The sequence below is a fragment of the Physella acuta genome, unplaced genomic scaffold, assembly GCF_028476545.2.
Source record: "Physella acuta isolate Inbredline_101_S28 unplaced genomic scaffold, ASM2847654v3 ptg000751l, whole genome shotgun sequence".
NCBI lineage: Eukaryota > Metazoa > Mollusca > Gastropoda > Physidae > Physella > Physella acuta.
In genome coordinates, this window is record NW_026732269.1 from 1 (window position 1) to 144,179 (window position 144,179).

The 144,179-nt window shown below is 38.5% G+C and overlaps 4 protein-coding genes across 4 annotated transcripts; 2 read left to right on the forward strand and 2 right to left on the reverse strand.

Annotated features, from left to right (window-relative positions):
* The first annotated feature begins 4,148 nt into the window (after positions 1–4,148).
* LOC131950310 (sodium- and chloride-dependent neutral and basic amino acid transporter B(0+)-like) lies at positions 4,149–21,401 on the forward strand. Its single transcript, XM_059312415.1, has 15 exons — positions 4,149–4,316; positions 6,507–6,768; positions 10,084–10,215; positions 10,470–10,597; positions 11,657–11,853; positions 12,410–12,548; positions 16,158–16,292; positions 16,415–16,518; positions 16,899–17,023; positions 17,162–17,274; positions 17,811–17,939; positions 18,333–18,432; positions 18,953–19,059; positions 19,977–20,162; positions 20,820–21,401. The coding sequence occupies exons 1-15, from the start codon at positions 4,278–4,280 to the stop codon at positions 20,991–20,993; spliced, it is 2,070 nt and encodes a 689-aa protein (XP_059168398.1). The 5' UTR covers positions 4,149–4,277; the 3' UTR covers positions 20,994–21,401.
* An 8,737-nt stretch (positions 21,402–30,138) lies between these two features.
* On the reverse strand, positions 30,139–70,962 carry LOC131950302 (uncharacterized). The gene is made up of 9 exons (XM_059312406.1): positions 70,886–70,962; positions 53,972–54,032; positions 40,156–40,223; positions 38,006–38,350; positions 36,487–36,673; positions 35,751–35,916; positions 35,148–35,285; positions 34,013–34,136; positions 30,139–33,516 (listed from the first exon to the last, which is right to left on the reverse strand). The coding sequence occupies exons 4-9, from the start codon at positions 38,255–38,257 to the stop codon at positions 30,880–30,882; spliced, it is 3,504 nt and encodes a 1,167-aa protein (XP_059168389.1). The 5' UTR covers positions 38,258–38,350; positions 40,156–40,223; positions 53,972–54,032; positions 70,886–70,962; the 3' UTR covers positions 30,139–30,879.
* An 8,262-nt stretch (positions 70,963–79,224) lies between these two features.
* On the forward strand, positions 79,225–85,741 carry LOC131950299 (uncharacterized). The gene is made up of 6 exons (XM_059312404.1): positions 79,225–79,430; positions 82,189–82,254; positions 82,404–82,489; positions 83,016–83,133; positions 83,622–83,680; positions 83,994–85,741. The coding sequence occupies exons 1-6, from the start codon at positions 79,239–79,241 to the stop codon at positions 84,097–84,099; spliced, it is 627 nt and encodes a 208-aa protein (XP_059168387.1). The 5' UTR covers positions 79,225–79,238; the 3' UTR covers positions 84,100–85,741.
* A 55,524-nt stretch (positions 85,742–141,265) lies between these two features.
* Positions 141,266–142,666, reverse strand: LOC131950303 (growth hormone secretagogue receptor type 1-like). Its single transcript, XM_059312407.1, has one exon. It carries the CDS (start codon positions 142,664–142,666, stop codon positions 141,266–141,268), a length of 1,401 nt encoding a protein of 466 aa, XP_059168390.1.
* Positions 142,667–144,179: the final 1,513 nt, after the last annotated feature.

Below are 144,179 nucleotides of genomic sequence, written 5' to 3' on the forward strand. Positions count from 1 at the left end.
AAGTTTATTTGTCGTGAGTACTTCTACGTCGGTTGATTAAGGCAAGATTTCGACACCAGGAGCTGACGTCATCAGGGCTATCCCTCAGGTGTGACGTGTGACAAGTGACACCAGCCTGACCTTGTTGTGACAACAACACCGATGACTCACCCGGATTCTATTTGGCCCCGTCCGACCCGTCTCCATCCCACTGACCTACTTTAAAAACGGAAGTTGACGGTTTAGTGGGCTATTTTTAAAATTTGAAATCACCGCTCTTGTTATCGTGTTAAAGATTATATTTTCATCCTGTATTTTAACCGTTACTCATTTACCGGCATCGACGGATTTAATTAAACTAAGTAGGTTATTCTTTGATTAAAACTATTTTAGATGGCCCCATCCCTCGTCTAAAAAAAGTCACGGTCATCCCACTGGTGAAATCTAGAGCTCATGTGTCCGATTTCTGAATACATTTGGTTAATGACGTACTTAACTGCGTGTTCTTCTAATTGTAATTAGCAGCGCTCTTTCATTAAAGCGCCGGTGTTAAAATTAATTGTATTGGTCACATGGATTACTTGTCCGTGCATAATTAATTTGACATGATTTAAATAACAGAGGGCCAGTATAGCATGAATATATTACAGTTGTCACGTATCTTTTCAATTACATTTGGTATAATTTTTGTATACATTTGATGTACTTTTAGTATACATTTGGTATACTTTTAGTAAACATTTGGTACACATTTGGTATGCATTTGGTATGCATTTGGTACACATGTGGTATGCATTTGATATGCATTTGGTACACCATTCCAATGATCACTTTATCAAAAGATTACATAATTCCAAAGATTATATCATCCCAATAATTACACCTCAATTATTATACCACTCAAATGATAACATCATCGTAATGATTACACAATCCCCCAAGATGTCAACATCCTAATGATTGCAACATCACTATTATTTCATCATCCCAATTATTAAACTATTGAAATGATTACACTATTGCAATGATTACACTATTGCAATGATTATACCATTGCAATGATTATACTTATCAAATACTAAATGTATACCGACATCTCAAGTCTTGTATGAAGCATGAATCCCATCATAGGCCATTATTTTAATAATCTTCAGAGCTGACTCAGCTCCACTGGGTACCTGTCTCATGTTGAATCTCAATTTGCACATAAACTCTACTCCCTCTGTTATTCAGTCAAACGGGTCCCGACCATGTAGCCTACTTACAAACTATTGTTTAGTAATAAATACGTCAGTTATGTGGGGCAAAATATTACTTCCTGAAACCAAGGCTACTAAAAAAAAACATTTTATTTACATGCTAATTCACAATGTGAACCAAGGACTAAATACTTTAAGACCTTCAAGGTAATTACTTTTTATAGGAGTTTTCTTGGGGAAATTTGGGAAATACCCGGGAAATTAAAGCTGCATGAACAAATTACCTGTCAGAGGTTACCCACATCAGTATTTGACTAGTTCTCATTTTTCTTGTTAGGCAAACATCGATGTTCAAAGTTTTATGTGCTTTTCTGTATGGATTCAGGTGTGTGTGTGTGTTGGTTTTTGAGAAACCATTCTGTGTGTGTTTAATAAGAGTGGGTATATATATATTAAAACTAGTAAGCAATAGTACGACATATATATATATATATATATATATATATATATATATATATATATATATATATATATATATATATATATATATATATATATATATAATGTCAAGATTTGTATCTTTATACCTAGCAATCTATTGTGTAGATGAAGTAGAGTTGTCGAACTCAGTGTGGGAAGGTGTGGTCAGCACTTTACTTAGCCGCCTTTACTTTCCCCAACGTGAGATAGGTACCTATCAGAGCTGGGATGACTCAGTAACGGTTCTACTGACTTGAACCCGGATTCAAGCTCGAGACGTTCGGGTTAACAGTCTAGTGCTCTACCGCTAGGCCACGCCGTCCCTTTCTTATAAAATAACGTAGTTAAAATACCTTGGTCATTGATTACCAAAAATAAATAAACATTCACTGGCCGAGATTTGAGTAAATACTGTTTTGTGATCATTGTATTGTTGTTGTTGTATAAATAATGGCGAGACTTGGGTTCTTGAGACCACGGCCTTCTGGCCAGTGTCCATGTAAAGGCTGGTACATCGATATGATTGGCTAGTATCTTTCCTTATATATATATATATATATATATATATATATATATATATATATATATATATATATATATATATATATATATATATACATATATATATATATATATATATATATATATATATATATATTAATATATATATATATATATATATATATATATATATATATATATATATATATATATATATATATATATATATATATATATATATATATGATTGTTGCCTTATATGTACATATTAAATCGGCTCATGGTCGATAGGCTCCTGGTTGTAAAACATGTACTACGCGAACTACTCTTACAGAATAAATCCAGAAATGCTCAAATTTTACGATCACCAAAAATACTGATCCTCATTGGTAATAAAATACTTAAAAAAAAACTTTTTAAAAAACCACGTTTTTCTTGTGGACTAAAAAGTAGAAAATAACTATTTACATACATTTGATGACAAAAAACGTGGGTACGTTCACCATCAAATTTCCCGACCCATCTGCCCGACCCACGTTTTTTGTCATCAAATGTATGTAAATAGTTATTTTCTACTTTTTAGTCCACAAGAAAAACGTGATTTTTTATAAAGTTTTTTTTAAGTATTTTATTTTCTCCTTTTTAGTCCGTTGCTACACATGAAAAACGTGGTTTTTAAAAAAGTTTATTTTCTACTTTATCTAATGACTTGATTAAGTATGACTTGACTAAGTGTTTATAAATACACGGACTAAAAATCTTGAGCGACCAGTATTCGAACCTGGGTTGTCGCGGCCACAACGCGAAGTACTAACCACTATACGATCACGGCCAGCGCGCTCACATCGATTGGGGCCGAAGTAACTGTGTCAATAGGCCTCCAGTCTTGTCGTTATCTTTAGAAATCACGTCCTCAATTTTATGGTCCTTAGGGCGTAATTAAATTAAGCTAATTACGGTCTCTAATTGCTAGTTTTTATGATTGCATCTGAAATTGTTAGGCGAAAATAGCCTGCATGCCGAATTTCAGATCTCTAGAGCAATCAGAAGTGGGCTAATTTTCGATGTCAATTTTAACAACAAACAAACAAACAAACGCGAAGCTGAGTTAAGAAAAACGTGTTAAAAATGTCAAGTCTCGGCTAAAACCTGGCATGCTGATTCACGTGAAATACCGTACCAACCCCAGCGGTAACTTGACAGCCTATTTTATTAATCTCAAGATTAAAAAAGGACTTTAAGCAATAAACAACAACAGCAACGAGTTTATTATCGAGTGAGATCGCAACATAACAAGTTTGAGATTGATTGCTTGAGGTGTAACGACTTTTGTGATTGACGTTAATTTGGATAAGGTGCAGGGGGGGTTGTGAGGGAGGGTATAGATTGGGGGAGGGGTGAGTATATCAAAGTCATAAGATTGAACTTGTAAAATGAAGTTAAGTGCATATGTTTTCGTCAGTCCTCTCTGTTTCACAGCTATTTCTCATCAGAGCTGTGTTTGGTGTTTGGTGCTCGGCCCTTCATATTCCATCGTAATTACACCTTTAATTAAATTACATACCCCCTCCCAACTCAACGTTCCCAATCTTTGAATATACTAAAATTTGCAAACAATCTGGTTCGAATCACACCCAGTTTTTTAAAAAAAAGGGGGCAATGCATTTTTATTATTAAACGTTGGCCATATATCTGCGCAGGTAATACAATACTATTTTGTAGCATGGCCGAAAAAACAATCCAGGATTTTCAAAGGGGGTAAACTCTATTACGAATTCTTATGACGTCACCTCATGGGCATTTTCTCTGCATTTGTTTTCTCAAGTACAGTCCCTTTTATTTAAAGAAAAAAAAATAGGCAGACCTATTATTTTCCAGGTGAGGTCGCCCCTGTTATTTTCTTCTGGTTTTCTTAAATTCAAGACAGGAAACGGCCGTCCCGCCCCCGGATTCCCTGTCTATCCTGTTCGCTATTTACGAGTTTATAAAACGAGAGTCTCCTCGTATAGAGCAACTAGTTGACGTGAGGGTTGCCTCGCTAAAACCTAACAAAAAAATTGTGCGATCAAGTCTTATTTTCACAACTATTGTCGGGCCTGGAGGTTCTGTTAGCAGACGATGTCTGTGGTTCTGAAGAAAGTTCAACCGCTGGATCGGGTGATTAAATTTTTAAATTTCTAATTAATGAGGATTATGTAATTAATTTACAGTGTGGTAGATTTATTTTTTTTTGTTGAGTTTTGCACAGAGAGAGATTGAAAAATCTTGATTCGACTTGGATTGTTTTTCTACCTGGAAATTTTTAGTGTCTAAAATTTCAAACGTGTAGTGGAGGAAAACTTGATGCCTTTGTATCAGATTTCCTAGTGTGTTTGTTTTGCTGTGTATTGCGAAATTTATTTTTACAATTCATGTTTTTTTTTTCCAAATAAGGATTGAATATTATGTGGATAATAGTGTGTGTCTAGAGACAGAGTTTCTTTCCGATTAAAAATTGTCCTTTTGAGTTGGTCATCTAATTATCAACCTTTGAAGCAAGATCATTTCGTATTGTTTGCGTGAAGGTTTTGGTGTATCCTTCACTTTGAATATCCGTGTTAAATTATTGGGATCTGTGTTTGCTTTTGCTGTTTGTACTTGCGAATCCATGTTTTCAATATTGATCCTTGTTTGAATATTAAGATCTCAGTTGATTTTTTGGAATAAATGCTCTAAAATGAGGATCATTGTTTATATTTTTGGATCCCTGTTTCAATCTAAGGATTGATGTTTAAATTGTATGATCTAAGTTTGGGAATGAAGATCTTAGTTCAATATCAATCGGTGTTTGTTAATTAGAATACATGTTTACATTTTAGGATGTTTGCTCAAAAACTGGAATCTGTTTAAATGTGTTGACCATCTTTACATTTTAGAATATGTGTTAAAAATTTGAATCTTCACATAATATGGCTAATCAAAGTTGATTTTATTTGGTTGGGGTATCTCTGTAGATGTTAGGAAAATATTTGTTAAGGTTTAAAGAAAGCTGGTCGATTAAACGACAGTTTAAAGGGCGTTTGTTTTCTTCTAAAAACAAATATTTCACAATGCAATCTAGAATGCAATACCAGACTAGGAGTACAATCTAGAGTAGGAAGATATTTAATACTGCATAACGAATATAGGCATAAACATTTACAAAAAGCCAACCCTCCCCTCTACACACACACAAACCTTGTCTATAGAGCAGTGACAAACACACACACACACAACGTAAAATCTAAAGCTTAAGAACACAACACATGCATACACACATACCCGCACACACTACACACCCCTAGTCTATAGAGAAATCACACACGCACACACACACACACTCAACTCCTTAACGTAATTTATATACAACCTCAATCTGGGGATCTCTCCCCACACACACACTCCAACCCCCTCTCACACACTAGACTCCCCTTAACGTAACTTCTGTATTACCTCAATCTGAGGATCTCACACCCAAACACACCCCAACCCCCCTCACAAACAACCCCCCAACCCCCTCACACACCCCCAACCCCCTCACACACACCAAAACCCCGCACACACACACACACCAACCCCCCCCCCCCCACCACACACACACTAGAGCCCCTAACGTAATTTCTATACAACCTCAAGCTGGGGATCTCTCCCCCACTCTCCACACACACACACACACACACACACACACACACACACACACACACACACACACACTTGACTCCCCCTAACGTAACGTCTGACGTTCGCATTCCCCGTCCGTCATGCTGTCAGTGCGGCTAGGAAGTTTTAGCTAGTGGTGATGAATGGACACACCATGTGTCATTAAGGGGGTCTGACGTACGTATTCGTACATTGTCTACATTTGATGTGACATAACTCAGGTGCAATCGAAAACACAAATATTCGAGGTATCTGAACACCTTTGGTTGTTTTCTTTAACGCTAATTTTGTAGTTGTCGGAATACCTCTCTACCCTCTACCCACTCTCACATCCTACCCCCCCCCCCAGTAACGATAATTACATTCTAAATGCCAACAATTATGAATCATTTATAAAATTTCTTTGCGGCTTTTAACAAAAATTGCTAAATTTTAAAAACTTGGCAATATCTTAAGTAAAATGAGAAAAAGATAATGTTTACTAAAAAAGTGCTTTATATTTATATAATGATATATATGTATACGCACATATGTATACACACAAGTATATATATATATATATATATATATATATATATATATATATATATATATATATATATATATATATATATATATATAAACTGTACAAGTATATTTATCTAACCAACTATTCATACAACTATTCAGGATTCACCACCCGAGTACTTTGAGAACGGATACCACCCCAATGGCGGCCATGTAACAGAAACTAGTGCAGGATATAAAGGCAACGGCTACACACCCAGCGATGGGGCGGACTCGGAGGTACAGTCCTCCCAGGGGACAGAGGCCGAGGATGAGAGGGGTCAGTGGGGGAACAAGGCCGAGTTTGTCCTGTCCTGCATCGGGCTGTCTGTTGGTCTGGGCAACGTGTGGAGGTTCCCGTACCTGGCATATCAGAATGGGGGAGGTGAGGCTATTGAAGATGATTAAAATTAATATGCATCTTATGTGCATTACATGTGTCGTATAGTATAAACGTACGAGTCATTGTATGTGTCATCGTATGTGTCGTTTTATGTGTCACCTTAAATTATCGTATGTGTCATTATAAGTTATCGTGTCTTCTTTTGTGTCATCTTGTGTATTTTGTGTCCTCTTATATGACAACTTATGTGTCATCTTTTGTGTCATCTTTTGTGTAATCTTATGTGTCATCTTTTGTGTCCTCTTTTGTGTCCTCTTATGTTTCATCTTTTGTGTCATCTTATGTGTCATCTTATGTGTAATCTTATGTGTAATCTTATGTGTCATCTTATGTGTCATCTTATGTGTTATCTTATGTGTCATCTTTTGTGTCATCTTTTGTGTCATCTTTTGTGTCATCTTTTGTGTCCTCTTTTGTGTCCTCTTATGTTTCATCTTTTGTGTCATCTTATGTGTCATCTTATGTGTAATCTTATGTGTCATCTTGTATCGTATGTGTCATCTATAGTGTCCTTAAAATGAAAAGTTTATAAATTTTAATCTTTGCTTGATTCTGACTTTACTCCCCACCCTCCCCATTCAATCCCCTATATCATGTATTTTAATATCATTACACCGGGCATATTCAATACCTTACCTATATTCCTTAGTGTTAATTTTAAAGAAAAAACTGCTTGTAATCAACATTTCTTAAGGGGGAGTAATTCCAGCCGTAAATGGCTAGAATTGCATAGGCCTTGATCGCAGATAGGCGCCTGAATATTACTGTAAACATGGACCAAAATCGTGATTTAATAAATTTCGTCAACTTAGTAGTCTTAGGTAATACAAAATCAGAAGAAAACAATAAATTTAATCTAATATTATCATCGGTTAGGTTCGTCTGTCTGTAACCCTTAAAGGGGAACAACCACAAAAATACCGAACGAAGAACAATACATCTTTTCACTGATTTCATTGTGTTCTTTGTTATTTTAATTAGGCAATTTAATCCCTACTTTGTATGGTTTTCAAATGACCAAAAGAAATACCCATGACATATTTTAATATTATATGTTGCTCTAGTTTTGTTTGTTTGTGTGTGTGGGGGGGGGGGGGGGGGGGGGGTTATTTTGCAAGAAAAGTAGTTTCAAAGAAAGTATTATCCGTACATGCCTCCAATGGCCCCTATAGTGAAGCCGTCTCAGTGGATATTCGTATAATCCCATATCAAATGTCCATCTATACCAAAACAAAGACAAACACTATCCTTTATATTTACCCATGCATAAACCCCACAGCTAAAACCAAGCCTTAACCCTAATTTTATCACTAGCCTTTGTGTTAATGATTCACTTTCGGCTGCACCAGATCAAAATCAAGAACCGACATACTTTTACATTATCCTAGGCATACATTTCATTACAATTGTAATTAAACTTTACCAGCAAGCCATAAATCTATCTCCACAATTTTATTCTCTATTGACACACTATGTTTCTTAAGGCACGGCATGTGGGTACAGCAAGTCGGGGTGAACGATGTTTTCTCTAGCTAAAAATACATCTTGTTTTTCCCAAAGCTAGGCTTTATTTAACCCAATGTTTGCCTGCACTATAGACTAAGTTTACTGTCCTAGTTTCAGTTTGCCTGTTTAGACTAAGCTCCCCTGTATTTTAAAGCTTAAAGTTATTCAACAAAATGCTAAGCAGCATTATGTTGACATTGTAAGTAATTAAAAAACCTCGACCCCCCACCACCCCTTACCCCAGCCGTCCATGTCTCTACACAAAGCAGATATAAGAGCTTGTGGGGATTACCTCTTTGTCCCTTTTAATCATAATGATATATATATATATATATATATATATATATATATAATGTGTGTGCGTGTGTGTGTGTGTGTGTACATCTTGAGGTGTAGCACACCTCCCATAGATCACTAAAAATTATGAAAAACTGCTTCCTTAAGGTCAGTACAGTTGTAATGACAATTATTACCTCGTGAAATTTCTTTTTGAGTTTGATCATGAGCAGAGGCGTAGCGACCCCTCCCGGCGCCCGGGGCGAACATTCAGTGTATATATATATATATATATATATATATATATATATATATATATATATATATATATATATATATATATATATATATATATATATATATATATATATATATATATATATATATATATATATATATATATATATATATATATATATATATATATATATGCGTGTGCGACAGTCTTGAAAAAATTAACAGTTACGCTGATTTTCGTTCCCTAAAACTTTACTCGACACCAATTAAATTCCCCCTGAGATGCATTATCCTTTAAAGATGATGATTAGAAATGTCAGAAAAAAAATTGTAGCGGTGCTAAATCGTTTAGGACAGACTTTTTACGTTTTATCTTTGAAACAGTCTCTGTTATGATATAGTACATATTTTGATTATAAGTTTGTTAGATTAAGGTCATACAATTGACATACAATAGCAAATTATTGTTCACATTGGAATACGATATGTGTATTTCGTTGACTGGTTGATTGTATAATGAAACAAGCTAGAGGAAACACATTTATTTTCTAAGTGTTAAAAGAGTTATCTAGTAACCGATCCAATACAAATCCTGCGATTTTTGTTGGTGAAAAAGCGCCCCCCCCCCCCTCTCCCCACCATCTTGGACAAAAACGGTACAGTGGATGTTAAACGTCAATAATTTGTGTTTTTATGTTACACAATCGTAAAATACGTTTTAGTTCCATGGGTTCTTTTCTGAGTGATATGGGTTATTTATTCCTTAATTTTTCCGATTTTAGTCTTCAAAAAAGCGCCCCCCCCCCCATCTAGGAAAGCTGGAAAGCAGTTTTTCCGGTCACTGTTTCTTAAGGATATACCTTTTACAGTTACACAATCAAGGTAGAAAACAGTTAAATTAGTATGCAAACGCTCTCAGCGGTTAAATTTCTTTACTTTGACTGTTTATATTTCTAAACTACAGCTTAAAATGAGCTTGTAAAAAAAATGTTCTACCCCTTTTGGCGCCCCCCTGAGGTCGGCGCCCGGGGCGGCCGCCCTCCCCGCTCTCCCCTAGCTACGCCTCTGATCATGAGATCCTTGATTCAATGAAAACACGCACGTATTGTAAGTTGACCTTTGTCTTCTGTCTGGAATAGTGCCATCTTCTGTCTACAATTCCCATTTTTCCACAGCCATTTTCCACTTTTCATACCAAATACCTGTGTACAGGTTAAGGATTTAAGCATAATATGCATGTAACTTTAACATACAAACCTTTCGTTCTGTCCTCGCCAGCCGCCTTCCTGATCGCCTACATCATCCTACAACTTCTGATCGGCAAACCCATGTACTTCATGGAGCTGGTGATGGGACAGTACTCGGGCAGGGGGCCCACCAAAGTCTGGGAGATGAACCCTTGTGCTAAAGGTCAGGGCACTCATGTCGATGGTTCTCAAACTAAACAAATAAACGCACAGTTTAAACATTTTAATTCGGATTAACTTTGTATGATATGTCTGACACTGAGATTTTCATTTAAAATACAAACATCATCATTACACTTTTAAGAAAAAAAAAAGCAATAGCTTTCTTTTAATTACAGCGCAATAAATTCGAGTATGTGTTGTTGGGTTTTGTGTGTGAGTGCAAAATGTCTAATTTTCCCTCTAATTTCCCATTAGGTGTCGGTATATCCATGTGTCTGATTTCGCTTGTCGTCGCCATCTACTACAACATCATCATGGCCTACACGTTGTATTTTTTCTTCGCATCAATGCAGGAGACGCTGCCCTGGTCAGTCTGTACTGAGGTGGGTCCCTGACAACTGTAACTAGATGGCACTAGAGGTGTTTTAGTTTTCAGAGTCAGGGTTATAGGTCAGGTTCAAGGCTTAGAATAGGTGCAAGATATACGTTTTGGTTATTTGGTTTAAGCAAGGGTTAAACATATTGCTATGGTTACTTTTGTCAAAAGCTTCGTTTAAGCTCAGAATTAGGTTTAGAGCCAGGATTACAATACTGTGATTAGCCGCTGAAAAATATAGTAGAAGTACCAAATCATGTTTAATTAACATCTTAAAACTTCATCTCTAATTATGTATAATTAACTACAAACTGTCACACAAAGATCTAACTTTGTTTGTCAACTGATCTAGCCATAATTCTCACTTTAGCAACCCTTATTTCCATCACGAGTAACCGAAATTCGCTCCTGCTTTTTAAGATTCTCCTCGTGTAATGCTAATTACAATCTGATCTAACCCTAACCCCTCACCTGATCATATCCACCCCATGTACCCCTAATCCCCACTTTATCTAACCCTAACCCCCCCCCCCCCCACCTGATTTAATCCTAAAATCCACCTCATGTAACCCTAACCCCTCACCTGATCATATCCACCCCATGTACCCCTAATCCCCACTTTATCTAACCCTACCCCCCCCCACCTGATTTAATCCTAAAATCCACCTCATGTAACCCTAACCCCCACCTGATCATATCCACCCCATGTACCCCTAATCCCCACCTTTTCTAACCCTAACCCCCACCTGATTTAATTCTAAAATCCACCTAATGTAACCCTAACCCCCACCTGCTGATCTAACCCTAACCCCCACCTGGTCTAACCCTAACCCCCCACCCCCCTGATCAAAGCCTAACCCCTCCCCCTCACCTGATCTAACCCTAACCCCCACCTGATCTAACCCTAACCCCCCCCCACCTGATCTAACCCTAACCCCCACCTGATCATATCCACCCCATGGACTCCTAATCCCCACCTAATCTAACCCTAATCCTCAGATGATTTAATCTTAACACCCACCTCATATAACACTAATCCCAACCCGATGTAATCCCCCTCTTCCAGCAATGGATCCAGGACTACAACTGTGTATCAAAGCTTGGCCCGCCCCTACAAAACTGTACAATGAACGCTACACTGAACGGACTACTTGGCAACTGCCTGTGTACCGGTACTACAGACCAGAGCGTGTTGCCTGGCAACATGACGTGTACCACGCCCACTTCCGGTCCCTCCAAGTCTCCGGCGCAACTTTATTTTTAGTAAGTTTTAAATCTAAGCAGAGAGCTAATCCTATAAACCTCAGCTCAAAAACCTAGTTGTTAGTTTTTAAATTGGCGTTACCCTTGACGATGAGTTTAAGACAGGGAACTAATGACAATAAGCTAATGACAATAAGTTAATGAAAATTGCATTATGTTCATGCAATGATTGCATGTAAGTCAAACACGGCTTAACAACGGATTTTCTATTGGAATCACAGTTAGATTAAGTGTTTAGGTAAGTTAGGCCAGTTGCATCCACTGGCACATGGACCGACAAGAGCTTTCCTGGCATCTCTATTCTAGGCTAGTCTCTCCAAATGTCCCCAGAGTGTATACAATCTTCTTTGTTAAAATTAAGAATCGTCTTTATGGAAATGTAAAAGTCACAGCTATTGGCTAGTCTAATCAGATCCATTAATCCACGGATCCACTTATACACTGATCCACTTATACACTGATCCACTTATACACTGATCCACTTATACACTGATCCACTTATACACTGACCCACTGATTCCTTGATCCACTAATCCACTGATCCACTAATCCACAGTAAAGAAGTTATCCAGAAATCCGCGGGCGTGGAGCCAGAGAACATGGGAGCGCCGCTCTGGAAACTGACCCTGTGTCTCATCCTGTCGTGGGTCGTGGTCGTCTTCTGTTTGATCAAAGGCATCAAAAGTTCTGGAAAGGTAAGCTGGTGAGGTCGTCTTCTGTTTGATCAAAGGCATCAAAAGTTCTGGAAAGGTAAGCCGGTGGGGTGTGGTCGTCTTCTGTTTGATCAAAGGCATCAAAAGTTCTGGAAAGGTAAGCTGGTGAGGTCGTCTTCTGTTTGATCAAAGGCATCAAAAGTTCTGGAAAGGTAAGCCGGTGGGGTGTGGTCGTCTTCTGTTTGATCAAAGGCATCAAGAGTTCTGGAAAGGTAAGCTGGTGAGGTCGTCTTCTGTTTGATTAAGGGCATCAAAAGTTCTGGAAAGGTAAGCCGGTGGGGTGTGGTCGTCTTCTGTTTGATCAAAGGCATCAAGAGTTCTGGAAAGGTAAGCTGGTGAGGTCGTCTTCTGTTTGATTAAGGGCATCAAAAGTTCTGGAAAGGTAAGCCGGTGGGGTGGGGTCGTCTTCTGTTTGATCAAAGGCATCAAAAGTTCTGGAAAGGTAAGCTGGTGGGATGGGGTCGTCTTCTGTTTGATCAAGGGCATCAAAAGTTCTGGAAAGGTAAGCTGGTGGGGTGGGGTCGTCTTCTGTTTGATCAAAGGCATCAAAAGTTCTGGAAAGGTAAGCTGGTGGGTCGTGGTCGTCTTCTGTTTGATCAAGGGCATCAAAAGTTCTGGAAAGGTAAGCTGGTGGGATGGGGTCGTCTTCTGTTTGATCAAGGGAATCAAAAGTTCTGGAAAGGTAAGCTGGTGGGGTGGGGTCGTCTTCTGTTTGATCAAGGGCATCAAAAGTTCTGGAAAGGTAAGCTGGTGAGGTCGTCTTCTGTTTGATCAAAGGCATCAAAAGTTCTGGAAAGGTAAGCCGGTGGGGTGTGGTCGTCTTCTGTTTGATCAAAGGCATCAAAAGTTCTGGAAAGGTAAGCTGGTGGGGTGTGGTCGTCTTCTGTTTGATCAAAGGCATCAAGAGTTCTGGAAAGGTAAGCTGGTGAGGTCGTCTTCTGTTTGATTAAGGGCATCAAAAGTTCTGGAAAGGTAAGCTGGTGGGGTGGGGTCGTCTTCTGTTTGATTAAGGGCATCAAAAGTTCTGGAAAGGTAAGCTGGTGGGGTGGGGTCGTCTTCTGTTTGATCAAAGGCATCAAAAGTTCTGGAAAGGTAAGCTGGTGGGATGGGGTCGTTTTCTGTTTGATCAAGGGCATCAAAAGTTCTGGAAAGGTAAGCTGGTGGGGTGGGGTCGTCTTCTGTTTGATCAAAGGCATCAAAAGTTCTGGAAAGGTAAGCTGGTGGGTCGTGGTCGTCTTCTGTTTGATCAAGGGCATCAAAAGTTCTGGAAAGGTAAGCTGGTGGGATGGGGTCGTCTTCTGTTTGATCAAGGGCATCAAAAGTTCTGGAAAGGTAAGCTGGTGGGGTGGGGTCGTCTTCTGTTTGATCAAAGGCATCAAAAGTTCTGGAAAGGTAAGCTGGTGGGTCGTGGTCGTCTTCTGTTTGATCAAGGGCATCAAAAGTTCTGGAAAGGTAAGCTGGTGGGATGGGGTCGTCTTCTGTTTGATCAAGGGCATCAAAAGTTCTGGAAAGGTAAGCTGGTGGGATGGGGTCGTCTTCTGTTTGATCAAGGGCATCAAAAGTTCTGGAAAGGTAAGCTGGTGGGGTGGTGTCGTCTTCTGTTTGATCAAAGGCATCAAAAGTTCTGGAAAGGTAAGCTGGTGGGTCGTGGTCGTCTTCTGTTTGATCAAGGGCATCAAAAGTTCTGGAAAGGTAAGCTGGTGGGATGGGGTCGTCTTCTGTTTGATCAAGGGCATCAAAAGTTCTGGAAAGGTAGGCTGGTGGGGTGGGGTCGTCTTCTGTTTGATCAAGGGCATCAAAAGTTCTGGAAAGGTAAGCTGGTGAGGTCGTCTTCTGTTTGATCAAAGGCATCAAAAGTTCTGGAAAGGTAAGCTGGTGAGGTCGTCTTCTGTTTGATCAAGGGCATCAAAAGTTCTGGAAAGGTAAGCTGGTGGGGTGGGGTCGTCTTCTGTTTGATCAAAGGCATCAAAAGTTCTGGAAAGGTAAGCTGGTGGGGTGGGGTCGTCTTCTGTTTGATCAAAGGCATCAAAAGTTCTGGAAAGGTAAGCTGGTGGGTCGTGGTCGTCTTCTGTTTGATCAAGGGCATTAAAAGTTCTGGAAAGGTAAGCTGGTGAGGTGTGGTCGTCTTCTGTTTGATCAAAGGCATCAAAAGTTCTGGAAAGGTAAGCTGGTGGGGTGGGGTCGTCTTCTGTTTGATCAAAGGCATCAAAAGTTCTGGAAAGGTAAGCTGGTGGGTCGTGGTCGTCTTCTGTTTGATCAAGGGCATTAAAAGTTCTGGAAAGGTAAGCTGGTGGGGTGGGGTCGTCTTCTGTTTGATCAAAGGCATCAAAAGTTCTGGAAAGGTAAGCTGGTGGGATATGGTAGTTGCTGTTGAAATGTAACTAATTTCTATTATGGCAAACCTGAATCTCTCTGGCATTTAATGTTGATATAGAATTGGTAAAAACAACAACGGTCTAGTTAATACTGGCAGTGATTGTGGATATCAATATGTATAAGTAATCAGGTGGCATCGTACTTGTTTGTAAGTAGCCATCTTATTAAGCTGCAAATAGATATCCTACCATGTTGTTATTTGCAACCCTACAAAATTGTACATTGGGATCCAACTATATTGTAAGTTGCTATCCAACAAAGCTATACACTGTTCGTGGTATTGTTTTGATAAAATAGGATTGCTGAGTGCGTTTAACAACAGCGGTCGAATTTCATTTGATCCACTCTAGTTCGTGTCCAGACGGTGACTTCTCATTCAAAACTCATAAAAGCACATTCACACGGTTCACAAATAAAAAGCAGAATTACAGAAGGGGCGCTACTCTAACAATGTTATAGTTCGTGGCTGTCCTGGTTGTCTACCCTGTACATTTTTTTAAAATGCTACATACATCACAGTGTACGTGGTTATATTATTAAAATTCAGGATTGTATCCTATACTATTTCAACTAATGACTCTAACATTTCGCAACTGGTTTTACAAGCAGATGGGTATCTTTAAGGCATTTAATGCAACACAGTATTAAGGTACCCCACTATTTATCCCATCAGGTGGTCTACTCCACCAACACATTCGCCTAAAAGTCTCCTAACAACCTAGCGTAAAGCCCCAATATTCCCCAAAAGTACCACAACCACCCAGTATGACGCCATAAACCTGTCTCTACCACCAGGTGGTCTACTTCACCGCCACCTTCCCCTAACCAAAAACTCCCCCAACCACCCATCATGACGCCATACACCTGTCTCTACCACCAGGTGGTCTACTTCACCGCCACCTTCCCCTAACCAAAAACTCCCCCAACCACCCATCATGACGCCATAAACCTGTCTCTACCACCAGGTGGTCTACTTCACCGCCACCTTCCCCTAACCAAAAACTCCCCCAACCACCCATCATGACGCCATACACCTGTCTCTACCACCAGGTGGTCTACTTCACCGCCACCTTCCCCTAACCAAAAACTCCCCCAACCACCCATCATGACGCCATACACCTGTCTCTACCACCAGGTGGTCTACTTCACCGCCACCTTCCCCCAACATTTCCCCAACCACCCATCATGACGCCATAAACCTGTCTCTACCACCAGGTGGTCTACTTCACCGCCACCTTCCCCTACGTCATCCTCCTCATCCTCCTGGTCCGTGGTGCTCTGCTGGATGGTGCTAAAGATGGTGTGGATTTTTTCATCATCCCAGACTGGGAGAAGCTCAAGGACATTCAGGTGAGAACAAAAGGTGTTCTAATCCATACAGGAATGTAAACTACAAGAACGAATTTTTTTTTTCAAATACAAGTCACTTTTGTATTGTGTTGACATTTAAATTTTTTGGTCACGTGATACAGGTATGGGTGGCCGCTGCTGGTCAGATGTTCTTCTCCCTGAGTGTATCGTTTGGTGGTATTATCATGTTTGGTAGCTACAACAAGTTCAACAACATGGTCTACTAGTGAGTGATTCACTCGTTTTTTTTTCGGTCTTTTAGTAGGTGACTTTTTTTTGGTCTTTTATTAAGCTACTTGTTTTTGGTCTGTTTGTGAGTTTTGTTTTATGATCTACTAAGGTGCGATGTAATTCTTAGCGAAAATGGCAGAGTAACTGTTACTAGCCCAAGGATATACTTATACTAGTGGTAGAGGTTTAAATTCTGTTATTCCAATTTTGCCAGCTTTTGTTTATATAATCCTTTATGCAAAGACCAGTCTCTAATGCATTGACTAACTCTGTAAAATTTTCTAAAATATACTTCGTTACTTTAATTTATTAAAAAACTTAATTCAGTTACTTAATTATGTTGTTGAACTATCGCCCCTTCATCCTTCCCTACAGTGACTCTCTGTTGATAAGTTTCATGGATCTCATCACCAGTGTCATAGCCGGCTTTGTCGTCTTCACGACATTTGGCGGCATGGCAAAAATTGTCGGCAAAAAGGTTTCAGAAGTCGCCGATGGAGGTAAGAAATTCAACATTTTTTTAAACAGTCTATTTGAAAGCATGTACCTCTGCTTTTTGGACGTTATAAACAAATTATTTATACCGTGTCTTAGTCTTTCTCCCAAGTTTAAATGCATCAATTGTTTTGTATTCCCAGGCTACGGGATGGCGTTTGTTGTCTACCCTGAAGCCTTGTCCAACCTACCCCCCTCACAGCTGTGGTCCATTCTGTTCTTCTTCATGCTCTTTACTCTGGGGCTTGACTCAGAGGTAGGTCAAGGTTGATTTCAGATGTAGGTCAAGGTTAATCTAGCTAGGTCAAGGTTTAAATGTTCCGAAAGATTTTATCCAATAGAGACTGCAACATGTATTTTAAAAGTCCTAAAGTTTTAGCCTAACGTGTAGCCTATGTTAGATGTCTTATAGATTGTCCCTAACATGTATTTTGAATGTCCTAAATTTATAACATAACATTTATTTTGAATGTCCTAAAGCTATATCCTTACGTTTATTTTGAATGTCCTAAACTTTTAGCCTAACATATAGTCTATGTTGAATGTCCTATTGATTGTCCCTAACATGTATTATGAATGTCTTTTAGATTTATTTTAACATGTTTTTTTTTTTTTAATGTCCTAAAGTTGTAACCTAACATGTAGCTTATACTGAAAGTCCTAACATGTATTTTGAATATCCTAAAGTTGTAGCCTAACATGTAGTCTATAGATGTCCTATAGATTTTCCCTAACATGTATTATGAATGTCCTGAAGTTGTAGCCTAACGTGCATTTTGAATGACCCAACAGTTCGGTCTGATGGAGACTGTGCTGACGTGCATCCAAGACGAGTTCCCTAAGACCAGACGATACAAAAGTGCCATCTGTGTTGGACTGGCCATCGCCTGCTTCTTCCTGGCTCTACCCTGCACTTGTCCGGTAAGATCAGTGACGTCATTGGCTTCAGTTCTAGCAACAAGTCCGAGCTATAGACGAATAATTGTTTGCTAAATGATGTAGACTCGTATGTCTAGTGATCCAAAGCAAATCAACCATTAACATTGCGCCAAGTTTAATAACTCTAACTTAAAATTTAAAAATTAATTTATTCAGTAACTTTGAGCTTACATCTTTCTAGCAACGCTCAGTAAATCTTATACATCTTTTAATATTCATTCAACTATCCTTAAATCTCAAAATATCTTTTAGGCCAAAATATAACATATTATGGAAAGTTTTCTAAAATTCAGCCCCAACACCTTGCAATGTCCAGTAACTCTAAATCATGCAAAGTCCAATAACTCTAACCTGATCCTCCTCCCTCAAATACAGGGAGGCGACTACGTGGTGTCTATGATGGACCACTACGGTGCCGACTTCTCCGTTCTCTTCGTCTCTTGTATTGAAGTCGTCTCCGTCATGTGGGTCTACGGTAAGTCACTTCAACTCTTTTCCGTTTACTGGTACCATGTTCAACACTATCCATCCATAGCTCGTTACCCATGTTAAAGTAACATCAATAGTTTTCGTATGTTAAGCAAGTCTAATACGGATTAGATCCAGCATCATGATCTGGGTTATGGGGACGTTGTGGTCGAGGTATAGAATGCATACCGCTAACCAGTTGCGTCTGTGTGCTGTATTTATGTATTAGTTATTCTTATTCTGCTGCCAAACCCAGTCTTATGATAAGCCACAAAACATGATCAGCAGCTTGATTATGAACGTCTGTACTCCTGCCCTCACACCCACCCTTTCAACTTACTCATACATTCAAATTATTGCCGGGTACCCGTTTGTGCTGAGTTGATTTACAAAGATAAAAAATATTTATATTAAATCTTCGAAAATAAAATACATCATTGTTTTACCTCATTACCGTCATTTATTAATGTTTTATTCATTGTTTTCAAATGTTTCATTTAATTAATTTAATTAATCAATATCTGCAGGTGTGATGAGGTTTTTAAACGATATAAAATACATGTTGGGTGCACGACCCCATGGTTGGCCATATTGGGTGTTTTGTTGGGCTGTGTCCGCTCCTCTTCTTATAGCAGTAAGTAGCCATCGTTTTCTCATCATGTCCACCATGTCCACATTATGTCCACATCATGTCCACATCATGTCCACATCATGTCCACATCATGTCCACATCATGTCCACATCATGCTCAAATAATGTCCACATCATGTCCACATCATGTCCACATTATGCTCAAATAATGTCCACATCATGTCAACATTATGCTCAAATAATGTCCACATCATGTCAACATTATGCTCAAATAGTGTCTAAATAGCCACATCATGCCCACACCATGTCTACACCATGTCTACACCATGTCCACACCATGTCCACATGTCTACATCATGTCCACATTATGTCCACATCATGTCCACATCAATCCCACCCTGAATGGCAATAAATTACCATATCTTTCTTGTGCTGCTGGATAATTTATTGAATTCCCCCCCCCCCTTCAACCATCACAAGATATAAAACAGCTTTTAGGCCTAAATCCATTCCCTTTAATTTCAGTTAGAAGCTGAACTTATATTTTTCCCAGTATTGTTTAAAACATAATTCACCATGTAATCAAAAAGTTAACACCCTGTAAGTGGCGTAGCGAGGTCGGGTGTCACCCGGTGCGGCACTTAATGGTGTCACCCCCCCCCCCCCAGAGGCGTAGCAACCCGGGGACAAACTTTCAAATTTTCGATTTGCACCCCCCCCCCACCTCAAATTTTCGATTTGCACCCCCCCCCTCAAATTTTCTATTTGCACACCCCCCCCCCCCCTCAAGTTTTTCTCTATATATTTTGCTATTTTTGCCTGGTGTCACCCCCCCCCCCCTAAATGGTGTCACCCGGTGCGGTTCGCACCCCCGCCACCCCCCCCCCTCGCTACGCCTCTGCACCCTGCTGTTCCTTTTTTTTCACCCTACTATGTTCCAATGTTCCCTTGTTATTTCAGGCCATGTTCATGTATCGTATGGTCCGCTACAAGCCACCGACGTACGACAACGGCGACCCTATCCCAATGTTCGCCCAGTCTATAGGCTGGACACTGTTGAGTGTCGTCCTGTGCCCCATCCCCCTCTGGTTCCTGTGGAAGTCCTTCACCTCATGGAGGGACCCAGCAGTCACATCTTTCAGTAAGGTGAGTTCAAACTCTGGCATTAAACCTGGTGAACAGGGGTCGTGCAGGTATGACTTAACATACAGTTTTGATATTTTTAATTTACACTAAACTCAATGGGATATTATAGCGCCTATTTCTTAGTCACAGACTAATTTCAAATTATTTTTTTGCGAATATCAGCAACATTTGTTTAAGATAATTGTTTTCAACACCCTATACAAGATGATTTGAATAAGGCGACGTCCATAAATGACGTCACTCGTAGGGGGGAGGGGGGCCCGTAATTTTGTGACTGTATGATGAAGGGGAGGGGGGGTCAGATGGTGTGACGTCACACTTTTACATTATAAAAAAGCAATGTTATAAAACGAGTATTAGCCGTTATTTCGGGTTTTAGAAAACTGTTTTAATAAATTGTAATAGGAATTTATTAAAATACTCTATGTTGACAGAGTTCAGACAAGATTGTGGGAAACTGAAATTTTGAAGGGGGGGGGGGGGTTGTAAGCTGAGGTGTGACGTCATTTTAGGGGGGGGTCTGGCTTTTTGTGACATGTGTGACGGAGGGGAGAGGGGGGAGGTAAAAATCGTCAAAAAAAGCGTGACATTATTTATGGATGACCGCTTAGTGGTTTAAAAACAAATATGAACTTTGCTGTGGTGTTTTCTTTACAGTGGAGGAAAAGCATGTTCGAGCCAACAACAGAATGGGCGCCCAACGACAAAAAAGCCATCTACCGCCCTGACGACCCCACTAAAGACGTCATCAAAATGGAAGCAGGCGTTGAGAACCCCGTGCCAGTTACAGACGACTACGCTGAATATAAAACGACCTCCTTTCCCAGTTAAGCCAATCTTGGAATCCCTGAGACCTGCTTCACAAAATTCCCCCACAGCTGTTCATTCAACAAACCCGACCACTGAGGTGATTTCGTCTAAATGACGTCTCGTCTTACTAAAGAGTTAGTTGTACAGAAGCTGCTAACGCCAGTGGTTCAACTTAATGTAAATATGACTCGATTGTTCAGAGTTTATACATGATCTGAAGTATTGTTGCGTGCAATTCTGCTGGTATTTGTATATATGTTGTATATGCACCGAATTTAAAAGTATTGAGATAAATTTTTGTCACCAAAATTATGTGTATTATAATCTCACTCACCAATATGAAAACAGTGATTATTAGCCACAATGAGATCGAGCTTACAATATACATAGCAACATTTCTGAACAGGATCAGGATAAGCCCGCTTAATTAGCTAGCATGAAACCACATAAGTAAGTATCAGAATAAGCCCATTTTACTAGTTTGTAACCACGTTAGATAACTCTGAACAGTCTCATTATGGTCCTGATAGCAAATAGTGTTTCTTTCAGGCGCCCCCTCCCACCTCAGATCAAAATAGAATGTATATAGAAAAACTTTTACCTCCCAAAATGTTCAATTGCCCCCCCCCCCCCCCAGTCCGTAAGAAAAATAAAGTCTGTGAGAAACACGAATCTTACTGTACCTATAGCACATCATGAAGTCTTGATTACACATTTTGTGTTCCTTTTAGTTATAGCACATTTTAAGATCAGGCCATTGGGTCAGTGTTGAAATAGCTAGTCATTTGTTCTTGGAGAAATCTGGTCTTTTAGAAAACTGACAGTTGTTTTTAACACTAATGTAAATAATAGAAGCAAACAAAATTTTAACGAATTTTACACAAATGCTTTTTTAATCTTCTGTTAGATGATTATTATTGTAATTCTGTACTTTGAATGTTCAGCCAATTCACAACTATTAATTAGAATTTATATTTAGTGCTGACTCACACCTCAATCCAATTCCATGAAATTAATGTTGATTCAACTATTCCATGAAATTAATGTTGATTCAACTATTCCATGAAATTAATGTTGATTCAACTATTCCATGAAATTAATGTTGATTCAACTATTTAATGAAATTAATGTTGATTCAACTATTCCATTAAATTAATGTTGATTCAACTATTCCATGAAATTAATGTTGATTCAACTATTTAATGAAATTAATGTTGATTCAACTATTTAATGAAATTAATGTTGATTTAACTATTCAATGAAATTAATGTTGATTCAACTATTCCATGAAATTAATGTTTATTCAACTATTCCATGAAATTAATGTTGATTCAACTATTCCATAAAATTAATGTTGATTCAACTATTCCATGAAATTAATGTTGATTTAATTATTCAATGACATTAATGTTGATTCTACTATTTAATGAAATTAATGTTGATTCAACTATTCCATGAAATTAATGTTGAATCAGCTTTAATCTAGATGTTTCATTCAGTGTAATTAATGTTGAGTCATTTTAATTTTTAAATCTACCTGTTTCATTCCATACAATTAATCCTCAAGTACGGTTGTGACCATAGTTAGATCTTTCTAGACATACATTCTACAACTATTTTTAATGCATTTTTAAGTAGGGTCTAAATTCAAATTATTTTTAACATCATTTTCTTATATATATATTAGCACAAGTTTTTATACACAAAATAAATTTTATTTTTTGAAGAATTTTATTTTTACTTTAATTTGAATAAATATTTATATGCATAAATATCTGCATCACTATGAGTTACATAGCGCATACATCCTATTTATTAGTTTCATATACTTACTTCTGAACAATGCAGGATTACTAGTTAATTTAATTTCAGTGAAAGTTCTTTTCTATGAATGAACATTGTATTGTAAACTTAACATTATCCAAATATTTGAGCAACTGATGTACATAAAATAAACGAAACGTTATATTTTTCTTTCCTTGCTCTTGGCGTTATTTTTTTTACACAAATCCTTACTTTCATGCGGTATTTTTACTCTGTATTGGCATTTTATTCTCATTTTGCAGTTTTTCTTTGGTCTATCAGTTGTATTGTCTTATTGTTCTTTGGTAATCTCATGTTAATGTCTGTTAGAGAAAAGGGTCTGCTGTTAGTGATGCTACATCTTGTGCTGTATAAATTTTTGTTAATCTCATGTTAATGTCAGATAGGGAAAAGCTATCCTATCTACTGTTAGTGATGCTACATCTTGTGCTGTATAAGTTAGAGTAGTCTCTCTTGTAAAACTGATTTCTAACAACTTCATTATCTAGCTATAAAAACCGTCAGGTTATTTCCTTTACAACGGGATAACTTAATTTAGTGTGTCAGGATAGGCCTAAACTTTGTGTGTCAGGATAGGCCTAAACTTAGTGTGTCAGGATAGGCCTAAATTTAGTGTGTCAGGATAGGCCTAAACTTAGTGTGTCAGAATAGGCCTAAACTTAGTGTGTCAGGATAGGCCTAAACTTAGTGTGTCAGGATAGGCCTAAACTTAGTGTGTCAGGATAGGCCTAAACTTAGTGTGTCAGGATAGGCCTAAACTTAGTGTGTCAGGATAGGCCTAAACTTAGTGTGTCAGGATAGGCCTAAACTTAGTGTGTCAGGATAGGCCTAAACTTAGTGTGTCAGGATAGGCCTAAACTTAGTGTGTCAGGATAGGCCTAAACTTTGTGTCAGGATAGGCCTAAACTTTGTGTGTCAGGATAGGCCTAAACTTTGTGTGTCAGGATAGGCCTAAACTTACATCTACTACACATGCCTCATCCTGGATTAGCCTGAAAGTATAAACTAACTACTTGACAGATTCAAAGTATTGCTGGACTAGTCTAAACTTGACATAACCCTAGCAAAGCTTTCATTGACTTGAAGCTACACAAACTTCCCACCTTATCTACACGTGAACAAGGCTTCAGCTTGAGCAAGAACAAACACCTTGTTGAATACAAAATTTGATACATTTATTCTTTTCAATTCTAAACCTGGTAAGTTTTCATTAACCTTTCTGGATTTTTGCTTCTAAAGAATGAACCTGTATGGCATTGGACAAGACAGCATAATGTCAGACCCACCCACACATACAAATCATTGACAACATAGAGTTTTCATGGCTTCATGATATATTGTTATCAAATCTAGGCATTAATTTAATACAGGATACAATGAGGAAAACATGGATTTCTTTGGTTTTTTTTTCTCCAGACAATCACAATATTAACATGGCTACAACAATCTTAAAGTGGGGGAGGGGGAGATATGCTTCAAGTGTACAGACCAATCAAGGGACATAATTAATAAACAAAATCAACATCTATTAATAGCTTTAGAACTTGTTTAAGTGATAGATGGTGAAGCAATTTTTTTAAACTTTACATTTGCTTAAATGTGATGGTAAATGTTAGAATTTATATCAAATTTTACCAAAAAAAAATAATTCTATAGGTTTTATGAGTTTTTATTTTACCCTGAAAAATATTCCAATTCAAACTGTATTTATTAAAAAAAAAATTTGCACTCACTGACTACAATTTGTTGAAAATGGATTTGTATAAACCATAAGATAATTATATCCAACTTCAAATTTAACAAAAAAAAATGTAAAATTCTGGTAGGGGCAATGAAGCAGCATTATTTTTCCAATAAAACATACACAAAAAAGAGAACCAAAAAATTTGGTTATTTATACCAAGCTAAAAAAAAAAAAGACGGAAAAGCATCAAGAAATAAATGAGACAATACCAGCATGCCATCAAATAAAACAAGAGGATGAATTAAGATCAAGTAAATGCATGTTACTACAACTGCTCACTACTGACAGCAGATCTAAGCATTGTCAATTTGACAAAGTAAAAAAAAAACATAAATAAATATAAAATATAATGCTGTCTTCCATTGATTTTGGTAACCACTAAAATATTTAAATAATGAGATGCAAATTTTAAAACATTTGATATCAACAGATAAATACATAAAAAATGATTTTTTTTTAAAAATTAATTTCTTAAAAATTTTTACCATTAAATGAAATGGAACAAATATTGATACAAATCAGACAGTACTGTATAATAGCAACATTTGTTTTTTCATGATTGTCATTATAATACTCCAGCAAGAACTAGTGTAACAGGATTCTTAGGATAGCAGTAAGGAGTTTAACAAACAGTTACCACCCCAACAGTGCCGGATTAACTCTTCGAGGTGGGTTGTTTAAACTATAAAGGTGGATAATTAAACTATAGAGGTGGATTAACTAAACAATAAAGGTGGATTAACTAAACTATAGAGGTGGATTAACTAAAATTCCCAAATACTTCTCTTAGATTTAAAAATAAAGTTTAAGAAGGGCAAAAAAGTCTCTGCAGCCCTAGACCTCTACCTTTTTACCATAGACCAACCCTTCATGACAGCAGACCAACCCTTCATGACTACAGACCAACCCTTCATGACTACAGACCAACCCTTCATGACTACAGACCAACCGTTCATGACTACAGACCAACCCTTCATGACTACAGACCAACCGTTCATGACTACAGACCAACCCTTCATGACTACAGACAACCCTTCATGACTACAGACCAACCCTTCATGACAGCAGACCAACCCTTCATGACTACAGACAACATTTCATGACTACAGACCAACCCTTCATGACTACAGACCAACCCTTCATGACTACAGACAACCCTTCATGACTACAGACCAACCCTTCATGACTACAGACCAACCCTTCATGACTACAGACAACCCTTCATGACTACAGACCAACCCTTCATGACTACAGACAACCCTTCATGACTAAAACCCAACCCTTCATGACTACAGAACAACCAACCCTTCATGACTACAGACAATCCTTCATGACTACAGACAACCCTTCTTGACTACAGACCAACCCTTCATGACTACAGACAACCCTTCATGACTACAGACAACCCTTCATGACTACAGACCAACCCTTCATGACAGCAGACCAACCCTTCATGACTACAGACAACATTTCATGACTACAGACCAACCCTTCATGACTACAGACAACCCTTCATGACTACAGACCAACCAACCCTTCATGACTACAGACCAACCCTTCATGACTACAGACAACCCTTCATGACTACAGACCAACCCTTCATGACTTCAGACAACCCTTCATGACTTCAGACAACCCTTCATGACTACAGACCAACCCTTCATGACTACAGACCAACCAACCCTTCATGACTACAGGCAACCCTTCATGACTACAGACCAACCCTTCATGACTTCAGACAACCCTTCATGACTACAGACCAACCCTTCATGACTACAGACAACCCTTCATGACTACAGACCAACCAACCCTTCATGACTACAGACCAACCCTTCATGACTACAGACCAACCCTTCATGACTACAGACCAACCAACTCTTCATGACTACAGACCAACCAACTCTTCATGACTACAGACCAACCAACCCTTCATGAATACAGACCAACCCTTCATGACTACAGACCAACCCTTCATGACTTCAGACAACCCTTCATGACTACAGACCAACCCTTCATGACTACAGACCAACCCTTCATGACTTCAGACAACCCTTCATGACTACAGACCAACCCTTCATGACTACAGACCAACCCTTCATGACTACAGACCAACCCTTCATGACTACAGACCAACCCTTCATGAATACAAACCAACCCTTCATGATTAAAGACCAACCCTTCTAGCCTACAGCCCAACCCCACCTGCTAGTTAATCCGACACTGCCTATACCCACACAACTACACAACACTAAAATATGAATGACTAACATCGACCTTCACAGACAGACTTCAAGCTTTGTAAAAATAAAAATCACAATCAAATCATGACGATGGGACTACATAGATAAATACCACTGGGGCTGAAAAAAAACATCAAATACATTAAAATAGAAATAATTTATGGATTGTCTTTTAAAAATATTTTCTCTTATAAAGCTATAGCCCGGGACAAAGGATAAATATGGTATGTTACATTATGATAAAAAAACCACTTGATATTTTTTTACAAACACAACAGTGGCACAATTCTGGCCAAACTTGTTTAAAGCTACATTATATGATAAATAAATAACTGCTCTTCAACAGCAAAGAGTAAAAACAGTATTACCAACCCAATACACTTCGGTAATGAAACCTGCTTTAGGTTGAATGAATCTAAAAAGAACAAAGCTACGCTGCATTCGTGTGTGTAAGAATCAGGTGTACAATTTTGGTAAGGCTATCTTTGTGCTAGATTTTACAGAGACAGACCTTTTTGTTACACAACATTCACATTGTGGAAGTAGCTAACAGTTCAGGCAGTTAAAAAATAATGTGAAGATCATATAAATATAAATTGTTCAATAATACTTTTTTTTAAAATCATGTATTACATTTGCTAAACATTTCTCTTGTTTTGATATAAATTAACATAAAATTTTTAAAACAAAAATTTAGAAATAGAAAAAATATGAATAAGTTATTTAATATTTTTATATGATAACTCCAACCTCCCTTTTGCTGTACATCTAAATGCAGAAACAGATGCAACTATAATCAATGGTACAACAACAAATTCAATACAAATCATTTGTTTTTGTGTTCTGATGAAATGCAATTGAAATAAAATATGGTTAAGATGTCAGTTCTATGGATAGTTTGCATACTATTATTCAAATACTTTTAAAAAAGAAACAACAAGAGCACAATAAAAAAGCTTTGTGGAGCAACTACATATCATATCTCTATCTGCTGGTGGCAGTACAACAAAGGAAGAAAAAAAAAACACTTCATCATCACAAAATAATCACAAGCAAATATACAGCCCAAACAATAGGAAACTGAACAATAAATACTGTAAGACTTCATTTGGTGTCAGGTAAAAAAAACATATCTTTGGTATAGCTCTAACTGACTTGGTGTATATATCATGAAAAAAAAACAAAAAAAAAAAAAAAAAACACTTTCAATGAATGATACAAAGAAGAAAATGGAGTAGGACTAACCCCGCAATACTGTAGTGTGCTGCCTGTATTGGCAAACAAACAATAACACAAACTACCACAAGACACAAGAAGTCTTGCTGTATTCACAATACATTCCTTCATACAGCTACAAGGGTTTGTCCATGATAAACATCACACTTTTTTGACAATTTGAATTTCTTGGCAATTTAACACCACCCTTCTCCATCATCAAAACATGTCAGACCCCCACCCCCACTAAATGATTTGCACTGCAGACCTATTCCCAAACTAAGTAGTCATTACTAAATGTATTGACCCATTTTTACAGGAATTTACAAGAATATTAAAAATTTAAAACAATTGCTAAAAATTTCTCATTATTTAAAAATTATTTTTTTAAATTGTTAACTTGTGATGATATACTTTCTGAATTCCCCCCATCCATAAGTGTGATGTCATTTACAGACCACTCCATACTGTCCTATTGTGTTCACAAAATATTCCTTCAAAAACAATGATGTAGTCCTTTAATAAAAATATTTCCTTCAAACAAGTTCCATTTCTCCCCCAGCTCAGTCACACCATCATCAGCATAAAATAATTTTCTTTACAACTAAAATCAAACACTACCAAATTAAAAGTACTTGTAAGCATTAAACATGTGCTCTCCTCTTTAGAGATTAAAAAACTTGTCAACAAAACAGCCACATGAAAAAAGACACAAATTCAGCAATTACAAAAATTAATGTTTTGTGTCATATCTCTATATCAAGGTAAACAAATTCCCAGATTCCCCAAGATCACCCCATAGATGAAAAAAAAAAACTCTGTTGCTAGGAGACCGTGTAAACAGTTCAGTAGCAACCCATTAAAGCTAGTAAAAATTTTAGATTTTAAAAATCGTTGTAACAGTACAGAAAAAAATAATCACAAAATGAGAAAAAAAAATGTAATTCTTTGGTTTGGTTTGGAATCATTTTTTCAGATATCCAGGCACGGCTGACCGACACCTTCAACAACTCTTCAAAAATATGGATACAAAAAATGTCTTTAAAAATGTACAAAACACACACACAAATGCTATAGGTATGTAGATAAAGGGTTCCCAGTCTAAGATTTCAGTGAAACATCTGACCATACTTAGCAAGAATTAGATGTAAAAACAGTATAAGCGAACATGTAATATATTAGTCAGATAATGTACAAGTATAGATACACAAGTTACAGCTTTGGTATATGTATATGTGCAGATAGATTCACTAGTCTTATAAAAACACCATTGGAAAAAACTTTTTTAACACATTTTTCTTCTTCCAGATCATTTATCTAATTTTAATTTTTCTAAAATAAATAGTTCTTAAAGCGTTTTTAATATTTCACCGGTTACTGCATTAAATTCCTAAATCGCAATTGTATATTTTTGGGGGAAAGTAAGTTCTACTATAGGTCAGGTAACCATGAAATAGCTAGTGAGGATAACTTTCAGACATTCTCAGAGTCCACTCAGCTCTGTTGAGTACTTGGCTCAAGTTGGGGTATAGTAAAGTTGGCTGGGAATTTTACTGTCTCTTATTATGCAGACAGCTCTACTTCTGCACTATGAACTTAAAAGTTCTGGGAGGATATTTTACATTTTCTATTAGCACTCTGGAGTTGCAACTTGGCAAAGTTAAAATGAGTAGTACATTCATAAAGCAGTTTCAGGATAAAGATACTAGATGCTAACTACAAGTGCAAATAAATACAAAAAACAGCACACATATTTTCAACTCTATTGACATCAAGATCTAGTGCATGAAAATCTGGTTTCCCTGTTAAATGTTGAATTCTTTTAACAAAATTCTGATGTTTTAGATTCTTGGCCAGTGTAAACTATCTTACAGACCCCCTCTAACTCAAATATAATACATTTTAAAGTAAATATTGGACGCTAAAGTACTTAAAATAGTCATATTTTTAAGCATTAATACATTTTAAATTATATCTATTTTTATTTCATGATTGCTTTTTAAATTTAAGTTTCACACTCAAGAAACCATTATATGTATGGAATCAGAGAATAAAATAAAAATATGCTTTAGACTTTACAGTGTGATGAAAGAAAAAATTTACCCGGCTTAATTTAAGAAACAAATTGAGAAACATAGCTCAGCATGTTGAGTGTAAAAAGAAAGCCGAAATCTCCATAAGAAAACCCTTTATCTACATCAGCAACTTGCTCCAACAGCTTGGGAGAAGCAGTGTCAACCTTGAATAACCAAGTTTTGATTGCTGGACAATGGCAAGTAGGATAATGCTTGTGGAATAAATATGTCATCTATGATCCAATCGATGAACAAAACAAACAAACAATGCAACAATAAAAATATTCTTAATGCTATTTGGCAGTAAAAGTTGATTGTACATTTTGATTGTGAATGCTTAAAAAAACATTACAAATTCACTACTATTTCACAAGACAGACTTGTTAAAGAAAAGTTATATGTATAAAATCTCTTATCTTAGCTTACAAGAGACTGCTGTGTATTCAAACATGGCATTAAGCATATATGTACAGTAGGATAAATAACCAATGGTACTAATTATACACTCATAACCACGATAGGAATAAGTGAGTTCTAAATATATACTGATACAAATACATAATATATTATTTTGATGGACACAAAACCCCATACAATATGAATACATAGATTTGTTTTTATGTATGATAAATCTGTTTACATGTGTCACAGGATTTCATAAGACTAGGTAGCTCACGTGGAAAAAAAATGTTTTAAAATGTAAATAAAAACAACATTGACAACAATATTGATTGTTCCGCCTGGTTAAACCCCAGGGTTGGTACTGGTAGAGGGAGGTCCGTGGAACCAGCAGACCGGAAACCTGGACATTAGTGTGCAGATTTCAACATGCTGGATAGTAAAGAATACTCTTTGGATAAAGCCTCGTCGTCAAGCGAGACGGACGACGGTGGCACAATTCTGCCGTCAAGCATGACAGAAGATGGCGGCACAATTCTGCTGATGTTTTCCTCCTCACCACATTTGTGACGTGGCCTGGCTTCCTCCCTGGCCAGGTAGGCGTCGGTGCTGGTGCATCCCATGGTGACTGGCGAGGCAGTGGAACTGGACTTATCCTCCTCAAACAACATGCCTTCGTGTTTCTGTTTGACGCCAGTGGGAGGGGAGGTGGGGGTGGATGACGATGGTTTAACAACACAGGACTGATCAGCCCTGAGCATCGATGACGACAATGCACAATGTTTGACACAAACTGAATCCGATACATTTAAATCCAGGAGGAAATTGGGCAAGTTGACCGCTGCACCAGATTCTGCTTTATCCACGTCCAGTTTCCCATTGACAAGTTTACTTTTAGACAAATCCTTCGGACTAGACAAAGTTTTGTCCAGCTTCGGACATTTGCTCGGGGATGGGGAGTAATCCATATCCTGCTGGTCAGTAGTTCGGTTTGACTTTTGCGGGGAACACGGCCTCTCAGTTCCAGAGTTGAGTGAGACACCCTCCTCAGGTTCACCGTCCTCCCTCCTGACCGAGCTGGACACAGAACAGTCCGACCGGTCTCTGCTGTTCTTCCCCGGGGACCCCTCCCCGTACAGGGAGGTTTCCGTGGATGAGTTAGCTTCCAGTATCAGAGTACCAGAATCACAAACAGGACTAGATTTTTTCAGGTTGGCCTGGGCTATCCGCAGCAGATCCGCTTCGTTCCTCACCACCCACCTCAGCTTGCCCACTGACATGATCTCAATCTCCTGGTCACCAAACAAGAGGAGGTTCTTCTCATACCTGGCTTTGGATATGTTCAACTCGTGGGACTTGGACCCACATTCTGGATATGTTTCATGGACAGAGTTCTCAACGTCTTTCTTTGGGTTCTCCACATCCTTCTCATTGGCTTTCAGAGAGCTGGCTGGGAACTTCTCACTCGAGGCTCTGGTTTGAGATTTACTGCCTTTACTGTGGCTCCCTCTAGACCCGCGTCTGCTGGTCTCTTTAGTCACATGGTTCTGATGGTTGGCCTGAGATGGTGCTGGCTGGTTGGGGACAGATTTTTTGGGCAGTTCTTTCACTGGGCTGCTACTCTTCTCCCTGCTCGTTTTGTCAGCTGGTTCTGATTTGACTTTATTAGGCGAGGACAGATCTAAGGGGGTGGGGATGCTCATGTTGGCTGCAGCGGCCGCCGCTATGGCAACCGTTCCAGCTCCGCTCCACATTGGCTGCAGGGGGAAGTAACTCATCATGAACGGCTGGGATGCAAGGTGCGGGGCGGCAAACCGTGGGTTGGCTGCCATGATGGAGGCAGTAGCAGAAGACAAACCTCTGTCTGGAAGATTGTAATCGTACACTGGAGATAGAATTGGGTTGTATGGGAGGGGGAAGAGTGAGGCATTGGGTGGGGCGACTGGGGATGGCCTGGAGTTGGCCGTGGCTGAAGAGAGAGCGGAAAGATTAGTTTTACTTCCAGCAGAGCCGCGGGTCGCAGTGGACGCGGTGGGGCTCCAGCCGTCTCTAGTACCAGACTTCCTGCCCCGTCTTCTGACCGGCGTCTGGTGGACGCTCCCTGCGGTGGAGACTGGCGGGGTGCAGGGGGACGTTGAGGTTTGCTGCGGTTGTCGCTGTTCTTCACAACTGGTTGCTGGGGGCTGGCAAGAAATGGCTGGAGAGGTGGGCTTGTCTAGACTGGGCATGGAGAACCAGCTGGGCTTGTGTATGGTCAGGTTACTGGCTTTCTCTTCCTGCTGTTTCACTTCTGAGTCCTGCTCTTTCTCTTCAGGTGCTGGAGGCTTTGCTAACTTTGTCCACAGCAATGACGACACAGAGTTGGACGAGTTCTGCGGGACCGTGTCACTCAGTAAACTTGCCCCGTGAGATAAATTAGATATGACATCATTGAGACTAGGCCTTGCATTTTCTGATTTTGATTTTTTAACAACCAAGTCAGACGTTGGACCCGAACTTGCACTTTTTTTACTTCCTAGGTCACGTCCGTTAACAACAGAATCTCCTTCCAGACCCTCCTTGCTGGAGACAACATCTTTCTTGCCTAGTGTAATAACCATCAGCTCCTTCTCCTCAGTACAGACCCCATTACTCCCACTGTCCTCATACTCCTGTTTGACAACAATGACATCCCCATCATATGGCACATCACAACCAACAGTTAATGGCGTACTTTTACCATTGTCCGTTTCCTCTTTCACGACCAGAGTTACAGATAAATTATGACTAGAATCTACTGCGGCCTTGACCTGTGTGTCCAGGGAAGTAGCGCTGACAATGACCAGGGGTTTCTCTGGGGCAGACTTAGCGGCATCCTCCCCAGACTTGGCCTGTTTGTCTGCGTGGGGGCCTGTCTTGGACAGGTCAACGGACCCTGACCTGGGTTGACAATCAGGTTTGGGGCTGTGAGCCGAGTTGGAAGGTGAGGTGGACAGGTCCACGGTCATGTGAGGCATGGTGGCGATGTACCTCTGCATGGCTTCTGCGTCCAGTCCCAGCTCGTCCATCTGAAGGGCAGAATAAAATGTTAGCATGGGGTACAATACATGGCACTACATGCACTAACAAAGTACAAACAAAACATAATGGGACAGACATGGTAAAAACACGGTACTAGATAGTACAAATAGGGTAAACATGGTACTCAAAATATTCTATACACATAGTACTAACAAGGTACAAACATTTACATATAAACTACAGACATGGTACAAATGCAGTAAAAACATGAGGCAAATAAATATACTTATGACAAACATAAAATATACCTACAAATAAAGTTGTGAGTGTAATACAAACATCAAAGTAGAAATAAATCAAAACACATGAACAAATTTAACAATAATAAACACCCCATACTCCTTTAAAGTGACTATTTTTTATTTTTTTTCTCTTCCATTAATTTAGTCTTGAATGTACAGTAGAAAAATATGCTGCTGCTAAACAATGATTGCAATTATAGGTTAGAGGGGAGACTAAATAACAAAACACACAGTATCCTACCTCATCCCCATCCCCTCCTATATCATATCCTCTGCGGTGTGTCAGGGTTTTATCTCGAATAATCCGGTTGATGGATGAAATGCTGGGTATGTTCTTCTCCGAGCACACGTTGTCCTGTAGCAGTCTGTGATCAAACAATAACCTATTGCATGACAGTGACATTTGACAAGCACAGAAAAATACTTCTAATTTGATTTACAAATGGCAATTCTATTAGATCTCAAGATATAAATTACATTCTCACATTAAAGTTAAGATAAAACAACCTTAAGCTTTTGGTAAACAACCTACACTGAATAAATAAACCATAAAAAAGTGTTCAAAACACTAGCTCATTTTTTTTATAATTATAATACAAATTTATTAAAGATAAAAGGCTAAACTCCCCAACTAACCAATGAAAGGCTACCAACTTTTGTCTAATCTCCCCAACAAACTAATGAAAGGCTACAAACATTTGTCTAATCTCCCCAATGAAAGGCTACCAACTTTTGTCTAATCTCCCCAACAAACCAATGAAAGGCTACCAACTTTTGTCTTATCTCCCCAACAAACTAATGAAAGGCTACCAACATGTGTCTAATCTCCCCAACAAACCAATGAAAGGCTACCAACTTTTGTCTAATCTCCCCAATGAAAGGCTACCAACTTTTGTCTAATCTCCCCAACAAACCAATGAAAGGCTACCAACTTTAATCTCCCCAACAAACCAATGAAAGGCTACCAACTTTTGTCTAATCTCCCCAATGAAAGACTACCAACTTTAATCTCCCCAACAAACCAATGAAAGGCTACCAACTTTTGTCTAATCTCCCCAACAAACCAATGAAAGGCTACCAACTTTTGTCTAATCTCCCCAACAAACCAATGAAAGGATACCAACTTTTGTCTAATCTCCCCAACAAACCAATGAAAGGCTACCAACTTTTGTCTAATCTCCCCAACAAACCAATGAAAGACTACCAACTTTTGTCTAATCTCCCCACCAAAGCAATGAAAGGCTACCAACTTTTGTCTAATCTCCCCAACAAACCAATGAAAGGCTACCAACTTTTATCTAATCTCCCCAACAAACCAATGAAAGACTACCAACTTAACTCTAATCTCCCCAACAAACCAATGAAAGGCTACCAACTTTTGTCTAATCTCCCAAGCAAACATCTGAGGGTTGTCCATCTTGTACTGCTTGACCATGCTGACCACATCAGGGGTTGTCACCTTGGGTTTGCTGCCACCTATCTGGCCGGGGTTGATGCTGCCAGTCTTTCTGTACCTGCAACATTTTACAGAGGTTTATTTAAGGTAACACTAGGCAGTTCACAGAAAACAGATGAATTAACAAAATTAATAAAACCACACAATTAACAGAGAACAGACGAATAACAAGTTAACAAAACCATACAGTTTACAGAGAACAGATGAATTAGCATGTTAACAAAACCACAGTTAACAGAGAACAGATGAATAACATGTTTACAAAACAATACAGTTTACAGAGAACAGATGAATTAGCATGTTAACAAAACCACAGTTAACAGAGAACAGATAAATAACATGTTAACAAAACCACACAATTAACAGGAACAGATGAATAACATGTTAACTATACAGTTAACATGAACAGATGAATAACATGATAACTATACAGTTAACAGAGAACAGATAAATAATGTTAACAAAACCACACAATTAACAGAGAACAGATGAATAACATGTCAACGCCACAGTTCAAACCCACCTGTTGAGTATCTTGCTCACACAACCATGTGACACCTGCAACTGGCGACTAATCTCACAAGGACGGATCCCCTGCAGTGCCAACTGCAAGATCTGAACCCTCAGATGGTCAGGCAGAGGTCGGCCGTTTGTGAACTCTCTGCCATACTGGTTGATGTTCCTACCACCTGGTCAAAGAGATGTCAACACTGCTCACCATGGGCTAAACTTACTGTAATAACTTGTTGTATTGAACTAATTGAACTAATTATCTAAGCTATTAATTAGTGGATTATCCTATCATGTAATTTAATGGTTTAACTTCTCCTAACATGAGCATGGGAACACTGATCACAATCTCTTCCAATGGAAAAGGTAAATTTCATCTGCCCAATGGTCAGAAAAGTCCTTTATTTCACTTGCTCAAAAGGGTTTAGATAACCAATTCATTAACTTGCTAAAAGTAATCAACCATTGGTAAATAGTTTCAAGATTTTATATCTAAAGATCTGCATTCAAAATGTCTTAATTAAACAAAATAAATAACAAAAGATATTATTAATATATTATTTGATACACAGGTATGAGTTGAAAAATTCAAAATGTGAAAAAAAAAAGTTTTTGAAGGGAAAAACTTCAAGCTGAACATTTCAGGAGGTGAAAGTAACAAAAAATTAACACCTCAAAAAGTGGAACAAACACAAGATGAACAAAACACAAAGCAAACACTTGAGGAGGTGTAACAAACTTGTCCTTACTACCAGAGTGTCGTATCCTGCCTTTCCCTTCCTTCTTGGTGCTGTCAGAGCCATCATCATCAGCATAGCCACCGTCATCCAGGTCAAAACTGTCGTCACTGCCATCCTCACCTCCCCCACCCCCACTCAAAGCTGCTGGTGTTGAGGTTGGGGGTGCAGCATTCTCCCCATCTTTAGATTCACCAGCCTGGAAGTTCAATCAAATGTGGATCTATTTAACCAATGATACCCATTTGCAACAAAAAAACATAGGAAATAGGCAAGGAACTTAAAAGATTCATGAAAGACTAGTGTTGATATACATGCATATCTATAATATAAGATTTACAAAGACTATTGTTGACCTAAATACATATTATCCAAAAACACAAGAGAAAGACATCTATTTAACATTCAAACCACTGGCAAAAACTGTTTATCAGCATACAATGCCAGCCAACTTATCACTAGCTGGGAAGTGCTATAGCAACTAATGGACTTCAAGAAAATGACTAAACAATCAATACTGACAAAGGTTCTGACTGATAATATCTGACAATCGAAATACAAAAATTTTCTGGATGAACTAAAGAATGCAGAGATGTTGGTCTGGAAGACATCAAAATACACAGCTGGGGAATGGCCAGAGGGCGATAATAGTTGAAGCCCTATACTCAACAAGGGGTTCAGGGGACTATGTCTAGTCAACTAAGAATAAATAGCTTGTCTGCCACTTTTCTCTTTTTTATACCCAGTTCAGCTCCAACCTGTTTACACAAATATTAAACTACAACTGCAACAGTCCACCTTAGTGTAGGCATATATAACACTAACACTGCACAACAATATAACCCAAAAATCCCTTTAAAAAGCTTCATTAAGTCTATCAAAGCCGCGCTCCCTCCTTTACCTGAAACCAATCCCTGTACCAAGTTGACTGACCTGCTGTGTGGCTATGACCAACAACCCCTGTAACAAGTTGACTGACCTGCTGTGTGGCTATGACCAGCTACCCCTGTACCAAGTTGACTGACCTGCTGTGTGGCTATGACCAGCTACCCCTGTAACAAGTTGACTGACCTGCTGTGTGGCTATGACCAGCTACCCCTGTACCAAGTTGACTGACCTGCTGTGTGGCTATGACCAGCTACCCCTGTACCAAGTTGACTGACCTGCTGTGTGGCTATGACCAGCTACCCCTGTACCAAGTTGACTGACCTGCTGTGTGGCTATGACCAGCTACCCCTGTACCAAGTTGACTGACCTGCTGTGTGGCTATGACCAGCTACCCCTGTAACAAGTTGACTGACCTGCTGTGTGGCTATGACCAGCTACCCCTGTACCAAGTTGACTGACCTGCTGTGTGGCTATGACCAACAACCCCTGTACCAAGTTGACTGACCTGCTGTGTGGCTATGACCAGCTACCCCTGTACCAAGTTGACTGACCTGCTGTGTGGCTATGACCAACAACCCCTGAACCAAGTTGACTGACCTGCTGTGTGGCTATGACCAGCTACCCCTGTACCAAGTTGACTGACCTGCTGTGTGGCTATGACCAGCTCCTGCTGTTGCTGCTGGACCAGCTGGTGATGAAGCTGGAGGTAGTGCAGGTACGGCTGCGGTATAACTAGCTGCGACCCGGCTGGAAGACCGTTGACTTCCACGCCTGCCTTCTGGACATCTGGCTTCCTGCCTTCTTTGAGACTGGCATCGGAGGCTGGCGTTGAGGATGCCGATGTGGTAGGTGGTGTTGCATCTCCTGAACTCACCTGCTTTGTAGGTGTGAACATCTGTTATGTTAACCGTCTCCACCTGTGCTGGTATACCTGATGCCAGGCTGAGGTGGGCATTCAACAGGTAATGGAGAGATCTACTTCAACAAACTGGAACAAAGAAATGATGCCCCAAATTAACATCAATATTTGACATGAGATTATCAATCATAAATATAAACAAGTAATGTAGAGCTCTATGTAAAGGTACTGGAACACAGAGACAAGAGCTCTACTTCAACAAACTGGAACAAAGAAATGATGCCCCAAATTAACATCAATATTTGACATGAGATTATCAATCATAAATATAAACAGGCAATGAAGAGCTCTATGTAAAGGTACTGGAACACAGAGACAATGCCCCACAAATCAGATTAATATTTATCATGAAATTCTCATAAATTATGATATGTTGCATGTTTGTTTATACTGCTTTTAGAAATTGATTGGCTTAAGCTGAAGATGTAAAGTTTAAAAGAAAGTGTATAATTTAAGTGGAAGACAGGCTGGTGAAGGATATGAATGTTAAGAGGTAGTGGGTGCCCCATCAGGTGACATATCCTCATAAAATATCCCAATCAAGTAAAAGGAAACTGTGTTTCAGGTAAGTCATCATACGCCAAACCACAATATCATGACTAGCAATCTGCCTAGCCACCTTTACTGAGAATGACTTTTGGCAGGTACCCATACAGGTACCCCATCCAGGTACGCATCCAAAGCAGACAAGCAGTGACACAAAAAGGTAGACATATAAAACAAAAAAACACACTTTAATGTTCACTTTTTCTTAAATATTTGCTTTAAATAAATCTATAACATAAACATTATTTTTGTATTTATGAAATGAAAATAAACTGCTGCGTTGTGGTGGCAAACAATCACACACACACACATACACAACACTCATAGATTTAAATTAAATATTCAAAAAGACTACACATGCACTCAAAGATTTAAACTAAATATTCAAAAAGACTACACGTGCACTCAAAGATTTAAATTAAATATTCAAAAAGACTAACAGCTAATGATGATCTTTAAAAACCCAGTATGCTACAAAAAAAAAAAAAAAAATTCCCATCAATAGAGAGAATTATTAAAGAGATAATAAGGAAAGATATAATGACAACAATAATTGTCAGTGTCTCTGCTTTGTTTTCTTTGTCTACAATAAGAAGTCTACAATTAATAGTGTTTAAATGATGGGTTTATCTTAATAAAAGATTTCAAATTATAGCAGTAGATCAGATCCAATTTTGTATTTTTAAAATGACTGTTAATCAGACAGGATCCATTATTACAACACTAAGATAATCCCAATAACAATACAATATAAAACTTCAACAAACAAAATCTCAAATCTCATTACAAATAACTTAACAGACAATATCTCATTTTAATTTAATCAGACGTTTTTTTTTTATATTAAATTAAACCAAACAATTTTTTATAGCCAGTGTAACCAGACAATATCTCATTATAATTTAACCAGACAATTTACCAACTTAACCAAGCAATTTCTTACCAATTTACTTAACTTACCAACCTAACCAGACTATTTCTCAGAACCACCTTAACCAGATAATATCTCACATCAAATAACCAAAATATAACCAGACAATATCTCAATTCAAATAACCAAAATATAACCAGACAGTATATTAGTTCAAATAACCAAAATATAACCTAGACAATATCTTAGTTCAAATAACCAAAATATAACCAGACTATATCTAAATACAATCTCTAAGTCAGACAAACCGTACCTGAATAGGCATATTTCAAATAATCTAAATTGACAATTTCTCCTTATAAAGTAAAGCAAAAAATTCTTCAAAAAAAAAAACAACCATTTTCCCCGGTATTATCACACTCCAAGCCCAAAAAATAAAAATAAAACACATACTTACAAATGTGAAATTGGACATGACTTGTTAAGCAAGATTCTTTAGTTTATCCAGAGTGAAGCTAAAAAAGACTGAAAACAATAATACACATTAATTCCAATGCAATCAAAATTAATTTAAACAAAAATTTTACAAACTACGCTGCTACCCCGCACAAAACTAGCTGCTCGTACAAAGCATGTTCGAAATCGTGGAAAAAAAAAAAAAACTAACACCGAAGCTGAAGACAAATAAGGCTAAAATATGTTGCGTTGAAGGCTGATCGGCTCCTGCGCATGTTAAAATGAAAACCTTGTTGAAGTCCAAGTTAATGGTGTTAGGGTGCCCCCATTAACATGTCAGGTGCAGCCCTTCAATCAATGCAGGTAACATAAGGGACACAAACATACACAGGCATTGATTTTAGCGCAGGTACACCTGAATCATACGCACACGTAGTACACAGACACTGACTTTTAGAACTTATTAAAAATTTACAACCAGATGGAAATGAAGAAAGCTCGAGGTAATTGATGGAGAAAACCTTGAGAAATTGGAGAAAAAAATATCTGAGTCATCATCATCATCATCATCAGCAGGCTGTCTACGATGTGATTATTTTATTATATATTCCATACCACATTTACTCTCTTATCAACAGTACATCTACATGCACGATCAGCTTCAATCTCATTAATTATCTAAAAGCAGGTTGAACAAAGTGATCAAGTGGATTATTATACAACACCATTGACTAAAGTCATGAGTTTGTTGACAAATGCTTCACTAAAACCAACACTACTATCCCAGTGTTTTTACCTTACTAAAGAACAGAGTAAGGCAAAATCTATAAATACCTAAGATAAATGTTATATTGTAGCCAATCTTTGAGCACTTAAGATCATAATAAAATGCAATATATTTTCTAAAGAGATAATATACAGAAGTATACTGCAAATGTTATATATATATATATATATATATATATATATATATATATATATATATATATATATATATATATTCATAACAAGCATCAATTACTTTGAGCCTATCTTGCTTTGATCAAACTATACATTTAAAACAAAGAAACTAACCTAGTTTTATTTTAATGTGACCGACTTTAAACAACAATCAGAATAAAAAATATGAATACTTATTGTAAAAGCATCATTCCAAAATATAAAGTACTTCTAAAAATGTTCAATTTATTCCTTCAAGATCCAAACCACAGAAATAATTTAATGGACCTTTTGCTCTCTTTAAACAGGTAGTGGAAGGACAGTTAATCCTTACATGACTAAGTAAGTAAAACTCATAGATTTGCAATTTTGGATGAGGTACGTTAGAAGGTTAAAGAAAAGAAAGATAGATGATAAATGTCTGACAATAATAATTGAATTGTATAACCAGTTATCACAACGATCGTTGAATCTTGCATGAAAATATATCACAATAGTTGAATCTTGCATGAAAATATATCACAATAGTTGAATCTTGCATGAAAATATATCAGAATAGTTGATAAATGTTATAAAGATGTATCACAGTAATACAATTACATGTTGTACTATCCCAATCACACTGACTGTTGAAACCACCTATCACTATAAAACAGAATAACATTTATGATGTATTACAATAGCAGAAGTTCAATACATTTTTTGTATAAAGCATGTGGTGTTCCTGTTCTAAAAGCACACAGTCTGTGCTGGTACACAGGAGGGAGTAACAAACCAAGGTGGGTGTCCTGAGTGTGTTGGCTAGAAACAATAGCATTGCAGGTCAGACTGAGACTGATGCACATTAGGCCAGTCATGTGGGGCAAGGGTGAGGGAGGGGGGAGGGGGGGGGGGAGAAACAAGTAGAGCATCAAAAACCAGCCAGACATGAACTGGGGATCACCACTTGGCAAACAGTGACAGGCTTAGTGGTTCAAGATAACTGATGGGGAGGGGAGGGGGAGGAGGGAGGGGAGGGGGAAGTTGGGGAAAACAATAGATCCCAGGAGTAACATGTTGGCAGGATGACACTAGTTAACAGTGGCAATCTACAGTTGGTTGACTGCAGCAGTTATAGAGAAATATTCTCACACTATATCCATACAATCTGGTTTATAGGGACTACTATCTACTATGTTCATATGAGCTTTTAAGCCTTGTATAATATGGGCTATTTGAACCATTTATACAAACTCTATTAGAACAGAGTAGGCCTATTTTTGGGGGGCAATTTGAACCATGTATATATTTAATCAATGAAGGGTCTATATATGGGCTATTTGAACTGTGTTCTTATAAGCACTAATAGTGTTTATAATGGATAGTAGAACCTGTGTGCCTATGCATATGAAAAAGAACACACTTTTTAAAAATATCACACAAAAATGTTTGTGTTGAAATTATCATCTGGATAAGAGATGCTTCCAACATTAAGGTGAGTAAATGATCTAACACAAAACACATCTGTGTTAAGGTGAGCAAGCCAATTGAAAAAACATTAAACACACTCATGTGTTAAGGTGAGTAAATGATATAACACAAAACACACTCATGTGTTAAGGTAAGTAAACGATATAAAACAAAACACACTCATGTGTTAAGATGAGTACATGATATAACACAAAACACACTCATGTGTTAAGGTGAGTAAACAATATAACACAAAACACACTGATGTGTTAAGGTGAGTACATGATTTAACACAAAACACACTCATGTGTTAAGGTGTGTAAATGATCTAACACTAAACACACACACCTGTCGTTTAGTTCGGGACAACCCTTTGTTGTAGGCTGAACATCTGGGATGATCAGTTAATTAAACCTGATTAGGCCAGATTCATTAAATGACAGCGATGATGGTGATCGACCTGAACACGCCGTTAAAGGTAACCCCCCCCCCTCCCCACACGGGCGAACACGGTCAAACACGGCTGATAAGATAACCGGACCGGATCAGCCGGCCGGTCTCCCGGTCAGTCGCAAGCCACAGGCAAATACACGCTCCAAGCTCCAGACCACACTAGTCATCGTCATACTCCAGCCAAGGTGCTCTAACATTACTTCCCTTTACTAGCTGGTTCAACCTGTGTTTTGATATTTATATTCGTTTATTGCCATAAATTGTTTTTATTATCTAGTACTTTTGGCTTAGAGCATGTACGTTGTATTTAAGTCCATCGTAAGTTATTTCAAAATTCGCCCCCCCCCCTCCCAATAACCAGCTCTAAAATCTATAGTCACGTGGCTTCTACACAGAAAATGTTTGCTGGCTGATCTTGATTGCTACACGTCATGAACTAACTTTAATCTATATATTAAAAAAGACCAAGTGTAAAATACCTCGAAACACAGCAACACCGATCCATTTCAGTTGTCATACCATAACAAAAACAAAAGCTACCACGCCATACCATATCGCTTGTTCATTGATTATTTCGATTTTAAACTACTGTTTTTTTATTATTATTATTATTGACTTCAAAATGTTCAATAGTGAAACAAAAATAGTCCCGTGCACGCTTGGTTTGAACAGTGTATCTACCATGAGGTCAGGCCTCCACGGTAGTGGGGAGGCTCCAGTGATAAGGGTATTATGCTGCGAGCCAGACACTAAGTCGCCAACCGTTACGGTATAAGTCGTAGAGATAACGGCCGGGCACTGAAAGCCGGGGGGTGACGCACAGATGATGGTGGGGGTCCAGGCTAGCCGCTCGGTAAACTTGACCTTTTGCTTGGACGGGCAGGCTGGCCAGGTTACGCTTATCAGATTAGGTGCCACATGCTGGTTAGGGTTGAAATGTGGGGGGACAAGTGTTACGGGGAGGGTGACATCCAAGGATGACATTCGGGGACACCGACACAGAATGTCACATGTGACATGGCCAGGTTAAGCTTAACAGATTAGGTGCCACATGTTGGTTAGGGTTGAAATGTGTGTGGGGGGGGGGGGGGGGGGACAAGTGTTACGGGCAGGGTGACATCCAAGGATGACATTAGGGGACACCGACACAGAATGTCACCTACTGATCAATCACGGGCACAAGAAGACATCGTACACGTTGTCATGGGCACAGGAGGGTATTAACTGATGACAAAAGAGTCGGGCATCTGATGACATACTAAGATGACATCCATCGATTTTGCGGTACCGCGTCATCCAATGATGAAAAGAGTGCTTCATAATGACAAATATCCCATAAGAACTTTAGCCAGCATTTCCGATGTGTACCAAACCAGCAACCCGTTTCATTGTCGGGTCCACTGGCTTCATGTGTGTGTCTAAAGCAGCACGTCCACCCCCCCCCCCCCCCCCCCCAACAACGACAAGGCTGTGACTGTGACGGCGGTGATAAGGGCAATGATAAGGGCCGAGTCACGCTTGTTTTGTTTTCCAGGCCGAGATAACACCAAGGCTGAAAGAAATTTATAACTTCAGAGAGAGAGAGAAAAACTTCACCGGCGGGTTTTCCTCGTGGAGAACAAGGGAGCCATTTTTAGTAGCACTTAGTGACGTTGTCAAGCGTGGCCGTGACGTGGGACAAACAGCACCTAAGTCTTGACACTTACAGCACCACAGGCAGACAAAGACAGGACCATATGAGGACAAAGACAGGACCAGGACTATATGAGGACAAAGACAGGACCAGGACAGCATTAATGACGGGACCAGGACAGTATACAAAGACAGGACCAGGACAATATTAAGGCAAAGACATGAACAAGATAAGGACAATAACAGGACAGGACTAATAAAACATGTGCTGAGTAGAGTAACGGACCAGTACATGTGGACAAGGATAGGACCAGGACAACGTGGGGACAAATACAAGACCACAGCAACGTGTGGACAAGGATAGGACCAGAGCAATAAATTGTTGAGGACATGACCAGGACAACGTGTGGCCAAATACAGGACCAGAGCAATAAATTGTTGAGGACATGACCAGGACAACGTGTGGCCAAATACAGGACCAGAGCAATAAATTGTTGAGGACCTGGCCAGGACAACGTGTGGCCAAATACAGGACCAGAGCAATAAATTGTTGAGGACATGGCCAGGACAACGTGTGGCCAAATACAGGACCAGAGCAATAAATTGTTGAGGACATGGCCAGGACAACGTGTGGCCAAATACAGGACCAGAGCAGTAAATTGTTGAGGACATGGCCAGGACAACGTGTGGCCAAATACAGGACCAGGGCAATAAATTGTTGAGGACATGACCAGGACAACGTGTGGCCAAATACAGGACCAGAGAAATAAATTGTTGAGGACATGGCCAGGACAACGTGTGGCCAAATACAGGACCACAGCAATAAATTGTTGAGGACATGGCCAGGACAACGTGTGGCCAAATACAGGACCAGAGCAATCAATTGTTGAGGACATGGCCAGGACAACCTGTGGCCAAATACAGGACCACAGCAATAAATAGTTGAGGACATGGCCAGGACAACGTGTGGCCAAATACAGGACCACAGCAATAAATTGTTGAGGACATGGCCAGGACAACGTGTGGCCAAATACAGGACCAGAGCAATAAATAGTTGAGGACATGGCCAGGACAACGTGTGGCCAAATACAGGACCAGAGCAATAAATTGTTGAGGACATGGCCAGGACAACGTGTGGCCAAATACAGGACCAGAGCAATAAATTGTTGAGGACATGGCCAGGACAACGTGTGACCAAATACAGGACCAGAGCAATAAATTGTTGAGGACATGGCCAGGACAACGTGGGGACAAATACAGGACCAGAGCAATAAATATTTGAGGACATGGCCAGGACAACGTGTGGCCAAATACAGGACCAGAGCAATAAATTGTTGAGGACATGGCCAGGACAACGTGTGGCCAAATACAGGACCAGAGCAATAAATTGTTGAGGACATGGCCAGGACAACGTGTGGCCAAATACAGGACCAGAGCAATAAATTGTTGAGGACATGGCCAGGACAACGTGTGGCCAAATACAGGACCAGAGCAATAAATAGTTGAGGACATGGCCAGGACAACGTGTGGCCAAATACAGGACCAAAGCAATAAATTGTTGAGGACATGAGCAGGACAACGTGTGGCCAAATACAGGACCAGAGCAATAAATAGTTGAGGACATGGCCAGGACAACGTGTGGCCAAATACAGGACCAGAGCAATAAATTGTTGAGGACATGGCCAGGACAACGTGTGGTCAAATACAGGACCAGAGCAATAAATTGTTGAGGACATGGCCAGGACAACGTGTGGCCAAATACAGGACCAGAGCAATTAATTGTTGAGGACATGAGCAGGACAACGTGTGGCCAAATACAGGACCAGAGCAATAAATAGTTGAGGACATGGCCAGGACAACGTGTGGCCAAATACAGGACCAGAGCAATAAATTGTTGAGGACATGAGCAGGACAACGTGTGGCCAAATACAGGACCAGAGCAATAAATAGTTGAGGACATGGCCAGGACAACGTGTGGCCAAATACAGGACCAGAGCAATAAATTGTTGAGGACCTGGCCAGGACAACGTGTGGCCAAATACAGGACCAGAGCAATAAATAGTTGAGGACATGGCCAGGACAACGTGTGGCCAAATACAGGACCAGAGCAATAAATTGTTGAGGACATGGCCAGGACAACGTGTGGCCAAATACAGGACCAGAGCAATAAATAGTTGAGGACATGGCCAGGACAACGTGTGGCCAAATACAGGACCAGAGCAATAAATAGTTGAGGACATGGCCAGGACAACGTGTGGCCAAATACAGGACCAGAGCAATAAATTGTTGAGGACATGAGCAGGACAACGTGTGGCCAAATACAGGACCAGAGCAATAAATAGTTGAGGACATGGCCAGGACAACGTGTGGCCAAATACAGGACCAGAGCAATAAATTGTTGAGGACATGAGCAGGACAACGTGTGGCCAAATACAGGACCAGAGCAATAAATAGTTGAGGGCATGGCCAGGACAACGTGTGGCCAAATACAGGACCAGAGCAATAAATTGTTGAGGACATGAGCAGGACAAGAGCCGACCAACACACGGCCCAGGACAACACACGACTGCCACTTGATTGACAGACACGGCCAGCTAAACCAGAAACTAATCTGATTACAAAACAAAAGAGTTTTGAATCACACGGGGCTAGAGTGCATATCTCGTGCTAACACTTGGGACGGGGGGAGGACGGTGGGGAACTACTTAGGTGTGGGAAATAAAATAAAAACTGACTTCATAATGATAGCCTATCTATAACTGTTAGTAGTGGGTTCGAGACTATGTTGCTCGGTTGTCTAATCTGACAATGATGTCACGTTATAGATATGAACAGTGTTCTACACTTGATTCAAGAGGAATCGCGATTGATTTGACCTTCAAATTCCTTAACTATTAGAGCGTGTTGCTAATGCCCAGCTTTCCAATACATGTGAACAATGTACGAAGTACGGGCCTATAGAGTTCAATCGTAGTAGCAGCATGATGGCCTGTACACGGAACAATAGTCTATATGTATGCTGCCTTACATGTATAGTCTAAAGGTAGGAAAACACGAGGTCTACAACGGTAAGCGACAACATTTTGATAGATTTGCATAAATAAAACAAAGTGTGATATACGTGTATACAGTCTCGCCCACTAACCAAACAATCACAGCATGACATCCACGCAAACTATTTCATCCACGGTCAAAACGTCAACAGCCCAATATAGCATAATAAGTTTGATAATTTTCACTCAAGCGCATCCCCCTCATTACCATAACACATGAGATCGTAGTTATTTAAAAAAATAATTAACTAGCCCAAAAACCTAATCCAATAATGGAGGGGGGGGGGGGGTCGCATAGAGAATAAACACCAACAGCGTATACACATTATTGTCAGCTGTCAACACTACAACAAATGTATGAACTGAAACAGGAACTAGCAACGTTGGAGTCACGGACCTGTACCCACCCCCAGTGTTATTTTTTACACCCCCCACCCTCCGCGCCATTCACTCGCACATATAACTATTGCATATAACTCTACTACAATGTGTTCGCTATACATATCAAGTAAGTCAAACGCGTCACCAAACACAATACCGTTTATAGACACGCTTTTATTTAGCATTGGTCTCAGTCCTAATAATCACACAACACATAAGTAGTCGATCATTTACAACTCCAGTATTTTGTTACTAGATCCATATTAAAAAAACTGTTTGAAAGTATTGAGTTTAAAAAATGGCTACTGGGAGAAACACATGTTGAGGACGAGGCCTGCCCACACAGCGACCTAAAGGCCCAATTAGGTAAATGAAGTGACCATTACACGGTCCAGTGGACCTGACAGACGGCCCATCTCTGACATGAAACGTGACATATTCACAGTTTAGCGGGACGATAATAAGGTGAACCACAGCGGTATCGTGTGGGGGGGGGGGGGGGGGGGGGGGGGGTTAAGGGAGGGAGAACCGTCTCTCTCACCAAGGCGACACTTCACGCCGTTCCAATATGGCGAATCCTGCAGCATTACCCAAACTAGGTCACGTGATAAGATGGAGACTTTCTGCTCAATCGGTTACATTTTTTATTTTTATTTCTTTTGCCCGTCAGCCGCCGATTGTTTGAAACTGATCTTTAGCAAAGAGAGGTACATTTTCTGTGGGTATCATGTGTCCCATGGGGCCAGTCAGCTGCCTCACAAAGGCGTGCAGTCGATGCAAATAACGAGACAACGGCGTCAAGACAAAACGCCTTCAATAATTAATGGAACTGCAATGTCTCTGAAATGACTTACTGCAATGTCTACAGTTGGCCGAGTTTCCGGTTCGCCAGTGGCTAAAATATGAGTTTTGATCACTGGCCCACTAGGTGGTACATAACTGACACGGACTAATAGAAAACACTTTATAAGTCAAACGTTTCGACATTTTGACGACATTCTATAAGTACGTAAACTTTGATATTCGACAGCATTCATTGTCTCAAAAAAAAAACGAACATCAGTGGATATCAAAATAATGACAAGTGTTCATTTTATGAATAATCCAGAGGTCTTGATCACGTCTACCAGACTTAGCATTCAAAAACAATACCTATACAAATAGTAAACTCAACAAATTTAACCCAAGCTGTTCATTACTGATTATTATAAAGAGAAATAGGGAGGGGGTGATAATGATCGCATAGTTGCAGAAACAAGAGATAGAGAACTAAGAAAACAGAGGTGCCTAAGCGGGATAGTACAGAAAGCCGAGAAAGCGCTGAGTAGAGTCAACAAACACAACTAAGTCCGAAAACAGGGGTGCTAGAGTGGGCTAGTACAGGAATGTACCACTGAGTAGTGGATGCTGTTAGCAAACAGAACTAGTAAAATAGACAAATGACAATAGCAGAGAAAAGATGAATTGAGGTAAATACAATTCTTCAACACAGTACACGAAACATCTTTACAACACTTGTAAAATAGACAAATAACAGATGAATCAAGAAAAAAAAACAATTCTTCAACACAGTACACGAAAAATCTTTACAACACTAGTATATTTGTAAAATAGACAAATGACAATAGCCGGGAAAAGACGAATTAAGAAAAAAACAATTCTTCAAGCATAGTACACGAAACGTCTTAACAACGCATCTCTCAGGACTATTGAAGACAGTAATAAAGTCAAGAACAGAAGGTATGTTCATGTCTAACTGACCAACGATCAATTGGCAACCGCCATTTAGAGATCTACTTACTTAACGAACCAGTTCACATACGCGTTCAAATAACTCTTTAACTACAAGATTTCCATTCAATATTCATCACACACATGTATTAGCAGCGTTCTCGGTTTATTTTTAATCCCTTGCGGTTTGATTATTACAGAATTTCGATATGAAAATTTTATCACTAGAAAAATAAATGATATAAAAGTATGTCTATAGGCCCGTCAATCGTATACATACAAATTCACTTTGAGCAGGGAGGGAAAGCATGTGAGAGAGAGAGAGAGAGATAGAGAGAATTGGAGAGAAATTTGTATTATCTAATAAAATATGTACCGCTATTTCAAATTTAATTTGGTTAAAACATTCAGTTTACACGCACTGCTGAACAAATAAACCGGGAGTGATCTCCCCTAAACTTTCTCGAATATTTTTATATAAAATAACAGGGGATGGGAACTCGGGCTATAGACATGATTTTTAATCCATTTTAAATACTTAAAGTTTTAAAAATAGAATAAAATCTCGTAGACAAATTAATTGCACACCAAGTGAACGCGAAATAAAAAAGCGCATAATAGTGCGCAATATTATTAGTACTTTTAAAATTTACATTAGTTTTTTCGAGAAATCGGAAGTAGCGTAAATTACTACTTCCGGTCAACGGAAATTACTCAAAATTTAACAGAAGGTAGAGAATTAGATCTTTTACTTACATGTGAAATTTCATTTATCTATCTGAAATAGTACTCAAGTTATAGGCTTTTGAAAAATTCAAAGTAGAAAAAGTACCACTTCCGGTTATCGGAAATCGCTCAAAAGTTGATACGGATCTACGATTTTGATAAAATACTTATATATGAAATTTCATCAACCTAGCAGTAACGGTACTCAAGTTATCGTGTTTACACACGGACACACAGACAGACACACACACACACACACAGACATACGGACAAGATTGCAAAATTATGTTTTTCCGTATCAGTGAGGTGTAAAACGTCGAGATTTGTAAAAATCTCGATTTTTTTTTTTTGCACGATTACAATACTTTCTCTATACTACGTATATACGAGAAAGTAAAAATGATAAAACGAATATCTAAAAGCTGTTTTCTATGTAAAAAGTTCTTGGACGTTTTTTTTATTTACAAATAGTTTCACTTCGTTTCTTTTTCTAAAAAATAGTATTAAAGTTTTTATGTAATTTAACAGTCAAAAATCGAAGTCACATATCACCTGCAAACAAAGCAATGTAAACAATGAACTGTTCAATTCACTTTGGCGAACAAATCTCTACGTTAGACACCCGTTCAGAAGAATGATTTATCAACAAGCACTGTCCACTTACCACCATAGGTGAACGTCACCGCCAACTGAGGTGACGTGAGTTGCCTGCCCTTGTTTCCCACCTTCTATCCCACTTAGAAAACCACGCTCCAACATACGTCCCAGAGAGAATCCAAAAAAAAAAAAAACAACACAGAAAGAGAAGAAAAAACTCCGCGATCCGACTTTAGCCCCGCCGAGTGTCACAGGCCGAACAACGTCATACCATCAGAGTTGATGATTTGGGGAGAAATTGATCACCATGGCCGACATACAGCCAGACACACACGTGCACACACACAGACACACACACACACGCGCGCGCGTTCACCGTCTTGCTTCACCATTATCTCCGGCTGAAAGAACGCGCAGAAAATAACAGGAGACGTGAGGCGTAAAAGAGTGAGAGAGTGGAGGAACTGAGAGGAACCTGTGCAGGAGAAAGGTGCCCAGGAGGATGGGATCTATACTTTATGTTAAACGTATAAAATATTGAGGAAGTGAAGTATACTTTACATCTATTTAATGTTGACGAGGAGTATATTTCTTTTTTTAAACGTATCGGTTAATAGGTGAGAGGGCGGGGTAGGCGGCGGACTATATTTTAAACGTATCAGCTGTTGCTGGGTAGGATTGGAGGGGGGGGGGGGGGTAAGCTATATATACTACGTTTTAAAAAGGTGGGGGTAGTAAAAAGTGGTGGGTGTTTATAATTTGTCTAAAACAGGTTTTCAACTAGCTAGACAAGAAGTGTTTTTTTTAGTTAGACATTTAATAAGGCATACGAGATTGTGGGTAGGGGGGGGGGGGTAGACAAACCATAGGACTGGGAGGAGAAAAAAAAACCTGATTTGATTGGACGTGTCCGCTCAAGCATGGCTGCGGGCAGAGCCATGAAACGCCGGGTCCAATGCACACGAGTGAGTTCCCCTTGCTAATGAGGCCGGGCTTTCCTGGCGTGCCCTCTAGGGGCTCAGACCCGGGCAGATTGGAATGGAAACGGGTACCACACCAGTAGGGGGGAAGGGTTTGCTACTGGCTATACAGTCGGTACGCTTTTTTTTTATGTTCAAGTTTTTACTCTGTACAAAGTATTTGACTGTGTGTGTGGAAAGGGGGGGGGGGGGTGAGAGAAGTGGTGATCAAAATAACCGTGAACTAGTTCAATTATTTGTATACAAGAAATTTTTACTTACTCGATCTGTTTTAATAAGCGAAGTATTTCTTGTATCAGGTGTTTTTACTCTATAATTAACTATCGTATTTAGTGGCATTACTTAGAGAATGTAACTATTACCCAAACTCAAATATCGTGTAAGAATCCTAACCCTCACCTTAAACTTAACCCAACCACTAGTATTTTTCTATAGCATAAAACCGGCACTACAGTTTCTATATGTCATTCTGACTCCAGGACATCGACAAACGCACTCAGCTTCAGAAATAAGACGTATCTTTTCAATCAGTTGTGTTGATTCAAGCAAACCAGTCTAGTCGTACACATTATTTATGTTACACAAGCTCGATAAAGTTAGGAAATTAAGCATGAAATAAGAGTAGGGTGTTATTTGCGTTGATCATCCGTGTCAAATTTCATCCACGGTTGGTTAGTTTTAGGCTGGGTTTTTAAAAAAACGCGTTCGTCAATAGAGCGAGACGGTGGTCAATGGGGCGGGGCGAGGTCTGTTACTATGGCAACAGCACGCAAGACCATTATGTTACACCGATTCTATTGTGTGCTCCCCCCCCCCCTTTTAATCCATACGCTGAGGTGAGTGGAATATGGAACCTTGTGAATCAGCCAGGTGAGGTGACAGGAACTCAGGCAGTGGGATAGACAGGTGGGATAACATCAACGGAAAGTGGGATAGAAAGGTAGATAATGACCTGTGACAGCGGACAAGGAACACTGGACATACGACACCGGTGACACTGGCGGGTTTAAGTAGTTCGGTTTTTATAAGAAATGTTGGTCTAGGTTAAGGTGGAGGGGTGGGGGGTCATCGTTAAGGTGGAGGGTGGGGGGTCATCGTTAAGGTGGAGGGGTCTTTTGTTAAGAAAGAGTAAGGGGAGAAATGAGGGTCATCATGTAGGTGCAGTGGAGTTAATTTAGTTTAGTGGTGTCTTTGTTAAGGTATTAAAGGGGACTGGGGGTCCATGTTATGGTGGGAGGGGTCTTTCATTAAGGTGGAGTAAGGGGTCTATGTGAAGTAGGAGATTAGAGTGATGTGGAGTTCATTATGTAGGTTGAGTGTGTGTTCATCATTTCTGTGTAGTGGCTTTGTTAACATGGAGGGTTCATTAATAATGTGGAGTGTTTTTTCTTTGTTGTAATAGTGGGGTGAGGGGGATATGTTAAGGTGGGGCGGGGTCGTTTTGTGGGTTGTCTTTAAAGTGTAGTGTGGGAATCTTTATTAAGGTTGGAAGAGGCATAATTGTTGGGGCAGTGGATTAATCTTAAGGTGGAGGGGGTGGGGGGTGTCACTGTTACTGGTGAGGTGGATTAGGGATCAGTGTAATGTAAGGGTCATCGTTAAGGTCGAGTGGGGGTTAATAATCATAAAATAAACACAAAGTAAAACGCAGACATTGTATTTTATTTTTAAAAATCAACACTTTTTCTAAACCTTAAGGCACAATTAAGGCTAATACGATGGAACTATAGATGTGCTGTTGATTGTTTCGATACAAAGCTACTATCACAAGTCTCTTGTGTTATTTCTTAGAAATGAGGCAACCACGTTTTCAAGCCACTCAACCATCGCAACCAGTGACAACAACCAAGCACTAAACCAGATACACGTATCTCACCTTGCTAACGGTACCGGGCACCAATATCAGGGGGCAAGCTATGTCATGGATATTTATTCGCCTGAAACAAGAAAAAAAACAACTGCTGTATTAAATCAGTGGGGGGAACAATGCAGGTATTTGTTCAAGGTATGACCATTGTACAGAAGACACGGCCAAGAGAAGCCGAGGTGGGAAAACAAAGAAGTGAAGTGTGACAAAACACTGGACAAGCGGTGGGAATCCTATCGATGAGAACACATGGAAAACGACGGTTGGGATACATACATCTACTGTTCGGTTGTGGGGGGGAGGGGAACAAAAGGGCTTTGAGTGTGGTAGTTTCACACGAGGATACAGAACGTTGACCGTTCTTAGGGAAGGTAAAATAAATCGATGAAGTAAGTTTATCAGACAGGCGTCACCACTGAACACAGGCGTCACCACTAAACACAAGTATCACCAGCCAACACACACAAGTATCACCAGCCAACACACACAAGTATCACCAGCCAATACACACAAGTATCACCAGCCAACACACACAAGTATCACCAGCCAACACACACACAAGTATCACCAGCCAACACACAAAAGTATCACCAGCCAACACACAAAAGTATCACCAGCCAACACACAAAAGTATCACCAGCCAACACAAGTATCACCAGCCAACACACACAAGTGTCACCAGCCAACACACACAAGTATCACCAGCCAACACACACAAGTATCACCAGCCAACACACACAAGTATCATCGGCCAACACACACAAGTATCACCAGCCAACACACACAAGTATCACCAGCCAACACACACAAGTATCACCAGCCAACACACACAAGTATCATCGGCCAACACACACAAGTATCACCAGCCAACACACACAAGTATCACCAGCCAACACACACAAGTATCACCAGCCAACACACACAAGTATCACCAGCCAACACACACAAGTATCATCGGCCAACACACACAAGTATCACCAGCCAACACACACAAGTATCACCAGCCAACACACACAAGTATCACCAGCCAACACACACAAGTATCACCAGCCAACACACACAAGTATCACCAGCCAACACAAGTATCACCAGCCAACACACACAAGTGTCACCAGCCAACACAAGTATCACCAGCCAACACACACAAGTATCATCGGCCAACACACACAAGTATCACCAGCCAACACAAGTATCACCAGCCAACACACACAAGTATCATCGGCCAACACACACAAGTATCATCGGCCAACACAAGTGTCACCAGCCAACACAAGTATCACCAGCCAACACAAGTATCACCAGCCAACACAAGTATCACCAGCCAACACAAGTATCACCAGCCAACACAAGTATCACCAGCCAACACAAGTATCACCAGCCAACACAAGTATCACCAGCCAACACAAGTATCACCAGCCAACACAAGTATCACCAGCCAACACAAGTATCACCAGCCAACACACACAAGTATCACCAGCCAACACAAGTATCACCAGCCAACACAAGTATCACCAGCCAACACAAGTATCACCAGCCAACACAAGTATCACCAGCCAACACAAGTATCACCAGCCAACACAAGTATCACCAGCCAACACAAGTATCACCAGCCAACACACACAAGTATCACCAGCCAACACAAGTATCACCAGCCAACACAAGTATCACCAGCCAACACACACAAGTATCACCAGCCAACACAAGTATCACCAGCCAACACAAGTATCACCAGCCAACACACACAAGTATCACCAGCCAACACAAGTATCACCAGCCAACACAAGTATCACCAGCCAACACAAGTATCACCAGCCAACACACACAAGTATCACCAGCTAACAAAAGTGTCACCAACCACGACAAAAACCACCAGCGTATCACCAGCTAACTTAAGTGTCACCAACCACGACAAAAACCACCAGCTAACACAAGTGTCACCAACCACGACAAAAACCACCAGCGTATCACCAGCTAACTAAAGTGTCACCAACCACGACAAAAACCACCAGCGTATCACCAGCTAACACAAGTATCACCAAAAATAAAAAAATAAAGCTGCACACAGCCCCGTTTCCATTCGCCACGCTTGGCTGGTTAGCACGTAATCGCATGTTAATGTATACGGAAACTGCACATATTCATCTGCGCACTGCTCTATAGTTGGCTAATGCTATTAAGCTTCTTTTTGTTATGTAGTGACAGTTTATACATGACAAAACCCAGGACGGTGAGAAATGCAACCATAACATTAATAGAAATGGGAATAGAGGTTGTAAAGATTGTCAGAACTGAATTGGTTGTTAGCAAGTGGCCGTGCCCATATATTCGTTTAAAGGGTTTCGTTTTTAAAATCTAAATCAAAGCTCTTAGTCTAAGGTTGGGCCTAAAAACCTTATAGTCTCTTAGTTTTAAGACAAGCGTAGTCGAGGGGTAAAGCACATGGCTATTTAAATAATTGTAGAGTTTTTTTTTTGTCCGATCTAAATCCACCCACTCGATTCAGTATTCGAGTCCGCCCTATATTCCACCCACATCTGACGGGTAGCTGACTCGAGTCAGTATCGATTCCGCCTTTTATTCCACCCACATGTGACGGGTATAGTATCGAGTTCGCCCTTTATCCCACCCACATGTGACGGGTAGCCGACTCGAGTCAGTATCGAGTCCGCCCTTTATCCCACCCACATCTGAAAGGTAGCTAACTCGAGTCAGTATCGATTCCGCCTTTTATTCCACCCACATGTGACGGGTATAGTATCGAGTTCGCCCTTTATCCCACCCACATGTGACGGGTAGCCGACTCGAGTCAGTATCGAGTCCGCCCTTTATCCCACCCACATCTGAAAGGTAGCTAACTCGAGTCAGTAAAGTATGAGTGGCTGGGGTAGAATGTCGAGGTCACATGAAAAGATGAAATCTGTACTTAACCTACTGAACTCAAGTTATCGTTCTCATGTAAACTCGTGTTACACACAGATGGTACGGCTAATCGAGAAATGCATACATTAGGATTCATGTCTCACAGCTCCATCATGAGTCCCGACCAAATATAAAACATACTAGCTCCACCTAACATGGTCTAGCTAATCAGCAAGTCCCAACCAAATATAAAACATACTAGCTCCACCTGATATGGTATGGTTTAGCTAATCAGCAATTCCTAACCAAATATAAAACATACTAGCTCCACCTAACATGGACTAACTAATCAGCAAGTCCCGTACTTGTTCGGATAAAGGTTTAGCAGTTCAAGCGAGTGTACGACATTAAGGTTTGATTTCCTGGGTGACAACTAAATAAAAAAACTACAACCAAACTGAGTCAATCGATACAGGCAGCTCTAAGTGTCACCGCCTTAGCTAGCATACTGCTGGATGTTTTCGTTGTTTTTTTTTTACTACACCGTCTGGTTCATTACAATTAATTGATAACCTACGGCAGTTTTATTCATTCAAGAAGTTTATTTATTTCTTAACCACTGACCAACCCATTAAAGTTGACATTAATTAAAAAATAGCCCACTAAGAAACAAATTTCATGATTCTAAACGTTAATTTGATCCCCGGTTGTAAATAAATAAAAAAAAAACAATAAAATATCAGTCTCTGGTTTTATGAGAGAAAAAAGACAGAACTGTAAAGATATAAATGTAATTTCCAGCAGACTTTTTAATTAAATCTGAGCTGGTACAGTCTCCAGAGTCTGTGGGATATGGGCATAACTATATCTTATTGTTATTAAATATTTCATCGAAAAATCAAGTTTAACATCACAATAAAAAAAAAGTAATTCAATTTCTGAAAACACTACATTTTAAGTAGGATCACCAACCTAATCTCACTCACAATTTAATAAAAATACACTCACTCATAAAAAGATGAGTTAGTAGGTAATCTAAAAGAAACAGCGAAGACTCGAGAATAAAACGGATGAGGCCTGTATTGCGTACACACCGTGTCCGGCCTTCCGACAGCAGTTATCAAAACACGGGTTGCATGATGACAGTAAGTTGTCTGAATGATGTAAACAGCCTGTGACAGTGCTACAGGCAGACCTGCCGTCGTGCAGCCTGGGTGTGTGTAACAGCTGCCATGCTCTTTACACTGGTTAGTGTACTATATGTACATTAAATGGCAGTATCGATACCATTAGACCAGTAGTCAACAGATGTATTATACATGTCAGTAACGATACCATGTAGTCAGTAGTCAACGGATGTATTATAAATGTCAGTGTCTATACCATATAGTCAGTAGTCAACGGATGTATTACAAATGTCACTAACGATACCATGGAGCCAGTAGTCAACAGATGTATTATAAATGTCACTAACGATACCATGTAACCAGTAGTCAACAGATGTATTATAAATGTCACTAACGATACCATGTAGCCAGTAGTCAACAGATGTATTATAAATGTCAGTGTCTATACCATATAGTCAGTAGTCAACGGATGTATTACAAATGTCACTAACGATACCCTGTAGCCAGTAGTCAACATTTGTATTATAAATGTCAGTATCGATACCATTAGACCAGTAGTCAACAGATGCATTATAAATGTCAGTGTCTATACCATGTAGCCAGTAGTCAATGGATGTATTATAAATGTCACTAACGATACCATGTAGCCAGTAGTCAACGGATGTATTATAAATGTCAGTATCGATACCATTAGACCAGTAGTCAACAGATGCATTATAAATGTCAGTGTCTATACCATGTAGCCAGTAGTCAATGGATGTATTATAAATGTCACTAACGATACCATGTAGTCAGTAGTCAACGAATGTATTATAAATGTCACTAACGATACCATGTAGCCAGTAGTCAATGGATGTATTATAAATGTCACTAACGATACCATGTAGCCAGTAGCCAATGGATGTATTATAAATGTCACTAACGATACCATGTAGCCAGTAGCCAATGGATGTATTATAAATGTCACTAACGATACCATGTAGCCAGTAGCCAATGGATGTATTATAAATGTCACTAACGATACCATGTAGCCAGTAGCCAATGGATGTATTATAAATGTAAGTGTCTACACTACACCATGTAACCAGTAGTCAATGGATGTATTATTAATGTCAGTGTCGCTATCATGTAGCACATGCAAAGATGTAGCACATAGATTCATAACAGATATACTTCATACAAAAAGATGAAAAGACAATACAAAACCGAAAACGGTTGTTTTTTTCTTCAGCCGCTGTTAGAATTCTACTAGGATGACGTTTTAATAAGTAATGCATAGACTATTGTGTAGGTAAAAACAGATGCTGATATACGGCGTAGGCATGGCAATGGTATCGTTAAAAGATTGCAGTTCTTGTGTGATATATAGCAAACGCGAAACCCGGAACGTAACTAATAGAGCAATATTATAATGAAACAGCTAACGCAGTGTTATGGTTATCCTTTTTAAAATAACACAACCGGACCCGGCGCCACCACCCAGCCCATTCTCCCTTAGTAAAAGAACAACGCCCATAGCGGGACCGTAGCCAGAATGTATATTAGCCAAGTGTGCCTTGCAGCGGAAAAACAAACAAGGCAGCCGTCACGGTTGGCTGACTCGACATGGAGAGTGCCCCCAGTCGTAACGGATTTTAAAACGTGCGTGCTTCCCTAATCAAACACGGTCGACACGCGCTGAAATAAATGGGTTCACTATGTGTTTGTTCTTTTTTTTTAAATTAAAAGCATTTTGGCTTTTGGAAGCCATTGTAACGTCCATTGTAAGGTGTGGTTGTAAGTCGACATTTATACATGCTATGGGTCTAGATGGCAAATTGAACCGGATGTAGTCGCAGAGCTAGGCGTAGTGATTCAACAACAGCTTATTCGCAGCTGTGTCGAAATAAACTATACAGACCAGGAGAGTTTCTAAATGCAAAAGTCTATTGCATGCATGAGTTAACGCTGAGGTCGAATACCCAAACCGGGAAAAACGTTTAAGGTGAAATTTTCAAACTGTGACTGGCATTTACGGTACAACATTTTAACCATGGCGGGACAGTCAACACCTACAGTGTAGAGTTATGTTTTTAGTTCAATTTAGACAAACGGTGTCAAATTTTGTTTTGATTTACAGCCTAATCATCAACATAGTTGTAAACAGTGAACTGTGATTGTACATACCACACACCGTTCTCTGAGCCTACCTTCCTACTTAGTGCTACGTCTGTCACAAACTGATAAATGGTGTCAGGCGTTTTTTGTTTTTCTTAAATGACGTAATACTGTCGACACCTTACCTCTGCCCTAAAAAAAGAACAATTACTTAAATTACACAAGGGCAAGACGCCCTCGTGACAGTAAATAGTACAACGACTTTTTGTTGCGCACTGCAGAATGGCTTGATTGATGTACTTCAATGACATAGCTGATGAAACTAACAAAAGACCTGCATATTTTTTAAAGCACCAAGATTTCTGTGGGGTTTGCTGTTTAAATGTGTGACTTTACGTGCAGAATCGTATGTGCCTCAGTACTGTCAAAATGTTGTTTTTTTTTAATAATTAAAAAAAATTAAACTGACTTTAAATCCAACTCTAAACATAACTCCCATATCACTAACCCATATCAAGATTTGATTATTTTTAAACACAAAAAGAATTTCTCCAGTGCGGCCAATATTGAAATTAAAGTATAATTCTAGTACTTCCGTGTCGCCACTACCGGCTAATCCCCCTCCGCTATTACTGCGGTTCATCACTAAGTATATGAGCAGCTTATACCACTAAACGGGGAACTTCTAGACCCCCCACCCCTCCGGTTACAGCACTAACCAAGTAACGGATAGACCCCTCTACTCACGACCCCCCTCCCCTCACTCTAACCAAGGAACCCCTGTACTCCCTTATGTGAGCGGTGCCTGGCGCTAGACTCCCCAACTGACTTGAGACAAGAGCCTGATTGATGACGTGTCTCACGCCCCAGTGGACGTGTATGCCTGGGAGAGATCAAACGTGCCCCGACGGTCGCGCCGGCAGGGTGCAGCTATGTGCGTAAGGGAAAGCATGTCGCTTAACTGGTAGCACAGGACCACACAACAACACGCGGCATACCATCACACTACACACTGCTTAACCAACAACATCACAGAACACACAAACTAACAACATCACAGGACATACTTACAAACCAACAACATCACAGCACCCATTTACCAACTTTTAAATAACACATTACACAATGTCTAACTAATTCTATCACATTACACATTTCCTATATAAATACCACATTATACATTCACGGCATTTCGCAATCGATATTACACACTTCTTAAAACCAGTAACAACACCAAAAATACACATTTCCTAACACCATTACACATTAACCATACTCTAGAATACACTGATTGATTTGGAAAGAATACTCTTCTACAAACTAAAATACATTTCGCAGGGGTTCTTCTGTCTATGCCGTTACGCTACAGAGCCGCTTGTTGCCTAATATCCGTTACAGATCGTCACAAAAAGCCTCAAACCCACCCACTGCTACTAAAAGTCTACCCACACCATTGCTGTGGCTCTACATCAGAAGACTACAATTCTAAAGAATATACATGTTTTTTCTTAACGTTTAACGCTAGAAATTCTAGTTACCAAACTAACCCCGACATGCTAGTGAAACAGCTAGTGCCCCAGTACAACAACAGGTATGACGTATCGCAGATGCAATTCAAACACAAGCACTGTATGCATGGCCGCGCACAGTATAGCTCCAGGGGGTGTCATGGTTGTGTGCACACACCACGCCCCGAATCTTTAAACGTGTAAGTATTGAAGGGGAAAACAATTCAGTCTTGATAAACGAAAGAGAAAAGGCACAAAATCTATAGGAAGTTACATGAATAATTAGTTTTCTAGTTTGATAAATAAATAAAAATTACCCTGATAAGTCTTCAGTCGTAACAGTGTGACTAAACAATATGCACCCATTATTGTATTTTCAATTCAATTACCTCTATTTTCCCACCCTAAAACGTACCAACACCTACACAAGTAGCCTACTAGTATCAAACACGCAAATAAACGTACTTACATCTGATAAGTCAAGTTCAAAGCTCATTAAGCTGACCATGTTCAATGTATACACATAGATCCCAACGCTAACACACCAAAAAAAAAGTGTACATACATGTATGCATGACCACCGTATCAGATCTATACTGTAAAGCTAAAAACCTAAACCTACCTGTCAAGCACGGGGAGATCATCTGTTTCCAGTTAGCCAAGATGTACCTGATGGTGCGACATACTCCCCACCCCTCACCTCCCTCCCACCTTTATCTATGCTAAAACGTAATGCGCGGCCAAGCGTGAAGACTGCATAAACAAGAGTGGGGCCCCCAGAAATAACACAATTATTACCAGACAATTTTAGCCTGGAGATCCCTTGTCTGTGCAGATCCCTGGGTCTAACAATGGTCCGGGTAGAGGCCTATAATTCTCGCGTATTGTTGCCTATCCGCTACCTGCGAATCGCTATGGTATGCTCAACAGATTTCAACGTGCTCTAGTCATATACCTCAATGCATGATGGGTGAAGACGGTAAATTTAACTTGTTAACAAAAATGTGGCTGTTTTAGAACAACTGTATATCGTGACGTTAAGCAGTAATAATGTAGGAAGAAAGAGGGGGAGGATAATTGTGACAACGTGGGTTGGGGGAATAATTAATATAACCTTTTTTTTAAAAAAAAAAAAACAACAACATCGAAACACTATTATTTTGTAAGAAAGCAGGTGAAAGGTTAACTGATGGAATGCAGACAAGCTCTACAACGTTTGAAAGGGATCGCATATTGTCTCAATATTGCTTCAACACACTTGGCCCAGTGTGGGCGTTGAACAAACCCAGACAGACACGATACAGCAAGGTCCACATGAACACCTTACAACAAAGCTACACTACTCCCATACAGCTATCCACACTACCACTATACTTAAGGCCCACCACCATCATCAATCAGGCCCATGCTAACACTATAACCAGTTCCACACTTACACCATACAACAGGCCAACACTACCACCATACAACAGGCCCACACTACCACCATACAACAGGCCCACACTACCACCATACAACAGGCCCACACTACCACCATACAACAGGCCCACACTACCACCATACAACAGGCCCACACTACCACCATACAACAGGCCCACACTACCACCATACAACAGGCCCACACTACCACCATACAACAGGCCCACACTACCACCATACAACAGGCCCACACTACCACCATACAACAGGTCCACACTACCACCATACAACAGGCCCACACTACCACCATACAACAGGCCCACACTACCACCATACAACAGTCCCACACTACCACCATACAACAGGCCCACACTACCACCATACAACAGTCCCACACTGCCACCATACAACAGGCCCACACTGCCACCATACAACAGGCCCACACTGCCACCATACAACAGGCCCACACTACCACCATACAACAGGCCCACACTACCACCATACAACAGGCCCACACTGCCACCATACAACAGGCCCACACTACCACCATACAACAGTCCCACACTACCACCATACAACAGGCCCACACTGCCACCATACAACAGGCCCACACTGCCACCATACAACAGGCCCACACTACCACCATACAACAGGCCCACACTACCACCATACAACAGGCCCACACTACCACCATACAACAGGCCCACACTACCACCATACAACAGGCCCATACTACCACCATACAACCGACCCACACCACCACCATACAACCGACCCACACTACCACCATACAACCGACCCACACCACCACCATACAACCGACCCACACTACCACCTTACACCAGGCAGCCACCATACCCAACCCCCCCCCACCCCACTGTTGCAAGTGCCAGACAACCTGCCACACCGGGTGAGCACTGAACTCCCCACCCCCCAACTTTCAGTTTCATGGCCAGGTGATAATGCCCAAATTCAAATGCAAAACCAGCAGCCAGTGCGCCATGACGCGCGCGATGTGATATTGTCTTGCATAGATTTGGGTCGTTAATGAGCCGTCACCACAGTTTCAACCCCATGCCATAGGGTCCACGGTCGTAAAATTGGGAAAAGCTTTTAGCTGGAAATGCAAATTTGTGAAATCGGACACCGGGCCTGAATGGCATTCGATGGGGGATATATGGGCGTCAGACTTGAGGGGGGAAGAGTATGGCTCAAAGACTTGATGTCATTATGTGTGGTAGACCTCCTTTCCCTATGCGCTTTACCCACCAAAGTGTCAGACTTTAAGTAAGCCAGGGCCATTGTGGAACGCATGCAATAGGCGACAGCCGTTACGGTCCTCAGCTAGAGTCATGACGGTCACGTTCCATGAAGCTCGTGGTATAGATAATCCGAGGATATAGATACGCGTGGCTTAGTATTAACAATAAATTATGTATTAAAGTGAATGCTTATAAAGGAAGTGATGTACGCGTGGATCGATACTTAAGACAAGGGTTGTTGTAAACTAGTATGTATATATATATATATATATATATATATATATATATATATATATATATATATATATACACAGAAAAAGAGGAGAGACATACAGAGGTGTTTAAAATTACATTATCACTTAATAAAGCACAGTATCAGATTGAATCATCATTAACCTTGTAACTGAAGTGAATCACAATGCAGCACTACTAAATCTAATGGACCGTCTGCATTCTTCAGCCCGGATACAACACCTTTACTCACAATCCACCGCCAGGCCCTTCCCCCCCCCCCCCCCTACCCTATCCTACCTGGTAAGTTTACAACGAATGTGGCTCTAAAACTTCCAGGTTAGCCTAGCAGACATTAATGGCTCCCCGCCTACAAAGCGAAAGTTGTTCGAGCTCATCAAATGGCTCAAGACGGACGGTATTCAAGTGAACAGGCAATGTGTAACGAGGTCCTGACCTCAACAATCACTTTACTACAAGCACGTTTTTAGCTTGTACTTAATACGCTGCGATTGGCAGCATCCACCATAGCCTATGGAAACCAACACCGCGTGTTGAGCGTGACGGGGTTTGGTTAATTTTTCCTAGATAATGATGGACATTAAATTCCGTCTCTATACTTTCTGCTACAAAAAAACAATGTATAGTCTAGGTAGGTCGAGCTAGCTATGACATACAGATTTAAACGATAATTATTTTGGGTTGCTTTACTAGTGCAAAATAACAAAAGGTGTGGACTCTCATTGCTACTGACATGACTATGAAGTAACAGCATACAGTGGTAAATTTTTTCACACGTAGCGCTTTCATCTGACCCCCCCCCCCCCCCCCCCCGCTTTTTTTCACACCCAAACATCACTTCTCAAACTCTAATCACAAGCATAGAAAGCTTAACCCGACCAAGCATAGTCATAACTTTATAATGCCTCAATATATTCAGATCATATAAAATGAACTGTAGTTCATCGTCCACGCCAACCACGATATCAGAAAAGGTTAAGCTACGAACTTAATAAAACTTAAAAGTTCTTCTACATACTTATGTGGTGTAATGTCTTATACTTTCTCTTTCAAATCAAGACCCAGACTCCTTTGCATTGTGGTTATATTTATTACGCCAAAAACAAATGGTAAATCGTTCCAAAAAAAAAAAACTGCAGTACCACCAATCAATATCAACACTTAACAGAGCGAGGCGAGCACCAAGCGTTACATCCACCGCTTCCCCGAGACAGCCCAAAAAATAAAAAACTCCAGCCTGCTAATCTACGATCTCCCCCGACAATACTTCGCTCCAGTGAATCGGAAAAAACAAGCCGACTGGAAAACGGTGATAACAAATAACCCAGAACGGTTGTCGTGGTTACCAAACAGAAAGCGTGTGAGCGTTTAAAAACAATCAGTTACAAACGCAAGTGGGTTGCCAGCGGTTAAGCTTTAGGGAAATAACTCGGGCCTGCTACTAGCAATCATCTAATTAGATCTGCAAACCTATACATTTCGTTACATTACACATAAATACCTAACAAATATGAATATCAACTGCAGAAACAGAATTGTTGTGTGAGAGTATTTTAATTATGCACGAGTATCAATTAACATAAATTAATCACTACGGTGTTCTTATAAAAACGTATTTTTGTGAGAAACAATAAAATATTAAATACCGTTTTAAATCCCTCAAGATAACACAATATAACATGTTTGTTGTTATTTTTATATTGGTATATACAGTTAAAGCTTCACTAATCACAATTAACCAAGCTGAAACTGTATAAACACAAGACTAAAATAAATGTAAACAAATAAACAAGACTAAAATAGATGTAAACAAACACAAGCTAGAGGGCAACTACATAAAAACACCTACCCCAGAATGTGCAGCAATAAAACTTAGTGTAAGAGAAACAAAAGAAGATCAAGCTAGCAATAATAATGAACATACATTAAATAGACAAAAAACTAGCATATGTATACCAGATTCAAGGATACATTTGTGTTTTGCTCAACATAACTCAGCTCCCAACTATAAACCAAATTCATTTGTTATGGTTTTCTCAAATACATACGTTACTCATTACATATTTTTGCTTTCCAAACAGATTAAGACAGACGAAATATTGTATTTTTTCAGTCAACAAATTCAGGTAGTATTTGAGCCTGCACATCCAACACTACCCCTAGAGTCTGTCAGTAAATTACCCCTTACAATATCCAGTTAGTAATGAAGAAAAGAAGAAAAAACCCATTACACAGAGGAGTCTAAAGGCTTTCACTTGACAATGGCATGAAAACTGCATGCAAACAATGATCCAGCAAAATGATTAATAGAGATTAAAGCTATTAAAAAAGTTTTAGCTTGTAGTTTCAGTAAAAAAAAAATGCACTGCATATGATTTCTTGCAACGTTAGTAGGCTACTTGATTAATTATCACATGGAATTAAATGCATGCCTGGAAATACAAAATCAACACTAATTGAAATATATCAATAAGATGAATTTTTCTTTTATCTGGCATAAACAATGGCAATATATATAGGTGAATCAAGCTCACGACACCAATATGCTATTACATCATTTACCTGTTGTTCAAACAGCTTCTACGCATTTAATTATAAAGTACGAAGAACACTTTAGTGAATCATTCATTGAAAAAAAAATTCTAAAAAATTGTTCAACCCTGAGAAAATATTGCATTCTATGCATACATTTTTATAAACAATTATTATATGAAATTGCATGGCAGGGCAGTAGAGTGCATGTTTCCCAAAGTAAAGGCGGCTGGCCATAGTATTCCTCACGATATTCCATGGCCTGAAACAGATCAATTCTACTAAACTTGCCCCACTGATAGTCTAGTATAAAAGGGTAATTTAACTATATGTATCCTACTGGTGTAATTAACTTTATATAGCATACTGAACAGTAAACAAATTAATCACATTTTGTCTATTAATTGATTTGTATGGTAAACCTTACATCCTCTTAAACTGATGCATCAATTTTAGTTTTTTGCAGTTTGGGTGTGGTATTTTTAGTTTTTTCCAGACAATGAATTCAGATTTTTCCCATAATTGTTTTTTCTGCAAAATGCTTTTTTCTGGTAACACTAAGTATAATTATACAGCAGTACCAAATAGTAAATATACTAATATAAAATTTTTTAAAATAACATACTACATAGCAGTCCATTATCCTTTAAAAAGATAATAAAATTAGCCCATTAAAACATTAAAATTCACTTTTGAACCTGACAGTCTATGGGGCAAGTGGCAACTGTTTCTGTGACATTAACTTATGAAGGGATAGCGTGGTCAGCACTATGCCGAGCCACCTTTACTTTCCCTAATGAATTAGGTACCCATCAGAGCTGGGCGGACTCAAGGACATTCTGCGTAACTAAATGCAAGACTTTCGGGTTAGCAGTCGTATGCTCTATCATTTGACTACTCAGTCCCTCTTAAAAAAAACAAGTGCTTCATGTCGAAAACAAAAAAAATCATACATTATGAATAAAGTGCAGTTATTGTTGCACAGCTAAATAACTAATTATTCAATGTGTATATTTTAACAAGTAACTGCTAAACAGCTAAATAACTAATACAGCGATAAATATAATATAATCTATACTTAATAACAGATTTTTTTTCTTAAACATGGCTAAATAACAAATTAAATTGCAGCAAATAGTAGAAATATTATAAAGCAATACATTTATTTAGTAGCTTTAAATAAAATGTTTTATTTATTATAAGATTATAATAATTTTAACCATACTGCTACAATGGAGGAGCAAGCAACTCGAAAAGTAAAAAAATCAAGTGTGACCTATTAAACTACAGGATGCAGAGGGTGGTCAGTTGTGTGAACAATCTTAAGTTCAGAGCTGGACATTAGTCCGCCCAACTCCCTATGGGTACCCAGCTCTCATTTTGGAAAGTAAGTGCAGCTAGCCATAGTGCTGACCACACTAGCCCTTCAAGGACTATCTGGTCTGAATGGGGAGCGTTACTTTGTTTATTTGTATCAATTTAACCTCTCCTCGTAAAATGAAATTATATGAAAGTTAACATTAACTAAAACGATGGATTTTGCTTATAGAAATGTGGGATATTTATTTTTATACACTTAGGTAAGTAAACTTTTGAAATTTAAGTCAATAAAATGTATTAAATTTTATACGCTTAGCTTAAGTTTACCTACCACCTCAACTACAGACAGAAGACAGATTTTCACCCCTTTAAATCAAGTCGCTGTGGATATCTAAAAATTATTCCTATGTAATAACTTAAACTTAAATAATGAAACCCCTAAAGCTTGAAAAAAAAAAAAGCATTCCTCCTGTCTTGATAAGTTGTTACAGTCTACTATATAATGCATTGAAAATTACTTAAAGGTTAGAACAATCATAAATGTGAGTATACAAATATACCATAACCCCAAGTCCAGAATACGGCTAATGTTACTCTGGAATTATAAAACAATATGCAATAATTAACTCTTTCTTAATTTCTCAGTTAAATCATAAATGTACCCATTTTTATTATCAAACTGTGAATGCATTTCAGAAATTTTTTAGAAGCCAATACATTTTTAAAAAGCATCTTTACTATTTTCAGCTGTTACGTTTTTATGCCAAAATGTTTTGTTCTAGGATCAGAGCCTGAAAGATCAATAGTAAAGTCAGTAGCAGTACACAATGCTGCAAATTATTTTATATACTATTTTATCTATGAAATCATCTTCTTCTTTCTTCTTCTTCGTTCTTAATTATTAGTGTTGAAGGGGATCGAGATTTATCTGCCCCACTGTGTTTGAACTCGAGACTTCGTTCGAATTTATCAACCATGAGCTTTTTGCCGACTCGACCACGCCTTCAACACAATTAAGCGTTACGTGTCAACTGGTTATGCGCCATTGAGGCCATTGACTCCGATTTCAGCCTGCTTTTCTTTTTTTGGATTTGCTTCCATAGCCTTTGTCCAACCAAGAACAAACTACAAGGCAGCAGTTGTTTAATTTTGGAGTTGTCTCTCCTAGAAGAGTGGCTGTCCCCAGCTAACGAGCCTCATCTGCCCGAGGGTTCGAACTCGAGACTTTTCGGTTTAGCAGCCATGAGCTTTACCGACTCGACCACGCCGACCCCTGAAATCATCTGACTCGTTGCAAAAAGGCCAATAATTACCCATGATAGAAAACTTATCAAAAAAATAATTTAGATAGTAGACATTTATTTATCTTGTCTGACAAGAAACCCAGGATTCCATGTTAATTCTTGAAAGATATATTATATAATATAAATAAATATTATATTAGAAGTTACATCATAGAAAATTAAATCTAACAAGATAAACTCTGTGTTTTATAAAATCCATTAAATTGTCAAGAAAACTGTTATAATAATGAACATATACTACCAAAAGCCTTTTTTTTTAAATTTATAATAATGGCAGTAGGCCTATGCCTAAACAATTATAGAAAAGAAATTCCTATTTACATTAGCTCAATAAGCTACAAGACTATTTATTCAATATTATTAGTTAAACTTACATAAATAATGTTATTGCACTGATTTTTTTTTTTCAGTTATTTGTTTCTTAATAGTAATATAAGTGTGCGTGTATGTTCACAAAGAGTAAGACTATAATAATAATGTAGATGTAACAGGCCTAAGCCTAACACTGAAGTAACAACAGGCCTACTTACTACTATAACAGTAGTTTATGGGCAATGTATTATAACAGTATTGTAATATTGTTGTAAGTAAAAAAGCAAAAGGCTGTGGATCTATGTAATTATTAGCCTAATATAAATTATAATTAGGCTTAATAGGGCCTAGGCTAAGGCCTAGGCCTTTGCCTTAATTAATATTAATTGTTATAAGTGATCAGTATAATTAATGTCAACTCCATGTCTTTCTTGAAGGCTTACAATCAAGCTAGATCTATAGCGTTTTCTAAATCTATCTTGAATCTAGAAATAGAAATCTAGAATTTAGCAACCGCAAAACATTCAGCTAAAAAATCTATTCAAATTCTTCCCAAGCGTTCAGTCGACTCAGTCGTGCATCCCTGCTACGGACAAAATTCAAAGACAGCATTAATAAAAACTCTCTGTCGGCATCTTCGGCTGCTAGTCTAAGGGGCTGAATAATGAATAGCAAACGAATACAATAGAATGGACATGCTTACAATTTCCCGGAAACTACTCCCTAGCCAAGGTACCCGAATCAGTCAACCGTACTAAAGAAAACAAACAGTAAATAAAACCGAGTTATCACTGGGGGAAAGCTTGACCGATAGAAGAAGATACGCCATGCTTTCGGAGTAATGTGCTTATATCAAGCCATTTACAACAAATATTACTGTAAAGCACATAACAACAAGCATTTACACGAACAGAACTGATTAATGACTTACCATATTAGACACCACCATCCGAGTAAGGTTTCTGCTCTTTTCACTGATCCTCAACACAGGTAATCGCCATCTTGAATAGTATACTGCGCAACATAATCTGCGCATTGATTTTGACGTCACAGGTCTTGCCCCGACTGACCTCTTATAAGGTCAATAAACTCAGTTTTTCTCGCAATTTGTCTTTCTTTGCATTATTAATTTTTTAATTAGATTTTATATTCAATCAAAGTTAATTGCATCCAAATCCTCAAGACGAGTTACCAATTTTCCACTATGTAAATTTTACTGCGTTATTAAAAAATTTAAAGTAAACTGGTCTGCAATAAAGGAGTAACAAAATCTGTTAGCTAAAACGATAACGGTGATACATTTAGCCAAGTATTATTGCGTTTAAATTAATATAACAATGTAGAAAAATATGTTATCAAACAATCTATATTATTTTTATAATTCGGCTCTATATTAAAGTTTTAAAAATAAATTTGGAACAGTAGAATCACTATTATGGCGCAATTGTAGAGGGAAGGGGGGGTGAAAAATTGATATTTATTTTTTTATTCCAATTGATGTACTTATAACTATTGTTTTAAAACAATATATAACACAGTTGCCCCACCTCTCTTACCACAAAACACATCTCGCATCTACACACAAAGGGGTCGTCCATAAATGACGTCACACTCGTAGGGGGGAAGGGGAGTCCATAATTGTGTGACGGTGTGTGATGAGGGGGAGGGGAGGGGGGGGGGGTTCAGATGGTGTGACGTCAGTTTTTTTTGCTTTACAAAAAAAGTAATTTTAGAAAACGAGTTTTAGCCGTTATTTCGCGTTTTAGAAAACGGTTTTAATAAATTTTAATAGGAATTGGTCAAAATCTGCCAAGATTTTGGAAAAATATCGATGTTTTAAGAAGAATTCAACAGCAGTTATGAGCGGGGTTGTAGGCTGAGGTGTGACGTCATTTTAGGGGATGCGTCTGGGGGGGGGGGGGGTCTGGCTTTTTGTGACAACGCGTGAGGGTGGGGAGGTAGGGAGGTAATAATCGTCCAAAAAAAGCGTAACGTCATTTATGGATGACCCCCAAACACACACGTGCATATATTAAACATCTTTCATCCACACACAACTACTCACGTAATTATTTTTAACACACCAACACGCATGTAATTAACGTATAAGCCTGCCGGTTGACTGTTGAGTCAACCGTCAGCCATTCACCAACGAGGTCCGTGTATCGCCTTACAAATTTAACAGAACTGGCATTTACCAGTGAGAAAGCGGTGCTCTGTTTTTTTTGCATTTTAGGCCTTTATTACATGTAATCTCAGTTGGTCTGTGTATATAGGAGTCCATCACTCATGTTTTGTTGAGAACTCATCACCATAGACTTGCAAGGCAGTGTTTCTTTCAGCTATCTCTTGGGGGGGGGGGGGGGGGGGGGGGGGGTCCGTGAAATAGTCCACAACACCCCCCCCCCCCTCCCCTCCCAAAACTAAATAGAATTAGATAGAAAATAGGCATATACTTTTACCAGTGTATTTTTTTCTGGATGTATTTAAAAAATTTACCCCCCCCCCCCCCCCATACATGGATTAACATATAGATTATTACGATTCTCAACCAAACCGTTTTCCTCAGGCATATAATGCAACGCCTAGTTGATGACCCCCCCCCCCCCCCCCAAACCACCCTCACGGTGATTGCTTTAAACTAATAATTTTAACTATAGTCGGTTATAAACAGCTGGATGTAGCATGGTTTCTCTATCATTAGCAGGTTTACGTCATGGAGTCACCCCCCCCCCCCCCCCTCCACCCTTGTCGGGATTTGTCAACTTTCCTCTTAAAAGACTATTTAACTCACTCTAATTAATTATTTAATTAAGTGGAATTATCATTTTTCTGTACTTAATAACAGTACAGATCTGCACTTAATAACAGTGTATAAGATATAATCAGAGTTTCTTCCATGCATCTCTTCGGGGGGGGGGGGGGGGGGGGGGGACGAAGCCCCCCCCCCCGAAAAAATTTTACCGCCCCCCCCCGAACGAAATGAAATTTATATAATTTATATAGAAAATATATACTTTTAATAGTGTCCGCCCCCCCCCCCCCCCCGAAGAAACTCTACCGCCCCCCCGAAAATTTCAAGTGCCCCCCCCGGAGAAAAAAGTCTGGAAGAAACACTGGATATAATTCGTATTTATCATCATATATTGGTTAGATTTAAGGGCAGTGGCGTTACTAACTCGTCTGTTAACCGGTGCGGTTTACTAAGGGTGTCACTCCACCTTCCTACAAAATTTGTTGCATTATTTTCTCGGTTTGGTGTCACCCCTCTGCCCTACTAGCTTATTATTTTAAAAATAAGCTAGTGTTTTCACAGTAATTTTACGACTTTTCAATTTGGTGACACGTCTTTCTTAAGTGGTGTCCCTCGGTGCTGACTGCTCCTCGCCCCTGCCTTACTACGCTAATATCTCGGGTGTATTTGTACAACTTTAAAAAAAATTCGGTAACTCTTGGCAAAAACGATCGCAACTTTCCTGGTGCTACTCTTCGCTTCCTGTGCAGTGGTTGGCTGGAAGACATAGTGCGTGTCGTATTACTTCTCCTGCTCACGTTTACATCACACAACACCAACACATGAAACAACAAAGGTATGACACTCGGTAAACAATAAATGGAAGATTTTGTGTTGCTGTTTTAATTTTTTTTTTATTATTTATTTCTTTACCACTCTATTCTTGAATGGCGATAAACATGAGAATAGGACAGAGGCGTATCTAGGGGAGAACGGGTGGGGCGGCCGCCCCGAGTGAAGACCCTGGTGGTAGGGGGGGGGGTCCAAATGGAGTAGGAAAAAAATATCTGCTCATTCTGATAGATTATTACTTGACTTTACAGACTAATTTAAGATATTTGTACAACAATTGTCTGATACCCAAATAAAAGCTGGCGGGAGAAAGTGACAGGTAAAAAAGCGCCACCAACCTTTTCAAATGCAATGTAACTTTATATATAAACTGATAGTTCGCCCCGGGCGCCAGAAATTTGATGTTTTAATACATCTTTTTTTTTCCTTTGACGTCGTTAGAAATCTACATTTGGGTGTCCTACCAGCATGCTTACATTGAGAACGCTTGTTGCCACAATCTAATAGTGCTTATACAACGAGGCCATCATAGTTACTAGTCAGAGACCAACAGAGTGCATCTAGCCAGAAACCAACAGAGTGCAACTAGTCAGACCATTAGAGCGCATCTAGGGAGAGACTGAGTGCATCTAGCCAGGGACTAGCCGAGTGCATCTAGCCAGAAACCAACAGAGTATAGCTAGTCAGAGACCATTAGAGCGCATCTAGGGAGAGACTGAGTGCATCTAGCCAGGGACTAGCCGAGTGTATCTAGCCAGGGACCAGCCGAGTGCATCTAGCCAGAAACCAAGAGAGTACAACTAGTCACAGACCATTAGAGCGCATCTAGGGAGCGACTGAGTGCATCTAGCCAGAAACCAACAGAGTACTAGTCAGAGACCATTAGAGCGCATCTAGGGACTAGCTGAGTGCATCTAGCCAGGGACTTGCCGAGTGCATCTAACCAGGGACCAGCCGAGTGCATCTAGCCGAATACCACGCGCCAAAGAAACTCAATCCAGCTTGCTATACGCTCGACTGAGCGTGATCGCTAACCCGAGGCAAGAGAGATGAGAGATAAAACCTAACGGCTGGAACTTTCTAGACTTTTTGGTTCTGTAGCCAGAGAGTATGTGTGGTGGAGGGAGGGGGGGGGGGGGGGGGGTTAGAGGTGTAGGGGGTACATGCTTGCACGTACGACGTTACAAATAATAACGTTAGAGTTATTAAAAACAAAATAACAATACCAGCGGAGGGGGAGTTTACAGTACAGATAAGATGGAGCGTCAATTTTAGTTTCTGTTCAATTGTATTTGCTCTTTTGATGATTGAAAAAAAGATAGGCCAATTGAAAAATTTACATATAGATAAATGAGTATCTAACTCACGTTAGGGAAAGAAAAGGCGGCTGGGCAAAGTGTTGAAAACACCTTCTCGTCATTGGCCAAGGTCAAGCAACATATTACGAACTCTACTTCATCTGCCCAATAGATCGCTAGATCTAAAGAGGATACTTTACAAAAAGATAAACGCTTAGAATTATCAAATTTGTGCACACGACTATTTCCAGAGGGTGTGTCAAGCCTAACGTCTTAGACGTACTTACATATTTTAGCTACATATGGACATATATATATATATATATATATATATATATATATACATACATAGGCCATATATGCATTTTCTCCTACATACGTATTTATCAAGTTGACCCCACACACACCCCATCACTGACTCAACACGCGGGAACCCATGTCTGATGAGTGACCTACATTCATATCTACTTGTGACATTTGTAAACACACTTTTGTGTGTTGTAATCCACGCTTGACCACAGGGTTGACCAGCTACCACCGTGGAGATGACCGACCCGACTCTGTCCCCGTGACTACGGCTGACTATGGGAAATAAAATTAAGGCACCAGCCCTGCAGCGGGTACATAACGAAGTTACCAAGCCAACTGAACACGGTCGTCGATGGACTGAAAATTCGACTCATTCTCGACCAATCCATAAAAATGCCAGCACTTGCCCAGACATTCGCCATTGTCCACCCGGATCCAACCCTCCCCTCCTCCAGTAGCCAGATTTCCCTTATTTCTTCTTTTAGAGTTTCCCACGCCGCGCTAGGGGAAAAAAAAAATCAAAACCCCGAACCATTTTTTATCGACCCGGTAAGCACGTGCACACGCATGAGCGCTTTCTTTGCCTCACGCGCCATATCCCGCAGTCAGAAAGCCGGTCTTGTCCGCTCGCACTCCTGTGCCCCCCGGGGGGATGGCTCGCTTCTTTTGACTAGTCTTGTCATTAGTTCCAACTTTTGTTCCAGCCTCCATTCAGCCCGGGTCGTCGCGTCGTGGTACCACACCGTTGGAATTACTGTTAGGGCGAATCCCGGCAATCACGGCATTGACGACACAGCAGCTCCAGGTTCGTCATCCGCCGGCACAAAGCTCGGTAATACTCAATGATAACCAGGTACACGGCGTCAAACTACGTCATTGAGTGAGACACAATGGAGCTATAAAAGTGAAGTTTGCTATTGTGATATGGCAATGCGTTTATTTTTCTTTAACCACTGCATACCAGCTACATTCATAGCAGTCTCCAGTGACACCCATCAGCGTTTCTACTTCCTACTCTTGATATATATATATATATATATATATATATATATATATATATATATATATATATATATATATATATGCCTATGTATATAAATACATATATAAGCCAATACATATGTGAGAGGCAATCCCAGGTAAGAACAAAGCAAGAACCGTCTTCGAAAACTTCTTGCAACAAATGATATTAGGGGCATAGCCAGGAAATGGTTTATATATATATATATATATATATATATATATATATATATATATATATATATATATATATATATATATATATATATATATATTTGTGTGTGTGTGTTTGTGCGTGTGAGTGTGAGTGTGTGTGTGTTATGTGTATGTGTGTATTGAGAGAGCCATTTTGACAAATCTGCGTGCTTGGCACCCACTTGTAATTATCTACAGGGAAAATAGTAGTACAGCAAAGGCGGACCTTATTGATCTTATTCTGGCTACGCCCCTGTTAGCTCCTAAACCTTCATATTGGGATGATTAAGTAATCACACAATGACAAGAAAATGACAAAGGGATTAGCGATTGGGCTGATCGACATACCCAGTCCCGTGGGTGTGGGGTCGTTCAGAGGGTAAATCACGCCGGGGGGCCCATACAACCTAGCGGGCCCTATAATCAAAGTTAACTTTTTGTTATACTTTCGCATAAAGCATTGATATATCCTACTTAATTTAACCAAAATAAATAAAAGCAATTCAGGATTGCTAGATATTAATTTTAAAAAATAGCAATAAACGTGTTGAATTTAATGTTACCATCCTCATGACCTATTTATTTTTCGCAAAATCCTGTATTTTTTAATCATGATACAGTCATTGAAATTATTTAAAAAGATAAACTTGAGCTGCCATATTATTATAGTGTTTACCAACACCACAGCCAATTCCTCAAATTACACATTAACCCTCTAAAAACTGGCTTCTTCAAAATGGTTGAGCTAGCGCTCAGCTTGCAACCGCTGTTTCGTACTAATCTTCCCCAACTCTAAACTTCACGAGTGAACACACCCACACCCAGACCGAGTCCCAAACATGAGTTCCGCTTGCCTTGAGCAAGCCGTTCACGGGCTGAGAGTTCAGAATAATAAAACGTTCGCCCAATCAATAAATCGATAAGGGATTATTTGCCTTTATGCAGTCACTTTACACAAAATGTATTACTCACCACTTACAATTTGTTTTTATCAAAACAAGACCAGTGTTTGTTTGTTTGTAAACTGGTTGATGGAGCTCGAGTTTCAATACAATTTAGTTGTTACATATCCATTAGCCGTTTGGACATAAAAACAGCGAGAAATAGGGTTAGGCTTATTGTTGGGTATCCATAAAATATAGCCCCTATATGATACTGTTATAGGTTATTTTATCTACGGAAATTGTTTATGTAGCCGCTCTGAAAGCTATAGTTTTAGTTAAGGGCACTAACTCGTGAAAGCTGAAGTAAAATTATTGCTATAGCAGAAGCTGAAGTAAAATAAATGTTATTGTAGAACCTGGCGGTTTATTAATTAATTAGCTTAATAAAAAAGACATTTACCCCCCCCCCCCCGTGTTTCTTCCCGTATTTTTTCTCCGGGAGAGGGGGGGGGGGGGGGAACGGACACTGGTAAAAGTAAGTTTTCTATATAAATTCCATTTCGTCCGGGGGGGGGGGGGGGGTAGATGCCTGAAAGAAACTCTGCCCCCCCCCTCCGCTCTTGTTCTTTTAAAAGATCTAGACATATAGACCTTGTACTTCCATTGACCAACTCCTCTAAGCATTATCAATAACCCATCCCCTCTCCCCACCTGCTTCAAAAATAATCTTACTGACAAAAACAATAATGAACTTTTTCAATGGGACATTGTGATTATTGTTTTTAAAGAATTATATTATTGTTTATGTACCAAACCTAACAAGAATTTATAATACATTCTTGCACCTATTTAGACAATAATTAATAAATACTCGCCCGTAAAATTTAGCGAATATAAATTGCTTACATAGGTAGTAGGTAAACCAGTTAACTTTGTGTCTGTAGCATTCTAAAAACACGTTTTCTAGAAAATAAAGTACACATTTTTTAAAAAAGCATTTTATCTGAGATTACAGACTGCATAAATTATGTGTCTGTGTGTGATGGGTGCTGGGTGGGGTGGAGGCAAACACAAAAAAAATCGTTTAACACAAAGGGCCTCGAACGAAATGACTGACATGCTTTGGAAATTATAACATGCTATAAAATTGAAGTCCGCTGGCTTTTTATGCTTCAGTAGGCCAAATATGTGTCAATTACTCAGATTATCGGGCACTCAAGAGTGAAGTGTAAATGACACGTTGTCACCTCCACACTCCGATCAACATTCTGAAGACGTCACGGCATAGATGGGTATTGAACGTGAAAGCAAATATCTGCTTTGTAGTCATTCTACCAAAGATATGGACTAAATGAAAGGTCAGCATTCTTATCACACGTTTGATCTATCTAGTCTAATATCAGGAATGTGGATCAGAACACGGAGTAGTGGGGCAGGTCATTTTTTTTTTCGCTAGAGTCGGAGCAAGAAGTAACGGAGCAGGTAAAATGTTAGACCACTCACTGTGCCCAGCTATGGTAAAGGGAAATAACCATTAATTTATGTGAAGATTCCCGTGTTTTCAAAAGATGGAACAGATTTTTGAAATTATATAATGGTTCGAACAATTGCATACGTTGTGCATTGATTTTGTATTTTTTTAGATATGGAATCTACTTTTAACATTTTTAACGAGTTACATAGGCATTTAAATAAGTGATTGTACTGAAATAATAGTAGCAGGATAATAATTTTCATCTTAGTAATTCTTACACCGAAGTCAGTGAGTACCCCCCTCCCCCAACAGTTCTAATAAAATTAACTTATGAAGGAATTTTTAATTTTTTTTTCTAGACGTCCGTAGTAGGTATAGGTATACATTTTGTCTAGCCTAAACGCTGTGAAGTAGGGCTTACAAGATCTCCTGGAAAAGAGGTAGATCTAGACCTACTTAACATTTACTCTTCAACTTTAAAAATGCTTTTTAGTCCTTAGTCACGTCTTATTTACAAGATGGCTGACCTCAATCAAAGCTTGAAAGATTACATGTCAAGGTCTAACAAAGATACCACCACAACAGCAAAATACTCATTATTGCCAACAAAATGGTTTTCATCAGGAGAAGATATTGAAGATAAACCCCAAACAGAAGCCGCTAATGGCTGGTTAATAGACGCTCAGTCTGATCCATTGTTGCCCAGCCTTGTATGTAAAAATAAAAAAAATAAATCAATGAAAATATGTTAATTTTTAAATATACACAATGGGAATTTATCTACTCACAAACAACCGTCACTTGTTACCTATGGAGTTAAGTTCATCTTACTTTTGATTTTACTATTTATATCCACCTTGTTTAGGAAAAACTTGTTTTATAATTTATTTAGATATTCTCGCTAAATCTAAATTTACTCAGTGGTAATCTATCGTTTTAGGTACATAAAATCGCCCGCGACTAGTAATGTGAAAAACAGGTGACTCCTTAAATTTTAATAATTATTTAAATTTTTTAAGAGGATTTATGTTTTGAAAAATACAAAAATGTTCCCTTGTTTCATTTATGTAGATCTACCTGTTTTTAAACAATTGAATTAAAACTTTTCAGTAATAAATGATGACTAGCGTTGTTTCCAACAGATGCAACCATGCTCATTTACTATAGCAGCCATCTTGTTTATTTTTTTTATAGTAAACTTATAGCACTAGATTAAGGGGGCGCCACTCTACCGCTTTTTCTATAGCAAATTCTGCTCGCAAACACTGCTGTTTAAAGATAATTTCTTGCCTTTATTGATATATTTAGCCATTGATTTAGGTTTATTATTCATTTATCCATAAAGTAAAAGAAAATCACGGCGCCCCACGTTTTTCATTTTTTGTCATAATGCGCACGCAGTTTGCGATCGCTTATAGTAGAGTGATCGCTTGCATTATTGTGATGTATAGCATTTATTTTCTACTTTTTAGTTCAATCAGAAAACGTGGGTTTTCAAAAAAAATTTTAATGAAAATTATTTGTACATTACTAACCGCGGGCAATTTTACGTACCTAAAACGATAGATTACCTACTCGGTTTTCAATTTAAACTTTAAACATGACCACTAAATAATAGACATCCGTATTTATTCCATTAGGCACTAATTTTGAGGGTTTTAGCTTGTTTTAGACAAAATTAATTAATTACAAATTTGTTGTCACAGCTATAGCGCGACAAAACTTGCCATTACAATTATGTTATATCACCCTTGTGGTTTAAGCTACAGCAAGCCACGAATCCGGTTTGACTATTTAAATGGCTATGCACCAGAGTTCCTTACTAGTGATCACCAAATAGTGGTCATGTGGTTTTTTTTTTTTTTAAATTTGGTTGTCATTTTATTTGCCGGCCTTATAAAAAAACGTCTGACAATATTTGATTTATTTTTTCATAGACTGATACCTAAAAATGCTTCACTATGGACATCATTTTCGTACTCTGGAAATCTATATTTTAAAAGTTCTTTTATTTTTAATGAAACCAATTCTAAATTTAGCCTTCATTCTCAAAAGCAAATTATGAAATGCTTTTACAGCAAATATAGTAGCCCTGTCACCTGCTGTTTGTTGTTATCAGGTGAAAAACCCACCATTTTACTATTTGTAAACATTTTTTAACCTAATTCTAAGAAGGTCACTGGAATTAGGCAGAAAAAAAATCATCAGAAGTCATGCGTCTGGTGTGGGTGTCATATTGTTGTTAGCAACAGGCCCCGCCTCCAGGTTAGCAAGCAATGCTATTAATTATGGTGTAGGCTTTTCAACTTACTACACAATTTTGATGTGGTATGACCACTTCTGGACTTTTTGATGCATTCTTTATAAAAACTTTCCATTTTCAGAGGAATTCCTCTCCTCACTGTAGGAATTGAGTATTTAAACATATTCGATATTGACATTTTAGTCACATTGTATGTTTCAGTGAGAAAATTACTGCCATTATAACAATCTTAAAAACTGAAATGGTCGCTTGACCGTTTATCTCTTTAGCATTTACCTTAGGATGCTGTCCCATTTTTAATATGGTTACCTATTAAACACATTATTAGTGTCTTGCTATTAGCTTTAACTTACTTTAAAGTTCCATTAAAGAGATACATAATTATAATAAAATGACAGTTTTATTGTATAGTGTAGTATTTAGCCTGAATAAGTGGATGGTCAGATAAGCAAAATTCCTATTGACATTTTTTCAACTCTTAAAAGTTTATCCATTTAAAAAGTGTAAAATCATGTTAATTAGAATTGTCACCAGAACATAATTTCACTAGGGATAGAAAAAAACAAAACCACTGTTACAAAATTATGTATGTAAAATTTTTTGTAAAAGATACTTGTTTGTAGCACACCACTCTGTGCACGGGTGGCAGTCCTGCATTGGTGTGAATATATCCTTACGCAAACAGCACTGCAAGCGGTGGCAGTGTAGCACTTTAGTGTGGATATGGATTTTCATGAAAATTAAGCTATGGTACGAAAACAAATTTTCATTGACGTCCGCCTAGATTTCCCTCCTCCCCAACCCGCGGTCTAACTTAAACTGCCACTTTTCACCGGTGGTCTGCATCCAGTTAGAGCCCTCCCCAAGTGTGACCTCACTCTCCCAGCTTTAAAAAGCGAAGACTAAGTGTCCATACCGATTACAGAAGGACGAAAGTGCAAAAGTAAAAGTGACACTGGGGGCTTATATTATAGACAATGTAGAGATGTTTCAAGTAAAAAGATTAATTGGAATTTCTTTTTTTGGAAAATTAATAAAAATAAAAAAATTTGTCCAAATAAAGTTAAACTATTAGTCTAAGCAATTGTTTTTAAGAGAGTAGTCAGTAAGAGCTAATATCTTGTTTCATTAAAATAAAAATGATTAGGACTTATTTATAACTGGATTAAAAGTTATGAAACATTTTTCATTTTATCTTATTTCAGAGCAAAAAACAAAGGATTGTAGGTTTTATCATCTGTTTGTTGATGGGGACATTTTGTCTCAGCTTAGTAAGTTGCTATTACAGCTTAGTCTTTTAATATTTTATACCTTTTTAAGGCTTTTCCTAGTAGTGTTTATAATATATGTATCTGTAAAAATGCAAATAAATAAACTTGTGTATAGCTGACTTAAACACATTTTATTTCTTTAATTTCAGGCAAGTCTTTACATTCCTTTTTTGGTTCTAAAAGCAAGAAAATTTGCATTATTATATACTTTAGGCAGCTTATTTGTCCTATCCAGGTAATATTTTAACTCTTTTCCTAAATATTTGTATGCAACTTTCGTCTTGAATATTTGTTGCCATTTTTCAAGAAAATAAAGTAGAAGCAACTCTATATTAAGTTCCCTTTCAAACCTGATGGCGAATGGGGCAAGTGAAGTAGAGTTCACCTGTTTCTGTGACCTCAGCATATGAAGAGATAATGTGGTCAGCACTATTCCCAGCCATCTTTACTTTACTAATAAGAGTTGGGTACCCATTAGAGCTGGGCGGGCTCAGGGACATTCTATTGACTTGAACCTGGATTCGACCTCAGGTTAGCAGTCTAGCACTCTACCACTAGGCCATGCTGTCCCCATAAGCAACTGCATGCTTACCTATAAAAAAAGTATATTACATATTAATGTGTTACAAAAAAAATAATTAAATGCTACATATTAATGTGTTACAAAAAATGATTAAATAATACTTACTAATATATTTTAAAAATGTATATTGGTTTTATATTAGAGATACTGCAGCACATTAAAAATAGATTCATTTCAGCTTTGCTCTGTTGTGGGGACCAATGCATCACTTGAAACATCTTTTCTCAATTGGGCGACTCCCCTTTACATTAACCTACTTTGGAGCCATGTTTGCCACACTTTATTTTTCACTTTGGGTATGTGCAATTTTAAAAAGTTAATTGAAGACACTTTTATTTTCAAACCTGAAAGCGAATACTGTCAAACAAATATAGCTTTTTTGGTGTGTTGGTTAATACATGAGCAAGGAGATTAAAAAATGGAAATTTGTAACATATTTATATTAGGATAAGTTATTATGTCCCCTCTACAAGATTAATGTAAAATAAAGATGCCATAACAGGAAGTTTCATTTTGGCTTGTTTTGCTTTAGGTTTTAGATAATGATTATAAAATATATTTTGTAACGTCAAAATTGTATACATTTGTAAGGAAATTTTCTTGTTTTATTTATTAAGAAAAACCACGACTTTACTTATTTCTGCAGTCTGTGGTAATTCAACTTTTTAAAACTTTAACTGTGACTAGACATGATCATCTGTTATTTCTTATATTCCTTGAGTGAAGAATTATGTGTACTATCTCCTTTTGTTTAACATCTTTTAAATAAGTTGATCTCTTACAGGCAAAAAGCACAATATTAACAGTGGTATTTGCAGTGGCTCAAATTGTTGCCCTAGTGTGGTAAGCTTTTTTCTCTCTGTGTCCTTTACTCACTAAAGCAATTAGAGCATCATTTACGGCAAATAGCATTCATAATTATATTTTTTTTCTTACGAAATTATACATCAAATTACTTGAAAAGATCAGAGGACAATTTTTATACACAAAATTCGAATTTTTAAAATAATTATTTTTAATGTATAGTAATGCAAATTATTCTTAAAATTAGTATTGTTAGTATTTTTATAATAATTTTTAGTGCTAGTTTTTATTTTACAGTTAAATAATTTGTAAGATATAAAAAAAAACATTATTCAATATTATCTCCCTTCAGGTACATAGTGAGTTACATTCCTGGAGGCCAAAGAGGACTTAAGTTTTTTACAACAATATTTTATGCAGTGGCTTCAAAAACAGTAGGAAAAACTCTGCCCATGTAGCAAGCAGACCATAGAACTTGTTTGTTGATTAATTCCCTTGCAGCGTTACATAAAACTTACATGTAAAAATATAAATGAACTTTGGTCTTTATGATTTTGTGGATTTTGTGTGGTAAAATTTTGCATTTTCATTCTTTATTATTTTATAAAAATTAAGTTGGGTACGCTTTGGCATTTTATTGTTTATTTTTTAAAAATGTTTTTAATTCAAGATATCATTTTATTTTAAATGTTGTTTATTTAGGCTTCTGGTATATCAACTTAATATACTCCCAGCCTAAATTAGCTACTTGATAAGTTTAAAGTTCTAGATCTTGCAAAATATTTTTTAACCAGCTAAATGAACTCAATTGTATTAAGTAAAATATATATCAAACAGTTACAGTTATCAAAACTTAAGCATGATATTTTCTTCCTATTTCCCATCCCACTTTGTCCTCTTAATTTGTTACCTATGACCAACTTAGCTTTTGATATGTTTATATTTTATAATATTTTTAAAAAAACTATATCAACTGTAGTATTTAATCAAGTTTAATTTGTAATGAAAAGCATTTTAGTATGAACTATTTGTGTAAGAATCAAAAGTACCCAGCGTAAATACCGTATCTATAAATCCAATTTTAAAAACCTCGATAAATAATGAATTAGTTGCCCAAAAGATTGGTTATAGCTTTGTATATACTTTAAACATGAACTCTGGTTGTCTAGGCTGGTTTAGTTATATCATTGCATTTAGTTCTTTTTAAACATACTGATATTTGAGGAGTATTAAAAAAGGAAGGGCCTAGTCAGGATCCCTCATTAAGTGCTGATTAAAACGTTTTTCAACTCATATCCTTGTACATAATTAAATAATCCGAATAATCAAGTGAGATAACAAATTATCATTGCTGGATTATTCTTAACTTTAATCTAAATGATGTTAATAATTATCTTTCTTGAAATTATAGTAAATTTTATATCCCTGTGCATATTTAAGGATATTTGTTTCAAGTGCGCTGACTTTAAAAAAAAATGCAATTCAGTGCTAATTTAGTTTGTACAATTTGTTGCTGTGTCAAGTCACTGCCAGATTTGTACGTTAAGGTTTGTGACATGAACCATATAAAAAGTTGAGTTGAACAATGTATTATAATGACATGAACAGTGTATAAAATGTTGACAGGTATGATGTGTAAAATTGATTTGAATGATTTAAAATATCGACATGAAGTGTCAAATAATGACAATGTTGATGTGAAAGATATAGAATGTTAACAAATAATATTTTGAACTTTTTTTTATACTGAGATGCATTTTGTTATGTGCTGTGTTGGTTAAATAGCTTTGAATGTGTTGAAGCCGGCAAAGAGTGTGTTACCTATAACTAATGCTTCTCTACTTTTTGCTTAACTCTGGATTCAGCATTTACTCTGTGAAAAGAAGCTAATATCTTAGAAAACACTAACGATTTTTAGTTTATTGAGAACTACGTATGAAACAACTACTGATATTTTTAACTTGTATTTTAAAAAAACATAGCATTTACTATTTATCTAATGCTATTTATTTAAGTTACTAAAAATATTTGTCTTGTTGCCATACTTCTCAATGTATTTCTTTGTATTTTAACGGTGTGTAATAAAACATGTATTTTGGAGAACAGAAAATATCGGCTAATGGTGTCCTATGTTTGTATTGTTCTTGTGTTCTGCCAACATATGGCTCTTCAATATTATCACACATCATGCAGATGATCCATACATCAGTATTTAATATGAGCCTAGAACATATAAATAAGTAAATCAAATTACCCATGGGGCAGGTGAACTAGAGTTGACCTGCTTGAATGACCTCAGTTTATGAAAGGATGATGTGGTCCGCACTCAGAGCAGATAAGGCTTTTTGGCTAATGAGCCTTATTACCTGGGGGGTCTGAACTCAAGACTTTTGAGATTGCTTTCATGTGCTATATCACCCTACCACATCTGTCCTTTATAACATTGATGTCTCTTACTGCATATTGATATATGTCTCTTATTATATATAATGATATATGTCTCTTATTACATATTAATTATGTCTTATTATATTAGGATGTATGAATTGTATGGATCATCAGTGCTATTACTATTATGACAAAACATATTACATAGCTCTTCAAAGCTACTTTTGAGTAACGTCAATGACTAAGACAATCAGATATTACTGCTACTATCAAAAGGTCTTGATCGGTAAATTACTATGTGGGGCCTTAACAATATTATAGTTGTACTAACATCAGGAAGCTGCTAGCATCTTAATTCAGACAGCAGGTCTAATCATTCAATTCACAGCAGTGAGTAATAAATAATAAATCATTCATTGTTTTATAATATAAGCTAATTTTTTAGTTGAATGGTAGACGGGTTTGTTGCTAGCCCGAGGGTCTCGAGTTCAGGTTTCGGTCGGTGATGGGTAACTGACTTACGTTGGGGAAAGGGCGGCTGGGTACTGTGCTGACCGCACTATCCTTGCAAATGCTGAGGTCAAGAAACATGAGCTCTACTTCACTTGCCCAATAAATCACTAGGTCTAAAGAGAAATGTGTACTTTTTGTTTTTATTAATCAGAATATTTTAGAAAATAAATTCCTATTTACTGGGTATTGCAGTTTTATTATTTTATTTTTTATTAAATTAAAACGTCCAATAACCTCTTCTATTCTAATTACAATTTGTTTTTTTTCAAAAGAAACAACTAAAAGCCGTGGCCGTGCATAGTATTGAATGCAACGCCATTGCATCATTTTAATGCCCTTATTTTATGTGAGTCTCTTCGTATGATTTTTCTAACATGATTTTTCTAACACGAATGCAATCACATATTCCAACCTTAGAATAAAATAAGCATGATATTGAATGCAAATTTGACAATGTGAGAAGTATGTCCAAAAACGTGGTAGAGAAGAAGCACTAGTAGAGAAGAAGCACAATAATTTTATTTTATTTATTTTTTACATCCAATCTAGACTATTATTCTAAAGGGTATCTGAATGTATGTAATTAGCTTAATTTAATTATTCTTTAAAATTTCGACATCTAATTGCTGTAGCAGGGTTTATCTACTATTTATAAAAAGTAATTTTTATTTTAAAAAAATATTTCTATTTTTTACGATTAATAGAATATTACAACTAATTAAATTAAGAATATATCTCTTATTTCCCTTTGATAACTTGGCGAGCGGAGTACTCTCCCCTTACGCTTTATCTTGATCAAACTAAAAATAAGTCCGATGGCTCAATGTTTGGCCAACTGTGACGAGACGAGGCTCTCGACGGTGTGACACAGACACTTGTTGTGCACCGCGCTGAACACCCGCCGGTTTAACACCAGCACCACGCTGATGAAGAAACCCAGGGAGGCGTTGATGACCGTGAAGATGAGCCACAGCACCTGCGTGTCCACCACGGCAGCCAGCAGACCCAGCAACCACGTGATGCCCACTAGCACGATGATCTTTAGCACGATGGACGTGTCGGTGACGCCGGATGCTGAGGTGGACAGCTTGAACTCCGAGATGCTCGTCCTTTGCTGCCTCAAACCCTGATTGGATAAATCATAGTCACGTGACTTGTCCGGGTAATTTGATTGGCTATCGACAAGAATATACCTTCGGTTCAAGCTATCCAAAATAAACAAATAATATGGGGGGGGGGGGAAGAGGAGGGGGGCGTGGAATATATAAACGACCTCCGGGAGAGGGGGGGGGGGCGGTAGACTTTCTTGGGGGGGGGGGGGGCGACGACGACACTGTTTAAAGTATATATTTTCAATATAAATTATATAAATTTCATTTCGTGGGGGGGGGGGGGGGGGCGATAGAATTTTTTCGGTGGGGGGGGGGGGGGGGGCTCTCCCAAAAAAACTGCGCAACGGAAAATTGCGCACAAAAAATGCGCAAGGGTTTTTTGCTTTCTTTTAAATCAAGTATTTATAGACACTGACAAAGAATGCAAACATGTACATTGTAGCATAATAATTTATATTTTAACGAAATTAGACAAAATTAAAGTGTATTGGTATATTGGTATATACTACATAGTTTATATTTGCGCATTTTTTTTTTCAGTTTGCGCAGTTTTCCTTTAGACAGTTTCCCGTTTGTGCGCTTTTTTTGGCAACTCTCCGAACTAGACCACCGCGCCTACTTTAACCTGTGTCCACTCACCCCCCCCTCAACTTTTAAATACCCCCCCCCCCAACAACGCCACTCCGGCAGGAAACATGTCTGAAAGCACCCCCTGCCTTAACCTACCCTCAGCGTGAGCCCCACAAAGACGATGTTGGCGAAGCAGATGACGCTACACGGCACGACAAAGAACACCGCCACGGACATGCTGCCGTTGAGCCAGCAGTTGTCCACGCCGTAGTAGGGCGCGAAGTCCGAGTAGGGAGAGAACCTGTCCACAAAGAGGGCGGCCACGACGATCAGAACGGGCAGGCCCACGGCGTACAGGGAGGACAAGAACAGGCTGGTGTTGCCACGTGACACAACCTACAAGAGGAGAATTGGGGGGGGGGGGGGAGGCTTGATTTAAACATGTATATATCATAAAGAGTTAAATATACTTATACACTCAGTTGCGTAGCGGGGGGGGGGGGGGGGGCTTAATATAAACATGGTTAAATCTAGTTAAATATGCGTGTTCACAAACACATACGTTCATACATATTCACAAATGTAACAATGCATATATAGGCCTACAGACTATTATAATATTCATATACATTAGCACGTAATATAAATAATACACATGTATTTATATACATGTTTATACTTATATACCTGAGCAGGGGCGTAGCGAGGGGGGGGGGGGGGGGGGCGGGGGGTGCGGACCGCACCGGGTGACACTATTTAGGGGGGTGACACCAAGGCAAAAAATAGCAAAATATATAAAGAAAAACTTGAGGAGGGGTTGCAAATCGAAAGTTTGAGGGGGGGGGGGGGTGCAAATCGAAAATTTGAAAATTTTTAATCCCCGGGAAGGGTCGCTACGTCTCTGGGGGGTGACACCATTAAGTGCCGCACCGGGTGAAACCCGACCTCGCTACGCCACTGTACCTGAGTACTGATATACCGATATACAGATATAATTATACACACACATTTACACACACAAACATATATATATATATATATATATATATATATATATATATATATATATATGCCTATATAAAATACATATAATTTAGTTTGATGTTGTTTTTTTTTATTTATCGAATCTTATTGTATTCATTTTCTATTTAATAATGATTACATTTTAGAAAACACACTTAAATTAACTGTGCTATTAATAAAAAAATATATGCTATTTCTATCATAGCTCGATTACTAACAAATCTTAATTAAGCCCAGTCACACTACCGCTACAGGTACAAATGACCCACTCCACACCTCTAAATTCCAGTTCAAAGCATCTCTCCAGATAAATATGCCCCCCCTCATCTCCCTAACCCAGGGGTCGGCAACCTTTTGAAGCGGAAGAGCCAAAAGTTACAATTTTCAAAATTTCCCTGGTTTTAAAGAGCCACTAACATTTTTTTTATTTCAAATATTTCAATTTTTTATTAAGATTATTAGTATTTGTTCAAGGAGCTGGAGAGCCGCATCTTGATATCAAAAGAGCCGCATGCGGCTCGCGAGCCGCAGGTTGCCGACCCTGCCCTAACCTCAGCTTCAAGTATCTCTCTAGAAAAAAATGACCCTCCCCATATCTTTGATCCCCAGTTCCAAGCACCTCTCCGGATAAAAATAACCCTCCCCATACCGTCAATCCCCTCTCTAAAATCACCTCTCTCACACAGACTGAGACCATCTATATATACATTTAAACTCATGAATACAAATCCAGTTCGTGATTTCTGAGGAGGTGGTGGGGAGAAAGTGGAAAGCATCAGGAATTTATGTTGTTATTTCATAAATCAAGACAGCTGTAAGGCTCATGTTCCTATTAACGCATTTTTACAATGAAATAATCGATACAACTAGGTGTAAACAAACAGCTAGCATTGGAAAGTGAAAAAATTAGACAAGAGTAGAGAAATATGTGTTTAGTTCAGGTGCTGGATATAGGGAGAAGGGTCCGATCACGTGATATACAACATGAAATGGAAAGGGAACGTCCCGCCCCTCACTAATGTAGAAGCTCTCCTATTCAATTAAGTAGTGACGCCAGCTAAATTATTTTTTGACTCTCCTACTCAAAGATTTGACTGAACCAGATACTTAATTTTGTTGTCATTCACATTTTCAAATACGCAGTTACTTGCCTCCTCACTATACAGAATGTCCTCCATTTCTCACCTGGTTACTCCAATGCCTGAATGTCCTCCTTATCTCACCTGGTTACTCCAATGTCCTCCATATCTCACCTGGTTACTTCAATGTCTGAATGTCCTCCATATCTCACCTGGTTACTTCAATGTCTGAATGTCCTCCTTATCTCACCTGGTTACTCCAATGTCCTCCATATCTCACCTGGCTGCTCCAGTGTCCTCGAATTCTAACTTGCTTAACCCAATGTCCTCCATACTTACTTCAGTGTCCTCTATCTCTCACCTAGTTACTCCAATGCCTGAAAGTCATCCATATCTCACCTGGTTACTCTAATGTCCTCGATATCTCACCTGGTTACTCCAATGTCCTCCATATCTCACCTGGTTACTCCAATGTCTGAATGTCCTCCATATCTCACCTGGTTACTCCAATGTCCTCCATATCTCACCTAGAGCCTCCAATGTCCTCCATATCTCACCTGGTTACTCCAATGTCCTCCATATCTCACCTGGTTACTCCAATGTCTGAATGTCCTCGATATCTCACCTGGTTACTCCAATGTCCTCCATATCTCACCTGGTTACTCCAATGTCTGAATGTCCTCCATATCTCACCTGGTTACTCCAATGTCCTCCATATCTCACCTAGAGCCTCCAATGTCCTCCATATCTCACCTGGTTACTCCAATGTCCTCCATATCTCACCTGGTTACTCCAATGTCTGAATGTCCTCGATATCTCACCTGGTTACTCCAATGTCCTCCATATCTCACCTGGTTACTCCAATGTCCTCCATATCTCACCTGGTTACTCCAGGTTACTCCAATGTCCTCCATATCTCATCTGGTTACTCCAATGTCTTCCATATCTCACCTGGTTAGTCCAATGTCCCCCATACCTCACCTGGTTACTCCAATGTCCTCCATATCTCACCTCGTTACTCCAATGCCTGAGTGTCCTCCATACCTCACCTGGTTAGTCCAATGCCTGAATGTCCCCCATACCTCACCTGGTTACTCCAATGTCCTCCATATCTCACGTGGTTACTCCAATGTCCTCCATATCTCACCTGGTTAGTCCAATGTCCTCCATACCTCACCTGGTTACTCCAATGCCGGAATGTCCTCCAGATCTCAAACGCCGTGACGTTCATCCAGAAGAGTGCAGACAGGAAGGACAGGTGTGTCAGCACTGCCACCACCACACACGGTGTCGATCCGTCTATCACCATCCCACCCACCAGGAAAAAACTGTACGAAAACAGCAGACTCAGACACAGACTGAACTGCACCTAAAATATAAATTTGACTGTTTTGATTTAATTACAACTTAAAAATTAAGAGAGTCTGCTTTCATTAAATTACAAAAAAGTGTGTCTGTTTTGATTAAAACACAGCTAAAAAATGCAAGTGTCTTTTTAGCGCAATTTCCATACACACAATTGCGACTATTAACTCGTTCTGGATGGATGTGTGTCAGATGTGTGTCCGATGCGTGTCCGCAGCTTTAAGTCGTATCTCCTCCTCAACGAAGCAATATCGAGGACTAGTTCCAAAAGCAAATATGTTAAGCAAGTTGCAAGGATAATTGTGGGCCAAAAAATTCCCGGAATTCCTTCCTGGATTTCCCGGAAAAGCCAAAAAACCTCGAACAAATGCAGTTTTTGCTCCATATCTCGGCAACCAGACCACTTAGCGACTTGAAACATTTACCAATCGATTCCTGCCATAATTTAGACTAATATTGCCGAAGAAAGTTTTCAGAAATATCCTTTCGTTCGGTCACAAAAAATTATTTAAGAACATTTAAACTGAGCATCTTGTAGGCCTATGATGATTTAAACTGAGCATCGTGTAGGAGTTTATATTTATAGGATGATATTTACAAAAAATTAAAAATTAAAAATTGTTATGGATAACATAAGGAAATTGCGCTTAAATTGTCACTAGACTTTTTATTAACTTGTTTACACAACAGCATCTGTTAGCTACTGTATAACATCACTACTGTAGTAGATCTGTTTGTTATTTACAAAAGCTTTTACCGTCAAGTCAAAAATGCAAGAAAATTATTGTTTTAACTGTAAAAAATTTATTATGGTCGGGTATGGGCCCCTAAATGGCGCGGCCCCCCCCCCCCCCGCATTGCGGGGTCTGGCGGCACTGTAGTTCCGCCCCTGCTGTAGACATAAAGACAACTCATTATAAATAACTGTAGACATAAAGACAACTCATTATAAACAACTGTAGACATAAAGACAACTCATTATAAATAACTGTAGACATAAAGACAACTCATTATAAACAACAGTAGACATAAAGACAACTCATTATAAATAACTGTAGACATAAAGACAACTCATTATAAATAACTGTAGACATAAAGACAACTCATTATAAACAACTGTAGACATAAAGACAACTCATTATAAATAACTGTAGACATAAAGACAACTCATTATAAATAACTGTAGACATAAAGACAACTCATTATAAATAGCTGTAGACATAAAGACAACTCATTATAAATAACTGTAGACATAAAGACAACTCATTATAAACAACTATAGACATAAAGACAACTCATTATAAATAACTGTTATAATTAGTTGTCTTAATGTCAACTGAGGTTTATAATGAGTTGTCTTCGCGATAGAAGACTGCACATATCATGCCTACAGTGGTTATATTGAGTTGCCTACAGCAGATGGGGATGTAATTTATGCCTTCAGAATTGTTTGCTTAAAACATCGAAGCTTTTATTTATTTATAATCACACACGCAGTTGTCTGAATCTAGCAGCGTCTGATTATGTCTTAAACCTAGTAACCAGGATATTTGATGCCAACCTGTGGATATTCTAGGGTTGTTAATATTTTTTATTTAATTGAAAAAAAAACGATTTAATATTTAATGACATATTCAGTTTTAATAGAATAATCTTTCCCAGGCTTGCAATCCCATGCAGAATAATAGCGTAGGTTAGAAAACTCGGTTTTTAAAAACATTTTTCTTTCTTTCTAGAAGAATGGTAAGAGAGTGAGTGAAAAAGAGCCAAAGAGAAAGTGAGAGAGTGAGAGTGAGAGAGTGTGAGTGAAAGAGAGAGAGAGAGAGAGAGAGAGAGAGAGAGAGAGAGAGAGAGAGAAAGTGAGAGAGACAGAGAAATCTGTCAATCCATTCTTCTCGCCTGTTGTTATAAGACTCTAGTTGCTTGTTTGTGATATTGTGGACATGAGAATGTGGTGAGGTTTAAAATGAACAAATTCCTTCTCATTAGTGGCTGATCGTTTTGCTGTTGGAACCGTTCAACGCATTATGTTTTTGGGGCATGGTGGATGTTAAAGAACGGGACAATTTTAAGAGAGACTTCACAGGGTAAATTTTATAGAATGGGACAATTTTAAGAGAGACTTACCTTCCCAGGGTAACTTATAGAAAGGTACAATTTTTAGAGAGACTTACCTTCCCAGGGTAAATCTAATAGAACGGGACAATTTTTATGAGAGAATTTAGAACGGGACAATTTAAAGAGAGACTTACCTTCCCGGGGTAACTCTTATAGAAAGGGACAATTTAAAGAGAGACTTACCTTCCCGGGGTAAATCTTATAGAACGGGACAATTTAAAGAGAGACTTACCTTCCCAGGGTAACTCTTATAAAACGGGACAATTTAGAGAGATACTTACCTTTCCAGGGTAACTCTTATAGAATGGGACAATGTTTAGAGAGACTTACCTTCCCAGGGTAAATCTTATAGAACGATCGAACGGGACAATTTAAAGAGAGACTTACCTACCCTAGGTAACTCTTATAGAACGGGACAAGAGATTTACCTTCCCGGGGTAACTCTTATAGAATGGGACAATTTTAAAAGAGAGACTTACCTTCCCGGGGTAACTCTCATAGAATGGGACTATTTTTAGAGAGACTTACCTTCCCAGGGTAACTATTATAGAACGGGACAAGAGACTTACCTTCCCGGGGTAACTCTTATAGAATGGGACAATTTTTAGAGAGACTTACCTTCCCAGGGTAACTCGTATAGAACGGGACAAGAGACGTACCTTCCCAGGGTAACTCGTATAGAACGGGACAATGTTCTGTAGAGCCAGACGAGCTAGCAGGCCTAGATTGGACATGGCACAGCATATGATGGTGATAAGACCCTCCAAGGACACCTCTCCAACGATGGCGTGGATGTGACGCTCAGCACGCCACGTGTTCTGACTTCTTGTACATGTTCTTTTATAACTCCGTGGCTAGAACACAGTTAGGTGTTATACTGGTATATAGGGGTCGTCCATAAACGACGTCACACTCGTAAGAGGAAAGGGGGAGTCAGTAATTATGTGACGGCGTGTGATGAGGGGGAAGAGGGGGGGGGGTTCAGATGGTGTCACGTCACACCTTTGTATTATAAAAAAGCACTGTTAGAAAACGAATTTTAGCCGTTAATTCGTGTTTTAGATAACTTTAAATTTTGTTTATATAAATTGATTAAAATACTCTATATTGACTGAGTTCAGATTAGATTTTGGAAAAATTTTGAGGCGGGGGGGGGGGGGGGGGGGGGGGGGGGGGGTTGTATGCTGAGGTGTGACGTCATTTTAGGGGAGGGTTATGCCTTTTTGTGACGATGTGTGACAGATGGGAGGGGGAGGTAAAAATCGTAAAAATCGTCAAAAAGCGTGACGTCATTTATGGATGACACCATATATATATATATATATATATATATATATATATATATATATATATATATATATATATATATATATATATATATACGTTTCCTGTGAGTTACTTACACCAGTGAATCTGAAAAGACAAAAGTGGACATTGACTGTGACGGGGATGGTTATCACACCGTTCAACATCCGCATTTGCCCCAGGCCCGACTCCACGAACGTTGCGTGCCTCCGAAGGTGTGGGTGGATCCAGACCATGTCGTCCTCCTGGCGCTGGGGGGTAGCATCAGAGGGGGGCTTCGTGTGTTCCAGGCACTTGAAGTACACGTCGGATTTGAAAAGGTTTGGGTGGCTGCCGGGAAAACTCTGGGGAGGATTCACACAGTCGGACAATATATAACGAAAATTAGGGGTCGATAAAGCTCATGGTTTCTAAGCCGAAAAATCTCGAGTTCGAACCCTCGGACAGATGAGGCTCGTTAGCTGGGGACATCCACTCTTCTAGGAGAGACAAAATCAAACAAATGCTGCCTTGTAGTTTGTTATGGTTGGACAAAGGCTATGGAAGCAAATCCAAAAAGAAATGCAGGCTGAAATCGGAGTCAATGGCCTCAGTGGCGCATAACCAGTTGACACGTATACTTAACTAGCCGTCCCGGCCAGGCCCTGCTCTGGCTACTGTGAAAAACCTTTCTGTTAAAGACCATTACCTGTGTGTTTAGTAATCATCATAAACCCGGCATTGCCCACCCAAACCACAACCAACCAAAACAACAAAACGCAAACATAACGCTAACACAATTACAAATACAAACGAAAACAAAAACCTAACAACAAACCCAACCACAACCACAAACACCAATACAAACACAAAGAAAAAACAAACAAAAAAGCAAACGAAAACAAAAACCTAACAACAAACCCAACCACAAACACCAATACCAACAAAAAAAAAACAACGAAAAAGCAAACGAAAGCAAACCAAATCCAAACGCAAAACCAACCAAAAACACAAATACAAACCCAAACAAAAAAAAAACACAAACAAAAACGAAAAAGAAAGAACAAAAACGAACCAAATCAAAACGAAACCACTAACGCAAGTAGTATATTAGGTCACTTTTGGAGCGTATGGGTGAGCAGGAGCAGGAGCAGGAGCAGGAGCAGGAGCAGGAACAAAGGCTATATAGGAAAATACTCCCCCAGCCTGGGACAATGACATATAGCAAAATACTCACCCACCTGGGTGAGCAGGCTGGTGAGCCTGGGACAACGAGATATAGTAAAATACTCCCTGGGTGAGCAGGAGGTACACCGACATATAGCAAAATACTCACCCACCTGGGTGAGGGTGGGTGAGCAGGTGGCGCAGCCTGGGACAATGACATATAGGAAAATACTCACCCACCTGGGTGAAGGTGGGTGAGGGTGGGTGAGCAGCCTGGGACAATGAGATATAGTAAAATACTCACCCACCCTAGGGTGGGTGAGCAGGTGGGGGAGTAGGTCAGTAGGTCACCACCGGTGACCTTGTGACGTAATTAGTAACATTATGACGTAATCATTGACCTAGTTACGTAATTTTAATGCGTTTTTTAATTAGTTTTAATGAGTTTTTTAAATTTTAATTAATTTTTTGACCTAGTTACGTAATTTTATTGTTTTTTAATTAATTTGATTTTAATTACTTCGTTTGTGTTTTGTTTGTTTATTTTTAATAAGTTTAATTAATTCGATTTTTTATTTATTTTGTATTTGTTTGATTTTAACTTTTTAATTATTTTTATTTTGTTTATTTTTAATTTAATTATTTTATTTTTAATAAGTTTAATTAATTTGATTTTTATTTATTTTGTATCTAGTTACGTAATTTTAATTTTATTTTATAATTAGTTTGAATTTTTATTGACTAGTTATGTAATTTAATTACTTTGATTGTTTAATTAGTTTGTTTACTTGTTGTTTAATTTAATTACTTTGTTTATATTGTGTAATTTTTATTAACGAGTTACGTAATTTGCTTATTTGTTTGAAATTCATTTTAATTAATTTGATTTTAATTACTTTGTTTAATTTATTTATTTGATATATTTCTTTTCTTTGTTGTTTAATTTGTTGGTTTGTTTATTTGGTTGTATGTATGTTTTAAATTCTCCCCTACAACGACCGTGTACAAAAAACAGGTTAAATTCTCCGCCACAACGAACGTTACAAACATAGAACATTCATTAAAGAGAACGATTAACAACACCTGTTACTCGCTAATGGCACCCGGCACGTATCGATCCGCAATCCTTTGTTCTTATCAAGCACCGTACAAGGGCCAAGTTCATATCGATCGCACCCACGGGCCATCACACCTAATTAATTTTGTTATGCATCGTGGGTTTTTCCCCACTCGGTTTGATAGGTCATGATGATTTATGTGGGTTCGCGAAGCGATCCCACCGGGGGGTATGGTAATTAAAGCAAAGCCAGCGTTAAGTGTGGTAACAGCTGTACCACTTTAATTGATTTTTTCCCCGCTCGGTTACTAGAGTGAGAAGCCTGAATATATCGCATAACAAACATCAGCGATCGCATCCACTGACCATCACACCTAATTAAATTGGTCACACATCGTAAGTGTAGCGACATCGGTAACTATTCGCTTATAGCGAGGTCAACGAAAACCGATCGATTTGTCAGCTCCGTGAATCCCTTAGGTAACAGCCGGTGCTGTAATTAGTCACGGCTCTCGGCTTTTTTCATTAGATTACAGCTGTCCATGAACTATATTCACATATCGTACGCCCGGTCATTCTTTGATCAAATTAAAAATTTTTGTTTCCACATGTCCTACGAACCGTCCCTTGCTATGTATGAAAGATTAATGGTTGTAACTATTCGCTTATAGCGAGGCTCAGCGAAAACAAAATATATTTAAGGGTCGGAATTTTCTTTCAACCACCGTTAAGTCAGGTTTGAGACGAAACGAAGTCTCGATAGGTTCGTGTTTTTTAACGGGAGACAGGGCGACTTAGTGCGTTGGTACGTGAGGTATGCGGGGTAGACATGTTTTTTACAAGTCTGGAAAAGTAATTAAGTTTTTTATGACCGTTTCGATTTTCTTTTGATCTGACCACCACACACATACGCGCGCGCGCGCGAAATTCATACTAGGTCGATAAAGGCGGAGAGAACTTATAGGTATTCATTATCATGGTGACAACAAAAGCGATCCTTATTTTATTTACATGAAAGCGTGTTTTCCAAAAAGTGTCGCCATACCGTTGTCATTTTCGCAGCGGGGTTTATTTTAAGTGCACCTCGTGCACGTTTGTTTACATTTTAAAAGACGTGTCCCGTGTCTTCCCCACATGTCTTCCCTAATAGAGAAACGAGAGGAAAGACAACTGTTCTAAAATTAGAACAGCCTTGTTTACAGCCACGAGTAGCGTCCCTTGTGAAAAAACTCGCGTCAGAATCCTTAACTAAACATTCAATTTCTTTAACAAGTTAAAAAATAATTTAGGAAGACAAGGGTTAACAACATTAGACGCCACCGTTTTTGTTTCCTGTGACGACAAGGCACAATACACTTTTGTATTTTATGTCTCAAGTAGAGGGGTGGGATATTTTTTCTTTGTAAGAGTCTTGTAAACAATAGGTAGAGGAAGCGATTACCAAACAACAAACGCGTAAAGACTAACAACGACAGTAACGTTAATTCACACACCACTATTTTTCCTGTAGACGACCTACCCATGATACGTTATACATGTGACATATGTGAGCATGCATTCACCTGCAAACATGGTTTGAAACGACATCACGATACGGCACACAGACGACGAAGACATACATGTAGAGAATGTTTGCAAGAATTTACAAGAAAATATAATTTAACGAACCACTATAAAATACCACACACCATCAAAACATTACCAGACGACACATCAGCGACCGACACGAATATCCCATAGGATGACTTCTCACAGACATCTCCTTACACCCAACACAGAAACTCACTTTCTTACTTTTATATTAAAAGACAAGTAGACACAATGTGACATCTCCCCTAGACTGTAGACCGATGGGGTTGTTTTTATTCAATAAAAATTTATTATATATGGTCTTTTGTGATTTTTTAATGTGTTATTGTTTTGTTACTTGTCCCTGAAAGTTATGTAACTCGGTATCCTGTATAAGAGGTATGACTGGAATCAAAATCACGGGAGAGAACGTGACGTACATCGCGATATTTGAAAACAGGGCGATGTTTAACCCAACCAAAAAAGACAATGAACCTAGAAGGAAGACGAATATATATCTTAGTCTTGCAGCAGATTACCTTCCCATGTTCGCTTTAGTATTACAGTTTTCATCAAACTTCTTTTTGACTTGAACTTCGTTAATTTTTAAGAAAGTTTACTTATACATAATACATTACGTCTAATGACAATTTTTTATTTTTACCACTCAATGTATTTTCTTTTTCTATATCTTACATTGTCATCTTAATTTTTGATCACCTTAGTAAAAATTTGCTTAAGATTATAAACTTCAAGTTTTAAAAAACAACAACGTTATAGTACGTCGTGTCAAATGACACACCGTTTAAAATGTCTACATTTAAAGTTCACCAAAATAATGACGTAAAATCTAAATATGATATGACGTTAGCATACATATCATTCAACCTAATCACTCTAAAGTACAAATCAATAATTTTTATTGATTAAGGGGCTGGGTGAGTTATTTTTATCACTATTCGCCCTTCCCCTTCCCTTTGTCCGCAACCCCGTTCCCCTTCTCCCAGCCAACCTTGCGTCATCACACTAACCTCAATACCAACCGTTAGATAAACAGACCGTACTACTACTACTGCCCGCACTATACCTATTCCATTTAAGAGACAAAGGCTGTATGACAATCCTACAGACAAATATTTATTCAACTAATATTACAACCCCCTAGAAACCACTCCAACAGACTGGGATACATAACTTGTAGACACCACTCCTCGTTGAATATCTCTTGCACCCTACCTACATCGACAACTTTGTCCGCCGCCCTCGCCCCCGTCCCTAGTATGAACTCGGTTACCAACAATTTCAAAACATGCATGTTCCGAGTTCAAAACCAACCTTCACCGACACTACTATGAACTCGGCCCCTAACACTTCCAAAACATGCCTGTACTAACTTTGAAACCACCATCGGTGAAAACTTCACCGACCTTAGTATGGACTCTACACCTACCGATTCCAAAACATGCATGTTCCGAGTTCAAAACCAACCTTCACCGACACTAGTATGAACTCGGCTACCAACAATTCCAAAACATGCATGTTCCGAGTTCAAAACCAACCTTCACTGACACTAGTATGAACTCGGCTACCAACAATTCCCAAACATGCATGTAACAACTTTCCAACCTGCCTCAGTGCTAACAAAATTCCCCGACCCTAGTATGAACTCGACTGCCATCAATTCCTAAACATCCATGTACCAACTTTGTAACCTACCTCGGTGAAAACTTCACCGACCTTAGTTTAACTCTACCTAACAATTCCAATGATCCATATACGAACTTTGTAACCTGCCTCGGTGAAAACACCCCCGTCCCTAGTCTGAACTCGGTTACCAACAATTTCAAAACATGCATGCTCCGAGTTCAAAACCAACCTTCACCGACACTAGTATGAACGCGGCTACCAACAATTCCTAAACATGCATGTACCAACTTTGCAACCTGCCTCGGTGTTAACAAAAACTCCCCTGACCCTAGTATGAACTCGGTGACCAACAATTTCAAAACATACATGTTCCGAGATCAAAACCAACCTTCACCGACACTAGTATGAACTCGGCTACCATTAATTCCTAAACAAGCATGTGCCAACTTTGCAACCTGCCTCAGTGTTAGCAAAACTCCCCGACCCTAGTATGGACTCTACACCTACCGATTCCAAAACATGCATGTTCCGAGTTCAAAACCAACCTCGGTGAAAACTTCACCGACCTTAGTTTAACTCTCCCTAACAATTCCAAAACATGCATGGTCTAGATTCGAACCCTGCCTCGGTGAAAACGTCACCGACTCGTGTATAAAATCTGTCCCAACCAACTCCAAACCTTCCCTGGACACCCGAATAAAAATAACTCACCCAGCCCCTTAATCAATAAAAATTATTGATTTGTACTTTAGAGTGATTAGGTTGAATGATATGTATGCTAACGTCATATCATATTTAGATTTTACGTCATTATTTTGGTGAACTTTAAATGTAGACATTTTAAACGGTGTGTCATTTGACACGACGTACTATAACGTTGTTGTTTTTTAAAACTTGAAGTTTATAATCTTAAGCAAATTTTTACTAAGGTGATCAAAAATTAAGATGACAATGTAAGATATAGAAAAAGAAAATACATTGAGTGGTAAAAATAAAAAATTGTCATTAGACGTAATGTATTATGTATAAGTAAACTTTCTTAAAAATTAACGAAGTTCAAGTCAAAAAGAAGTTTGATGAAAACTGTAATACTAAAGCGAACATGGGAAGGTAATCTGCTGCAAAACTAAGATATATATTCGTCTTCCTTCTAGGTTCATTGTCTTTTTTGGTTGGGTTAAACATCGCCCTGTTTTCAAATATCGCGATGTACGTCACGTTCTCTCCCGTGATTTTGATTCCAGTCATACCTCTTATACAGGATACCGAGTTACATAACTTTCAGGGACAAGTAACAAAACAATAACACATTAAAAAATCACAAAAGACCATATATAATAAATTTTTATTGAATAAAAACAACCCCATCGGTCTACAGTCTAGGGGAGATGTCACATTGTGTCTACTTGTCTTTTAATATAAAAGTAAGAAAGTGAGTTTCTGTGTTGGGTGTAAGGAGATGTCTGTGAGAAGTCATCCTATGGGATATTCGTGTCGGTCGCTGATGTGTCGTCTGGTAATGTTTTGATGGTGTGTGGTATTTTATAGTGGTTCGTTAAATTATATTTTCTTGTAAATTCTTGCAAACATTCTCTACATGTATGTCTTCGTCGTCTGTGTGCCGTATCGTGATGTCGTTTCAAACCATGTTTGCAGGTGAATGCATGCTCACATATGTCACATGTATAACGTATCATGGGTAGGTCGTCTACAGGAAAAATAGTGGTGTGTGAATTAACGTTACTGTCGTTGTTAGTCTTTACGCGTTTGTTGTTTGGTAATCGCTTCCTCTACCTATTGTTTACAAGACTCTTACAAAGAAAAAATATCCCACCCCTCTACTTGAGACATAAAATACAAAAGTGTATTGTGCCTTGTCGTCACAGGAAACAAAAACGGTGGCGTCTAATGTTGTTAACCCTTGTCTTCCTAAATTATTTTTTAACTTGTTAAAGAAATTGAATGTTTAGTTAAGGATTCTGACGCGAGTTTTTTCACAAGGGACGCTACTCGTGGCTGTAAACAAGGCTGTTCTAATTTTAGAACAGTTGTCTTTCCTCTCGTTTCTCTATTAGGGAAGACATGTGGGGAAGACACGGGACACGTCTTTTAAAATGTAAACAAACGTGCACGAGGTGCACTTAAAATAAACCCCGCTGCGAAAATGACAACGGTATGGCGACACTTTTTGGAAAACACGCTTTCATGTAAATAAAATAAGGATCGCTTTTGTTGTCACCATGATAATGAATACCTATAAGTTCTCTCCGCCTTTATCGACCTAGTATGAATTTCGCGCGCGCGCGCGTATGTGTGTGGTGGTCAGATCAAAAGAAAATCGAAACGGTCATAAAAAACTTAATTACTTTTCCAGACTTGTAAAAAACATGTCTACCCCGCATACCTCACGTACCAACGCACTAAGTCGCCCTGTCGCCCGTTAAAAAACACGAACCTATCGAGACTTCGTTTCGTCTCAAACCTGACTTAACGGTGGTTGAAAGAAAATTCCGACCCTTAAATATATTTTGTTTTCGCTGAGCCTCGCTATAAGCGAATAGTTACAACCATTAATCTTTCATACATAGCAAGGGACGGTTCGTAGGACATGTGGAAACAAAAATTTTTAATTTGATCAAAGAATGACCGGGCGTACGATATGTGAATATAGTTCATGGACAGCTGTAATCTAATGAAAAAAGCCGAGAGCCGTGACTAATTACAGCACCGGCTGTTACCTAAGGGATTCACGGAGCTGACAAATCGATCGGTTTTCGTTGACCTCGCTATAAGCGAATAGTTACCGATGTCGCTACACTTACGATGTGTGACCAATTTAATTAGGTGTGATGGTCAGTGGATGCGATCGCTGATGTTTGTTATGCGATATATTCAGGCTTCTCACTCTAGTAACCGAGCGGGGAAAAAATCAATTAAAGTGGTACAGCTGTTACCACACTTAACGCTGGCTTTGCTTTAATTACCATACCCCCCGGTGGGATCGCTTCGCGAACCCACATAAATCATCATGACCTATCAAACCGAGTGGGGAAAAACCCACGATGCATAACAAAATTAATTAGGTGTGATGGCCCGTGGGTGCGATCGATATGAACTTGGCCCTTGTACGGTGCTTGATAAGAACAAAGGATTGCGGATCGATACGTGCCGGGTGCCATTAGCGAGTAACAGGTGTTGTTAATCGTTCTCTTTAATGAATGTTCTATGTTTGTAACGTTCGTTGTGGCGGAGAATTTAACCTGTTTTTTGTACACGGTCGTTGTAGGGGAGAATTTAAAACATACATACAACCAAATAAACAAACCAACAAATTAAACAACAAAGAAAAGAAATATATCAAATAAATAAATTAAACAAAGTAATTAAAATCAAATTAATTAAAATGAATTTCAAACAAATAAGCAAATTACGTAACTCGTTAATAAAAATTACACAATATAAACAAAGTAATTAAATTAAACAACAAGTAAACAAACTAATTAAACAATCAAAGTAATTAAATTACATAACTAGTCAATAAAAATTCAAACTAATTATAAAATAAAATTAAAATTACGTAACTAGATACAAAATAAATAAAAATCAAATTAATTAAACTTATTAAAAATAAAATAATTAAATTAAAAATAAACAAAATAAAAATAATTAAAAAGTTAAAATCAAACAAATACAAAATAAATAAAAAATCGAATTAATTAAACTTATTAAAAATAAACAAACAAAACACAAACAAAGTAATTAAAATCAAATTAATTAAAAAACAATAAAATTACGTAACTAGGTCAAAAAATTAATTAAAATTTAAAAAACTCATTAAAACTAATTAAAAAACGCATTAAAATTACGTAACTAGGTCAATGATTACGTCATAATGTTACTAATTACGTCACAAGGTCACCGGTGGTGACCTACTGACCTACTCCCCCACCTGCTCACCCACCCTAGGGTGGGTGAGTATTTTACTATATCTCATTGTCCCAGGCTGCTCACCCACCCTCACCCACCTTCACCCAGGTGGGTGAGTATTTTCCTATATGTCATTGTCCCAGGCTGCGCCACCTGCTCACCCACCCTCACCCAGGTGGGTGAGTATTTTGCTATATGTCGGTGTACCTCCTGCTCACCCAGGGAGTATTTTACTATATCTCGTTGTCCCAGGCTCACCAGCCTGCTCACCCAGGTGGGTGAGTATTTTGCTATATGTCATTGTCCCAGGCTGGGGGAGTATTTTCCTATATAGCCTTTGTTCCTGCTCCTGCTCCTGCTCCTGCTCCTGCTCACCCATACGCTCCAAAAGTGACCTAATATACTACTAACGCAAACCCACCTAAACACAAAGAAAACACTAACGCGAACATAAACGCCCGGGGCGGAATCACCTGTTTTAGCTTAATGAACGACTATAGTACCCCAACTTATTCATAGTCTTTTGCACTCACTTAAACGAACGCGCCTGTTTCAATTTAATGAACAATTTTAATACTCCAAGCTTATCCGTAAAATACCTACAACATTTGCACTTGATCAATGCCCGCTAATTATGTAATTATTTTTTTTTCCCAACACCAAAACAAAGTAATTAAAAAGTAAATTATTTTCCACAAAATGCAATTGGTTTTATAAAGGGAAGTAATTTTGTTTTCCTAATTTATCAAAGGGAAGTAAGTGCTATAGGACTAAATAAAGACATAATTAGAATTGTTGTAAAAGATGATATTTTTTTAAAACTTGTGTTTAATGAACATGCCGACAATTATTAATATAATTTGAAAAACGAAAATAATTTCCCAACACTTTCAATAGTAATTTTTTAGCTCATAAATTTAGACAAATGCGCACGATAATTTTTCTAACACTTAAATTCATGGAAGACCAACGACAAACATATGCATTACATACAGAACTGAGCTTTATATATTAGATTGTGTTGGAGGAGATCCCTCCCAACAATAAAATTAAGAACTCAGAAGAAGACAAAAATTGGTTATAAACTGCTGTAAAGCCGAACGTTCTTAAGTTAAGTGGTTGTGCATTTAGTTTGTTTTGACAAAAGTAAGTTTTCTTAAGATCTTACAATCCTAGGCTCCGGTTTATCATCCTCTTTTCGTGTTCGTGCCCAAGACACATGGGGCAGATAAAGCAGAGTTCATCTGATTCAGACACATCGGCTTCTGAAGGGGTAGTGTGGTTAGCTGTCTTGACTTGATCCTCATAGTGTAATATTCTTAAAGCGTTTATTATCTAAATTAATGATTACAAAAATCTTATTTTTTATTGTTGGAAGGGATTGCCACAAACACATTTAAGTATTACGTGTCAACTTGTTATGCGCCATATATTGGCATGTATGACCGTTGACTCCGATTTTTAGCCTGCTTTTCTTTTTGGGATTTTTCCATAACCTTGCCAAACCAAGCTTTGTCCCCATTTCCCCGGGGGGTGGGGGTGGGAGAGGGGGGGAGGGTTCGAACTCGAGACCTTTCGGTTTTGCAACCTTGAGCTTTGCCGACTGGACCACCCCTCTATAAACCTTTGTAATAATAAGCTTTTAGGTGCTCTGAAAATAAAATAAAAACTTGCTTGTTCAATAAACTTTGTTAGAGATTACATGAGCGACCAATTCATTCATTAAAAAAGTTTCTTTTATATATTTATTATCTTCAGTGTATTTATACAAAAAAATTAAGTTAGAACCTAGATCATTCATGTCGGCCACCGATACTGCACCACGCCATCACCACGTTACCTGTGCGGACAGCAGCTGGCAGCGGGTGGTGTTGGAGAAGTCACTGGTCAGGGTGACGTTCAACACGTTCGTGTAGCTCTGCGCCTGTTTAAGGTAGTCTCCCCTGTTTAGTCGAGACCGCTCGAACGTGTAGGTGACGTTCAGGAGCACGTTAAACGTTGTTTTATAACAGGTGTCTGTGGAAATAAACAACACACTTCGTCTGGTATAGATGGAGGGGGGGGGGGGGGGGGCAAGGATAACGAACGAGTAGGTGACGTTTAGGAGCACATTAAAAGTTGTTTTATAACAGGTGTCTGGGAAAATAAACAACACATTTCGTCTGGTATAGATTGGGGGGGGGGGGGGGGCGTGAATATGGTGGATGGGGAGAGGGTGAATTCTGCTCATTTTGTGATTTTACAAACGCTACGTATAATTGTGAAGCTTTATCAAATAAGTACATAGGACTTACATTTTGATATTAAAACAAATAAAACCTTCCTGTTTGATAAATTATTAAAGATAACCTTTGTAAATTCGGTTTTTACTTTAAAACATACGCTAGTCCTTTAAAGTTGTATGATTTCACTGTGAGCATCTTAGTTCGGCGTGAATTTTCTAATTGCTTAGGTCTAGTAAAGTTACAATATAGGGCCTGGCGATCAATAAAGCAGATAAAGTGAGTTCATCTGTGTCGGTGGCCTCTGCCTATAAAGAGATACTATGTCCAGCCGTCTTTACCTTTCTTTACGCAAGGCGATACCGATTACATAGGTTGGACTAGGTGTACTCCATACTGTTAAACAGAATCAAATACTTTTACGCAAATCGATACCGATTACATAGGGTGGACTAAGTCTGACACTTACTGTTAAAGAGGATAAGATAAGACCCAGTGCAGTTCTGTGGTGAAAGTGTGTCCCAGTAGAGAAGATTCTGGAAACTGCTCGCTGGAGAGGTGTCGTTCTTATAGCACTGAAACAGGATAAAGCATAGGATGCATAACACATGCGGATCGAAGGAATTTTTTATTGGCAAATGCTCATCTAGGAAAAACTGTGGGGACGAAATGTGTGTATATATATATATATATATAATATATATATATATATATATATATATATATATATATATATATATATATATATATATATATATATATATATATATATATATATATATATATATATATATATATATATATATATATATATATATATATATATATATATATATACATATATATATTTTTTTTTCTACCACATATGACATCCCCTAAGGCCGCTCCAACCGCCCACCCTTAGCTACACTAGGTAAAATGGATTTTTCAGTCTTCAGTAGAAATAAGCTGGAAGACATTCAATGTCCCATAACATGAAGATAAATAAACCGGGAGTGATCTCCCCTAAACTTTCTCGAATATTCTTATATAAAACAACAGGGGATGAGAACTCGGGCTATAGACATGATTTTTAATCCATTTTAAATACTTAAAGTTTTAAAAATAGAATAAAATCTCGTAGACAAAAGATTGCACTCCAAGTGAACGCCAAATAAAAAAGTGCATAATAGTGCGCAATATTATTAGTACTTTAAAAATTTACATTAGTTTTTTCAGAAATCGGAAGTAGCGTAAATTACTACTTCCGGTCAACGGAAATTACTCAAAATTTAACAAAAGGTAGAGAATTAGATCTTTTACTAACAGGTGAAATTTCATTTATCTATCTGAAATAGTACTCAAGTTATAGGCTTTTGAAAAATTCAAAGTAGGAAAAGTACCACTTCCGGTTATTGGAAATCGCTGAAAAGTTGATACGGATCTACGATTTTGATAAAATACTTAGCTGTAACGGTACTCAAGTTATCGTGTTTACACACGGACAGACACACACACAGACATACGGACAGAATTGCAAAGCCCAATTTTTCAGACTGGATTACGCATAGAACCTCTTAATTTTGATAAATCTGGATTGATAATTTTTGCCCGATTAAAATTAAAATAAGTCCTCTATACTTCGGATGTGATGAAGGACTGAGGTGTAATACGGTGAAAATTGTTAAAAGTTCAAGTGATTTTTGTGCACGATTACAATACTTTCTCTATACTTCGTATATACGAGAAAGTAATAAACCGGGAGTGATCTCCCCTAAACTTTCTCGAATATTCTAATATAACACTACGTGGGATGTCAACTCGGAATATAGACATGATTTTTGTTTACTTAAACTTTTAAAAATAGAATAAAATCTAGTAGAAAAAAAATTGCGCACCAAGCGAGCACCAAAACCAAATGTGCGTAATAGTGCGCAATATTATTAGTACTTTATAAATTTACATGCGTTTTTGAGAAATCGGAAATAGCGTAAATTAGTACTTCCGGTCAACAGAAATTACTCAAAATTTGATAGAAGGTAGAGAATTGGATCTTTTACTTACATGTGAAATTTCATTTATCTATCTGAATTAGTACTCAAGTTATAGGCTTTTGAAAAATTCAAAGTAGAAAAAGTACCACTTCCGGTTATCGGAAATCGCTCAAAAGTTGATACGGATCTACGATTTTGATATAATACTTATATATGAAATTTCATCAACCTAGCTGTAACGGTACTCAAGTAATCGTGTTTACACACAGACAGACACACAGACACACAGACACACAGACACACACACAGACATACGGACAAGATTGCAAAATTATGTTTTTCCGTATCAGTGAGGTGTAAAACGTCGAGATTTGTAAAAATCTCGATTTCTTTTTTTTTGCACGATTACAATACTTTCTCTGTACTACGTATATACGAGAAAGTAAAAATGGAGAAAAGCGATTGCCGGTGCAAAAAAGCGAACATTTTGAAAGGCAAGGACAGATAGACCAAGGCATGGCTATGTCTCTGGCCTAGGATTTTATGTGAAAATAATTGATCTCAATAGCTCTAAAACAATGGTTTTTGACCTTTTTCGGGTACCGAATCACGATAGTTTAGTCGTTGGCGGTAGTTTTGGTCTTTGGTGGTAGTTTTGGTAGTTGGCGTTAGTATTGGTCGTTGGCGGTAGTTTTGGTCGTTGACGGTAGTTTAATCGTTGGTGGTAGTTTTGGTCGTTGGTGGTAGTTTTGGTCGTTGGCGGTAGTTTAATCGTTGGTGGTAGTTTTGGTCGTTGGTGGTAGTTTTGGTCGTTGGTAATGGTTTTGGTCGTTGGTAATGGTTTTGGTCGTTGGTGGTAGTTTAATCGTTGGCGGTAGTTTTGGTCGTTGGTGGTAGTTTTGGTCGTTGGTAATGGTTTTGGTCGTTGGTGGTAGAGCTTGTAGCAGTTGGGAAAGGTAGTATCGCAGCTCCAGAATATCGAACTTGTTTAAAAAGCCGTGTAGTATAAAAACAAATGTCCATCCAATAAACAAACAGACATTGGCTGCATTGTATATTTACAAAAAACTACAGCAAACTTCTGCCTTTATCAACTTGAAATGTGAGATAAAACAGTAAGTCAGCCAAATGCTGCTTTCATTTGTATCCATAAAAATTAGATTTAAATTTGAGCAAAACAAGTCAGTACTGCGTTTTAGTATTGAACAACGAATCCCAGCAAATGTTTGTATCAATGTAACAGGTGGGATGTGATCACTCTCTCTAACATTTCCTGTTGATAGAGGTTTGGAAAACTTCCTGAAATATTATTTGGCAGTTGTCAAGGGATTCCTCAATACTAGAATGACAGAATCCCCTCTCAAAAACATCTTTGAAATAAAGCGGTCTTCTTTAACAGGCTTTGACTTTTTTTTTTTGCCTTTTCCTGTTTTAGACTGTTCCGATTTGCACCCCCTCAAGATTTCGACTAGCACCCCCCTCAAACTTTCGATTTTTCCAACCCATTTTGGCGCCCCCTAAGCTCGGCGCCCGGGGACATGTGTCCCTCACTACTCCTCTGGGCTGCTCTGTCCACATTTTTTTTGACATTTTCAAGAACCATGTTACAGTGTCAATCAAAGGCTTTAACCGATGCTAAAAGTTTTTTTGTTGTTTCTGCAGTTGATTATAACCTGAGTTTAGTTCCTAATCGACTCTGTGAGCAGCCGATCAAACACTATTATCTGTGTAAGATTCAGTGATACTATCATTGACACCGTCAATGATAACGGACGAGAGAGAAAGAGGGAGGGAGAGAGAGACCGAGAGAGAGAGAGAGAGCAGAGTTTCTTCCAGAAAGTGTACCCCCCCAGAACGAAATGAAATTTATATAGAAAATATATACTTTTAACAGTGTCCCCCCCCCCCAAAGAAAGTCTACCCCCCCCAAAAAAAATATTTCAAGTCCCCCCCCTCGGAGAAAAGTCTGGAAAAAACACTGAGAGAGACAGAGCGAGGGGAGGGTTGCTATGGCGCACGCTCGCTATCCCGAAAGGCTTGAGTTCAGATCCTGGATCTAAGTGTATACGACATCCATGAGCCCACTCCCCACCGATAATTGCATAACTTACGTGAGGTAATTCCAAGGTGACAGGTCCTAGAACGTATCGCACTATATCAACATATGTTAAGGTTAAAAAACAGATAAACTATACTTCATCTACCCTATGGATCGTTTATTTATCTCATTAACAGCAAGGCTATCATTATGACTCTTTAGGGTTAGGCTATCGCCTAGGCGTTATCAATAGGAGGGAGGGGGGGTGGCGTAAAGTGTGTAATCTGCATGATTAGAAAATAACTAATAATGAATAACTTTGATTATATTATATAAACTATAGACATGGTATTATAGTAATTATTGTATTTAATATACATTCTGTTGAAGAGAGGTTCCAACAATCAGAACAAACTAATATCATATTTGGTTTTCTTCATGATATATCCCATTTCAACAAAAAGACATATTTGATGATTTTCATGTACTTAAACATGAACGTAACGTCTATACAACATTTTTTATGCATATACATTGTATATGGACGGGGGGGGTGGGGGGTGGGAGGGGGGGAGGGGGGGAGGGGGGGGGGAGAAAGGGGTGTGTGTGATAAATGGGGGTGGTTGCCATTCTTAAACATTTACTTAAATTTAATCAATGAGTTTATTTATAGATAGTTTTTTTCTTATATAAGATGTCTAAGATTTATAAATGTATTGTAATAGAACACAATTTTCAGATATTTAATTAGTGCGATTTAATTACACTTTTTTTTTCTTCTTTTTTCTTACTAATCAGGTCATTTGAGAAAGCGCTGAAATATGAGCGAAACCCTAATTATGTTTTTAAAATAATCAAAATATGAGTTCCCGTTTTTAGTTCTTGTTTTTTTTTTAGTTTGTGTGATGACTGGGTAATGGACTAGTGATGTGGGATGGCGTGGCCGAGTGGTAGAGCACACTACTGATAACCCAGTAAGTCTTGAGTTCGGTTCTCTGCCTCAATAAATGGTGTCCCATACTAGATTCAGTTATTGTATATACTATATGTGTTAGAAATGTTGGGCGAGGATAATTTATTTTAGTGTTTTAGGGTTAGTTTTATCTGTGATGGAGTTGATTAGGATCTTAAATTTTTTCGTGTTTTGTATTCAAGAATACACACACACACACACATATATATATATATATATATATATATATATATATATATATATATATATATATATATATATATATATATATATATATATATACATATATATATATACATATATATATATATATATATATAAATATATATATATATATATATATATATATATATATATATATATATATATATATATATATATATATATATATATATATATATGTATATATATATATATATATATATTAGTATTACAGGTGTAAGATTACATTCGTTAAACATATGGGCTAGGATTGCAATGTGGTTTGTTACATACAACATAAGACGGGCACAGACGGGGACTCATTTTCGCTTACCATCATGAAGATATAGAAGAAAAAAAATCAACACCTTTTTACTACTTTAATTAAGCTACATATATTTTACCTGGTCCAGATGCGCGTAGAGACAAAGGAAATAACAAGGCTGGGTTTTCCAACTCGGTGCCAAAGATGCAAAGTCTTCTAGAGGTGTATGTGTGCAGAAGTCAACATAGGCACTGGTCATTGAAATTTCCGTGATGTTTTGTAGAGATGCTCCGTCGTTAAGTCGTAGGAGGAAGCTGCTAGAGAGAGAGAAGGGTGGGTTAATCAGTAGCTATCCGATTTAAAGTTTATGATATTTTAAGTAATTTAGGTTTTTTCTGTTTTTATTACATAGTAAAAATACAACTTCAAAACATGTTAATAATTTAAAATGCAGATATATGGTACAGTTTTTACTTGTTTTATGATATAAAATACGAGCAATTACAGAAACATTTTCAATACACCCTTTCATGATTTTAAATTTGTATCCTATTATGTCACACACTAGCACCTCTAGACAATAATCACTTTTTTGAGAGTGAAAATAAACAGCTTTACAGTACATAACATGATTTACAGTACGTATAATGAAACACTGACCTTTGACTCCCCGACTGGCTAACGCTCAGCCATGAAATCAACTTGATCCTGACGCTATCGTTGAGCACCCGAACCACACCGTCCTTCCAGGTGTCGTAAGAACAGGTGTCTTTCGCCGGCAGATCTGACCCGTGCTGACCCAGGGAAGACCCAGGGCATGGCCACGACCCGTTTCTTCTCGCCGCGACAAGGTGGCTACCCTCAACCAAGCAGAAATTGGGTAATCCCGATTCTGGGAACCAGTGAATTCTGTATTCCGACAGCTCCGGAAGTTCAAAGGTCAACGCCCAAACCTGGAGTTCGCCGAGGATCCTCTTGAGGAAATGCTGGTCTATTTCATACTCGGAGCTGACCAGGGCGTTCCAGAGGTCACCTGCGGGACTCACGTGGCACGCGGCGCAGTAGACGTTCCTGTAGTGGACGCCGCCGCTGGTGATGGGGGGCGAGATGACATTGTTGGACAGCTGACACCTGTAAGGTCGTAAAGGGAAATAACTTTTTTGTTGTTGTCGTTGGCGAATTGCCAAAAATATGTCGTAAGGGGAGTTCTTTCTTAAGAGAACAGACACAAATAGTGCGGTAAAGGGAAAAACTTAATTTGGGATTAGTGGACTATCACAAATACAATAATCCCTCAGTTATCGCGGTTAGTAGGGACCAAAACCTGCCGCGATATGTGAAGCCCGCGAAGTAGTGTTACCCTCTCATTTTTAGCGCAATTTCCATTCTGGAGAATTGCGTTTATTAACTCGTCATTTCTGGGAATGGATGGATGAATGTATGGATGCATGAATGTGTGTCCGGGCTTTAAGTCGTATCACCTCCTCAACGAAGCAATATCGATGACTAGTTTCAAAAGCAATTATGTTAAGCAAGTTACGAGAATGAACATAGGCCATACAAATTCCGGTTTTCTTTCATGGATTTCCAGGAAAAGTAAAAAAACCTCGAAAAAATGCAGTTTTTGGCCCATATCTCGGCAACCAGACACTTAGCGACTTGAAACATGTACCAATCGATTCCTGCCATAATTTAGAACAATATTGCCGAAGAAAGTTTTCAAAAATATCCTCTCGTTCGGTCACAAATTTTAAAATTACATAAACACCTACAAACCGATCGTTCTTCTAGCTTGAACGCACCCCAGCATTATACGTCAGAGCTATTTTTAGATAACATAAGGAAATTGCGCATAAATGTCACTAGACATTTTTAATTAACTTGTTTATATTAGTACATTTATTGTGTGAGTATAATATCATTAAGTGTAAATTAAACTATATAAGTGCATATGTTATCACGTGTATCGTTGTTATAATGGGTTAACAATAAGATTTAGTGGGTGAGAAGGGGGGGGGGGGGGATTAGGCGCGATTTTCAAGGGTCTCACAAGCACTATTTTTGACAAAAAAAATTCTTCTTTTTTTTTTAATACGTTTTAGAACACCTACAAAATATGATCTCACAATGGTCTAAACCTTCAAATAGTTTTGGAGTAAATGGGTCGGGCAATATTCGTTCAGAGGAAAATATCTGGCGCACGTGTAACAGCAAAAAAATAAAAAAATAAAAAAGAAATGACTTACATGTTTTTTATCTGTTGTGCGCTGGCGACTATCTTAAGATGACGATACCACCAGACGTTGTATTTCAGACTGGCCCTGAGCCTGTCCCACTGACCCTGGTCAAAACCACCGGGACAGGACGCCACCAGAAGAACACCATCTACGCAGTGGACTTCACTCCGACTGGCCGCGGCCCACAATGGCGGGGTGCCCGCTATACCTTCACTGTGGTCCGGTGATTGTGGGGTGCCAGCTATACTTTTGTTGTGGTCCTGTTGTCGGGTGTCCAATGTACTGTTATTGTGGTCCAGTGATCGTGGGGTGCCCGCTATACTTTTATTGTGGTCCAGTGATTGTGGGGTGTCCGCTATACTGTTATTGTGGTCCAGTGGTCGTGGGGTGCCCGATATACTGTTGTTGTGGTCCGGTGGTCGTGGGGTGCCCGCTATACTGTTGTTGTGGTCCGGTGGTCCGGTATCCGTTATACTTTTATTGTGGTCCGGTGGTCGGGTGTCCGCTATACTGTTATTGTGGTGTGATACTCGCATGTCCGCTGTACTGTTACAGTGGTCCTCAAAGTCTGGACAGCAGTTGCCGTAGAGTTGGCAGGTGATGTGGCAGGAACAGAGGGCGGATGGAGCCTGGTGGCAGCGACCACCACAACTGAAGACGTCTCTTGGACAAACTATCATAGGTTGAGCGCCACCCTCTAGTTCCAGTGGTCTACTCACGTTGGTTCTGTTGTCGTACCCCTTATGTTCGTTTGTTCTGTTGTCGTCCCCCTTATGTTCAGGCGTTCTACTCACATTGGTACTGTTGTCGTACCCCTTATGTTCGGTGGTTCTATTGTCGTACCCCTTATGTTCGTTTGTTCTGTTGTCGTACCCCATATGTTCGGTGGTTCTGTTGTCGTACCCCTTATGTTCGTTTGTTCTGTTGTCATACTCCTTATATTCGTTTGTTCTGTTGTCGTACCCCTTATGTTGGTTGGTTCTGTTGTCGTACCCCTTATATTCGTTTGTTCTGTTGTCATACTCCTTATATTCGTTTGTTCTGTTGTCGTCCCCCTTATGTTCGTTGGTTCTGTTGTCGTACCCCTTATATTCGTTTGTTCTGTTGTCGTACCCCTCATGTTCATTGGTTCTGTTGTCATACTCCTTATATTTGTTTGTTCTATTATAGTACCCCTTATATTCATTCGGCCTACTCACACTGGTTCTGTTGAAGCGACTGATTGCTGTTTCATTCTCAAAAATATTTTCATTATATTCATCATTAAGTTCTCTCGATATGCTTACATTTTTAATGCTGAAGTTACTGCTAGTTATGTTGTTGTAGATACTTTGATTAACCACACCTATGTTGAAATCAACCTCGCTAGATAAAATTTCGGCTCCAATGTCTACCTGTTTTCCTGTTGTATTTTCAGTACTCAAGTCATCTATATCTCTCACTTTATCTGTGGTATACACAGGTGTTGTAATGTATGTCTGGTTGTTTGACAACTCGTTTATTTTGGTCATGTGTGTCTTATTTGTTGTTGACTTGTGAGATTTCACTTGAACAACACACATAAACATGAATCCTATCAACTTCAACATTGTTCACATCATTCAGCAGCACGAATCGTGTTGAAAACTATGATCTTTGGTCCGCTTGTTGAAAAAAATAATTAAAAACATTGCGTTGTTATTTTTATTTAAAAGTTTTGTTTTTAATTTATGGGTGGTTATATGTTTGTTTGTTTGTTTGGTTGTTTAATCACCCACATTTGAACTACGCCTAATTAGACATGAACTTAGTCGTTAAAAATTAATTACAAATATACGACATCGAAAAACAAATTGGAGATAACTGTTTAGGAGCCGTCACTCGAGTAGCCCAGTGAGTTTTTGTGAACGAATAGAGTTTTCTCCCCTAACCTAATGCTATCACTTCAAACATGGTCCTACAAACAGGTGATACAACACATGTGTAGAGTAACTTAAATAACATAATTTTAACGAAATCTTATATGGTTATCTAGTGGTAGAATTTAAAGAAACTAATTTAGTTGACTGGAGTGCCCATTTACGAGTAGATTTGAAAGAATAAATATAAACTAGTACTTGGGAAAAATGACATATACATTACATTTTTAAATGGTGTAAAAATACTTAAAAGTAGAACACTAATCTAATTAAAAATCATTAAAACGAATATTTCTAAAGAAAATGAAACTGGGTTTTACCTTACCTATTTTAGTGCATTTGAAAACTTTTAACTCTAGTTTTAACTAACTTTGCCGTTGATTATCATCATTAAGAATTTCCAACACAAGCAATACATGTTTTATTTTTATTTTTGATGATATCCAATTTTTCAAACGTTTATTTATCCTCTGTAGGTACCCAGAGCATCAAATATTAAACTCAATCATCACCACTGTGTGCAAATTCCAGAGATGGAATGTGGCGGTTGTCGTGATTTCTGAGATCATAAAGACATCAATTATTCATGCATCTATGATGTACACTAGTAATTGCAACATTTTATAAAACCAGAAGGTTTTTAATACGCCAGTTACTACTCTTTAACCATTTTAAGTACAACTAAAACAAGACATCAACTATTCATGCATCTATGATGTACACTATTAATTGCAGCATTTAATAAAACTTGAATATTTTTCTAAGCGTCAGTTACTACTCTTTAACCATTTTAAGTACAACTAAAACAAGACATCACCTATTCATGTATCTACGATGTACACTAAAGTGTCAGCTGCTTAGGCTTTGTAAAAAAAAAAAGCACTTTAGAAATATTTGTTTTAAATTTTATCAATTTGGTATGGGGAAAAGCACTACTATTAAATCTAACGGTATTTCATCACATTGGATTAAGTACCCTAACTTAGATACACACTAGCAAAACAAAAAGGCTAATTAATTTAGTGGTTTTTTTCAGGAGCCAAACTAGTCTATAAATTACTTATCTAATTATAATGCTGAAAGGGTGACTAGGAGATTTGTTTTCTATGACTAAATATTTGTGGTCTCGTTTTTATGAACATATTTTATCTCCTGTTAATTAACATCACAGTTATAATCAATTGAAACGGCACAGTCCAAACTGAAACACACGTACTCTTGTAAAGATTACAATAAAAAATATAAGCTATGGAAAAGATAAACAGAGAAACCCTGATATGATAAATAATTCGTGTAATGGCGTAAAACCGAATTAAAACAATCAGAAAACAGGCTACGTTAAAATATAAAATACTTGATACGTTTGCTTTAAAACAATTCTAATCCAAGCAAAATTCAAGAAACACCTCGTCACACTTCAAACGTTCAGTATGTAACTAAAGTTCGACTAATGATGTCGCGTAAATAAATAATGTTTCTGTTTAAAAATATTTTCGTTTTCATTAGCCGTTGCTATAACAACAGTTGTATCCAGTTACCGAAAACAAAAGTGTTGAAATGAATGTCATTTTGAGCAAGGCATGCTGGCACCACTGCCTCATTACAGCCACACCACTGCCGAACGACGGCAACACAACAGTCACATCACGGCCACTTCCACACCACAGCTACACCACGTCCATACCACAGCCAAACCACAGCCACACTATAGCCAAAGCCACCCCACAGCCACACCACAGCAACACTACAGCCACATAAACACCACAGCTTCACCACAGCCACACCATAAAGCACACCACAGTCACACCACGTCCATACCACAGCCACACCCCAGCCACACCACGTCCATACCACAGCCACACCACAGCCACACCACGTCCATACCACAGCCACACCACGTCCATACCACAGCCACACCACAGTCACACCACGTCCATATCACAGCCACACCACACCACAGCCACACAACTGTTACACTACAGCCACACCACACCACAGCAATACCTCAGCCACATCACACCACAGCCAAACCACACCACAGCTTCACCGCAGCCACAACACACCACAGCCACACCACAGCCACACCACAGCCACACCACAGCCACACAACTGTTACACCACAGCCACACCACAGCCAGACCACAGCCACACCACAGCCACACCACAGCTATACCACAGCCACACCACAGCCACACCACAGCAATACCACAGCCACACCACAGTTTCACCACAGCCACACCACAACTTCACCACAGCCACACCACAGCCACACCACAGCCACACCACAACTTCACCACAGCCACACCACAGCCACACCACATCCACACCACAACTTCACCACAGCCACACCACAGCCACACCACAGCCACACCACAGCCACACCACAGCCACACCACAGCCACACCACAGCCACACCACGTCCATATCACAGCCACACAACAGCCACACCACAGCAATACCACAGCCACACCACAGCCACACCACAGCAATACCACAGCCACACCACAGTTTCACCACAGCCACACCACAGCTTCACCACAGCCACACCACAGCAATACCACACCCACACCACAGCCACACCACAGCCACACCTCAGCAATACCACAGCCACACCACAGCAATACCTCAGTCACACTACAGCCACACCACAGCCACACTACAGCCACACCACAGTTTCACCAGTTTCACCACAGCCACACCACAGCAATACCACAGCCACACCACAGCCACACCACAGCAATACCACAGCCACACCACAGCCACACCACAGCAATACCACAACCACACCACAGCCACACCACAGCCACACCACAGCCATACCACAGCTACACCACAGTAACAATACAGCCTCATCAGAAAGCACACAGAAAACCACAACACATTCAAGCTTTTGCATCAGGCGCGAGCATTTCTCTTCCCTCCACCCCACCCCTGTAAGTTGTGTGGTCCGGTTAGTGTTTCAAGCTTCGTTTAATTATTCGAAATAATTGATTTTAATTCCACACATATTTGCTATTCGCCTGATACTGTTACATGTTGTTTCTTTTAACACGACAACATTTTTTTTTCTTCATTGCAGCTTATTTACGAAACAAAAAACAAATAAAAAAACACAGATTGATTTTTTAAATTTAAAATTGCGTTTATTTACAGATAACATTTAGAACATTTTAGTTAACAAGACAGTAATTTTAAACAACACGGCCCCACAATCTGCATACCGTATATAATATAGCGTTTTTATCCCAAAGTTTTCATTAATTTTTTGTTTGTTTTTTCTTACACCAGACAGTATCAAGATCTAAACGAAATGTTTCCGTCACAAGGAGAAAACAAAATGGCCTCAGCTTGACAAATAGATTAACAATTGATTGTTTCCCTTGACTTTCAAACACACTTTTTATTATAATCAATCACAGACAAAAGAAAACAACATCAGATGTATTACATACAGCTTCGGTAAATTGATTAATAAAGTTTGAATCGATTGATTTTAAAAAAAAAGAATCTACTCTATTAAATAAATTTACCTTGGATAATTTCATTATTGTGTAAAAGATGGGATTTGGGGGGGGGGGGGGGGATATGGGGGGGGGGGGATATGGGGGGGGGGATATGGGGGGGGGGGGGGTTGATTCAGGGGTGAGTATTTTTGTAAACGAATTATCCAACTAGAGTAGGGCTAGTTGAGTTAGGGAGTATGGGAGCATATAATCTAAACTAGTTTTGAAAAACTTTTCATCATACTCAAACTGTTGAAATTATGAAGTTAATATTACTTTGGTAACATTAGATATGAGTAGTTGCTCTTGTTTCTATTACAAATATATCTTTCGCATCTACACAGCTACTGTAATCATTTAAGTAGACTTTCCCAGCATGGAATGTCGTGGGGAGGGGGGGGGGGGTTGAGGTGGTGGTGTGGTGGGAGAAGAAAAGTTACGGGGATTGGTAAGATATTAATTAAAGTTAGACATAATTAAGTAGCATAAAATGGAACTGATCAGAGCTTCTAAAAAATGTTGAAAATATCGTAGAAAAATGTTTCATCAAAAAACGTTTTAATAACAAGCTTTTATGTACTAATGCACTAAAATGTAGAAAATAAATTATAGACTACTATTTAAATTACTATAAAGAAAAGCGTGGGTCACTTTAATCTATATATTGGATACCTTTAGTAATGTTTAGGAAGAGACCCACGCTTTTCTTTATAGTTATTTAAATAGTTGTCTATAATTTATTTTCTACTTTTTATTGCATTATTACATAAAAGTTTGTTATTAAAACGTTTTTTTATGAAATTTTTTTAGTACTTTACATGTTTTTACTTACAATAGAGTTTCATGACTAAAAACCATTGCGCGCCTATTGAACTTGATGACGCGGGTCGTGTGGTTGGATAGAAATGCCTACTAATTTGGTCAAAATTTTAATTAATTCATAAAAAATTAATTAGGCATCCAATTAAGTCAAATTTAATTTCAGATTGCATTGTCTTCATTTCTTTACCCACGTACCAATTACGAACCGTATCTGTCAGTTAGAAATGTCCAAATTTTCGCTCCGGCGTTTCGATCTAGACTGACGACAGACAGACAGACAGGCAGAGGAAGTGAGTTAAATAAAAGCTTGTAAAAAAATTCATAAAAAACGTTTTAATAACAAACCTTTATGTAATAATGCAATAAAAAGTAGAAAATAAATTATAGACTACTATTTAAATAACTATAAAGAAAAGCGTGGGTCACTTTAGTATCTATTGAATACCTTTACCAATGTTAAAACAAGCAAATTCCAGTTGAGTAGCTAAACTGACCTTCAAAGTTTGCGTTATTTGTAGGGTTATTTTAACTTTCTTCTACACATAATTTGAATTCAAATCATTTTTATTGTTTTCACGCGAACAAAAAAAAGTAGGTTGTCGATGAAAAAAGGATAAGAAAATAAAATGTATAGAAAAATACATTCAACGAGTCACAGTTTCAATTAGCAAGCATTAATTAACTAATCACTGAACATAAAGCTACGTATATTAACAAAGAACATGGTGCTAATCATTGACCACATTTATAATCATCGACGAAAGGGCTAATCACTAACCAGTGAGCTAATTACCTACCACATCGTTAATCCCCGACAAAAGCTCTAATCCCCGACAAAAACGCTAATCCCCAACCACAGCGCTAATCCCCGACCACAGCGCTAATCCCCGACCACAGCGATAATCCCGAAACAGCAGTAATCCCCGACAAGCGCTAATCACGAAAAAGTGCTAATCCCCGACCACAGCACTGATCCCCGACCTCAGCGCTAATCCCCGACCACAGCGCTAATCCTCGACCACAGTGCTAATTACAGACCACAGCGCTAATCCCCGACCACAGCGCTAATCCTCGACCACAGTGCTAATTACAGACCACAGCTCTAACCCCCAACCTCAACGCTAATCCCCGACCCCAGAGTTAGTCCCCGACCACAGCACTAATCCCCGACCACAACGCTAATCACAGACCACAGCGCTAATCCGCGACCACAGTGCTTATCACAGACCACAGCTCTAACCCCCAACCTCAACGCTAATCCCCGACCCCAGAGTTAGTCCCCGACCACAGCACTAATCCCCGACCACAACGCTAGTCACAGACCACAGCGCTAATCCACGACCACAGTGTTAATCACAGACCACAGTTCGCCTAATCGCCACGGTGTTTGTCGAGACCGTTCTCTCGACGGTGTGACACAGACACTTGTTGTGCACCGCGCTGAACACCCGCCGGTTCAACACCAGCACCACGCTGATGAAGAAACCCAGGGAGGCGTTGATGACCGTGAAGATGAGCCACAGCACCTGCGTGTCCACCACGGCAGCCAGCAGACCCAGCAACCACGTGATGCCCACTAGCACGATGATCTTCAGCACGATGGACGTGTCCATCAGTGTGGTGGACACGCGGGTCGTGGTCAGTTCAGAGTTGCTTGACCGTTGGCGTCTCAGGCCCTGGGGATAGAGGTGTTTTCATTGAGGGTAAATTTAGACTCACACGTACGTCATATACACAAGTCTAGGAAAAAAACTTCGCCATAAGCTAATTTTAGCAGAACATAATATGGGAGCCTACTCACATATTGCGAAGTTGTTTTTCGAGACATGTATATATATATATATATATATATATATATATATGTGTGTGTGTGTGTGTGGGTGTGTGCGTGTGTGTGTGTGTGTGTCGCAAGTGTAAACGCGATGTTAAAGAAAAATATGTAATACAGGATGGCGGTACAATAATCCCAAGATCACTGATTGCTAAACATTTTTTCATAATATAGATTATTTTTAAATATGCTGTTTATATGGGGAATATCTAAATTATACATATTGTGATAGTTTTGTTAGAAGGAGCTTGTTATCAGCATTGTTCTCAGGGTATCTTTGACTCTCTATATGAAATTTTTATTCCAACAAATTCCCTTATTTTTAATACCAACAAATTCCCTTAAGTTGTAAGTAAATTATTAACAATAATGTTTAAAAAGTATAACACTATTTAATAAAAGAGACTGATGTCTTTCTTAATTTCTTGTTAGTTTGTTGTATCTAACTTAAATACATATTTTAGTATTCATATGTGTACGATAAAAAATGTGGCAGTAACAACAATTGTTAATTCAAACAAAATGCAAAGTTGAAAATAGTTTTTACATTGAATTGGTTTTTTTAGTAGTAGTTACTTCCCTTGTATATAAGTTTTAGAATAACAGGGGAAACAGCATTACATTTTGTTCTTTTAATTTTTTTTTAAATATATAAAAATTCAATAGTAAAAGAATAATAATATAACAAATCAATTTTAATATTTATCAAAGCCTGTGTACTAAAAGCCTTTGACAGCTTACTGTTTATATTATTTTAGTAAGATTGTTTGACTCAAAAGAATGTTAAAACTAATACCGAAATTAAGCTCTTAATTTGCAGAAAAAAAAGAAAATTAGGAATCTTTTTGTTCGGTCCAGTTTTTAATAGTAGCTTTAACTCTTCTTTTAACCCAACTTTATCTCGAAGGGAAGAATGTTTGATTTTATGTGTCTCATTGTATTCAACATTCCGGTAGCTTACTTAAATTATTAAAATTTAATTTTTCTTTAATCCAAAATTGTAATTAGACGTTTTGTATTAGATATATGTATAAGTAAACCATCTTAAATAAATGAAATTAGGCTACATGTAAAAAAGTATTACTATTGTAAATCTGTATCAGTCCTCACAATCCGATGATGAAAACTGTAATACTAAAGCGAACATGCAAGGTAAACTGACGCTGTACATTACATTTCTGAGGCAAAAAAAAAAATGTGTATCCCAAATCTACTTCAGCGACATTGACACCCCGCCTTTATTCAGAGTTCAAAAACTTCCTCATAACTGAATCACATTGTTTCTTTTCAGACAAAATGCTAGGTTTATAACTCCCACCCCCACCACTAAACGTTTCTATGTTGTATATGTATATTTAAGAATGAAAGAAATGCAGATAGAGAAATTTTTTCTACATCTACTACGGTTCTCGTATTAAGCATGATAAAATACAAGTAGTGAGAGCGGACACCTTCGAACACAGTCAATATTCTAAATCTGCACCAGTCACCATCATCGGATGATGGAAACTGTAACACTAAAGCGAACATGGCAAGGTAAACTGAGGCTGTGTGTTAAATGTCTGCGACAATAAAACAAAAATAAATTTAAAAAATAGTATACATTAAAGTTTTCAGCAGCCAAAATTGTCTAAATTTTAATGAAAGCCATGTTTGTTGTGAAAGTAAATAAATAAAGTATTTGTCCTCGACTTAAAAAAAAAGTATCATTAATGTGATACAGAACTACACAATTTATGTAATACTTATATATGAAATTTCATCAACCTATCTGAACGGTACTCAAATTATCGTGTTCACAGACATACATCAACACAGTCAGACATACGGACATATATATATATATATATATATATATATATATATATATATATATATATATATATATATATATATATATATATATATATATATATATATAAATAAATAAATATATATATATATATATATATATATATATATATATATATATATATATATATATATATATATATATATATATAAATATATATATATATATATATATATATATATATAGGGAGAGAGAGAGAGAGAGAGAGAGAGAGAGGGAGAGAGAGAGAGAGACAGAGAGACAATTATTTTTGTACGTATTTAAACACGAATAATGTGCAATACGAGACACACCAGTGCAGCTGTGTTTGCTAGTTGCTGTTGACCTACCAAGAAGGTTAGCACCACCAACACGGTGTTGACACAACAGATGAAGGTGCTGGGCAGGAGGAAGTAGGCGACCACCGCGGTCCCACCGTTGAGCCAACAGTTGTCCACGCCGTAGTACGGGGCGTAGTCCGACAACGGCAGCACCTCGTCCAGCACAAGGGCTACACTCACGATCACAAGAGGTAAGCCCACGGCGTATGAGATGGACAAGGTGAAGCAGAGTTTACCACGGATCAAGGCCTGAACAGACGATAATTTGGAAACGCTGATGGACAATGTACACTGAGACCAGTGTTTCTTCTAGACTTTTTTCTCCGGGGGGGGGGGGGCACTTGAAATCTTCGGGGGGGGGGGGCGGTAAACTTTCTTCGGGGGGGGGGGGCGGACACTGTTAAAAGTATATATTTTCTATATAAATTATATAAATTTCATTTCGTTCGGGGGGGGGGGGGGCGGTAAAATTTTTTCGGGGGGGTCTAAGCCCCCCCGAAGAGATGCCTGGAAGAAACTCTGACTGAGACTGATAAAGCAAGAGTAAGCATGAAGATTTGTATGTTAAATTATTCCCAAAGCAGCACAAAATATGTAAATTACAGAAAAATATTTAAGTTAGGTCTTCATATATTATATGAATATCGTCTCAAATTTATTTTGCCACATCTGAATTTGCTTAATGTCCTCACGTTTTTACAGCGAAATTCTTAAATTTGTACCACTACATTAATTTAACTGCATAAATTTACCCCTACCGTGTGTCTACTACAGCTATATAGGACTGCAGGACATGAATGTAAAACTTGTTAAATAATCTTGTACTTGAAATTCTTTGCGGACTTACTATATATGTTAATTTCACGAGTGTCTCATCATCTGTATATATGCCGTACCTTAATGTCCATGAGGACCTCCTTATATATTGCAGTGCCCGAATGTCCTAGATGTCCTACCTGTACATTACAGCGCCTGCATGTCCTAGAGGACCTACATGTACATTACAGCGCCTGAATGTCCTACAGGACCGACATGTACATTACAGCGCCTGAATGTCCTAGAGAAACTACATGTACATTACAGCGCCTGAATGTCCTACAGGACCGACATGTACATTATAGTGCCTGAATGTCCTAGAGAAACTACATGTACATTACAGCGCCTGAATGTCCTACAGGACCGACATGTACATTACAACGCCTGAATGTCCTAAAGAAACTACATGTACATTACAGCACCTGCATGTCCTACAGGACCGACATGTACATTACAGCGCTTGAATGTCCTACAGGACCTACCTGTACATTACAGCGCCTAAATGTCCTATAGGACCTACCTGTACATTACAGCACCTGAATGTCCTAGATGTCCTACCTGTACATTACAACGCCGGAATGTCCTCCAGATCTCAAACGCCGTCACGTTCATCCAGAAGAGGGAGGACAGGAAGGACAGGTGGGTCAGCGCGGCCACTACAGCACATGCTGTGGACCCTGGTGGCACCATCCCGCCTACCAGGAACAGGCAGTACGCACACAGCAGACTCAAGCACAGGCAGAACTGGACCTGAGAAGGGACGGTCAAGGTTAGCAGTCTCGTGAATTGGTTGGACTATCAGAGCATGCGTTGGTGAGTTGTCAAGCTTATAGGCGTTACATATTAACAAAAAAAAAATATTGTTTGCTGACAAAAAGGTCAAGGTCAAGGCAAAAACCGAACCAAGCTATTATGAAACTGACGAAAATGGATTTTGATACACAACTATTGTGACTAAAGTACAATTTGAATGTCAACGAGAAGTGATTACGAGGTGTAAATTGGTTGTTTATAACCAACGTAGTAGACACAGATGGGCCAACCAGTACTAAATATTACGCCATTGGTGGTACCGAAATAGTTTGATCTTGATAGAACTTAATAATTCATAGACGTTGACGAATACACACACGACAGGTTTGTACACACGTGTGTCGAATTTACACGCTTCAAGACGGATGACGGATTCGAACGCAACCCAATAAAGTTCGTCACACGTCTTTCATATATATATATATATATATATATATATATATATATATATATATATATATATATATATATATATATATATATATATATATATATCCTATTGACCAAACGCCAGCTCAACCTTTAGTGAGTGTATTATTTACCAAGGCATCTGTTCAATGACAGCTACAAAGCATAAATACAACATACGAATTACCTTTCCTGGGTAAGTAGTGTAAGAGTGAACAACATTCTGCAAGATCAGGCGACTAGTGAGTCCAAGAATGGACAGAGAACAGCAAACGATGGTCAAGAACGACTCTAGAGAAATGTTGCCAACAGCATCAACGACTTGTCGTATGACTTCAGTGGAGCTTGTAAAGCAGACGCTTCTTAGAAGTGTTCGATTCTAGAGAACCAAAAATATAACGATATGCTTACCATACATTAACACTTTAGCTTGTTATATATATATATATATATATATATATATATATATATATATATATATATATATATATATATATATATATATACATATATATATATATATATATATATATATATATATATATATGCTTGAGCAGTGGAACCTTAATGTTCATGATACACATTTTGAACTCAATATTGAAGAGAGTCTTGAAAATCCCAGACTTCTTGTGGGTTCGGGCAAGGCCATTTTCAACAAAGTTTATGTGTCGTCGGAAGACAGGGTCTAATGACCTCCCATCCTGGGACTGAAAGGTCTCGTCTTCCGTTGACTTTGGTTCCTCTGGTGGTTCCCTGTCAGGTTCCCTGTACGTCAGACATTTGAAAACTTGGGTTGCATTAAAAAAGTGGAGCTGTTCGCGATGGGAGACCTGGATTTTAAACGATCAAAAATGGATTTTGAGAATGCACACAATTTTGTTTTACTAAAAAATAAGTACTTTTTAATAAATATAAAGAAAAACAAATTCAATAAATATTCAACAGACAAAAAGAAGATTAAGAAAAACTAGTTTTTACTGCTCTAAAATAATATTTGTTACAAAAATGTAAGTTATTTACATCTCTATAATAATAGTTTCGCTGTCTGTGTATGTATCTGTGTATCTACCTATCTATCTATCTGTCAAGAACGCTATAGAGAAAACACAAGCAGAGTAAAAACTGTCACAGTAAAACGAAAACGAAATATGATGTCACATGGAGCATATAGTAGGAAATAGTCTAAAGCCGGGGGAGTGCACACAATAATATGACGTCATTGATTCTCGAGTAAACATTGAATTAAAAAGCCAATTTTGTCTAATCTTAAAAGTGGTTTGCGTGCAGTTTCTTTCATGCAATTCTTCGGGAACGGGCGAAGCCCCATCCCCGCGTAAGAACGTCTAAGCCGCCCCTTACCCAACTAAAACGAAATAAAGACATCGATACTCTATAATAAAAAGACTGAAATTACGGCCTAATTAATGTGTCTAATCTTAACAGTGGTTTGCGTGCAGTGTTTCATGCAGGGGGGGGGGGGGGTACTTGAAATTTTCGGGGGTGGAGGTGGACTAAATTTTCTTGGAGGGGACGGACACTGGTAAAGTATATAATTCTATTTCGTTGAATGGGACGGTAGACATGCTTAGGGGTGGTGCGTGTGTGTGTGGGGGGGGGGGGGGAGAGGCAGGCGGGGTGGAGCGCACAAGGGAGAAGACCCGAATTTACTTTTTATTCTATTCATAACTTAGTAGATTTCTTGGTAGACAGATATACATACAGACAGACAGAGGAACAGACGGACAGACAGACAGACACACACACACACACAGACGGACAGACGGACGGACAGACAGACAGACAGACAAGCAGACAAGCAGACAAGCAGACAAGCAGACAAGCAGGCAGGCAGGCTGGCAGTAATTATTCTGTAGATTACATTCTTTCGGAACTTATCATCAGATGTTTGCGGCATTAATCAATCTAGGAATTAAACAAAAGCCATAATAATTAAAAATTAATCTTCTATTAAAAATGAGTTTTTTTTAATTCAAACGTGTTATCACAATATCGATTTTTCTCTCCTAAGATTGACAAAAAAAGGACACAATTGTTTTACTCTGAAGAGAATTGAATAGTCGGGCCTACTTATACACTGCAACGTGTTCTACACTGCTCATATTTCTGGACTTTAAATTGAGCTTTTCCAACAGGTGTAGAAGTTTTCGTCGTGTTGCTTGAATTAAAAATACAATTGTATATATTGGATCTACGTAGGTAGTTAACTGATAGTGTTTTATTGTAATTAGTGATAAAATAGAGAAGAAAAAAAGATATACGCGGACTCCACGTTTACTTATTTAAAAATAGTTAAACATTTTCTAGAGAAATTTTTACAATTTTTTCATTTAAAATTGAAGGACATTTTCATTAAAATTGAGACAAATGTTTATAGGTCTTTAATTTGTAACAAACATTCAAAAGTATACATCATGAGTTCTCTCGTCTATAATAATAGTTTCGCTGTCTGTGTATCTATCTATCTAACTATGTACCTATCTTTCAAGAACGCTATAGAGAAAACACATACAGGGTAAAAAAATGCTTAGTAATTCGAAAACGGAACGTGACGTCACATGGTGTATATAGTAGAAAATAGTATCAAGCCGGAGAGTGCACACAGTGATATGACGTCATTGATTCTCCAGTAAACATTGAATTAAAAATCCAATTTTGTCTAATCTTAAAAGTGTTTTTGCGTGAAGAGTTTCTTTCATGCAATTATTTCGGGTAGGGGCGAAGATACACCCCCGCGTAAGAACGTCTAAGTTCCCCTCCTCACAGACATTACCGCTTAATTCATGTGTCTAATCTTATGAACCTTTATGACCCCCCCTCCAAAAGAAATGACGTCCTCGATAATCTATAATAAAAACACTAACATTACGGCCTAATTAATGTGTCTAATCTTTAAAGCGTTTTGCGTGAAGAGTTTCTTTCATGCATCTCATCGGGTAGAGGCGAAACCCCACCCCCGGCAGAACGTCTATTTCGACCCACCACCCTCCCCCTCTCAAAGAAATGACCTAATCGATAATCCATAATAAAAATACTGAGATTACGGCCTTAATTATGTGTCTAATGTTATGTGTCAAGTGTTTAGCGTGAAGAGATTATCTTCTGGTAGGGGCGAAGCCCCTTCTCCCCCCCCCCTCACGGTAGAACGTTTATCCCCCCACCCCCAGACGGTAGAACATCTAATTTCCCCCCCCCCCCCCCCCCTTTATATAGAAAATATATTTTTACCAGTGTCGTCCTCCCCTTGTAAAAATTCAAATGCCCCACCCCTGGAAAAAAAAAGCCTGAAACGAACACTGTCTGCGTGAGTAAAATGTATCGGTCGAAAGTAGGAAACAGGTCTTTATTATAGAAGTACGCTCTACCTTTAGTTTGTATGAGCTACAAATGCGAGCAGTGTTTCTTTCAGAGTTATTCCTCCCCGGAACGGGGGGGGGGGGGGAGTACTTGAAATTTTCAGGGGTGAGGGTGGACTCAATTTTTTGGAAGGGGGCGGACACAGGTAAAAATATGTTTTCTATAAAAAGTATATTTCGTTGAATGGGACGGAAGACGTGCTTTAGGGTGTGTGTGTGTGTGGGGGGGGGGGGGGTTGCGGGGCAGAGCCTCCCCCCCTAAATGCGACATATTTCGTGTTTGAGATTAGGTGCAAGGTTTAGGAATATGACTTCGACTATGTTTAGTATCAATGTGCAGTAACTACGCATAGATCAAGCTTAATTCCGGTTATAATGCCGATTCTGGTGAGAAATCCGTTTTCAATGACATTTATCGTTTCCGGTTAAAATTAAAGTTGAGGTGGTGATTTTGTTTTAGTTTCGATTTAGAGGAAAAGACAACACTATCAACCTAGCACCCGTTGTATCTCTCCTTCAACGGGCCATTTATCTCGTAACTTTATATGCGAGAATACCTATCAGTCAAATGTAAGAAATAACTAGAGAATACATGTTTGTTTTTATATAGGGTAATCAACAAGGAATGCTGACGAGAATTAAAAGAAAATATTTTTTGCAAAAAAACAACCTTTTTTTTCAAGGGAATTTAAAAACAAACTTTTTTTATTTAGAAAATGAAGAAGCATTTTAAACATAAACTTCGTTAAAAAATAAAATGCGGACAGTATTGTTTGTTTACTTGTGGAGCAATTTTCATAAACCTCTGATGTGTATCTGAAGAATCGATTTTTGCCGGGGCAAGCGATGTAAAACATCTCAGGCGAAATAAACCACAGCTAATAGGTCTATCCCTTGGAAATTTATCGTTGGAAAAAATTAAGTATCGGTAAAAGTATATTTGTCGTTAAATATTCTTTGTCATAAAAAAAACTATATTGTCATTAAAAACGCATTGTCTGGGAATAATTCGAATCACTGTCAAATCTAGTTAAAATAAGTTTACAGGTTAATCTCAATTTCAAATAATTAAGTGTCGAAAACCTATTCGGAAAATGTTGTGATAATTGTATAGTTATTTTAATAGAATATATAATGCATTCTGTAAAGAAAATTGCCAGCAGTACCAAACACTTACGAATATCAGAAGACATTACCTGAAAGATTATCAGGACACAGTACGTGTCGTTTGAGAATTGGCCGGATAAAGTTTCATTCAGTGCAGAGGCGTAGCTCCTAACGTGGTTTATGTAGTGGTCCCTGCCCAGTCTAGACCGACTAAATGTGAAGTTGGCATCCCACTTTATGTAAAACGTGGTGCTATGGCAACTGTCTGAAAAAGTATGTAAAATAGTATTTAGCAAGTTTCTGTGAAAGTATGTAAATAGCATATTGGCAAGTTTCTGAAAAACTATTTAAAATAGCACATTGGCAAGTTTTTGAAAAACATGTAAAATAGTCCTATGGCAAGTTTCTGAAAAAGCATGCAAATCACGTCTCTGGCAAATTTCTAATGTCGAATGTTTATCTCTCTGCCTACTGCTAGTCAGTGTATATTTTGTTTATATTTTTGTTTATATTTATATTAAGTGTCTTTTTGTATAATTCTGGCTAATGTTTCGTGATGTGTTGTTTGCTATTGGTGATTTTGCGAACTATTTGTTGAAGCGTAGTGTGCAAGGGATGTGGTAAGTCTGTTTGTGCGGATGTTTCGAATGTTCTTTACGAGTGCCAATGGGATGAGGAAGGTGTCTGTGGGGTCAGAACCTAGACCATGCGTAAGCATCAAAACCCATCGCCTGTCCATAATTTGTACATTGTTATTTTATGTTCTAGAAGTCTGTTGTTTTTGTCCGATTGGGTGTTTGGTTTAGTCTTTATTTGCCCCTTAGTCTGTTTTTGAATTAATTTTTTTTGACATTTGGTCCCATTATTTTTGCTTAATAAATGGTATCTTTTGTTTGTTTTATTATAGTTTATACTAAGGTTAGGATTTTAACCAGTCTGGGTTCAGTTGGACTTGCACTTCTTCTTCCTTCTTAATTTTTAGTGTTGGAGGGGATCGAGCCTTATCTTCCAGAGGGTTTGAACTCGAGACTTTTTCGAATTTATCAACCATTTGCTATAGCCGACTCGACCACGCCTCCATCACAATTAAGGATACGTTTCAACTGATTATGCGCCATTGAGGCCATTGACTCCGATTTCAGCCTGCTTTTCTTTTTGGATTTACTTCCATAGCCTTTGTCCAACTTTGTCTCTCCTAGAAGAGTGGCTGTCCCCAGTTAACGAGCCTCATCTGCCCGAGGGATCGAACTCGAGACTTTTCGGTGTAGCAGGACTTGCACTGACCTGATAATTTATATAAGCCTAGGGACGAAGATATAGCCCCCCCCCCCCCCCCGATTTCAGGGCTTACATAAGAAAATTCAAACAGTTTATAACAAGATTTGTATTTTTTTTTGTTTAAAAAAAAGCAACTGCTTACTGTTAAAGTAAATCTCTTTGGTACTGTTACACCAAAGTCTCGTTTCTGTGAAGTTGGTTATCTCAGGAACATTTTGATGGCACTAGAATTTAGATGGAAAAAGCAGCTTTCTATAATTACATATTTATATCTGTGATTACTCAACCATTGAAACAAGCGTCTGTTTCTAGTTTTCATTTTAATGTTGTTACTACATTAAACGTTGTCAATGCTGTGTTTACTATAACAGTACTTGACGATAGCTACAATAAAATGCTATTTGTAAATAGAATAAAATCAAGTAAAAAAATGCGCACCAAATGAACATAAACAATATGTGAGACATATAACGGAAATTAGTGTTTTATAAAGGAATATTAATCAAATTTTAAAAGTTAATTAAACATCTGATTCATCGAATGTAGATTTACGTGACAATTGTTGAAGAAATCGGTTTGGTAAAAATGATCTTTTTTTTCTGAAATTGGAAATAGCGTAAATACTTTCTTTCCCCGGAAATCACTCAAAATTTGAGATAATTCAGGGAATAAGATTTTATATCTACGTTTTAGATTTCGTTTACATAACTATCAACTTAAAATAAAGTACCACTTCCGTTTGTTAAAGGTTACTTGAAAATTGCAAGTAATTTAAGAGTAAGATATTGAACTTATATATGAAATTCGATGAAAACAAGTTCATATAATATAATACTTATATAAAATTACGTTTAGGTAACTGAAGCAGCTATGATGTTTAGTCGGAAATTGAGTAAAGTACCAGTTCCGCTTTCCGGAAATCGTTCGAAATTCCACACAAACAAGCCAATGTACCATAATACTAATATGTGAAATTTCGTTCGCCTAACTTAAAATGTACTCAAGTTATTGACTTTTGGGGAACCAGGAGAAATGCGTACTAATTCCAATTACTGGATATCGCTTAAAAATTGATAAAAAACTACAAATTTGATACAATACTTATATATGAAGTTTCGTTAACATATCCGAAACAGTACTCAAGTTATCTTATTCACAGATAGACAAACACACAGACAGACAAACACACAGACACACACAGAGACAGACACACACACACATAGACAGACACACAGATACACAGACAGACAGATACACACACGCATTGAGATACAGACAGAAACTCAGACAGAGAGAGATTCTTTTCCAACTCAAGGAGGTGTAAAACGTCGAGATTTATCAAAAACTCAATTTCGATTTTTTGCACAATTCCAATTCTTCCTCTATACTCCGTGAACGAGAAAATAAAACTCATTTAAAAAAAAAAAGCATCTACAAGTGTAAATAAATACAGGATTATTAAACAGAAGCCAAATGTCAACACGTAACGTTTTAAAATGTCAGATGTCAAGATAACATTGCATTGTGACACATTGGATCACACATAAGAAGAAATAACTTTAAGGTATAAAGTTTCAGACCCACTACTAGGATATCGAACATGCGAATTAATTTCACGCCTAGCCGGAAAGGCGAAACGTTTCTGTGATGTTGAAATCAGTGTTTCTTCCAGACTTTCTTCTCCGGGGGGGGGGGGGGGGGGGGCACTTTGAAATTTTCGGGGGGGGGGGGGGGCGGTAAACTTTCTTCGGGGGGGGGGGGGGGGGGGCGGACACTGTTAACATATTTTCTATATAAATTATATAAATTTCATTTCGCTGGGGGGGGGGGGGGCGTTAAAAGAAACTCTGGTTGAAATATTCATGTTTTTTTCCCCGTTTTTTTCCCCACTGAATTATTTAGCTTAATTAATTGTTGTAAAACTAATAACGGTGTGAAGGGATCAAACTTTGATTGATGTAATTTGATTACGTTAATGTTTCGTTGACTTACTTTAATTTGAGAAATGTTTTCATATTAACTAAACATTAGGGTGTGAGTGTGTGTATAGACGACTGTCTATAATTACATAATTCTGTTTGTGATCACTCAACCATTGAAACAAGCGTCTGTTTCTAGTTTACATTTTAATGTTGGTATTACAGCTTGCACGGTTCATTAAACGTTGTCAATGCTGTGTTTACTATAACAGTACTTGACGATAGCTACAATAAAATGCTACTGGGACTCTACGATTATTAAACGATGACTTGAGCCATGAATAAACTAAACGACAACTGTAGTAAGTTCGCCTAAAATTGTATCCAAATTTGTATTTTGTTTAAATTGTGCCTAATAGCTTTTAAATTTTACCTTAGTTGACATTTGCTTTTAAACGACTTTAAACTAGTGTTTAGATGGTCAGTTTGTTAAGATTGTATTTAAATTTGACTTTCGTCAGCGATGGGTTTACATTTTATCTTGGTTGGCGTTGTGTTTGAACTGAATGTTAGTTAGCGCTTTGTTAAATTGTACCTTAACAAAGTTTAAATTGTACCCGAGTTAGCATTTTGTTTAAAAAATTACCCTCGCTAACACTGTGTTTAAATAGTACCTTAACATAGCGTTTAGATCGTATCTTAGCATTTAAATTCTAAATAAATTAGTATTATTTTAACATTTTACCTTAGCTAGTCTTATGTATTTAAATTAGCATTATGTTAAAACTTTACCTTAGCTAACCTTGTTTTAACTCTATGTAAATTAGCATTATGTTAAAATTTTACTTTAGCTAGCCTTATGTTTAAACACAATAAAAATTAACAATATGTTAACATTTTACCTTAGCTAACCTTATATTTAAACTCTATGTAAATTAGCATTACGTTTAAACTCTATGTAAATTAGCATTATGTCTAAACTCTATGTAAATTAGCATTATGTTTAAACTCTATGTAAATTACCATTATGCTAAGAGTGTACCTTAGTCAGCATGGCGTCTATGCTAATTAGATAGCATTCCTGGTTCCTGAAGTCTGAACCAGAGTCAGTGAAGTCGGCAGTGGACATGTGTCTGCACTGGTCTCTGGTGGCAGAGGGTGTAGCTGTCACCTCCCTTGATTCATGGACCAGATTAAACCTTCAATCATTTTATAAAAACAAATCAATTCCCCATGGTTAATCGCAATGCTTTAAAAATCTGCCTTCATAAATAAAGTTATATAAAAAATTAAAATAAAGTACTTTTCGAAAGTTTACGGTAGATGGGGCAGGTGAAGTAGAGTTCACCAGTTTCTAAGACCTTGTCATATACGGAGGGGGGAATGGTGTGGTCAGATTTAAGTACTTTCGACTTTGCTTTCCTAAACATGAGTCCTACGAACTTGAGGTCGGGATTCGAACTTCCAAGTTATTAATCGCGCTCTACCATTCCACCACGCCGTCCTCCTATATTACATGTATCACGTATATCTTTAAATCGTAAAATATAAATAAATTTAACATTAAAATGATAGCATTCCGGTAAAAACATAAATCATTATATTTAGAAACATGTATTAATTACAAATGTATTATTACAACTCACATTTGTATGCCTGTCCTATTTCTTTCCTTAAAATCCAATCTTTGATAAAAAGATTTCAGCACTTTTGATTTCCAAAGTCTGTGACGATGACTACCGGTTACATTTTTTTCCTGGCCACTTATGCTGTGTTTTTGGAACGATTTCGAATCAGAGTTTGATAAATTTGTCCAAAAATTTTGAAAACTAAACGAATTCTCCGGAAAACAAATGTTCGGTAATCCGAATCTCGGGAACCACGTGACCTCACATGTGACGTTTGATTTGTGTTCAGGTGCAACATCATCAACAGCAGCACTCACGTTTGAAGTTGTTGTAGAACTGCACGTGCGGAGACCCAGCCAAATGCTCATCTGAGTGACGTTGTTGCACATAGCACAGTAGATGTTTCTATAATGGACATCGTTGCTCTCGTCTGTTATTGGCGGAGCTTTCATTCCCTGAGTATCGTCGTCTGCCTCACAGCTGTAAAGATAACGACTTTTGTAGTACAGGTACACTTTGTTAAGTGTGGGTGTGTGTGTGTGGGGGGGGGGGGGGGTATATGTACATTTGTATGTGGAGTGTGGGTGGTAAATGTAGATTTGTAATGTGGAGTGTGGGTGTTATATGTAGATTTATTATGTGAAGTGTGGGTGGTATATGTAGATTTGTTATGTGAAATATGGGTGGTATACGTAGATTTGTTATGTGAAATGTGGGTGGTATACGTAGATTTGTTATGTGGTATACGTAGATTAGTTATGTGAAATGTGGGTGGTATACGTAGATTTATTATGTGAAGTGTGGGTGGTATACGTAGATTTGTTATGTGAAATGTGGGTGGTATACGTAGATTTGTTGTGTGAAATGTGAGTGGTATACGTAGATTTGTTATGTGAAATGTGGGTGGTATACGTAGATTTGTTATGTGGTATACGTAGATTTGTTATGTGAAATGTGGGTGGTATACGTAGATTTGTTATGTGAAATGTGGGTGGTATACGTAGATTTGTTGTGTGAAATGTGAGTGGTATACGTAGATTTGTTATGTGAAATGTGGGTGGTATACGTAGATTTGTTATGTGGTATACGTAGATTTGTTATGTGAAATGTGGGTGGTATACGTAGATTTGTTATGTGAAATGTGGGTGGTATACGTAGATTTGTTATGTGGTGTGTGGGTGGTATATGTAGATTTGTAACGTGGAGTGTGGGTGGTATATGTAGATTTGTTATGTTTTTTTGTAAAAAAACAAATAGTGTTAAGCTACTTCATTACATACTAAAGTAATTATTGATCTGTTTTGACATTTACCTTTAAATTTATAGAAATGTACATAGTTATATTAAGAGAGTGATTATTTCCCCTAGTTTGCTTGTCTTAATTAACATTCTAGGAATCAGTATGTCAAGATGTTTTTTTTACAAGGATTTCAAAACAGATGGTGTTGCGTTAATTGTTTTTGGTTGTATTGTATATATACATTTTTAGCGCAATTTCCATTCTGGAGAATTGCGTTTATTAACTCGTCATTTCTGGGAATGGATGGATGAATGAATGGATGAATGTTTGAATGTATGGATGAATGTGTGTCCGGGCTTTAAGTCGTATCTCCTCCTCAACGAAGCAATATCGATGACTAGTTCCAAAAGCAATTATGTTAAGCAAGTTACGAGGATGAACATAGGCCATAAAAATTACGGGTTTCTTTCATGGATTTCCCGGAAAAGCCAAAAAACCTCGAAAAAATTCAGTTTTTGGCCCATATCTCGGCAACCAGACCACTAAGCGACTTGAAACATGTACCAATCGATTCCTGCCATAATTTAGAACAATATTGCCGAAGAAAGTTTTCAAAAATATCCTTGCGTTCGGCCACAAACATTTTTTTGAATTAATTAAAATTTGGACCGAATTAGTAGGTATTTTTTCCAACCACACCACACGCGTCATCACGTTCAATAGCTGCGCCATCGCATTCCATGGCTGCGCCATCACGTTCAGTAGGCGCGCAATGGTTTTTAGTTATGTAACTCTATTGTAAATAAAACATGTAAAATACTGAAAAAAATTAATAAAAAACGTTTTAATAACTAACCAATGGTTTTACTAACCCTGCTCTTGATTTACGCTACGACAGAGCTATTTTTAGATAACATAAGGAAATTGCGCTAAAATTGTCCCTAGACTTTTTAATTACCTTGTTTTGTTTAGAGTGATAAATTGTTTTGTATTGTTGGCCTATATATATATATATATATATATATATATATATATATATATATATATATATATATATAGGCCTATATAAGGTGGAAGAAAGTATAACCCCCACCCCCCATGAGACCATCCTGGCTACGCCACTGGTATTTATACACCTGTTGTGTGGCTAGTATATCTACATTTGTAAAGTGGAGATTTTAGGTTTTATGTAGGCTACATTTGTAGATTCAGTTGTGAAATAGACAGTGTTCGAAAAAGCTGATTTAAACTGGCGTCGATTTCGTAAGGTTTTGCAACTAAAATGTCATGACCTGTCCTAACATTATCAAATTGCAGTGTGTGAGGTAGCGTGCAATAACCATACTAAAAATTTATCTTTTTGTGCATGTCATATATCGTTTTCTATCTTGACATTATTGTAAAGCTAATTTTTAAAAAACAACAACAACAACAAAACTTGTATAAATTCATTAGCATTGCATAATCATCTAACAATAGTTAACATTGGAATTTTTAAAGCCCATTAAATAAAGCTAGATACTGTCGTTCTTCTACTAGACAAGACTGTTTTTTTCATTAGATAATAATAATGTATATAAAATAGGGATAAATTAATAGATTAATAAAACTTACCTATTGATTAATATTCGGATAAATTAATAGAATAATAAAACATACCTATTGTTTAATATAGGGATAAATTAATAGGATAATAAAACTAACCTATTGTTTAGTATAGGGATAAATTAAAAGAATAATAAAGCTTACCTATTGTTTAATATAGGGATAAATTAATAAATAATAAAACTTACCTATTGTTTACATCTTGTGCACTATAAAACCATTCCTTATAAGAAAACCACACAAACTCTTCAGGCAAGCTGGATTTGAACCTCTGCCATTGAGGTTCGTCAAAGGAGAGTGGACAAGACGCCACAAGAAGGTTCCCACCTAGACACCGAACTGTGACAGACTCCGTGAGTTGACTGCCCTTGTTGCTAGGGAGACACAGGTCGCTGTAGTCTGGACAGCAGTTGCCGTAGAGTGTGCAGGTCACATGACAGGAGCAGAAGACTGTCGGATGCTGGAAGCAGCGACCACGACAGCTGAAGAAGTCATCGACGCATTTGTTTATCTGGCCAGTTTCTTCGTGTTCTGGCAAAGATTCGTCGTGTAAAACCGAAACGGTTTCGTTGTTTGTATGTACAAATACTTCGTCTGTAGGAGTAATGTTTGAATTATGATGTTCATTGGATGTGTCAAGTTCACCAGATGAGCTCAAATATTCGTTGGATGTGTTGAAATGTTCGGCAGTTAAATTAAAATATTTGGTAGATGAGTTGAAAGAATCGCCATCTGTGTTAAAATATTCGGCATTTGTATTGAAATTTTGCGTGGTTAAGTTATAATTTTCTGTAGATTGGTTGAAATTATCGCCATTTGTATTGAAATATTCGCTAGATATGTTCGCAATATCATCAGAAGTGTTGTAAGATTTAATCATGGTGCCAGAGATGTTAGATTCACCGCTACTTGAGAAGACAACAGAGTCATTTAAGCCAAACGTGTTTGTTGATGTAAAGTTTTCTGTACTCACATTACTCATCGGCTGTCTAAAAATAGTCGCGTCTTCTTTTGTTCTATCATTTGTTTGAACTTCTCCACTTACCGAAACTGAACATCCACACAAAACTAACACAAACACAATACAATATTGCATACTTGGCGCTAATATTCTAAAATAACATTTAACTTCCATTATTTTAAAGGTGTAAAAATCAATTTTAAACGTTTTTTTTTCAAAAATGATAACTAATATTGCAAAACTTAGAAAATTAAATATTCTTAAATATGTTAATCAGATTGATTTTCTGTAATTCAGACATGTAATGACTAATTGTGTTAGCGGTAAAGCAAGTTAATTAATGTGCACGGCTATAGAACAGTTGTTGATTGAGTTGTAGAACATCCACATCCACATCTTCACAAAACCTAATAGTTTTGTTGTTGTTACGTCCGTCAAATTGTTCAGTCCAAACAATCTCATCAGAGTGTAAACTTATTTACATATCACGAAATAAATTCTAATTCATTCTATCATAATTTGGTTTTAAACATTACAACAATTGAGGAAGTTTAACTTAACATTTTTAGATAGTATTGAATTAACTTTATTGCAACTTTTAAAAAAAGTGAACCAAAAATTAAAACACAAGGCTGAAACAATGAGAAAAACAGAATCCATTTTCTGAAATACGAAAGCTTAGTCTTATTTCTCCTACAAAACTAAACACAACTGGCAGCAACTTTTTCTAAGTTAACTGACTTAAACTTCCTCAATAAATTATGGCACAATGGTTTGCGGGCTGTTCCAGGCTCTTGCCCGTGAACACTCGTCTTTCTGATGTTTGAAGTATGCACAATTTATACAAAATATAATTCCCCCACCCCTCCTTTTTTGTTTCGACCAATGAGAATGCTTGGAGTGACGTCAACATTTTTTTTCTGTCCCAACCTACTCAGTAAGCCGGAGGCTATTTCCTTAACGGCCCGCAGGCTTTCAGATTGTCGAACCCCGGCTCGCAATTTACCTACCGAACATTATACCATAGGCGAAAACAGTAGATAATGGCTAACATTATTGTCTTAATAACTTGACAGAAACAGATTTAAGGCGGGCGCGTGATGTTTTGTTAATTAAATCTCCTCTAATTAAACTAATGATTAATATTTCGATGACATCACTGGGCTTATCTATATTAAAAAAAAAATGAAATATAGAATAATCAGAAATTTTAGCCCAGTATAAAAACTGTGTTTAGTTTTAAGTTTCAATTCCAGTAGCCCTACGCATCTTGCCTGCAGTAAGTTGAAATCTTCGAAACACTAAATTCTAGATTGCCATTAGCTTGGCAATAAATTGGTTTTATCTCTTACCTCTATACATAAAAGTACATGGTTACATATATACGCCATTTGTCAGAAGGTATACAAAACATACACATAGCAAAAAATATTCTCCAACTATTGAAATTATTAACCAAATAATATTTATTTTAAATGCCTCAATTCAAAGCTAATTAAATTAAATTAATCATGAATTATTTCACGTAATGGAGTATATCTGATTTGTGTGCGTTGAGGATTTAACGCTAATTTCGTCGTTTTTATGAACTGCTGGTATACTCAGTGTATCCGACGTGAACGCTAAGTTGTCATGCGCCTGATCTAGACACCGCTCACCTTCAGATTCTGAACATGTTATAAGTTTATCTGGATGTAAGGGGGTCTCACTCTGTATATAAGAAGGCCCCGCTTGAGGAACAGGGGGATCAGGGGAGCTAACAATAGCGGGGTTGTTGGCAAAGTTAGAACCATTGGAGCGTCTTGACCCACTTTCGGAACTGTTAAAACCGTTCTGAGATCGTGCAAGATTTAATCTGCTAGAGGTTAGCGGCGATCGGAGGAATAGATTTTTAATTTCCTGACGAAATCTGGAACCGCTGACGCAATAGAGGAAAAAATTCAGGCACCGGTTGACGTAGAGCAGGTAGAAGGACGCGGTGGCTGTCAGGTTCTTCCCGCCCGCTCCGTCAGGCAGGAGGGCGAACTGGCGCTGGAGGATGTTGAAGAGAGCGTAGGGAAGCGTGCAGACGATTAGACATGACGAGTCTACAACTAACATGATTGACAGCTGCCTGTTCTGTGAGCTGGGTTTGGTGAAGATTTTTCTCCCGAGGCCTTCGGTAGATTTTCCCGTGTTGGATTTCCGGATGTTCCGAACGATCACGACGTTCCCGACGATGGTCGTCGTGTAGCAGACGATCAACACGCATGCGTGGAACCACGGGAAGATTTCCTGGGCGTAGAAGGCGAATTTCGGGTCGCCGAGGTCGACGTCACACAGGTGAGTGGTGGTGTTGACGGCAACCACCGACCTGAACGCCATGTGGGTCAGCTTGACCAGTTCAAACACCGTCAATCCCAGAACGACGAACTTCGCCCGGCGGGGAGTACACAGGGAGGGCGCTTTTAACGGGTACTTGATGGCGATGGCTCTTTCGGTTGTCATGGCAACCGTGAAGAGAATCCCGAGGTCGCTGGTGCCCCAGCCGAACACGTTAAAGAACGCGCACATGTAGTTCCCCGCCCGCACGCCGCGGAACAAGGTGTGGAAGTTGACGTACAGGTAGTGAGCCGGCAGGTTGACCAGCAGGCTGGCACCGTCCGTCACGGCGTTGACCATCATGTAAAACGACGTCGACAGCGACCGGAAGGCCGCCCCGCGCATGACCAGAACGACGAAGACGTTGCTGACGATGCCCAGAGCGAAGAGAAACGGCGGCAGGTAGAGGTCGGTGCCGCAGGTGACCTTGACCTCGAGGTCCGTGACGTTCTCGAGGTCATCGCAGATGTTGCCGTACAGAAAACTCGACTCACTCGGGAGTTTGGCTGAAGCTGATGTTGCAGTTGAGCAGTTGCACTCTTGCTTATCGTCAGCCATCATTGTGTCGGTGGAGGTAATCTAAAAGTAAAATTATCTTATACTATTACTATATCTACAGAATAGATCAAAAGATTGGGAGTACTCTAAAAGAAAAACATAATATTTTAAACCAGTGGCGTAGCGAGGTCGGGTGTCACCCGGTGCAGCACTTAATGGTGTCACCCCCCCCCCCCCCACAGAGGCGTAGCGACTCTTCCCGCGGACAAACTTTCAATTTTCGATTTGCCCCCCCCCCCCCCCTTAAACTTTCGATTTTGCACCCCCCCCTTAAATTTTTCTCTATATATTGTACTATTTTTTGCCTTGGTGTCACCCCCCTAAATGGTGTCACCCGGTGCGATCCGCCCCCTCCCCCTACTCGCTACGCCTCTGCTTTAAACTATTACTATGGGGAACAGGGCATTTCCCCCCTGTCAATTACCCGCCGGATATTTCCCCCCGACTCAAATTAGAGTTAGGGTTAGGGCTGGGTTTAGGGTTAGGTTTAGGGCTAGGGCTAGGGCTAGGGTTAGGGTTAGGGCTAGGGTTAGGGTTAGGTTTAGGGTTAGGGTTAGGGTTAGGGTTAGGGTTAGGGTTAGGGATAGGGTTAGGGCTAGTGTTAGGGTTAGGGTTAGGGTTAGGTTTTAGGGCTAGGGTTAGGGTTAGGGTTAGCGTTAGGGTTAGGGTTAGGGTTAGGGTTAGGGATAGGGATAGGGTTAGGGCTAGTGTTACGGTTAGGGTTAGGTTTTAGGGTTAGGGTTAGGGTTAGGGTTAGGGTTAGCGTTAGGGTTAGGGTTAGGGTTAGGGTTAGGGTTAGGGTTAGGATTAGGATTAGGGTTAGGGCTAGGGCTAGGGTTAGGGTTAAGATTAGGGTTAGGGCTAGGGTTAGGGTTAGAGCTAGTGTTAGGGTTAGGGTTGTGTCTAGCTTTGATTTTGGTTTTGTGTGAAGTTTTAGGCTAAGGTGGATGCTTAGGCTTTGGTCTTTTTCTTAAGGTTTGGATTAAAGTAGTATATAGGTATAAAATTCTAGTTAGAGTCAGGATTTTAACTTGAGAGGGAGGGGGGGGTAATTCCCGGGGGGGGGGGGGTAATTGACAGGGGGTAATTGCTCCGGGGGGTAAATACGGGGGGGGGGGGGGAATGTCCGGGGGAAATATCCAGGGGGGTAATGTCCTGTAGCCATTACTATGTATTATGTAAAAGATTAAAAGATTGAAATTCCTTACATTTTAAGTTAAGAACTTACAAGCGGCCAACCTTGCGATTTTTAGAGTTAAAGCATGCGAGGATGTAGATAAGGGTACTCTAAAAATAAGAAATAATCTTATATTATATAATGAAAATAAAACATGTCATTTACAATATGGGGGTCGGCGTGGTCGAGTCGGTAAAGCTCACGGTTGCTAAACCGAAAAGTCTCGAGTTCGAACCCTCGGGCAGAGGAGGCTCGTTAGCTGGGGACAGCCACTCTTCTAGGAGAGACAACTCCAAAATCAAAACAACTGCTGCCTTGTAGTTTGTTCTTGGTTGGACA

What these genes read in the sequence shown, in the direction of transcription:
- LOC131950310 (XM_059312415.1), top strand. Translation starts at nt 4,278, where the DNA reads ATGTCTGTGGTTCTGAAGAAAGTTCAACCGCTGGATCGG. An exon ending in CCGGCGCAACTTTATTTTTA is followed by an intron (nt 11,854 to 12,409) that starts GTAAGTTTTAAA and finishes ACTAATCCACAG; the next exon opens with TAAAGAAGTTATCCAGAAAT. An exon ending in CAGTCACATCTTTCAGTAAG is followed by an intron (nt 20,163 to 20,819) that starts GTGAGTTCAAAC and finishes TTTTCTTTACAG; the next exon opens with TGGAGGAAAAGCATGTTCGA.
- LOC131950303 (XM_059312407.1), bottom strand. Translation starts at nt 142,666, where the DNA reads ATGATGGCTGACGATAAGCAAGAGTGCAACTGCTCAACTGCAACATCA.
- LOC131950302 (XM_059312406.1), bottom strand. Translation starts at nt 38,257, where the DNA reads ATGTTCACACCTACAAAGCAGGTGAGTTCAGGAGATGCAACACCACCT. An exon ending in GCTTGGGAGATTAGACAAAA is followed by an intron (nt 34,137 to 35,147) that starts GTTGGTAGCCTT and finishes GTTTGATCACAG; the next exon opens with ACTGCTACAGGACAACGTGT. An exon ending in TAGGAGGGGATGGGGATGAG is followed by an intron (nt 33,517 to 34,012) that starts GTAGGATACTGT and finishes TCTGCCCTTCAG; the next exon opens with ATGGACGAGCTGGGACTGGA.
- LOC131950299 (XM_059312404.1), top strand. Translation starts at nt 79,239, where the DNA reads ATGGCTGACCTCAATCAAAGCTTGAAAGATTACATGTCAAGGTCTAAC. An exon ending in GGACATTTTGTCTCAGCTTA is followed by an intron (nt 82,255 to 82,403) that starts GTAAGTTGCTAT and finishes CTTTAATTTCAG; the next exon opens with GCAAGTCTTTACATTCCTTT. An exon ending in CAAATTGTTGCCCTAGTGTG is followed by an intron (nt 83,681 to 83,993) that starts GTAAGCTTTTTT and finishes ATCTCCCTTCAG; the next exon opens with GTACATAGTGAGTTACATTC.